This window comes from Bombus affinis, unplaced genomic scaffold (assembly GCF_024516045.1).
Source record: "Bombus affinis isolate iyBomAffi1 unplaced genomic scaffold, iyBomAffi1.2 ctg00000081.1, whole genome shotgun sequence".
NCBI lineage: Eukaryota > Metazoa > Arthropoda > Insecta > Hymenoptera > Apidae > Bombus > Bombus affinis.
This window is the reverse complement of record NW_026108829.1, coordinates 209,412-353,590: the sequence shown is the minus strand read 5'-3', so window position 1 is coordinate 353,590 and position 144,179 is coordinate 209,412. Positions and strand designations below refer to the sequence as shown.

The 144,179-nt window shown below is 42.4% G+C and overlaps 2 long non-coding RNA genes across 2 annotated transcripts in view; one reads left to right on the top strand and one right to left on the bottom strand.

Moving 5' to 3' along the window:
• The first annotated feature begins 63,077 nt into the window (after positions 1-63,077).
• On the top strand, positions 63,078-122,342 carry LOC126927276 (uncharacterized). Its single transcript, XR_007715345.1, has 2 exons — positions 63,078-63,151; positions 122,218-122,342. It is a non-coding gene; the product is annotated as an uncharacterized LOC126927276 (long non-coding RNA).
• A 16,116-nt stretch (positions 122,343-138,458) lies between these two features.
• The window catches only part of LOC126927275 (uncharacterized), a 6,559-nt gene continuing 838 nt past the window's right edge, over positions 138,459-144,179 (bottom strand). The window contains exon 2 of the long non-coding RNA XR_007715344.1: positions 138,459-138,527. This is a non-coding gene — a long non-coding RNA (uncharacterized LOC126927275). The remainder of the gene's footprint in view (positions 138,528-144,179) is intronic.

The following is a 144,179-nucleotide window of genomic DNA, read 5'->3' as shown; positions in this document are numbered from 1 at the left end:
TGATGAGGTTGATAGATTTTGAGGAATCAGGTTCATTTTTCACGGAATTTGAGAAGACGATAAATGAATTAAAGGGTGTTGGTGCAAACGTAAGTGAACGTGAAAAACTCGATTACATGCTGAAAACACTACCAGAATCATTGATTTATATTGATGACTTAATCGACTCATTGAAAGAAAGTGATTGAACTTGTGATTTTTTAAAAAATAAAATTATAATGTGGGAAATACGTAGGGAGAGTAAAAGTGAGAGGAAATGGTCAAATGTCTTCAAAGTTGAGAAAAGAGAGAAATAAAGTGCCATGGCTGTGGAAAGTACGGCCACGTGATAAAAAATTGCACGAATACATGTAGAGGCGGAATCAATGGAGGAACGCAATGGCAAGGAAGTGCGAATCAGCCATAGCAGAATAGGGGTCGCGGCGGACGAGGTTCTGGCCAGAGAAGACGAGGATATGTTCAGCGTGGATTTGGTCAACGAGGACGAAGCAGAGGTTGGCAGCAACGCTACAATGGGGCAAGTCGACAAGACGGAAATTATTTAAACAGCCAGGACTACGACGACCAAGGTATTGACTCCTTCCTAACGCGAGTGCAGCGCGATTATAGTAAGGATACTATCACAGTATATACCAGCGATACGCGAAAAATAGATCGGATATTGGATAGTGAATGTTCAGATCACATTGTAAATGATGACTCGTATTTTATTGAGTACGAAAACTTAAAGAACCCGATAAATGTAAAACTAAGAGACGGTAGAACATTAAAAGGAACAAAAGTTGGAAAAATTTTAACTTACTTTGAAGTAAACAAAAGAAGGGTTAAAATTATAATGTCAAATGTATTTTATGTAGAAGAAATGGATAATAACTTGGTTAGCTATGCGAGAGTAACGAATAAAAATAAGATAGTCTCAGCAGGGAATACTTCAAAGATCTATAACAAATATAGAAAGTTGATAGGGATCGCATTCAAAGATCATGGTTTATATAAAATAACTAGTTACATTGGAAGGCTAGTATCTCACGCCAAAAATGTAGAAAAAATGACGAACAGGGAAAAATTTCACAGAATCCGAGGACATGTAAACTTTAATTATTTAGATACGATGTGTAAGAAAAAATTAATTAAGGGAATGCCAGAAAAATTGGAGCAAGTTCAATTAAAATGTGGTGCGTGTATGCAAAATAAATAGCACAATGTACCTATCCAGAGTAACTGTAGTAGAGCACGCGAGATTTTAGAATTGGTACATACCGATTTAAATGGACCTCATAAAAATACCAGGTTTAAATATTTCTTAACATTTATAGACGACTATAGTAAGTGCGCATTAATTTATACTTTGAAATCGAAAGATGAGGTTTACGATTGAATCCTTAATTATATAAATAAAGTTGAAAATCTTACTGGTAAGAAGATAAAGAGACTAAGATGCGATAATGGAAAAGAATATATGAACAAAAACATGTACAATCTAAATAGGGAAACGGGAATTTTCCTAGAACCATGCCCACCTTATGTTCACTAGTTAAATGGAGCAGCTGAGCGCTACAGTAGGACAATCACGAATTCCGCTAGATGCTTATTACATGATTCGAAACTAAATATTAAATATTGGTCGGAGATGGTTAGAACCGCGGTGTACTTAAAAAATAGAACCATTACGAAAACATGTGAAAATAAAACACCAATCGAAATATTGTTAAGAAGGAAACCGAATATAATTAATTTAAGATTGTACGGGAGCATAGTTTTCGTAAGAGTATCTGAAATTAAAATAAATTCGAAATGGTACAAAAAGGCAGATATTGGAATACTTGCAGGTTATGAAAACGTTGGATATAGGACCTTAGTTAATAATAAAATTATAATTGCAAGACACGTATAATTTATAGGTGAAAATGATAGCTTAGTAGGATTTCAAGGAATGGATGAATCAGATAATGAAACGGAAAAGGATTTTGAAGAACATTCGGATACAAACGAAATTCATGAAAGTGAAACAAGTGACGAAAAGGTCGAGCAGGTTGTAATAAAAAAGGAGAGAAAATTAAGTAACGAATCAGAAGAAAAACTTGAGGACATAGAAAATAATTTGAGAAGGCCAGGACGGGAAACAAAGAAACCTCAAAGATATGGCCAAACGAGCTCATATTTCATTCATGTGAATGTAGTTAGCGCAGGCAGTCCTCAAACCTATGAAGAAGCTTTTAAGTGGAGATCACAGCAGCTCATGGAAAGAAGCAATGGATCGAGAATTAAATAGTTTAGTCAAAAATGAAAACCTGGCAATTAGTAGAGAAACCAAAAGATAAAAAGGTATTAGATTTGAAATGGGTATATACGAATAAATCCGATAATCGTAAGAAAGCGCGACTAGTTGTTCGGGGTTTCCAACAAAAGGAAATACCGGAAGATTTATACTCTCCAGTGGCAAAAATGCAAACGCTGAAGTTATTGCTATCTTATTGTTGTCATTATGGTTCGATGATTATGCAAATGGATGTAGAAACAGCATTCCTAAACGGAACTATAAAATCGGAAGTATTTGTAAAACAACCTATGGGTTACGCCGATAAAAGCGGGAAAGTATGTAAACTAGGTTTGTAAGTATTTAAAATAGGTTTTTACAGAAGTGAGAGTGATTATTGTTTGTATATGAAGTATGAGAGCGATCATGTTATATACTTAATTCTATTCGTGGATGACTTATTAATGTGTGGTAAATACAAAAGAAAAATAGATGAAATTAAAAATAAATTGTCAAACAAATCGATGAAAGACTTAGGTGAAGTAAAGACTTACTTAGGAATAAACATTGAATACGAAATGTGAGAATAAGAAATGTGAGATGAAATTAGATCAAAGTAGTTATATAGAGTCATCAGCGAAACGATAGAATATAGAAAATAGTAAACTATATTTTACACCAAAGGAAAAAAGCTTAAATTTAGAACCCGCACAGTCAGCCTCAGACGATATAAGTTATAGAAACCTCATAGGAGCTTCATTATATATTAGTACTGGAACAAGATTAGACGTTAGTTATAGTGTAAACTATTTAAGTCGATTTCAAAACAGTTACGACGGGACACATTATAAATATGCGTTGAGAATTTTGTAATACTTATATTTAACCAGAAAATTATGGTTGACTTATAAAAGAAATTTGAACGCTGAAATCATTGATTGTTTTGTTGACGGTGATTTATCATAAGACTACTACAAGACTACTACGGGATTTATCATAAGACTTTTCGGAAACGTAATTTACTGGAAATCGAGAAAGCGAAACAGCATGACAAAATCATCAACAGCCGCCGAGTATGTAGCTTTGTCAGAAGCAGTGAGTGAAATAAAATTTGTAAAGAAATTATTGAAAAATTTCAAAATAATGATCGAGAGACCACTAAAAATTTACGAAGATAATTCTGGAGCGATTGCGATATCAAAATTTGGAAACTTGACAAAAAATTATGAGTACATTGAAGTACATTTCCATTTTGTAAATGAAAGTTGGGAAAATAAAGAGATTGACGTTATAAAAGTAAATTCAGAAAACAATGTAGCAGATATTCTAACGAAGGCTCTAGGGAGAAATAATTTTGAAAATTTTAGATTACTTTTAAAAATGGTTTAATTTTCACAAAAGGAAATGAATATGCAGCACAATAATAATAAGGAGGTGTATTGAGATATGTAAAATTTTTGTGCTGGACTAGGTCGAGTGCGTAGTGGAGATGTTTGTATGTGGATATCAGTGTGTGGAGATATGTGTGTGCGCGGCGACTGAAAAACAGACGAATGTAAACAGTTCGGTCGGTTAACAGTCTACATAAGGTCGGGTATGGAAGAAAGTGCTGAGACGCGTGCAGCTGTGTAACGATAAATATTCTAAAAATCGTTTATAAAATAAAAATGTGTCTACGTTATTAGTAAAGACTAGTGTAAATTTTATGTTTCCATAACAATATTTCGGACATCAAGATCCACAATTCTCATCAATAACATTGTTGGTCGCAGAGTTATACCATCGCAACCACCCTATTATCTTAACGGAAATCAGGGGATCGATCAATATGCGGTGTCGTTTCTTAGAATCGTAACGGGAATTTGCGTCTCCCGTTGACACGCTTCGACGCGATCAAATCTCCCCACGGTTGGACAAACTGACATCAACTCTGGCCGATGTAAAATCCAGGCGTAAACCCTCCATTTTTACATTTTCAGACTTAAATATGCAAACTAACCTATTTTCGTGTCTAATGCAGATATGCAGACAATACGATGTGCCTTGTTCTCCACATTTCCTGCCAAATACGGTTCACATCAGCTAGTTAGAGCTACGTCAAGTCTGAACCCTGTCAAATCCAGTGTAATTGCAGATTTGCATATTCATGCCTGAACTCTCAGATCAACGTATCGCTGTTTCTATTGCAGATATGTCGACAACTGGATGCGCGATGTACTCCATATTTGCCGACAAATACACTGCAGATCATACGAATTACGCTATATAAGATCAGTATAGATTCAAATCCAGCAGTTCGATGATGGCGGCAAGCAGAACGGACACGTGTACGACGCTCCGTAGGCATAACCGAAATATCTGGGTAAATTAAAGAACTCGGGCGGAAAGTGCACGAAAGTGAAGTTTCTAGTGCTCCGGAATGAGTGGGAATACAAGAAATAAGGGAGCTCGCTGGTATAAAAGCGAGAGATCGATTGAAAGTGCTGTGTGTGGAAAGTGAGGTTAGGGGCAGAGGGAAGGCCATCTTGGGTCGCGAGACCGAAGCGCCACCGGGCGGGCTACCTGGGTAACCAAGGAGCGGGAGAGCGCCCCCGTGGAGGGCCAGTCAAAACTCCCCGCGTCGAACAGTGATAGGGACACTGCGAGTTTAAGTATCCGGTCATCAGACAGACGACTGGCGACCTTACGACGACATCGGCAAGTATTTAGGACACGAATCGCATACACGCGGAAGGATACACCTCAAAAATACATATATATACATGTATATTAAAATCATAAACACAATATGGACAAGTACTACAAGGTAAGCAAACTTACGGCTCAGGGGGTTTCGGAGCTTCCAGGCCCCGTCGGGGATTCGAGTAGCGTCCCAGGCTCGACCCGACGGTCACCCAACGACTGGTCGAGCGGCGAGGGGAAGGTCGATCCCAGGGCCTCCCCTCGTTCGGTAAACACGACCGGGGACCAAGAAACACCCGCAGATGTCACAGAGGGAAAGATGTGCAAAAAAAGCACAAGAAGATACCTCGAATTTGATGAAGACATCGCGGGATTCATCGAGGAGGTCGAGATGCCAATGCAGGCACTCAAGGATAAGACACCACCCACCGTAAAGGCGACCCGATTCGCAAAGGAAAAAATCCCGAAAGGTGACAAGATCACCAGATATTTGAGAAAGTCCCCAGTGGAGGGGAGGGCGGGCAAGACAACGAGAAGCCTGGCCAGAAACCAGCCGATGGCAAGGAAGGACGAAGCGGCCAGCACCTCGGAGCTGGACACACCGGCGGAAATGTCGGACAGCGGCAGCGAAGCGGCGGCGCCAAGGGAAAGTCTCAGGAGGAAGGCCATGGCGAACAGAGCAACGGCCGAGACCGAAAGCAATGACGAGGACAGTATCGTCATCAAAATGAGCGAATGGAAGACGATGACGGAAATCATCACAGAAGTCTTCCGCGAAATCCAATACATAGGTAGCAGACTCTACCTCATGAGCAAAAAGGATACCGACATCAAGGAAAGGAGGGACGCTATCAGTAAAAAAGCGTCCAAGCTCCACTCGATGTTGGACGATATGAGGCTCAAGAGGAACGCTAGGACAGTCACGGCCACCTGGATGACCACCCCTCCGGGGAGGAGTGAGGAGAAGGAAGGAAAAAGGAAGGAGAGATCGCCCGTCGAGGGGAAGGGCGACATCAAGAGAAAGAGACCAACGACCATGGAGGCCTCCTACGCAGGAGCCTGTGCCGGAAACAGCTCGGCAAAAGCGACTACTGACTACACGGACAGCGATGTAAAGGATGACTGGATCCCTGTCCGCGGAAGGAGAGGAAAAAGAACGGACACCCCGACGGTGGTCAGTAAGGCGAACGCAGGAAGGGCGGCATTGGACAAGCCAAGGAGGCCGGAGGGACCGAAGAGGATTCGTAACAGACCCGAAGCCATCCTCGTCAAAGTAGGGCAAGACAAGGAGTGGATCCAGGCCTACAAAGACCTGATGGGGGCAAAGGAGACCCTAAAAGAGAGCTGTGGAATTAGGAGGACCAGAACAGGTGACATTCTAATCGAGCTGAAAGCAGGTAGCAACGCCAAAAAGACCGCGGCGGATATGAACACTGCGCTAAGAGGCAAGGTGAGAGCGCTACCAATGCGCGACAAGACCTCCGTAGAGATCAGGGATATAGACCCGCTCGTAGGCAAGGAAGAACTAGCCAGGGTGATAGGAATGCATCTGGGCATAAGCGACATCACTGAGGTCGAAGTAAAGACCCTAAAAATGGCGCCGTGGGGCACCCAATCGGCAATAGTGACGATGCCGAAAGCCTACCTGGCCAAAGAGGGGGCGAGCCGGAAGATCAGAACCGGCTTGACGATAGCCTCGATAAAGGCACTACCCAATGTAGTAAAGTGCTACAGATGTCACATGTTCGGTCATATCGCGAACAAATGCACGGCGATAAGCCCTGGAAAGGAGATTTGCAGGAAGTGCGGAGCCAAAGACCACACGATAGCTGCCTGCGCCAACGCACCCTGCTGCTCCATCTGCAGCAAGGAGAAAGGTGTGAAATTTGACCACGTAACCGGATCCCTGGCTTGTCCAGAGTATAGAAGGCGATTGAAAGCGAATAAATGAGGATACTGCAGATAAACCTCAACAGATGCAAGCTGGCGCAGGACATGATGCACCAATGCGCGATCGAACTTAGGCCGGATATAATAATAATTTCCGAGCCGAACAGGCAGCTACCGCACTGGTTTAATGACACCAAAGGAGACGCCTCGATATGGGTCACACTCCTCAACGGCAAACTGCCCGATGAAACAACAGAGGTCAAGAGCGACGGGATAGTGGGCGTCCGCGTCGGCGACGTCTTCTGCTTCAGCGGATACTGTTCGCCCAACATAAATAGGCTAGCATACTCCGAGTACATAGACACGCTGTCGACTATGACGAAGAGCGCTGCTAGAAGACACGACAAGGTCGTCGTGGCCGGAGACTTCAACGCAAAGTCAACCTGTTGGGGAGGATCGACCACAGACAAGAGAGGGAGAGTCTTAATGGAGGCACTAAGCAGCCACCGGGTGTTTCCACTGAGGCTCAAGGAAAAGTATACCTTCTTCATGAACGGGAAGACGAGCTTCCCTGACATAATAAGCGTATCCAATAAGGTCAGTGAGATACACGCCGGAAGCGCGGTCTTGGACAAATACTCGGCCTCGGACCATCTGTACGTGCTCCACAGGTTTAAGGCGAGGAAGACCCGAACCGTATCGAAGTTCTACAGGTACGTGACCAAGGACATATCGCCGGAGGAGTTCCTGAGCAGATTCGACGACACTCTGAAGAAGGAAGACCTCAACGCGGCTATCGGAGAGGATGGGGCCGAGCCCCTGCAAAAGAGCATCGAAGGTACGTGCGAAGGGATGCTAAGGAAGTCGAACAGTGCGGCGACCCGCAAGTACGCGAACTACTGGTGGAACCCGATGATCGCGGAACTGAGAGCGCAGGCGCACAAAGCGCTCAGGAGGGTGACGAGAGAAAGGAAGAAGAACGCCGGCAACACCGAGCCCCTCGTCAACGCCTACAAGGAGATCCGAAGGCAATTAAAAAAGGAGATCGCCCGCAGCAAAAAAACAGCCTGGGCAGAATACTGCAAGATACTGGAGAGCGACCCTTGGGGCAAACCCTATCGCACGGTCATGAAGATATGTAAAAGCAAGGGACCAACCAACGACATGCCGATCGACATGGTGAAGGCAGTCTTACAGAGGCTATTCACCTTGGGACACGGACCCCCCCATTATGAGGGCCGCGAAAAGGCAGAGACCGAAGAAGAAGGAGATATTAGCCTCAGCGTCGCCATCGGCGAAGGCGATGTCGTCGATGCCGCCGGAAGAATGAACACCAAGAAGGCTGCAGGAGTCGATGGCGTGCCGGGCGAGATCGCGAAGCTGGTAGCGAGTCGCAGGAGCGAACTCGTGACAAGGGCGTTCAACGGCATCACTGAAACAGGAAGGATCCCAGTCTGCTGGAAGACGGCCAGAGTAATACTGCTAAGGAAACCGGGTAAGGATCCCAGTCTCCCTAACGCGTACCGGCCGATAAGCATACTCCCAACCATGAGCAAGATCTGGGAAAAATGCTTTAAGAAGATCATCGAGAGATGCATCGGAATGGACCCGTTCCATCGGAGGCAATATGGCTTCAGAAAGAAGAGGAGTACGGTAGACGCCATCACGCAGGTGATGAAGTTTGCCAACATCTGCAGACAGAAGAAGGTAGTATGCGTGATGATCACCCTAGATATTAGCAATGCCTTCAATTCGCTCAGCTGGAAGAGCATATACGAGGAATTTGACAAGAGGAAGCTGCCATGGAAGGTCAAAAGGCTAATCGGCAGTTACCTATCCGGAAGGAGGATCATCGTGAGCAACCAGCACGGCACGGTGGAGCACGAGGTGGCGGCGGGAGTCCCGCAGGGATCCATCCTCGGACCATTCCTGTGGAACTTGGTATACGACCGGTTGCTCGAGAGACTCGACAACATGCCAATGGTCAGAGCAACCGCCTTCGCGGATGATCTGGCCATCACATGCTCCGTCGGGAGGAACGAAGAGGCCTCCGCCAAGGTCAACACGATGCTAAGGATCGCCAACGACTGGTGCACGAGTGTCGGGCTCACCCTGGCGAGAGAAAAGACGGAGGTCATGTTCATCACAAGCTTGCGAGTGCCGAGAGTGGTGAAACTCAGGTTGGGCTCCTCGGACATCGAAACGGTCGATCGCATCAGGTATCTCGGAGTCGTCATTGACTCCAGTCGGAGGTTCGGTGCGCATATCGAGATGGCGTGTAACAGAGCCGACAAGTTAATAGGAGCACTTAGGGGAATTCTACCCAACATCAACGGGCCGCCCAGCTTGGCTCGGAGGCTCTACTACAATGTGTGGGAGTCCATCGTAACTTACGGAGCATCGGTGTGGGCTAGAGCAGCGAATACCGATAAGAACAGGAAAAAGCTGAAACGTGCACAACGAACGGCCCTGTGCATAACAACGACGGCATATCGTACCGTCTCCCACGCGGCACTTTGCGTGTTGACCGGGAATCTCCCGATTTACATAAAGATAAAGATGCTCGGAGAGACCTACGAGAGGAACAAGATCCATGGGCCCAGGAGTGGCACGGATGACGACTGCAAGCTGAAGGAGGAACTGGAGGCGATTCGCAAGAAGGCCCAAGAGGACTGGCAGAAGGAGTGGAACAACTACAAAAAAGAAAATATCACAAAGAAGCTAATACCGAGTGCGCTGTTATTTACCAAAAAGAAGATGGACATCGATCACCACACCATGCAGCTGCTAACCGGGCATGGGAGCTTCGGTGTCTATAGGAAAAGGATTGGCAGGGACAGCGACAGCCACTGTCTCGACTGTGGAGACCCAAACGACGATGCAGAGCACGCCCTCTTCGCGTGCCCGAAGTGGGCGGACAGAAGGATCGAGCTGGAGAACGCTCTGGGCGGGAAGATAGACGTGGGCAATCTGATCGCCACGGTGACCGCCAAGGACGAGAGCTGGAATAAATTTAGGCAATTCTGCAAGACCGTCATGTGTCACAGGAGGGTGACAGCGAGGGCCTGGGAAGAAGCAAGGAGGAGAACGAGCGAAACAACAACTACGCGGAGCAAGGAGGGCAAGAACACGAAACAACGAAAAACCGCAGAAGGAGACCAGCCCAGTATTCTGAACTGGCTGAGAGGACGACATGAGGAGTAACGGCCCGAAGAAGTAGATACTACGGGGTACGAAAGGACAACCCTGATGACTGCCGACAGGTTTTACCGGGGTTGTCTGCCCCCCAAGCGGAGGAAGAAGGAGGAGGGGTTTTTAGTGGGTATGGCAACGACATCCGACCGACTCCCACATAACCCAGTGATGCGGGTCACTGGGCATGCGTAATAGCATTTTCCCCTCCCCACGCAAAAAAAAAAAAAAAAAAAAGAAAAAAAAAGTATAGATTCAAATCCAGGTACTTGCAGTTTTTAATATACATAATTAAATATTCACATTCACGCATCTCCGATACCGTTGGAAATGTGTCGACAATACGATGTGCCTGGTACTCCACGTTTCTTGCCAAATACATCGTTTGCCAGCCAGTTGTCGCTATATCCAGACTGGTCCCAGACAGATCAAGCATAAATATAAATCGGAGATGAAAGAACAAGGGAACCGTCCGTTTGGAATTTTGGGAAAATCCCGTAACATTGTAATCTAGATTCTACCATAGCTGTAATTCAACAATTGTAGCCATCCATTCCGATTGTAATTGTTCGAAACCTGTGATACTGCACTTGGCCTCGAGGCGACAACCTGTCACCGAACGTAGCCGCGGTCAAGGGATGAACGTTTTGTCTAATAAAGGCATGGAGTAATTCTATAGCTGTCCTTAAATGAAGTAATGGTAGCGGCACGTGACAGTAAACATTCCAACGGTTTCTGTCCCGTGTCTCGCCACTCGCAGACTCTATCCGTCGGATAAGATGATTGCCAGATGTCAACGCATCTCAACAGTATATGTTTAGCTAGCCTGAGGATTCATTATACACCTATAGCGGCACTCGTCGGTAAAATTCATATCGGTTTCGGTCCAGTGAACCCGCTACACAAGAAATCGTGTTTACTGAAAGATGAGTTTATTATAGATTCGACAACCTTAGGCGGTTACCGAAGGTTAATCAAATTCCGTCGTTTTTGTCGTGATCACATGCCCTCGAGTCAACTACCCGAAATGTCAACATTTGTAAACAAGGTCGAGAGTTCAGCGTCCGTTCTGATTTTTCGAGAACATCTTGGAAATTTAAATCCCAACGTCTTTTGTCAACACCGACGCATATAAATATAGCGAACAGGGTAGCGAGGCATTCTTTGTTATCGAATGACACGAGCAGTAGCAGTTAAGTCGATACTTCTTTGCGCCGATCTATTCGTAATCACGAATCAAGATAACAAGTGTATTATACGTCTAGTGTACACGTAGGGTATATTTTAATAAACTACACAGTTAAATATACTCTTGTGTTTTTATGCCTAAATCGCTACCATACATCTCAAACTGGTGACACCGACGTGATTTTTGTGTAAGAGGTGACAGCGATAGGCTAGTCGCAGTTTGAATATCATAGTCCGCAACTCACACAATGGAAAAGGAGAGCAAACGAATTCCAGGCGGCTCATCGTTCCGCGCGCCGCCCTTTATGCCCACGATGACCAGGATTTGGTTTTCCATTTTAGAGAAATATTTCGGGGTACCCGGCATCTTCCACGACGATGAAAAATCCTTAGCCCTCATGGGATTCCTCGACCCACATTACCTCGCGAAGATTGAGGATACAGTGACCAACCTCCTCGCCACAGGCCAGTACGATAAATTGAAGAGCGAGCTGATCCGCGCCCTGACCGAATCGGACAGCGCCAAGTTCGAAAGGTTAGTCGAACGTGAAGAGATGGGCGACAGAAAACCCTCACAGTTTTATAATGACTTAAAAAATTAGCCAGCCCCCTCGCTTCCGATGAATTCATCCACAGCTTGTGGAGGAATCGCATCAGGGAAGTCCTGGCGGCAGTGGACGATACGAGTATCGAGAAACTGACCAGGAGAGCGGATAAACTCGATGAGGCGTATAATCATAACAGGCAGCGCGCTAAGGTAGTCACAATCGAGCCACCGGCATCACACGAAGGCAAAAACGACGCACTGGCCGCCGAGGTCAGTAGACTGCGAGAACAGATTAAGGCTATGGGAATCAGCGGGTATCATCGACTACGAAGACGTTCGAATTCTCTCACTCGACCCCGCCGCCGTTCGCGTTCCCGAGACTATCCGCGCCAGGAAGGAATTTGCTTCTATCATGCGAGGTTCGGCGATCGCGCCACGATTGTAAGTGGAAGTCGGGAAACGACCCCAGCCGTCCGTAAAAGCGGAGGACGGCGACGGTTTGGGATCTCGCCGCATCTTTATTTTGGACCAGAGAAGGAAGACTTCGTTCTTAGTTGACACCGGTGCTGATATCGGCGTTCATCCCCGACGCAGGCTATCTAGGGACGTAAAGAAAACAACGTATGAACTATTCGCTGCCAATGGGACGCGCATCGCAACGTACGGCACTATAGCGATTGAGCTGAACCTGTCCCTTAGACGTGCCTTCAAATGGCACTTCACTGTCCCCGATGTGCAAACCCCCATCATCGACCTAGATTTCCTAAGTCATTTCGGGTTGCTTGTGGATCCAAGAAAAAGACGACTTCTCGACACAACAAACCAGCTATCGACCAGGGGATACGCCGTCAACTGCGAACAGCTTATGATTAAGACCGTAAACGGGGATTTGGTCTACCACCAATTGTTGGAGAAATGTGCAGATCTAACGCGCCCACCGGCCTTTGGGTGAGAGAAAATACGGCACAGTGTGGAGCACCACATCGAAACCACACCCCGCCCGCCCGTATATTGCAAACCCCGCCCTCTCGCACCGGACCGTCTCAAGCCAATCAAGGCGGAATTTGCAACACTTATCGAGCAAGGAGTCATGCGCCCATCGAAGAGTTCCCGGGCATCTCGACTACACGTCGTCCCAAAGAAGGATGGAAGTCTGCGACATTGCGGTGACTACAGGGCGCTAAACGCCCGCACTGTACCCGACAGGTACTCTCCACCGCACATACAAGACTTCGCGCAGCATTTACACGGTCGGCGAATATTCTCAAAAATTGGTTTAGTTCGAGCCTACCATCAAATGTCAATCGCGCCTGAGGACGTTACAAAAACCGCGATTTCGACACCATTCGGCCTTTTCGAGGCAAACAACATGATGTTTGGGCTTCGAAACGCCGCGCAAACGTGTCAAAGATTTGTCGACGCGAGGCTTAGATTTCGTTTACGCGTACATAGATGACTTCTTGGTAGCTTCGGAAACCGAGGAGCAGCACCGCTGGCACTTGCGGATCTTGTTCGAACGTCTAAATCAGTACGGCGTAGTAATGAACCTCGCAAAGTGCGAGTACGGAATTAATGAAATAGCCTGCCTAGGCCATACGGTAAACGCGCACGGAATAAAACCGCTCGCCGATCGCGTTAGAGCCATAAACGAAGCACCGCTCCCCGCGAACATCAAGGCACTACGCGGATACCTCGGTATGATTAACGTTTACCGACGTTTCATACCGGGGGCAGCTAAAATTTTGCAACCCCTCAACGATTTGTTGCAAGGGGCGAAAAAGGGCAACATGCCCATTATTTAGTCGGAGGAAGCCAAAACGAGCTTTAGCGAGTCAAAACGCGCCCTAGCTAACGCTACGATGTTAGCGCATCGTATACCTGGCGCGCCCATCAGCCTCGCAGTAGACGCGTCCGACTTTGCAATAGGGGCGGTGTTGCAGTAACGCGCGAATGACACTCGGCAACCATTGGGTTTCTTAACTAAAGCCTCAAATTTCGCGCAGCGAAAATATAGCGCGTACGATCGCGAATTACTCGCTATGTATACTGCGGTCAAGCGATTTAGACACGCCGTAGATGGGAGGAATTTCATTATTTTCATAGATCACAAACCCCACACCTATGCGTTCAGTCAAAATCCCGACAAGTGATCGCCGAGACAATTCCGTCAACTAGATTATATGGGGCAGTTCACGACCGATATAAGGCATATAAAAAGGCTGAATAACAATGCAGCCGACGCCCTATCTCGCATCGAAGCCATAGGACAATCCGTGGATCACACAATTCTCGCCGCCGCGCAAGAAAACGACAAGGAGCTCCGCGACATCATCAACTCCGATATATCCGCGTTGCAGGTTAAGAAAATTCGTTTTCCGGATTACGACGCGGAAATATACTGCGACGTATCAGGCGACATCGTACGACCTTACGTACCGAAACCCTTGCGGCGCGACGTATTCAATTCGCTCCACGGACTTTCCCATCTAGGGATACGCGCGACCCAAAAATTCGTAAAATCGCGTATAGTTTGGCCGGCGGTAAACAAAAATTAAATAAAAGCCAAACATGGACACGGCAATGCATCCCGTGTCAACAATGTAAAATAGCGAGACACGTATCAACGCCGACCGGAACATTCGGAGAGCTCGCAGGACGATTCGAGCATATACATTAAGACATCATCGTCATGCAATATTCACAAGGCTACCGATATTGTCTAACATGTATCGACCGTTTTTCACGTTGGCCCGAAGCGATTCCAATACCAGATATGGAAGCGACGACCGTTGCCGCGGCTCTTCTTTCCACATGGATAGCGCGTTTTGGCGTCCCAGCAAAAATAACAACCGATCAAGGACGCCAATTCGAATCCAGTCTTTTCAACGAACTATGCCGGATGCTCGGCATTAAGCATTTGCGTACCACAGCCTACCACCTCGCGTCCAACGGGATGGTAGAGCGCTTTCACAGGCAGCTTAAGGCCGCAATCAAATGCCACAATTCGAGCAACTGGGTTGAAAGCCTTCCCATAGTTCTTTTAGGCATCAGAACCGCTATCAAGGAGGACCTGAGCGCAACGGCAGCCGAAATGATTTATGGTACGGACATACGATTGCCAGCAGAATTCTTTGTACCAGCAAAACAACCGGCCAACGCGGAATTCGCAAACTGTCTGCGAGAGCGAATGAGCGATATTAGACCTCTGCCGACTTCACGACACGGCGAAAAGAAAACGTTCATGTTCCGCGATTTAGAAACGTCGCCGTGCGCTTTCGTACGCCACGATGCAATCGGAGGTCCACTGCAACCACCATACGATGGCCCCTATCAGGTTACACAGCGTGGATGAAAACCATTACCATACGGATGAAGGACAAAAGCGTGAAAGTCTCCGTAGATCGTATAAAACCCGCCTTCATCGTGTCGGAAGATATTGAGCATCTGGAAAGGAGCGCAGAAACCTACGACGTATTTTTACCTGGGAAAATCTTCCGACCGCAAAGCAGCGAGCAAGCGCAACAAAGCGACGGAGACGCAAGAACCAATTATACCACGCGTTCGGGCAGGAGAGTTCGTTCTCCTCGCCGCTTTCAAACCGGTTTGAATGAAGCGGTTAGCATGGGCACCGCGCTAACATACATAAACAAACATAAAAAGAAGTAACGTTAACACTGGCAGGCGGGTACTGTAGCGGCACTCGTAGGTAAAATTCATAACGGTTTCGGTCTAGTGAACCCGCTACACAAAAAATCGTGTTTACTGAAAGATGAGTTTATTATAGATCCGACAACCTTAGGCGGTTATCGAAGGTTAATCAAAATCCGTAGATTTTGTCGTGATCATATGCCCTCGAGTCAACTACCCGAAAATTCAACATTTGTAAACAAGGTCGAGAGTTCAGCGTCAGTTGCGATTTTTCGAGAACATCTTCAAAATTCAAATCCCAACGCCTTTTGTCAACTCCAACGCATATGAATATAGCGAGCAGGGTAGCGAGGCATTCTTTTTTATCGAGTGACACGAGCAGTAGCAGCTAAATCGATACTTCTTTGCGCCCATCTATTCGTAATCACGAATCAAGACAACAAGTGTATTATACGACTAGTGTACACGTAGGGTATATTTTAATAAGCTACATAGTTAAATATACTCTTGTGCCTTTAAACCTAAATCGCTACCATACACCTCAAATCAAATTCGCACTAGTGAATATCTGCTCTATTGCATAACTACAACGTCTAATCCAAATGAAGATTCGTTTCACGCATCTAACACTAATAATAATGTGAACCCGATCTATAGGATGATACATGCACATGCGATCGATTCTGACTGTCCAGGACTCTCACCGGAGCCGGAACTCGCAGTGCACCGTGACGAACGGCACATATATAAGAATTCATTCTCAGCCAGACCGTCAGTCGTGCTCGCGCCACAATAGAAGCAACATGGAGTTTCTTTAGATCTGTGCTACGCGTCGTTGGTTTGTTCGTGCCAAGTAAGGTAGATATCATTTCCGAACTACCACTGGAGGTTTTGCACTTGATACTTCGAAAATTGGATCCCTCGTCCCTGCAGAGCGCCGCGCTTGTCTCGCGCAAATGGTTCAACGTATGTAGATTCGACAAGTGTCTACGGCGGAAAGTGAGACGTCACATGCGACATACGAGGAAGCGGGTCAAGATGCAATTTCTCGGACCTGCAGCCGCTAAAGCTACCAACCAAGAATCAAGAAGTAGAGAACGTGGTGAGGGCAACCTAAAGCACGAAATAAGTTTATCCGCCGCTCGTACGGCGGTCGTCGTTGGAAGGTTACGCGGTCCTCCGCAAATTTCCATGCGAGATCGCCCCATCGATGTTGGACCAATAAAATGTATTAGACTCTAACTCGTGTAAGTACCATAATTTGACTTCCTGCTCTTGCGAGAACGTGAAACGGTCTTGTCCGGATTCGGAACTGTAGCGTGAAGCTTGAAATAAAATGGTTTTACTGAGACGACAATGTGTTTCAGTCACGCTATTACTATCGGTATCGTAACAGGCCCATTATTGAATATTAAATAAAACGTATCACCGCTGCGATTGGAGATTTGCCGTCAATTAGATGCGAGATATACTCCTCATTGCCTGCCAAATACAGCTCATATCAGCTGGCTCGTGCTATTATATCATCTCTGGTCCTCGACATATCAAGCGTAATTGCAGTTTTACAAATTAAGGTTAACATATTCAAATGAATGTATCTCCGTTTCCATTGCACATATGGCGACAAAGCGATGCCCGTTACATTTCACATCCGATGTCATGTGCACCGCACATCTACTGGTTTGTACCATGTCAACTCCGGTCTCTGTCAAACCGAGCGAAATTGCTGCTTTGCATATTCATGATTAATTATTCAAATCACCGTATCGCCGTTTGCATTGCAGATATGCCGACAATTCGATGCGCGATATACGCCACTTTTGCAGCCAAATACAAAGGACATTATCTGGTTTGAGTTATGTAACGTGTGGGCGCAGCCAAACTTAGCGTATTTGCAATTATGCATTTTCAGGCGAAATGTTCAAATACTACATATTCAATTGAACGTATCTTGGTTTCTATGTCGCCTATTCGATGCGCAGAATACTCCACATATGATGCCAAATCAGCCGGTCTGTGCTATGTCAACTCTGGACCCCGTAAAATCCAGCGTAACTGTAGTATTTTTTGTTAATGCTTAATATTGCATTCAAAGATTCGCCGCTTCTTTTGCACATATGTCGACAATTCCATACGCCTTGTACTCCGCATTTGCTGTAGCTACATTGCCCATCAGCTAGATTGTGCTGTGTCAACTCTGGTCCTTGCAAAATCCAGCCCAAATGCAATTTTGTATGTTCGGGCTTAAATATGCAAATCCACGTTACTCCGATTCAATAGCACATATGTCGACAATACGATGCGCTTTATATTCCACATTGACTGCCATACGCAGAGCGCTTCATCTGGTTTAAGCCGTGTTAAATCCGGACCGTGTCAAATGCAGCGTATTTGTAGTTTTGCATATTCAAGCCTTGTTATTCAAGTGAAAGTATCTCCGTATCCATTGTAGGTACGTCGACAATAGGATGTACGTAATACTGCACATTTGCTGCCAAATACAGCACACATCAGCCCGTTTGCACACTGTCAAGACTGGACTCGGAGAAATCCATCGTAATTGCAGTTTTGGATATTAATGCTTACATATTCGAATCAAGGTATCTCCGCTTGTTTTCCAGAAACATTGGCCATGCCATGCGCGTTATATTCCACATCTGATGCCAAGTACAGTGCACATCATCCGGTTTACGCTATGTAAAATCTGGACCCAGCCAGATCCAGCGTAGTTGCAGTTTCGTATATTCAGGATTAAGTATTCAAACCGACGTATCTCCGATTCTATGGCACATATGGCTACAATTAGAGGCTCGTTATACTCCAAATTTGCTGCCAAACACAGTGCACGTTATTCAGTTTGATGCATATAAAATCGGGACCCAGCCGAACCCTGCGTATTTGCAGCTTTACATATTCAGTATTAAATATTCCAACCAACGAATCTCCGTTTCTATGGCACACTTACAGACAATTCGGTGCGCGTTATATTTGACAACTGATGTCATATACAGCGCTCATCAGTAGGTTAGCGTTTTGTTCACTCTTGTACCTGTCAAATACACCACAATAGCAGTTTAGCATATTCATGCTTGAATATCGAGAGCAACGTATCTCCGGTTCTGTGGCAGATATGACGACAATTCGGTGAGCGTTATGCTCCTGATTTGCTGGTGAGCAGAGAGCACATCTTCCGATTCTATCATCTCTTCTGTCTTACGTCTTCTCTGGTCACTGACAGATTCAGCGTAATTGCTGTTTTGCATATTCATGCCTAAATGTTCAAACCAACGTATCAGCGCTGCTATTGGATACATATCGCAAATGCGATGCGCGCTATACTCCACAATTACAGCCAAATACAGTACTTATTCGGTTTGCGCTATGTCGACTGTATTTTCGAGCTATCGCGGGGAGACGCGTTCGTTTGAATACGCGTCAATGGGTGTCGTAAATTCCCGTTACGATTGGAATAATCGACTCCACGGATAGTTCGATCCCCGTATTTCGCTTAGGATAATAGGTGTAGTCGTTGTGGTATAACACTGGGGGTCACAAAGTTATAAAAAATATATGTATTTCCAACGATTTATACAATCACACTGAGTAAGAACGCCGTTGCTTAAGATACAGATAACGAAGAAATGGATTATTCTTAGATGAGAGTGTGAGCTATAGGAGCTCTAGGTCCGTGAGAGCTGTAGGAGCTGTCGGACTTCTGGATACTGTGATAGTAATAGGAGGCTCTTAGAGATATAGGAACGGTGAGAGTTATAGGGATTGCAGGAACTTTAGTCACCGCGAGAGGCGATGGAACTCTAAAGTTTATTCTGATGTGAGTACGAAGCTCGGTATTGGCGTGCCCTTTGAGCGAAGAACGCGGATTCGTTGATTACATTGTTAGTTAGGAAAGTGAGGGCAATGATCCGCGATGCCGATTGGTTATGACTAATGTTAGAAAGGAAGAGAGGAGGAAGAAGCCTCCTACCAACGTGGGTCCTAGGCGACATTGTTTATGGGAAATCTCAGATTTTCCGTTAGGTAGATGTCCGCTTTTTTCGTTAAGCCAATACCCGCCTTCTCCGTAACTCTTAAGAGGGCGTAATAAACCCAAGGACCTTTCTAAAAACCGACCGAAAACACTTCTAGAATTAGAAAGTCTTTTCGAGCAAACAGATTGACTTAGGCCATATGTGCGAACAATGCAGTTGGGATTTCGGCTTTATGATGGGTCCTTGGACCTATGGAGGATTCGAAGGATGGCACGTGGACCGTTGGATGCCAAGCCGCGCGGGATGGAGTGCAGATGTGTTGCGCGCCAGAACATCGACTCTGGTCTCTGTTATATGCAGTGTAATTGTTGTTTTGCAGATTCAGACTCAAATATTCAACTCCACGTATCTCCGTTGCTGTTGCTGATATGTCGACAATTCGATGTGCCAGGTACTCCACATATCTTGCCAAATACATCGTTTGCCAGCCAGTTTGCGCTATATCCAGACTGGTCCCAGACAGATCAAGCATAAATATAAATCGGAGATGATAAAACACGGAACCTTCCGTTTGGAATTTTGGGAAAATCCCGTAACATTGTAATCTAGATTCTACCATAGCTGTAATTAAACAATCGTAGTCATCTAGTCCGATTGTAATTGTTCGAAACTTGTGATACTGCACTTGGCCTCGAGGCGACATCCAGTCACCGAACGTAGCCGCGGTCAAGGGATGAACGTTTTGTCTAATAAAGGCATGGAGTAATTCTATAGCTGTCCTTAAATGAAATAATCGTAGCGGCACGTGACAGTAAACATTCCAACGGTTTCTGTCCCGTGACTCGCCACACGCAGACTCTATCCGTCGGATAAGATGATTGCCAGATGTCAACGCATCTCAACAGTATATGTTTAGCTAGCCTGAGGACCTATTATAAACCTTAAGATTTAGTTAATTAAAGTCCATAACAGTCCGAAACAGGCAAACAGTCTTTGTTTCAAGTACGGGATGATAGGTGAAATCTATTTTTCCACGGACGACGCTTCCCGCTAGCAACGTTCCCTCAAGGCCTACTAGCATCCTTCTCTAACCATCAACATGGAAATTGTCTAATTAACAGTAACGTCACTTTCAATCTCTTTCCGAGCGAAGTCATTTCTCCACGTATCCGATGTTCTGGTGCCCTTAGACACACCCATCATAGTTTTCCTCTGCAGCATCATCGTGCCAGAAAATCATTCTCTCGTGCGGTCACATTAGCCAGTTACAAAGAGCCTTAACACTCGGTGGATATTCTATGTTTTGACAAAGAGTTTGTTCAGTCCTACCTATACCGTAGATAAGGAAGTATGGTACAACTTGGAATCAGGATGAAAACGAATTCTGTTATCCCGTAGACCGCGGCTTTGTTATTGAACCCAGGATCATTGTCATTAGCTTCTCGAGTACCTAATTACCACGACTACTTGTCAAATTATATAACAATCAAATTTACACTAGTAAATATCTGCTCTATTGCATAACTACAACGTCTAAACCAAATGAAGATCCGTTTCGCGCCTCTAACTCTAATCATAATGTGAACCCGATGTAAGTGAAAATACATGCACATACCATCGATTCTGCCTGACCAGCACTCTCACCCGGAACCGGAACTCGCAGTGCACCGTGACGAACAGCACATATATAAGCCTCCACTCTTAGCCAGACCGTCAGTCGTGCTCGCGCAACAGTAGAAGCAACATGGAATTTTTTAGATCTCTACTACGCGTCGTTGGTTTGTTCGTGCCAAGTAAAGTAGATATCATTTCCGAACTACCACTGGAGGTATCGCACTTGATACTTCGAAAATTGGATCCCTCGTCCCTGCAGAGCGCCGCGCTTGTCTCGCGCAAATGGTTCTACGTTTGTAGATCCGACAAGTGTCTACGGCGGAAAGTGAGACGTCACATGCGACATTCGAGAAAGCGGGTCAAGATGCAATTTCTCGGACCTGCAGCCGCTAGAGCTACCAACCAAGAATCAAGAAGTAGAGGACGCGGTGAGGGCAACCTAAGGCACGAAATAAGTTTATCCGCTGCCCGTACGGCGGTCGTCGTTGGAAGGTTACGCGGTCCTCTGAAAATTTCGATGCGAGATCGCCCCATCGATGTTGGACCAATAAAATGTATTAGACTCTAGCTCGTGTAAATACCTTAATTTGACTGCTTGCTCTTGCGAGAACTTGAAACGGTCTTGTCCTGATTCAGAACTGTAGCGCGAAGCTTGAAATAAAATGGTTTTACTGAGACGGCAATGTGTTTCAGTCACGATAATACTATCTGTATCGTAATAGGCCCATTATTGAATATTAACTACAATGTATCATCGCTGCAGTTGCAGATTTGTCGTCAATTAGATGCGAGATATACTCCTCATTGCCTGCCAAATACAGCTCACATCAGCTGGCTCGTGCTATTATATCATCTCAGGTCCTCGACATATCAAGCGTAATTGCAGTTTTACAAATTATGGTTAACATATTCAAATGAATGTATCTCCGTTTCTATTGCACATATGGCGACAAAGCGATGCCCTTTACATTTCACATCCGATGTCATGTGCACCGCACATCTGCTGGTTTGTACCATGTCAACTCCGGTCTCTGTCAAACCTAGCGAAATTGGTGCTTTGCATATTCATGATTAATTATTCAAATCACCGTATCGCCGTTTGCATTGCAGATATGCCGACAATTCGATGCGCGATATACGCCACTTTTTCTGCCAAACACAATGTATATTACCTGGTTTGAGTTATGTAACGTGTGGGCGCAGCCAAACTCAGCGTATACGCAATTATGCATTTTCGGGCGAAATATTCAAATATTACATATTCAAATGAACGTATCTTGGTTTCTATGTCGCCTATTCGATGCGCAGAATACTCCACATATGATGCCAAATCAGCCGGTCTGTGCTATGTCAACTCTGGACCCTGTAAAATCCAGCGTAATTGTAGTTTTTGTTGTTAATGCTTAAATATTGCATTCAAAGATTCGCCGCTTCTTTTGCACATATGTCGACAATTCCATACGCCTTGTACTCCGCATTTGCTGCAGTTACATTGCCCATCAGCTCGTTTGCGCTGTGTCAACTCTGGTCCCTGCAAAATCCAGCCCAAATGCAATTTTGTATGTTCGGGCTTAAATATTCAAATCAACGTTACTCCGATTCAATAGCACATATGTCGACAATACTATGCGCTTTATATTCCACATTGACTGCCATACGCAGAGCGCTTCATCTGGTTTAACCCGTGTTAAATCCGGACCGAGTCAAATCCAGCGTATTTGTAGTTTTGCATATTCAAGCCTTGTTATTCAAGTGAAAGTATCTCCGTATCCATTGTAGGTACGTCGACAACAGGATGTACGTAATACTGCACATTTGCTGCCAAATACAGCACACATCAGCCCGTTTGCACACTGTCAAGACTGGACTCGGAGAAATCCATCGAAATTGCAGTTTTGGATATTAATTCTTACATATTCGAATCAAGGTATCTCCGCTTGTTTTCCGGAAACATTGGCCATGCGATGCGCGTTATATTCCACATCTGATGCCAAGTACAGTGCACATCATCCGGTTTACGCTATGTAAAATCTGGACCCAGCCAGATCCAGCGTAGTTGCAGTTTCGTATATTCAGGATTAAGTATTCAAACCGACGTATCTCCGATTCTATTGCACATATGGCTACAATTAGAGGCTCGTTATACTCCAAATTTGCTGCCACACACAGTGCACGTTATTCCGTTTGATGCATGTAAAATCGGGACCCAGCCGAGCCCTGCGTATTTGCAGCTTTACATATTCAGTATTAAATATTCCAACCAACGAATCTCCGTTTCTATGGCACACTTGCAGACAATTCGGTCCACGTTATATTTGACAACTGATGTCATATACAGCGCACATCAGTAGGTTAGCGTTTTGTTCACTCTTGTCCCTGTCAAATACACCATAATTGCAGTTTAGCATATTCATGCTTGAATATCGAAAGCAACGTATCTCCGTTTCTGTGGCAGATGTGACGACAATTCGGTGAGGGTTGTGCTCCTGATTTGCTGGTGAGCACAGTGCACATCTTCCGATTCTATCTTCTCTTCTATCTGACGTCTTCTCTGGTCACTGACAGATTCAGCGTAATTGCTGTTTTGTATATTCATGCCTAAATGTTCAAACCAACGTATCAGCGCTGCTATTGGATACGAATGTCGCAAATGCGATGCGCGCTATACTCCACAATTACAGCCAAATACAGTACTTATTCGGTTTGCGCTATGTCGACTGTATTTTCGAGCTATCGCGGGGAGACGCGGTCGTTTGAATACGCGTCAATGGGAGTCGTAAATTCCCGTTACGATTGGAATAATCGACACCACGGATAGTTCGATCCCCGTATTTCGCTTAGGATAATAGGTGTAGTCGTTGTGGTATAACACTGGGAGTCACAAAGTTATAAAAAATATATGTATTTCCAGCGATTTATACAATCACACTGAGTAAGAACGCCGTTGCTTAAGATACAGATAACGAAGAGATGGATTATTCTTAGATGAGAGTGTGAGCTATAGGAGCTCCAGGTCCGTGAGAGCTGTAGGAGCTGTCGGACTTCTGGATACTGTGAGAGAAATAGGAGGCTCTTAGAGATATAGGAACGATGAGAGTTATAGGGATTGCAGGAACTTTAGTCACCGCGAGAGACGATGGAACTCTGAGAGATATAGGAACGGTAAGAGTTATAGGGATTGCAGGAACTCTAGTCACCGTGAGAGATGATGTAACTCTAAAGTTTATTCTGATGTGAGTACGAAGCTCGGTATTGGTGTGCCCTTTGAGCGAAGAACGCGGATTCGTTGATTACATTGTTAGTTAGGAAAGTGAGGGCAATGATCCGCGATGCCGATTGGTTATGACTAATGTTAGAAAGGAAGAGAAGAGGTAGAAGCCTCCTACCAACGTGGGTCCTAGGCGACATTGTTTATGGGAAATCTCAGATTTTCCGTTAGGTAGATGTCCGCTTTTCTCGTTAGGCCAATAACCGCCTTCTCCGTAATTCTTAAGAGGGCGTAATAAACCCAAGGACCTTTCTAAAAACCGACCGAAAACACTTCTAGAATTAGAAAGTCTTTTCGGGCAAACAGATTGACTTAGACCATATGTGCGAACAATGCAGTTGGGACTTCGGCTTTATGATGGGTCCTTGGGCCTATGGAGGATTCGAAGGATGGCACGTGGACCGTTGGATGCCAAGCCGCGCGGGATGGAGTGCAGATGTGTTGCGCGCCAGAACATCGACTCTGGTCACTGTTATATGCAGTGTAATTGTTGTTTTGCAGATTCAGACTCAAATATTCAACTCCACGTATCTCCGTTGCTGTTGCTGATATGTCGACAATTCGATGTGCCTGGTACTCCACATTTCTTGCCAAATACATCGTTTGCCAGCCAGTTTGCGCTATATCCAGACTGGTCCCAGACAGATCAAGCATAAATATAAATCGGAGATGATAGAACACCGGAACCTTCCGTTTGGAATTTTGGGAAAATCCCGTAACATTGTAATCTAGATTCTACCATAGCTGTAATTTAACAATCGTAGTCATCTAGTCCGATTGTAATTGTTCGAAACTTGTGATACTGCACTTGGCCTCGAGGCGACATCCAGTCACCGAACGTAGCCGCGGTCAAGGGATGAACGTTTTGTCTAATAAAGGCATGGAGTAATTCTATAGCTGTCCTTAAATGAAATAATCGTAGCGGCACGTGACAGTAAACATTCCAACGGTTTCTGTCCCGTGACTCGCCACACGCAGACTCTATCCGTCGGATAAGATGATTGCCAGATGTCAACGCATCTCAACAGTATATGTTTAGCTAGCCTGAGGACCCACTATAAACCTTAAGATTTAGTTAATTAAAGTCCATAACAGTCCGAAACAGGCAAACAGTCTTTGTTTCAAGTACGGGATGATAGGTGAAATCTATTTTTCCACGGACGACGCTTCCCGCTAGCAACGTTCCCTCAAGGCCTACTAGCATCCTTCTCTAACCATCAACATGGAAATTGTCTAATTAACAGTAACGTCACTTTCAATCTCTTTCCGAGCGAAGTCATTTCTCCACGTATCCGATGTTCTGGTGCCCTTAGACACACCCATCATAGTTTTCCTCTGCAGCATCATCGTGCCAGAAAATCATTCTCTCGTGCGGTCACATTAGCCAGTTACAAAGAGCCTTAACACTCGGTGGATATTCTATGTTTTGACAAAGAGTTTGTTCAGTCCTACCTATACCGTAGATAAGGAAGTATGGTACAACTTGGAATCAGGATGAAAACGAATTCTGTTATCCCGTAGACCGCGGCTTTGTTATTGAACCCAGGATCATTGTCATTAGCTTCTCGAGTACCTAATTACCACGACTACTTGTCAAATTATATAACAATCAAATTTACACTAGTAAATATCTGCTCTATTGCATAACTACAACGTCTAAACCAAATGAAGATCCGTTTCGCGCCTCTAACTCTAATCATAATGTGAACCCGATGTAAGTGAAAATACATGCACATACCATCGATTCTGCCTGACCAGCACTCTCACCCGGAACCGGAACTCGCAGTGCACCGTGACGAACAGCACATATATAAGCCTCCACTCTTAGCCAGACCGTCAGTCGTGCTCGCGCAACAGTAGAAGCAACATGGAATTTTTTAGATCTCTACTACGCGTCGTTGGTTTGTTCGTGCCAAGTAAAGTAGATATCATTTCCGAACTACCACTGGAGGTATCGCACTTGATACTTCGAAAATTGGATCCCTCGTCCCTGCAGAGCGCCGCGCTTGTCTCGCGCAAATGGTTCTACGTTTGTAGATCCGACAAGTGTCTACGGCGGAAAGTGAGACGTCACATGCGACATTCGAGAAAGCGGGTCAAGATGCAATTTCTCGGACCTGCAGCCGCTAGAGCTACCAACCAAGAATCAAGAAGTAGAGGACGCGGTGAGGGCAACCTAAGGCACGAAATAAGTTTATCCGCTGCCCGTACGGCGGTCGTCGTTGGAAGGTTACGCGGTCCTCTGAAAATTTCGATGCGAGATCGCCCCATCGATGTTGGACCAATAAAATGTATTAGACTCTAGCTCGTGTAAATACCTTAATTTGACTGCTTGCTCTTGCGAGAACTTGAAACGGTCTTGTCCTGATTCAGAACTGTAGCGCGAAGCTTGAAATAAAATGGTTTTACTGAGACGGCAATGTGTTTCAGTCACGATAATACTATCTGTATCGTAATAGGCCCATTATTGAATATTAACTACAATGTATCATCGCTGCAGTTGCAGATTTGTCGTCAATTAGATGCGAGATATACTCCTCATTGCCTGCCAAATACAGCTCACATCAGCTGGCTCGTGCTATTATATCATCTCAGGTCCTCGACATATCAAGCGTAATTGCAGTTTTACAAATTATGGTTAACATATTCAAATGAATGTATCTCCGTTTCTATTGCACATATGGCGACAAAGCGATGCCCTTTACATTTCACATCCGATGTCATGTGCACCGCACATCTGCTGGTTTGTACCATGTCAACTCCGGTCTCTGTCAAACCTAGCGAAATTGGTGCTTTGCATATTCATGATTAATTATTCAAATCACCGTATCGCCGTTTGCATTGCAGATATGCCGACAATTCGATGCGCGATATACGCCACTTTTTCTGCCAAACACAATGTATATTACCTGGTTTGAGTTATGTAACGTGTGGGCGCAGCCAAACTCAGCGTATACGCAATTATGCATTTTCGGGCGAAATATTCAAATATTACATATTCAAATGAACGTATCTTGGTTTCTATGTCGCCTATTCGATGCGCAGAATACTCCACATATGATGCCAAATCAGCCGGTCTGTGCTATGTCAACTCTGGACCCTGTAAAATCCAGCGTAATTGTAGTTTTTGTTGTTAATGCTTAAATATTGCATTCAAAGATTCGCCGCTTCTTTTGCACATATGTCGACAATTCCATACGCCTTGTACTCCGCATTTGCTGCAGTTACATTGCCCATCAGCTCGTTTGCGCTGTGTCAACTCTGGTCCCTGCAAAATCCAGCCCAAATGCAATTTTGTATGTTCGGGCTTAAATATTCAAATCAACGTTACTCCGATTCAATAGCACATATGTCGACAATACTATGCGCTTTATATTCCACATTGACTGCCATACGCAGAGCGCTTCATCTGGTTTAACCCGTGTTAAATCCGGACCGAGTCAAATCCAGCGTATTTGTAGTTTTGCATATTCAAGCCTTGTTATTCAAGTGAAAGTATCTCCGTATCCATTGTAGGTACGTCGACAACAGGATGTACGTAATACTGCACATTTGCTGCCAAATACAGCACACATCAGCCCGTTTGCACACTGTCAAGACTGGACTCGGAGAAATCCATCGAAATTGCAGTTTTGGATATTAATTCTTACATATTCGAATCAAGGTATCTCCGCTTGTTTTCCGGAAACATTGGCCATGCGATGCGCGTTATATTCCACATCTGATGCCAAGTACAGTGCACATCATCCGGTTTACGCTATGTAAAATCTGGACCCAGCCAGATCCAGCGTAGTTGCAGTTTCGTATATTCAGGATTAAGTATTCAAACCGACGTATCTCCGATTCTATTGCACATATGGCTACAATTAGAGGCTCGTTATACTCCAAATTTGCTGCCACACACAGTGCACGTTATTCCGTTTGATGCATGTAAAATCGGGACCCAGCCGAGCCCTGCGTATTTGCAGCTTTACATATTCAGTATTAAATATTCCAACCAACGAATCTCCGTTTCTATGGCACACTTGCAGACAATTCGGTCCACGTTATATTTGACAACTGATGTCATATACAGCGCACATCAGTAGGTTAGCGTTTTGTTCACTCTTGTCCCTGTCAAATACACCATAATTGCAGTTTAGCATATTCATGCTTGAATATCGAAAGCAACGTATCTCCGTTTCTGTGGCAGATGTGACGACAATTCGGTGAGGGTTGTGCTCCTGATTTGCTGGTGAGCACAGTGCACATCTTCCGATTCTATCTTCTCTTCTATCTGACGTCTTCTCTGGTCACTGACAGATTCAGCGTAATTGCTGTTTTGTATATTCATGCCTAAATGTTCAAACCAACGTATCAGCGCTGCTATTGGATACGAATGTCGCAAATGCGATGCGCGCTATACTCCACAATTACAGCCAAATACAGTACTTATTCGGTTTGCGCTATGTCGACTGTATTTTCGAGCTATCGCGGGGAGACGCGGTCGTTTGAATACGCGTCAATGGGAGTCGTAAATTCCCGTTACGATTGGAATAATCGACACCACGGATAGTTCGATCCCCGTATTTCGCTTAGGATAATAGGTGTAGTCGTTGTGGTATAACACTGGGAGTCACAAAGTTATAAAAAATATATGTATTTCCAGCGATTTATACAATCACACTGAGTAAGAACGCCGTTGCTTAAGATACAGATAACGAAGAGATGGATTATTCTTAGATGAGAGTGTGAGCTATAGGAGCTCCAGGTCCGTGAGAGCTGTAGGAGCTGTCGGACTTCTGGATACTGTGAGAGAAATAGGAGGCTCTTAGAGATATAGGAACGATGAGAGTTATAGGGATTGCAGGAACTTTAGTCACCGCGAGAGACGATGGAACTCTGAGAGATATAGGAACGGTAAGAGTTATAGGGATTGCAGGAACTCTAGTCACCGTGAGAGATGATGTAACTCTAAAGTTTATTCTGATGTGAGTACGAAGCTCGGTATTGGTGTGCCCTTTGAGCGAAGAACGCGGATTCGTTGATTACATTGTTAGTTAGGAAAGTGAGGGCAATGATCCGCGATGCCGATTGGTTATGACTAATGTTAGAAAGGAAGAGAAGAGGTAGAAGCCTCCTACCAACGTGGGTCCTAGGCGACATTGTTTATGGGAAATCTCAGATTTTCCGTTAGGTAGATGTCCGCTTTTCTCGTTAGGCCAATACCCGCCTTCTCCGTAATTCTTAAGAGGGCGTAATAAACCCAAGGACCTTTCTAAAAACCGACCGAAAACACTTCTAGAATTAGAAAGTCTTTTCGGGCAAACAGATTGACTTAGACCATATGTGCGAACAATGCAGTTGGGACTTCGGCTTTATGATGGGTCCTTGGGCCTATGGAGGATTCGAAGGATGGCACGTGGACCGTTGGATGCCAAGCCGCGCGGGATGGAGTGCAGATGTGTTGCGCGCCAGAACATCGACTCTGGTCACTGTTATATGCAGTGTAATTGTTGTTTTGCAGATTCAGACTCAAATATTCAACTCCACGTATCTCCGTTGCTGTTGCTGATATGTCGACAATTCGATGTGCCTGGTACTCCACATTTCTTGCCAAATACATCGTTTGCCAGCCAGTTTGCGCTATATCCAGACTGGTCCCAGACAGATCAAGCATAAATATAAATCGGAGATGATAGAACACCGGAACCTTCCGTTTGGAATTTTGGGAAAATCCCGTAACATTGTAATCTAGATTCTACCATAGCTGTAATTTAACAATCGTAGTCATCTAGTCCGATTGTAATTGTTCGAAACTTGTGATACTGCACTTGGCCTCGAGGCGACATCCAGTCACCGAACGTAGCCGCGGTCAAGGGATGAACGTTTTGTCTAATAAAGGCATGGATTAATTCTATAGCTGTCCTTAAATGAAATAATCGTAGCGGCACGTGACAGTAAACATTCCAACGGTTTCTGTCCCGTGACTCGCCACATGCAGACTCTATCCGTCGGATAAGATGATTGCCAGATGTCAACGCATCTCAACAGTATATGTTTAGCTAGCCTGAGGACCCATTGTAAACCTTAAGATTTAGTTAATTAAAGTCCTTAACAGTCCTAAAGAGGCAAACAGTCTTTGTTTCAACTACGGGATGATAGGTGAAATCTATTTTTCCACGGACGACGCTTCCCGCTAGCAACTTTCCCTCAAGGGCTACTAGCATCCTTCTCTAACCATCAACATGGAAATTGTCCAATTAACGGTTACGTCTCTTTCAATCTCTTTCCGAGCGAAGTCATTTCTCCACGTATCCGATGTTCTGGTACCCTTAGACACACCCATCATAGTTTTCCTCTGCAGCATCATCGTGCCGGAAAATCATTCTCTCGTGAGGTCACATTAGCCAGTTACAAAGAGCCTTAACACTCGGTGGATATTCTATGTTTTGACAAAGAGTTTGTTCAGTCCTACCTATTCCGTAGATAAGGAAGTATGGTACAACTTGGAATCAGGATGAAAACGAATTCTGTTGTCCCGTTGACCACGGCTTTGTTATTGAACCCAGGATCATTGTCATTAGCTTCTCGAGTACCTCATCACCACGACTACTTGCCAATTATATAACAATCATATTTACACTAGTAAATATCTGCTCTATTGCATAACTACAAACGTCTAAACCAAATGAAGATTCGTTTCGCGCCTCTAACTCTAATCAGAATGTGAACCCGATGTAAGTGAAAATACATGCACATACCATCGATTCTGCCTGACCAGCACTCTCACCCGGAACCGGAACTCGAAGTGCACCGTGACGAGCAGCACATATATAAGCCTCCACTCTTAGCCAGACCGTCGGTCGTGCTCGCGCAACAGTAGAAGCAACATGGAGTTTTTTTTAGATCTCTACTACGCGTCGTTGGTTTGTTCGTGCCAAGTAAGGTAGATATCACTTCCGAACTACCACTGGAGGTTTCGCACTTGATACTTCGAAAATTGGATCCCTCGTCCCTGCAGAGCGCCGCGCTTGTCTCGCGCAAATGGTTCAACGTATGTAGATCCGACAAGTGTCTACGGCGGAAAGTGAGACGTCACATGCGACATACGACAAAGCGGATCAAGATGTAATTTCTCGGACCTGCAGCCGCTAAAGCAACCAACCAAGAATCAAGAAGTAGAGGACGTGGTGAGGGCAACCTAAGGCACGAAATAAGTTTATCCGCTGCTCGTACGGCGGTCGTCGTTGGAAGGTTACGCTGTCCTCTGAAAATTTCGACGCGAAATCGCCCCATCGATGTTGGACCCATAAAATGTATTAGACTCTAACTCGTGTAAGTACCTTAATTTGACTGCTTGCTCTTGCGAGAACTTGAATCGGTCTTGTCCGGATTCAGAACTGTAGCGTGAAGCTTGAAATAAAATGGTTTTACTGAGACGGCAATGTGTTTCAGTCACGCTAATACTATCGGTATCGTAATAGGCCCATTATTGAATATTAACTACAATGTATCACCGCTGCAATTGCAGATTTGTCGTCAATTAGATGCGAGATATACTTCTCATTGCCTGCCAAATACAGCTCACATCTACTGGCTCGTGCTATTATATCATCTCTGGTCCTCGACATATCAAGCTTAACTGCAGTTTTACAAATTAAGGTTAACATATTCAAATGAATGTATCTCCGTTTCTATTGCACATATGGCGACAAAGCGATGCCCGTTACATTTCACATCCGATGTCATGTGCACCGCACATCTGCTGGTTTGTACCATGTCAACTCCGGTTTCTGTCTAACCTAGCGAAATTGCTGCTTTACATATTCATGATTAATTATTCAAATCACCGTATCGCCGTTTGCATTGCAGTTATGCCGACAATTCGATGCGCGATATACGCCACTTTTGCTGCCAAACACAATGTATATTACCTGGTTTGAGCTATGTAACGTGTGGGCGCAGCCAAACTAAGCGTATACGCAATTATGCATTTTCTGGAGAAATTTTCAAATATTACATATTCAAATGAACGCATCTTGGTTTCTATGTCGCCTATTCGATGCGCAGAATACTCCACATATGATGCCAAATCAGCCGGTCTGTGCTGTGTCAACTCTGGTCCCTGCAAAATCCAGCCCAAATGCAATTTTGTATGTTCAGGCTTAGATATTCAAATCAACGTGACTCCGATTCCATAGCACATATGTCGACAATACGATGCGCGTTATATTCCACAGTGACTGCCATACGCAGAGCGCTTCATCTGGTTTAAGCCGTGTTAAATCCGGACCGAGTCAAATCCAGCGTATTTGTAGTTTTGCATATTCAAGCCTAGTTATTCAAGTGAAAGTATCTCCGTATCCATTGTAGGTACGTCGACAATAGGATGCATGTTATACTCCACATTTGCTGCCAAATACAGCACACATCAGCCCGTTTGCACACTGTCAAGACTGGACTCGGAGAAATCCAGCGTGATTGCAGTTTTGGATATTAATGCTTACATATTCGAATCAAGGTATCTCCGCTTGTTTTGCAGAAACATTGGTCATACGATGCGCGTTATATTCCACATCTGATGCCAAGTGCCGTGCAGATCATCCGGTTTACTCTATGTAAAATCTGGACCCAGCCAGATCCAGCGTAGTTGCAGTTTCGTATATTCAGGATTAAGTATTCATCCGACGTATCTCCGATTCTATGGCACATATGGCTACAATTAGAGGCTCGTTATACTCCAAATTTGCTGCCAAGCACAGTGCATGTTATCCCGTTTGATGCATGTAAAATCGGGACCCAGCCGAACCCTGCGTATTTGCAGTGTTACATATTCAGTATTAAATATTCGAACCAACGAATCTCCGTTTCTATGGCACACTTACAGACAATTCGGTGCGCGTTATATTTGTCATCTGATGTCATATACAGCTCACATCAGTAGTTTAGCGTTATGTTCACTCTTGTCCCTGTCAAATACACCATAATTGCAGTTTAGCATATTCATGCTTGAATATCGAAAGCAACGTATCTCCGTTTCTGTGGCAGATGTGACGACAATTCGGTGAGGGTTGTGCTCCTGATTTGCTGGTGAGCACAGTGCACATCTTCCAATTCTATCTTCTCTTCTATCTGACGTCTTCTCTGGTCACTGACAGATTCAGCGTAATTGCTGTTTTGTATATTCATGCCTAAATGTTCAAACCAACGTATCAGCGCTGCTATTGGATACGAATGTCGCAAATGCGATGCGCGCTATACTCCACAATTACAGCCAAATACAGTACTTATTCGGTTTGCGCTATGTCGACTGTATTTTCGAGCTATCGCGGGGAGACGCGGTCGTTTGAATACGCGTCAATGGGAGTCGTAAATTCCCGTTACGATTGGAATAATCGACACCACGGATAGTTCGATCCCCGTATTTCGCTTAGGATAATAGGTGTAGTCGTTGTGGTATAATACTGGGAGTCACAAAGTTATAAAAAATATATGTATTTCCAGCGATTTATACAATCACACTGAGTAAGAACGCCGTTGCTTAAGATACAGATAACGAAGAGATGGATTATTCTTAGATGAGAGTGTGAGCTATAGGAGCTCCAGGTCCGTGAGAGCTGTAGGAGCTGTCGGACTTCTGGATACTGTGAGAGAAATAGGAGGCTCTTAGAGATATAGGAACGGTGAAAGTTATAGGGATTGCAGGAACTTTAGTCACCGCGAGAGACGATGGAACTCTGAGAGGTATAGGAACGGTAAGAGTTATAGGGATTGCAGGAACTCTAGTCACCGTGAGAGATGATGTAACTCTAAAGTTTATTCTGGTGTGAGTACGAAGCTCGGTATTGGTGTGCCCGTTGAGCGAAGAACGCGGATTCGTTGATTACATTGTTAGTTAGGAAAGTGAGGGCAATGATCCGCGATGCCGATTGGTTATGACTAATGTTAGAAAGGAAGAGAAGAGGTAGAAGCCTCCTACCAACGTGGGTCCTAGGCGACATTGTTTATGGGAAATCTCAGATTTTCCGTTAGGTAGATGTCCGCTTTTCTCGTTAGGCCAATACCCGCCTTCTCCGTAATTCTTAAGAGGGCGTAATAAACCCAAGGACCTTTCTAAAAACCGACCGAAAACACTTCTAGAATTAGAAAGTCTTTTCGGGCAAACAGATTGACTTAGACCATATGTGCGAACAATGCAGTTGGGACTTCGGCTTTATGATGGGTCCTTGGGCCTATGGAGGATTCGAAGGATGGCACGTGGACCGTTGGATGCCAAGCCGCGCGGGATGGAGTGCTGATGTGTTGCGCGCCAGAACATCGACTCTGGTCACTGTTATATGCAGTGTAATTGTTGTTTTGCAGATTCAGACTCAAATATTCAACTCCACGTATCTCCGTTGCTGTTGCTGATATGTCGACAATTCGATGTGCCTGGTACTCCACATTTCTTGCCAAATACATCGTTTGCCAGCCAGTTTGCGCTATATCCAGACTGGTCCCAGACAGATCAAGCATAAATATAAATCGGAGATGATAGAACACCGGAACCTTCCGTTTGGAATTTTGGGAAAATCCCGTAACATTGTAATCTAGATTCTACCATAGCTGTAATTTAACAATCGTAGTCATCTAGTCCGATTGTAATTGTTCGAAACTTGTGATACTGCACTTGGCCTCGAGGCGACATCCAGTCACCGAACGTAGCCGCGGTCAAGGGATGAACGTTTTGTCTAATAAAGGCATGGAGTAATTCTATAGCTGTCCTTAAATGAAATAATGGTAGCGGCACGTGACAGTAAACATTCCAACGGTTTCTGTCCCGTGTCTCGCCACTCGCAGACTCTATCCGTCGGATAAGATGATTGCCAGATGTCAACGCATCTCAACAGTATATGTTTAGCTAGCCTGAGGATTCATTATACACCTATACCGGCACTCTTCGGTAAAATTCATATCGGTTTCGGTCCAGTGAACCCGCTACACAAGAAATCGTGTTTACTGAAAGATGAGTTTATTATAGATTCGACAACCTTAGGCGGTTACCGAAGGTTAATCAAATTCCGTCGTTTTTGTCGTGATCACATGCCCTCGAGTCAACTACCCGAAATGTCAACATTTGTAAACAAGGTCGAGAGTTCAGCGTCCGTTCTGATTTTTCGAGAACATCTTGGAAATTTAAATCCCAACGTCTTTTGTCAACTCCGACGCATATAAATATAGCGAACGGGGTAGCGAGGCATTCTTTGTTATCGAATGACACGAGCAGTAGCAGTTAAGTCGATACTTCTTTGCGCCGGTCTATTCGTAATCACGAATCAAGATAACAAGTGTATTATACGTCTAGTGTACACGTAGGGTATATTTTAATAAACTACGCAGTTAAATATACTCTTGTGTTTTTAAGCCTAAATCGCTACCATACATCTCAAACTGGTGACACCGACGTGATTTTTGTGTAAGAGGTGACAGCGATAGGCTAGTCGCAGTTTGAATATCATAGTCCGCAACTCACACAATGGAAAAGGAGAGCAAACGAACTCCAGCCGGCTCATCGTTCCGCGTGCCGCCCTTCATGCCCACGATGACCAGGATTTGGTTTTCCATTTTAGAGAAATATTTCGGGGTAGCCGGCATCTTCCACGACGATGAAAAATCCTTAGCCCTCATGGGATTCCTCGACCCACATTACCTCGCGAAGATTGAGGATACAGTGACCAACCTCCTCGCCACAGGCCAGTACGATAAATTGAAGAGCGAGCTGATCCGCGCCCTGACCGAATCGGACAGCGCCAAGTTCGAAAGGTTAGTCGAACGTGAAGAGATGGGCGACAGAAAACCCTCACAGTTTTATAATGACTTAAAAAATTAGCCAGCCCCCTCGCTTCCGATGAATTCATCCACAGCTTGTGGAGGAATCGCATCAGGGAAGTCCTGGCTGCAGTGGACGATACGAGTATCGAGAAACTGACCAGGAGAGCGGATAAACTCGATGAGGCGTATAATCGTAATGGGCAGCGCGCTAAGGTAGTAACAATCGAGCCACCGGCATCACACGAAGGCAAAAACGACGCACTGGCCGCCGAGGTCAGTAGACTGCGAGAACAGATTAAGGCTATGGGAATCAGCGGGTATCATCGACTACGAAGACGTTCGAATTCTCTCACTCGACCCCGCCGCCGTTCGCGTTCCCGAGACTATCCGCGCCAGGACGGAATTTGCTTCTATCATGCGAGGTTCGGCGATCGCGCCACGATTGTAAGTGGAAGTCGGGAAACGACCCCTGCCGTCCGTAAAAGCGGAGGACGGCGACGGCTTGGGATCTCGCCGCATCTTTATTTTGGACAAGAGAACGAAGACTTCGTTCTTAGTTGACACCGGTGCTGATATCGGCGTTCATCCCCGATGCAGGCTATCTAGGGACGTAAAGAAAACAACGTATGAACTATTCGCTGCCAATGGGACGCGCATCGCAACGTACGGCACTATAGCGATGGAGCTGAACCTGTCCCTTAGACGTGCCTTCAAATGGCACTTCACTGTCCCCGATGTGCAAACCCCCATCATCGACCTAGATTTCCTAAGTCATTACGGGTTGCTTGTGGATCCAAGAAAAAGACGACTTCTCGACACAACAAACCAGCTATTGACCAGGGGATACGCCGTCAACTGCGAAAAGCTTATGATTAAGACCGTAAACGGGGATTTGGTCTACCACCAATTGTTGGAGAAATGTGCAGATCTAACGCGCCCACCGGCCTTTGGGTGAGAGAAAATACGGCACAGTGTGGAGCACCACATCGAAACCACACCCCGCCCGCCCGTATATTGCAAACCCCGCCCTCTCGCACCGGACCGTCTCAAGCCAATCAAGGCGGAATTTGCAACACTTATCGAGCAAGGAGTCATGCGCCCATCGAAGAGTTCCCGGGCATCTCGACTACACGTCGTCCCAAAGAAGGATGGAAGTCTGCGACATTGCGGTGACTACAGGGCGCTAAACGCCCGCACTGTACCCGACAGGTGCTCTCCACCGCACATACAAGACTTCGCGCAGCATTTACACGGTCGGCGAATATTCTCAAAAATTGGTTTAGTTCGAGCCTACCATCAAATGTCAATCGCGCCTGAGGACGTTACAAAAACCGCGATTTCGACACCATTCGGCCTTTTCGAGGCAAACAACATGATGTTTGGGCTTCGAAACGCCGCGCAAACGTGTCAAAGATTTGTCGACGCGAGGCTTATATTTCGTTTACGCGTACATAGATGACTTCTTGGTAGCTTCGGAAACCGAGGAGCAGCACCGCTGGCACTTGCGGATCTTGTTCAAACGTCTAAACCAGTACGGCGTAGTAATCAACCTCGCAAAATGCGAGTACGGAATTAATGAAATAGCCTGCCTAGGCCATACGGTAAACGCGCACGGAATAAAACCGCTCGCCGATCGCGTTAGAGCCATAAACGAAGCACCGCTCCCCGCGAACATCAAGGCACTACGCGGATACCTCGGTATGATTAACGTTTACCGACGTTTCATACCGGGGGCAGCTAAAATTTTGCAACCCCTCAACGATTTGTTGCAAGGGGCGAAAAAGGGCAACATGCCCATTATTTAGTCGGAGGAAGCCAAAACGAGCTTTAGCGAGTCAAAACGCGCCCTAGCTAACGCTACGATGTTAGCGCATCGTATACCTGGCGCGCCCATCAGCCTCGCAGTAGACGCGTCCGACTTTGCAATAGGGGCGGTGTTGCAGTAACGCGCGAATGACACTCGGCAACCATTGGGTTTCTTAACTAAAGCCTCAAATTTCGCGCAGCGAAAATATAGCGCGTACGATCGCGAATTACTCGCTATGTATACTGCGGTCAAGCGATTTAGACACGCCGTAGATGGGAGGAATTTCATTATTTTCATAGATCACAAACCCCACACCTATGCGTTCAGTCAAAATCCCGACAAGTGATCGCCGAGACAATTCCGTCAACTAGATTATATGGGGCAGTTCACGACCGATATAAGGCATATAAAAAGGCTGAATAACAATGCAGCCGACGCCCTATCTCGCATCGAAGCCATAGGACAATCCGTGGATCACACAATTCTCGCCGCCGCGCAAGAAAACGACAAGGAGCTCCGCGACATCATCAACTCCGATATATCCGCGTTGCAGGTTAAGAAAATTCGTTTTCCGGATTACGACGCGGAAATATACTGCGACGTATCAGGCGACATCGTACGACCTTACGTACCGAAACCCTTGCGGCGCGACGTATTCAATTCGCTCCACGGACTTTCCCATCTAGGGATACGCGCGACCCAAAAATTCGTAAAATCGCGTATAGTTTGGCCGGCGGTAAACAAAAATTAAATAAAAGCCAAACATGGACACGGCAATGCATCCCGTGTCAACAATGTAAAATAGCGAGACACGTATCAACGCCGACCGGAACATTCGGAGAGCTCGCAGGACGATTCGAGCATATACATTAAGACATCATCGTCATGCAATATTCACAAGGCTACCGATATTGTCTAACATGTATCGACCGTTTTTCACGTTGGCCCGAAGCGATTCCAATACCAGATATGGAAGCGACGACCGTTGCCGCGGCTCTTCTTTCCACATGGATAGCGCGTTTTGGCGTCCCAGCAAAAATAACAACCGATCAAGGACGCCAATTCGAATCCAGTCTTTTCAACGAACTATGCCGGATGCTCGGCATTAAGCATTTGCGTACCACAGCCTACCACCTCGCGTCCAACGGGATGGTAGAGCGCTTTCACAGGCAGCTTAAGGCCGCAATCAAATGCCACAATTCGAGCAACTGTGTTGAAAGCCTTCCCATAGTTCTTTTAGGTATTAGAACCGCTATCAAGGAGGACCTGAGCGCAACGGCAGCCGAAATGATTTATGGTACGGACATACGATTGCCAGCAGAATTCTTTGTACCAGCAAAACAACCGGCCAACGCGGAATTCGCAAACTGTCTGCGAGAGCGAATGAGCGATATTAGACCTCTGCCGACTTCGCGACACGGCGAAAAGAAAACGTTCATGTTCCGCGATTTAGAAACGTCGCCGTGCGTTTTCGTACGCCACGATGCAATCGGAGGTCCACTGCAACCACCATACGATGGCCCCTATCAGGTTACACAGCATGGATGAAAACCATTACCATACGGATGAAGGACAAAAGCGTGAAAGTCTCCGTAGATCGTATAAAACCCGCCTTCATCGTGTCGGAAGATATTGAGCATCTGGAAAGGAGCGCAGAAACCTACGACGTATTTTTACCTGGGAAAATCTTCCGACCGCAAAGCAGCGAGCAAGCGCAACAAAGCGACGGAGACGCAAGAACCAATTATACTACGCGTTCGGGCAGGAGAGTTCGTTCTCCTCCTCAAACGGGTTTGAATTAAGCGGTTAGCATGGGCACCGCGCTAACATACATAAACAAACATAAAAAGAAGTAACGTTAACACTGGCAAGCGGGTACTGTAGCGGCACTCATAACGGTTTCGGTCTAGTGAACCCGCTACACAAAAAATTGTGTTTACTGAAAGATGAGTTTATTATAGATCCGACAACCTTAGGCGGTTACCGAAGGTTAATCAAAATCCGTAGATTTTGTCGTGATCATATGCCCTCGAGTCAACTACCCGAAAATTCAACATTTGTAAACAAGGTCGAGAGTTCAGCGTCAGTTGCGAATTTTCGAGAACACCTTCAAAATTCAAATCCCAACGCCTTTTATCAACTCCAACGCATATGAATATAGCGAGCAGGGTAGCGAGGCATTCTTTTTTATCGAGTGACACGAGGAGTAGCAGCTAAGTCGATACTTCTTTGCGCCCATCTATTCGTAATCACGAATCAAGACAACAAGTGTATTATACGACTAGTGTACACGTAGGGTATATTTTAATAAGCTACATAGTTAAATATACTCTTGTGCCTTTAAACCTAAATCGCTACCATACACCTCAAATCAAATTCGCACTAGTGAATATCTGCTCTATTGCATAACTACAACGTCTAATCCAAATGAAGATTCGTTTCACGCATCTAACACTAATAATAATGTGAACCCGATCTATAGGATGATACATGCACATGCGATCGATTCTGACTGTCCAGGACTCTCACCGGAGCCGGAACTCGCAGTGCACCGTGACGAACGGCACATATATAAGAATTCATTCTCAGCCAGACCGTCAGTCGTGCTCGCGCCACAATAGAAGTAACATGGAGTTTCTTTAGATCTGTGCTACGCGTCGTTGGTTTGTTCGTGCCAAGTAAGGTAGATATCATTTCCGAACTACCACTGGAGGTTTTGCACTTGATACTTCGAAAATTGGATCCCTCGGCCCTGCAGAACGCCGCGCTTGTCTCGCGCAAATGGTTCAACGTATGTAGATCCGACAAGTGTCTACGGCGGAAAGCGAGACGTCACATGAGACATACGAGAAAGCGGGTCAAGATGCAATTTCTCGGACCTGCAGCCGCTAAAGCTACCAACCAAGAATCAAGAAGTAGAGGTCGTGGTGAGGGCAACCTAAGGCACGAAATAAGATTATCCGCTGCTCGTATGGCGGTCGTCGTTGGAAGGTTACGCGGTCCTCCGAAAATTTCGATGCGAGATCGCTCCAGCGATGTTAGACCAATAAAATGTATTAGACTCTAACTCGTGTAAGTCCCTTAATTTGACTGCTTGCTCTTGCGAGAACTTGAAACGGTCTTGTCCGGATTCAGAACTGTAGCGTGAAGCTTGAAATAGAATGATTTTACTGAGACGGCAATGTGTTTCAGTCGCGCTAATACTATCGGTATCGTAACAGGCCCATTATTGAATATTAAATAAAACGTATCACCGCTGCGATTGGAGATTTGCCGTCAATTAGGTGCGAGATATACTCCTCATTGCCTGCCAAATACAGCTCACATCAGCTGGCTCGTGCTATTATATCATCTCTGGTCCTCGACATATCAAGCGTAATTGCAGTTTTACAAATTAAGGTTAACAAATTCAAATGAATGTATCTCCGTTTCTATTGCACATATGGCGACAAAGCGATGCCCGTTACATTTCACATCCGATGTCATGTGCACCGCACATCTGCTGGTTTGTACCATGTCAACTCCGGTCTCTGTCAAACCTAGCGAAATTGCTGCTTTACATATTCATGATTAATTATTCAAATCACCGTATCGCCGTTTGCATTGCAGATATGCCGACAATTCGATGCGCGATATACGCCACTTTTGCTGCCAAACACAATGCATATTATCTGGTTTGAGTTATGTAACGTGTGGACGCAGCCAACCTCAGCGCATTTGCAGTTTTGCATATTGAGGCTTTAATATTCAAGTCAACATATTGTAGTATCGCGAGGAAAAATCCTCATTAGAAATCGATCAAAACAATGTCGTGTGTACTTCGGTTGTTAGTTTACATCGGTGAGAAAGCCTATGTGACTAAAGTCACCTTGTACTTGCGGAGCGTTAACAGAATGTTGTTAGAGAGTTGGAAAAACTAACGCTAATGGTAGGGGACGACTTAACTTTAAAGTTTGGCTGATCGAGAAGCGTTGAGCGGTTGATCGAGAAATAAGAGTGAGTCGAGAGGTCAGAGTTAATCAAGGAGTCGAAGAGTAGAGTTGTTAGCGCTGTCGAGTTGCGAGAGGTGTTAGCGTTGTTGAGAGTGGAGTTGTTAGCGTTGTCGAGTTGTGAGAGGTGTTGGCGTTGCTGAGAGTGGTGTTGATACGGCTTTCCATTTTCAGGATTAAATATTCAAATCAAGCTATTTCGGATTCCGTTGCAGATATGTCCACAATTCGAGTTAGTATCGTACTGCCAAATGTATTACTCATCAGCCGGTTTGCGCTATGTCGATTCTGACCATTGTTAAATCCAGCGTAATTGCAATTTTGGATACTCATGCACGAATAATCAAATCAACGTATCTCCGTCATTGTGGCAAATATGTCGAGAATTCGATGTGACTTGTACCCCACATTTCTTGCCAAATGCAGCGCACACCAGCCTGTTTCCGTTATGTCCTCTCTGGTTTCAGTCAAATCCGGCATGATTGTAGTTACGCATATTCATACTTAAATGTTCAAATAAACCTATACAGCGCATATCTGCCAGTTTGCGCAATGTCAATTCTGGACCGTGTCAAATCCAGCGTATTTGCAGTTTTGCATACTCAGTCTAAAATATTGAAATCCACGTATCTCCGCCTCAAGAGCTCAAATGACGACCATTCGATGCGCATAATACTGCACATATGCTGCCAAATCAGCCGGTTTGTGCAAATTTACATATTGAGGCTTAAATATTCAAATGAAGGTATCTTCGTTCCTATTACAGATATGTCGACAATACTATGCAAGTTGTATTCCACATTTACTACTAAATACAGCGCGCATCATCCGGGATGCGACCTTTCAACTGCTGCACTGGTATTGGATATACGTCGAAAATACTATGCGCGGTAGCTCCACATTTGCTGCCAAATAGAGCGCACCTAAGTGGGCTGGCGCTAAGTTAACTCTGGACCGTGTGAAATCCAGCGAAATTGCAGTTCTGCATATTCAGGCTTAAATATTCAAATCTACGTATCTCTGTTTCTAATGCAGATATTACGATGAATTTATGTGTGTTATATTCCACATTGGCTCCCAAATTAAGCACACATCGGAGGGTTTGTGCTATGTCATCTCTGGTCTCCGACAAATCCAACGTAGTTTCAGCTTTGCATATTCAGGCTGAAATATTCTAATCAACGTATCTCCGCTTCTGTTGCAGATATGCCGACAACGTAAAGCGTGTTATACGCCAAAATTGTTGCCAAATACAGCACACATCAGCCGCTTTGGGCTATGTCGATTCTGGACCCTGTGAAGTGCAGCGTATTTGTAGTTTTGCATACTCAGGGATAAACGTTCAGATCAATGTGTCTCCGCCTCTATAACATATGTGCCGACATCTACTCCATATTTGCTGCCAAATACAGCGCACATTAGTGGGCTGGCGCTATGTCAACTCTGGCCCGTGTCAAACCCGCGTAATTGCAGTTTTGCAAATTCGTGCATAAATAATCAAATCAACGTATCTACGATTCTGTTACAGATATGCCGACAATTCGACTCAGGTTATACTTCACATTTGCCGCCAGTACAGTGCACATCATTCGATTTAAACTATGTCATCTCCGATCACCGACAAATCCAGCGTAATTGCAGTTTTTCATATACATTATTATATATTCAAATCCACGCATCTCCGCTACTGTTGGAAATGTGTCGCCAATACTTGCATTCCACATTTGTTGCAAATTAAACCAATATCATCCAATTAGCGCTATGTCCACTCTGGTCCGGTCAAACCCAACGCAACTGCAGTTTTGCATTATCACACCTAAATAATCAAATCAACGAATCTCCGTTTCGATTGCAGATATGTGGAAAATTCGATGCGCTTTATACTCCGTAGTTGCTATTAAATACAGCTCGCATCATCTGGTTTGCGCTATGTCAAATCCGGACCCCGTGAAATCAAGCGTAAATGCAGTAATGCATGATCAGGGTTCAATATTCAGATCGACGTGACTCAGTTTCTGTTGCAGATATGTCGACAAATCGGTGCGCGTTATATTCCACATCGACTGCCATACACTGGGCGCTTGATCTGGTTTCAGCCATGTTAAATACGGAACGAGTCAAATCCAGCGTATTTGTAGTTTTGCTCATTCAAGCCTAAATATTCAACTGAATGTATCTCCGTTTTCATAGTAAGTATGTTCACAATAGGATGCATGTTATACTCCACATTTGCTGCCAAATACAGCATACTCCAGCCGGTTTGCTCTATGTCAACTCTGGGCCGTGTCAAATACGGCGTCATTGCAAGTTTGCATATTCAGACTCAAATATTCAAATCCCCGTATTTCCATTGCTGTTGCAGACATGCCGAGTATTCGATGTGCCCGGTACTCCAGATTTCTTGCCCAATTCAGCGCACACTAGACAATTAGCGCTATGTCCGTGTAACGTAAATCACATCAGAGACCAGGACACACACACATACCGCGGGCAGGATGGTGTCCCGGTCGGCATACTTCGAACCCGATGGACCGACGAGAGAAACACATGGCGACCTTGGCGACAATGTATATTGGCGGAGTACCTGAGGATTCATTTATGGCCTAACGGTCCTTCCACCAAATGTTCCAGAAGCGTAGCAACGGTCACGTACGCCTACAGGGTAGTGGGGATAATGAGAGAACAGATGACCGATTGTAAAAAGATTGTAAGAGACTCACTCTCGTACGGTCACGGCTAGAGCTCGGAAGTGTCTTATAATTGTATAAACGAAGTAAAAATAAAGTTTTCTTCTTCTTACAAAATTTCTCTTTTATTTTACGTGACATCCGCACTGATCCCTGTCAAATCGAGCGTATCAGGTCTGTAAATATGAAACCGGAATTTGCCTATAGATGGCCCTATCTGATAGTGTAGTTATCACTACACTACGTCATTGATGCCAAAAGTCGTTGTTGACATCTCACGAACATTTTCGACTGAGAACAGTCCAATGATTCTGGCAATGATTCTTTGGAAGAAATTGCACACTTCATCCTATAGGCATACCGGACGATACAAGGGCTGGTCGTCCCTCCTTCCGAAGCAATACCAGCCTCGCCGTGCGCCATATCCGAGGGTTGGCACCCTCCTTCGATCACGATGTAAATAGAAGTCGCAGTCTAGGTGCCATGACCCGCATCATCTCCCATCATACCCGTCACGGGACTCCGTCAGGGCCAGGCGCTACTTCGCGGGAGGCTATCATCCTCGCCTCGTCCATCACCTCCCCGTGTGCATATACGCCGACGCAGCATCATACTAGCTTTTGCGATGGCGTGAACGATATTGAAATATGTAACCAAACCTAGTAACACTGTAAATTACTTCCCTACAGTACTTCAGCTTATTATATATTTTAGATAGTTCATAAGTACCTATACATGAGCACAAACTATAAAAATTTGTTGCGGCATATGAGCCAGAGGGAAATTCAAATCCTATTGTTATTTTGCCTCGGAGTATCAGGATCGTAAGGATACAAGTAAATACACTCGGAGCATAAAAATGTTGCCGCTACTTCGAACAAAGTCGATTTTGAATCTTCCGACTTCCGCCCCGACCAGTATAAGTAAACCGAGGCAACCCAAAGAGTAAAGTATCTTCGAATACCTACGAGTATCAACGAGCGATCTGCTGAATTTCGTGACGAACATTTATGGAATATTTTTACACATTGTATCTACGACTCAGGGCCCATAGGCTGTACCTTACCTTATTATTTTAAGTAAATTCGGCGATTACGACGACAATCGATAACCTCAAATAAGTCTGACGGTCAAAAGTCCCATATACCCTGTCCTCTACATATTTCATTATAAAAGACCTGAGTCAAATATTGATGTTGGGAAGTAATGGATTGTAGACTAAGGTACTGCAACTTATTCTATTATGGGAGCAGCTGCCACAAGCAGGTATCTAATCATTCCAAATAAAGACAAATTGTGTCGACTAAATATTTGTTATACAAATAGCATTGTCTTTTGGTAACGGGTGCTTTCCTCGATTATAATTCCACACAGTAGCCGGGCCCCCTAGGACCATAGGAGTTGAGATTACGCCCAACCATCGCACAAGGCACCCAATACCTTGCTCCCTGGATCAGCTTAGTCTGCAGGAGCTGTCGCTCGTATCAGGTCGAACGGGGCACATTCTAAGCCCTCCCGTCTCACCAGTACGGTTTCGGAGCAGGTGGGACGCTGCTCATCCGCCGAAGTCCATTCGGTGGAGTCTCCACCTTAAATCGGCCCTCTTGCCAGCATCTTGTCCATCAACCACTGCCACCACGAGTCCATACCCATTAATTGGCCGATCAGAGGGGTCGCTACTCCCTCCGGGCTGTAACTCGATCGCCCGTGGTACCAACCTTAGTCGTTGGTGGGACTATCGTATGGATGTACGACCACGTGACAGCCGGCCAGCGACCTGCTAACCGATCTCGGCAGTTCCAGATGGGACTCACGTAAGCGGGGGCCTCAAGGTACTTTTGTACCCGGGAACTTATCCCGGCGGTCCCATCCTTGGCATCAGGATCGTGGGTGCGCTACTGCCCAAGGCCACGTAGAGAGGATGTAATAGTAATTAAACGCCTTACACCTCCGACGACCTTCCCTGCGGAGTACATAGGGACTCACGTAAGCGGGACCCTTGTCCCGACGGTCCCCCTGGCTTCGGGAAAGTGGTTTTGCCAGCCCTCATAGGCTCACATAAGCGAGCCCTCCCTGCGGGAAATATTTGTTATACAATTATAAAATATGCTATGCAATCGTATCGTACAGTTTAACGTCATCATTCTTTCCTATAACCATTCAGTTATTATACGAAATGCCGCATATGATTTGAAAAAGTATATTTCATCCCAAATAGTATTGCAATTAAACCACTCAGAAGACCATCTTATTAATTATATTTTCCGGTATTACCTCTGTAGTTGTCGTGTGTGAAGAGGACGAAGGTCATGTGGACTAATAACGGAGTCTTTGTTGTTGTAAGCGTCAGATGTATTTGAGTTAAGGCTACCTATACTAGTCGCCGGGGGAGGGGGGTTAAAAGAATTCGTATTTGCCTACCTGACGACAATTGCTGGTTGCGGTGATATTGTTTTTACATTAATTGTAGCTCAGCGGTCTAGGTACTTCGAGGCGTCAACGACGTTATTTGCTTTGTCCTATGACACATGTACCGCTACACTTCTATTTCTATACAAATATAATGCTAAATACTGAAATATATCACAAGTATTTCATATTTGAAATAACAGTCAAATTAACGGAATTAATCTGTTTGACATCTATGCGGATCAAGTCGTGTACGAATATATGTACAGCCTGTAGTTTTAATATTCTAAGCACGTATTGTATGCCGGACACTTATCTTTAATAAATTTTGCAAATCTGTTTATAGTAAGTGATGAATCATTAGGCCAATGACAAATAAGGCGACCTTTAAAAGATTTAACGAAACTTGCTTCTGCTGAACTTGGCCTATGAAGGTCGAATAGCTTCTCGTTTGTTTTTCAATTAAAGACATACTTTATGGAATGTGTTTTACTGACATACCGATTCCAAGGATTTCCGGTGCTTCTTAAAAATATTACACTCTGTTGTATGAAATATAATTTGCCCTTATTATAACCATTAACATCTAATGTCTTTTCTGGAAGTTCGTATACTATGGCATCGGAATTATTTTTCATTTTACGCTGTGTTACTCGCAACTTTTCACAGATATATGTACCAACAGGAAGTAGATCTTTGGCACGTATTCGAGTATAGTTATTTCCTGCTGGTTTCCACACAGCTTCACAGAACAACGTCGCTTCCTCGTTCCTTTAAACAACAGTCATACATTAGTATTACATGAACGTACTTCTTGAAAAAACATTTCATTACTGGAAATCTAAAAGTTTATTATTGAATTCAATAAGATTCAGTTGCTTACCTGCTCCTCAAATATTTTTTGCTAATGTCCACTTCTCCTAAGTAGAATGCATCTATAATATGCAATGCAAGTACTTTTTGCTGATATATAAACTCCTTAGTTATTTCATATACAACCTCTGCGTTTACAAGAGTATTTGGTGGTAATTCCAATACTCTAGATATTGTTTGCGCATATCAGCTTGTTTTGTCTCAACAAGAGTAATATCCGCATAAAATGCTGCAATTTTACACAGGTCGAGTATTTGTTTTCCGGTCAAATCTTTGTTAGAAGCACGTAGATATTGAACAAATTGTTTCTCTCTTTTTAATTCATTATATGATACTAGTTGTAAAACGTCGTCATTTACACCACCTTTTAAAAGCAGACGATTAACATGCTTCAGATATTCAACAACAGCTTGTACCCCAGATCGTTTCTTCTTACATATTATGTAACGTTCTGAATTTCCTGGTCTAGAAGAGTTTGGTTTAAAAATACAAACTTCTTCAAAGCAGCGATACATTAAATAAACTAAACCAGCACTAAAGGGTGTAAAAAGGTTGAATAATTTTGTCACAAAATCACCACCCTCTCTTTCAACCATCAATGCTATTAAACATCGACAAAGATACAGTTGATTTGAAAGAATTTCTTGTACATTTTCTTGTCGTTCTACTGAGAATCCTCAATCAGACATCACAAAATGTACTCCTTTGCCATGGGTATGCTGCATTATAAGATTTGTAAATGCCTCTTCATTATCTGGGTCAAAGACATCACCACTTTCCTTTGGTCCGTGGTATGGATGAAATGTTTCACAAGGACCCGCATAAAAATCTTCTAATTTGAAATCATGTTCATTTTCTAAAGTAAGAGCAAATCCTTTAGCACGTCATTTCTTTCGCCATAGAACATGTTCCCTAAAACCTCCTGGTCCAGCACATACATCTGCAAAGTATAGCAGCCCATTCTCCCTCAAACCTTTTGGGTTAGTAAACATAAAGTTACATGCTCTATCTGTATTTGCAGTTTTAACAGTAGCACGATTTAAAAAAAATGCACCACGAATTGTTTCATGAGGATTACAACGTGTCCTTGCTCGACGCACATCAACGTCATCCAAATGGGCGAATACCGTTTTCGCATTGATAACAGTTTTCACTATATCTTCACAACAGAAATCAATTTCATCATCTGTGGTCAACTTTTCATATCACCATTTCATATCTTTTACAAACTTTATAACTTCCTCTGCAGGATTCCATTTAAGACCTGAATCTTCATGTCCAGGAACATGATGTCCAAAGACTCTGCGACCATGCTGTCTAGGTGCTTGAACTGACTCTAAACGACCTTGTTCATTATTTCCGAGGCCGTAACCGCCTTATATCCCATCATTCGCATCATACTTTTGCCGTTATCGAGGAGATTGTTTGACTCTTGTGTTATTACTTGTATTCTTCTATTGTCAACTACCTTTTCATCAATATCCTCCTCGTGAGATTCACTTGAACATCTACGAATTTTTTGTCGTTTACTATGACTATAAGTATCTCTTTCAAAGCTCTTCCTTTTTGTCCTAGTTTCCAATTCTTCTTGCATGGTATGTTGATGCATCAGTCGCATAACAATTCTGCTAGGAATATGATACATTTACACTGTACATGTGAATGTGTGTATAAGCGTCAGAGGATGTCCAGGCCTTAGGTGGGACAAAAGACAAGAGTCAGTGGTTAGAAGTATCTGGAAGAGTCTGTTGACAACAAGCGTGCGTGCGGGTAGGATTTCGAGGTCTTTAGAGTATAAGATATATGTATAACTGTTGTGTGCTAAATAAAGGGAATTATTTGTATTTCCGAGTCCATTCTATATCTTTACATGGTAGCAGAGCGTGGTTCATAGTTTTGCCAGTTATTTTAGTGCATGGTTTTCAATATTGCGAGTTAGATCGAGTGAGTGTTCAGTAAAGAAAGAAACGTTCAAAGGTTACAAAGAGGAAAAATACACTTCGAGCACGTAGGAACGATTGAGTAAGAGATAAGGAATCATTTAAAATGGAGTGATTGGAAATCGTGATACCAATTTTCGATGGATATTTACGGTATGTGGAAGCAAAGAATAACGACGTTTTTCAAGTATAGAGAATGCGAGATTGTCACAACTAAGGTGAAGACAGAAACAGACAGTGAAGACTGGGACAAAAATGATCCGATGGCAATAAATATAATTTATAGTGCCATCACAAACAGACAATTGGAATATATTAGAGAAGAAAAAACGGCGTATGAGATAGTAAAAAAGTTTGATGAAATGTACTTGAAGGAGTCGACGGTACTACAGGTCGTATGCAGAAGGAGATTGGAAAAGATAAAACTTGAGAACTACAGTGATTCAGCATCGTTCTTTAGCGATTTCGAAAAATTAATAAACGAATTAAACTGTGCGGGTGCACAAGTGAGTGGCAGGGAAAAACTAACTTACATGCTGAATACGTTACCCGAAGAATACAGCTACATAGAGGAAATAGTAGATGCACTGAAAGCCGAAAATGAAACGGTAGCGTATGTAAAAAATAAAATTGAAATAGCGGAGAAGAAAAATAAGTCCAATCGAGGAGAAATGCAAACCAACGCCTTTTCTGCAAAAAAGGAAGGATGCTTCAGATGTGGAAGAGTAGGACATTTTGCGAGAGAGTGTCAAAATGGCGACGAAGCGGGAAACAGTATCAGTTTTTGCCATCGGTCAACACTTGGTCGCAGCAGAGGAGGAGGAAACAAAGGAAATACGAGCAGGGGACATGGAAATTTCCATCGTCAGTCAACAACCGGCACGAGCGAGCATGGTAACTCAAGATCAAGCACATGGATAGCAACGGCGCACGCAGCACACAGCGGCGAGGCGAACGAGATAAGTAATTATGAAGTAATGTGGCCATTAGATAGCGGTTGCACAGATCACAAAATTAACAACGTAAATTATTTCGATAAATCTATTAACCTTAAAGAACCGGTAAATATATATTTAGGCGATAATTGATCGATAAAGGCAACAAAATTGGGGAATGTTATAAGATATTTTGAAGCAATTGGAAAGCAAAATGAAATAAATATGAATAATGTATTTTACGCGAAAGAAATGTCCGCAAACTTGATTAGTTTAGGCAAGTTAACAGATAATAGGAACACGGTTATTTCAATAGGAAATATTGCAAAAGTAATAGATGAGGAGAATAAGCTTACAGCGGTAGCGGTTAAAGAAAAGGGAACATATAGAATGAAAAGTATATTGAAAGGGAAGGAGCATCGATGATTATAGCAAAATAGCTAGAGTTTATTGTATAAAATCAAAGGGTGAGGTCTTTGATTGTTTCGTACAGTTTGTAAATGAAGCCGAGTATTTGACGGGCAAGAAGTTAAAAATATTGAGATGTGATAATGGAAAAGAGTATTTGAATAATCGAATTTATAAATTTGCTAGGGATAAAGGTATCAGAATTAATAATTGCCCAACCTACGTACATGAGTTAAACGGGACAGCGGAAAGGTATAATAGAACAGTTATGGACATGGCGCGTTGCTTGTTAGCGGAAGCGAAAGTACATAAAAGGTACTGACCGGAAATATTTTGTACAGCGGTATACTTGAAAAATAGAACACTGGCAAATACTATAGAGAGAAAGACACCTTTTGAAATATTCTTCGGGAGAAAACCAAGTGTTGAAAATCTACATCTATATGGAAGTAAAGTTTTTGTAAGAAGACCGGAACAAAAAAGAGTTTCTAAATGGGATAAGAAGGCAGATATGGGAATTTTGTTAGGATATAGTGAAGTAGGTTACAGAGTCTTATTAGGTGGGAAAATTACAATAGCGAGACATGTAGAGGTCATAGAAACAGACACAAAATGTATCGGTTTTGTGGAGAATTCATTCGATGAAGATAACGATGACATTGAGGATAATGATTTATTGGTAAACATGAATAAGGAAGAGTTAGAAAGTAGGGAAGATGAAAATGATAACAGTCTTGAAAGCTTAAACATCCCTGGAAGATCTACACGTAATAAGAGAACTCCAGTAAGATATCCAGAAAAAGAAAACATTAGTGAAATCCATGCAAATTATTGTAGTGTAGATATCCCTTGTACATTTGAGGAGGCGATTTGTTGTGAAGATAGTGAAGATTGGAAACAAGCTATGGATAAGGAAACAGAATGTCTTTATAAGAATAAAACTTGGAAATTGGTAGAAAGGGTAAAAGGCAAAGATGTATTAGATGTAAAATGGGTTTACACGAGAAAATCAGATGACAGGTATAAGGCTAGATTAGTGGTAAGAGGATTCCAACAAAGAAACGTAGCCGATGACATATACTCCCCAGTAGCGAATAATTAGACCTTTAAGATATTGCTATCATATTGTTGTCAAAATGGATTAATTATGGAGCAAATGAATGTAGAAACTGCTTTTTTAAATGGTGAAGTAACCTCGGAGGTATATGTAAATCAACCAAAGGGATATGCGGACGGAACGAATAGAGTTTGTAAACTATCGAAAGCGCTTTATGGGTTAAAAGAAAGTCGAAGGGAGTGGTATGAATGTCTTGATAAGTATGTGACGAGATTAGGTTTTAAGAAGAATAACATAGAGTTGTGCCTATATACACATGGAGAGGGAGAAAATGTTGTTTATTTGCTAATGTATGTAGACGATTTGCTAATTTGTAGTAAAAATAAAAGGAAGATACAAAGGGTAAAGAACTTATTAACTAATAGATTTGAAATGAAAGATTTAGGTGAAGTCAAAGAATATCTTGGAATAAATATAGACTATGATTATTTCAAAAATGAAATAAGATTAAGCCAAAAGAAATACATTGAATCATTAGCAAACAAATGTAAGTTACAAAATAGCAAATTGTACTGTACACCTATGGAGACCAACTTAAGAATTGAAAAAGCTGAGATAAATAGAGACGATATTGGATACAAAAATTTAATTGGCGCATTGTTGTATATTAGTGAAAATACCAGACCCGATATAAATTATAGTGTGAATTATTTGAGTAGATTTCAAGATTGTTGTAATGAGACACACTTTAAATATGCTATGCAAATATTGAAATATTTGTACCGGACTAGAGATTTAAGATTAGATTATAAAAGGAACGAAAAATGTGAAACGATGGATTGTTATGTGGACGCTGATTAGGCAGGAGATCATTTAGAAAGGAAATCGACTTCTGAATATGTAATTAGATTGTATGGAAATGTAATTAGTTGGAAGTCTAAAAAACAAAGGTGTGTGACAAAAGACTCGACGTATGCAGAGTATGTAGCTCTATCGGAAGCGGTGAGTGAATTAATGTCCATTAGGGAAATTATGAAAATCTTCAATGTAAATCTAGACGATAACACTGTAAAAATTTATGAGGATAACTCTGGAGTGATAAGTATAGCAAAGCACGGAAATTTTACAAAAAATTCTAAACACATTGAAGTTCATTAGCACTACGTTCACGAGTGCTTAAAGGAGAATAAGATAAACATATTTAAAGTAATTACAGGCGAAAATACTGCGGATATTTTTACGAAGGCACAGCGTAGAGAGAAATTCGATAGGTTTAGGTCATGGATGAATGTAAACTAAGAGGAATGTAGATAAAGCAATAAGTGTTAAAGTTTCTGTTACGTAATTCGTCAAAGCATGTAAATACGATTAAGTGTACAGTATAAATGTAAGGAGGCGTGTTAAGAACATGATACATTTAAACTGTACATGTAAATGTGCGTGTAAGCGTCAGAGGACGTCCAGGCCTTAGTTGGGACAAAAGACAAGAGTCAGGCGTTAGAAGTATCTGGAGGAGCCGGTTGACAAAAAGCGTGCGTGCTAGTAGCATTTCGAGATCTTTAGAGTATAGGATATATGTATAAATGTTGTGTGCTAAATAAAGGGAATTATTTGTATTTCCGAAGCCATTCTATACCATTACAAATACACTAATGTACCAGAATATTATAATATTCAGTAACAACGATAGAATTAACCAGTTAGCAAGTATAAAAAAGACACATTTTACACTGTGACGAAATAATATCCAAGAAATCTGATATGACATACATGGAAAATACACGAATCAGACTGAGAAACCACTGCGCACATTCATAACTGACTTCGACATAGCCGTTCCCAACTACTCGCGGAGTGAGATTGACCGAAGCGGCCCAGAGGCAACGCCCACGTACCCCAAGCGGCTACTGCCCCGCCACCAATAGTAACCCGAAAGCACAGGATAATACTTGAATTCGTTGTTCCCTCAATTTTGAATTTATTTACCTCAACAATATATATTATGTACAAAAATTTATAATAATTTATAATACAGTTTATAATAACATGTAAATTATATTTATTATCTGACGAACGCAATGAGAGAAAGGTAAAGACCAGCGTAGTCAATGCGGCACTAACTCTACATCCGGTTGACCTCAATTTACCTACCTACGTACCTACACAGTGACGCCTACGCTTTAAAACTTTTGTCGAAATCTTAAAGTTTTAATGGTAAACTCTTCGTTCTTATAATATCTCACTGACAGGCATGCACCATTTATAGAAGACTCAACATAAATTTCGTAGTTGAGGATTATTGAAAGTATCTAATTTAATTCAGAAAGGCAATAATTTGTTTAACGAAATAAGCTATTTATTTATCATCCGGGTTTCTACCATGACATTTATGTTATAATAGCAATATGAAAATAAGGCAAGTTGAGTAAAGAAATACTCTTTCAAATCATTTTCGCCCATACTTCTTAAGTGGTTTATAAATGATTCGTGTATACCCTTCTTTCCTTCTGCCCCTACTCACGTGAAACTATAGCTAGCATTTAAACAAAATCAACTATGTTTCGCGTAAACGAGAGTCGTAACCGTTACCATCAGATAATCGACACCACTGTAAGGACATAGAAGGGGTTCGGAAATACAAATAATTCCCTTTATTTAGCACACAACAGTTATACATATATCTTATACTCTAAAGACCTCGAAATCCTACTCGCACGCACGCTTGTTGCCAACCAACTCTTCCAGATACTTGAAACGACTGACTCTTGTCTTTTGTCCCAACTAAGGCCTCGACGTCCTCTGACGCTTACACGCACATTCACATGTACAGTGTAAATGTATCATGTTCCTAACAGCCACGAACAGATCGATAACCTTATTTCTGTTAGGATCATCGGGGTGGTTCAATTAAGTATACACTGATTTAACAGGTATAAATTACAGTTCATTCAAACAACTTGCCTAGAGAAATATAAACTGCTAGAGCATAATTAGGAACGTGACGCTGGGCAAATGCCTCAGCGATCAACAGCTACAGGACGTCGATGACCTTATGACAAACCCCCCCAGACACGGTACGCTAGGATACCGACATTGCCTGGCGAAAATCGATCGTTTTTCGCGTTAGACCGAAGCCGTTCCCATCGCCGACATGGAGGCGGCAACCGTTGTTTCAGCCATCCTTTCCACGTGGATATTCCGTTTCGACGTACCTTTAAGGATAAGGACCGATCAAGGACGCCAGTTCCAATCAAACATATTTAACGAATTATGCCTCTTCCTGGGCATTAGGCATTTACGAACGACAGCCTATCACCCCGCGACCAACGGGATGGTAGAGCGCCTGCACCGTCAACTAAAAGCAGCAATCAAATGCCACGATACGAGCAACTGTGTCGAAATCTTGCCAACAGTTTTATTTGGCATACGAACAGTTATTACGGACGTGAAAACGACGACAGCCGAAATGGTTTATGGCACCGGCATACGATTGCCGGCAGAATTCTGTGTACCAACGAAGCAACAGGCCAAGTCGAAATACGGAAGCCGTCTAAAACTACGAATAGAAAAGATCAGGCCTCATCCGATTACGCGACACGGCGAAAAAGAAACCTCCGTGTTCCACTCGAAACATCGTCTTACGTATTTCTACGTCACGATGCCATCGGATACCCCTTACAACCACCCTACGGCGGACCGCATCAATTTATATCGAGAGCAAAAGGGACCATTGCGATTGAAGTTAGCAACAAGAACGTAATCGTACCCTTAGACCATCCGAAATGCGTGAATTTTTATTGCACGGTAACATTGAACACCATTACAGCGAAAATCGCGAAGTAATAATACCACCTGATGTTTGAGATGAGCAAAACGAAGACGACTCTGGAATTCATCACTCCAGGCGCGCGGGCAGAAAAGTTCGCTTCCCTGATCGTTCCCAGCCAGGCCGTCGATAAGCTAATGCGTAAGAACTACCAGCGACATAAATATAAGTCGCAGATGAAAGAACACCGCAACATTCCGTTTGGAATTTTGGGAAAATCCCGAAACATTGTAATCTAGATTCTACGGTAGCGGTAATTAAACAATTGTAGTCATCCAGTCCGATAGTAATTGTTCGAAACTTGTGATACCGAACATGGCCTCGAGGCGACAACCAGTCACCGAACGTAGCCGCGGTCAAGGGATGAACGTTTTGTCTAATAAAGGCATGGAGTAATTCTATAGCTGTCCTGAAATGAAGTAATCGTAGCGGCACGTGACAGTAAACATTCCAACGGTTTCTGTCCCGTGTCTCGCCACACGCAGACTCTATCCGTCGGATAAGATGATTGCCAGATGTCAACGCTTCTCAACAGTATATGTTTAGCTAGCCTGAGGACCCATTATAAACCTTAAGATTTAGTTAACTTAAAGTCCTTAACAGTCCTAAACAGGCAAACAGTCTTTGTTCCAACTACGGGATGATAGGTGAAATCTATTTTTCCACGGACGACGCTTCCCGCTAGCAACGTTCTCTCAAGGGCAACTAGCATCCTTCTCTAACCATCAACATGGAAATTGTCCAATTTACAGTAACGTCACTTACAATCTCTTTCCGAGCGAAGTCATTTCTCCACGAATCCGATGTTCTGGTGCCCTTAGACACACCCATCATAGTTTTCCTCTGCAGCATCATCGTGCCGGAAAATCATTCTCTCGTGAGGTCACATTAGCCAGTTACAAAGAGCCTTAACACTCGGTGGATATTCTATGTTTTGACAAAGAGTTTCTTCAGTCCTACCTATATCGTATATCCAGTATATATCGTATATCCATCTACCTATATCCAGTCCTACCTATATCGTAGATAAGGAAGTAGGGTACAACTTGGAATCAGGATGAAAACGAATTCTGTTGTCCCGTTGACCGCGGCTTTGTTATTGATCCCAGGATCATTGTCATTAGCTTCTCGAGTACCTAATTACCACGACTACTTGTCAAATTATATAACAATCAAATTTACACTAGTAAATATCTGCTCTATTGCATAACTACAACGTCTAAACCAAATGAAGATTCGTTTCGCGCCTCTAACTCTAATCATAATGTGAACCCGATGTAAGTGAAAATACATGCACATACCATCGATTCTGCCTGACCAGCACTCTCACCCGGAACCGGAACTCGCAGTGCACCGTGACGAACAGCACATATATAAGCCTCCACTCTTAGCCAGACCGTCAGTCGTGCTCGCGCAACAGTAGAAGCAACATGGAGTTTTTTAGATCTCTACTACGCGTCGTTGGTTTGTTCGTGCCAAGTAAGGTAGATATCATTTCCGAACTACCACTGGAGGTTTCGCACTTGATACTTCGAAAATTGGATCCCTCGTCCCTGCAGAGCGCCGCGCTTGTCTCGCGCAAATGGTTCAACGTATGTAGATTCGACAAGTGTCTACGGCGGAAAGTGAGACGTCACATGCGACATACGAGGAAGCGGGTCAAGATGCAATTTCTCGGACCTGCAGCCGCTAAAGCTACCAACCAAGAATCAAGAAGTAGAGGACGTGGTGAGGGCACCCTAAGGCACGAAATATGTTTATCCGCTGCTCGTACGGCGGTCGTCGTTGGAAGATTACGCGGTCCTCCGAAAATTTCGGTGCGAGATCGCCCCATCGATGTTGGACCAGTAAAATGTATTAGACTCTAACTCGTGTAAGTACCGTAATTTGACTGCTTGCTTTTGCGAGAACTTGAAACGGTCTTGTCCGGATTCAGAACTGTAGCGTGAAGCTTGAAATAAAATGGTTTTACTGAGACGGAAATGTGTTTCAGTCACATTTATACTAATACCGCTAATACTATCTGTATCGTAATAGGCCCATTATTGAATATTAACTACAATGTATCACCGCTGCAATTGCAGATTTGTCGTCAATTAGGTGCGAGATATACTCCTCATTAGCTGCCAAATACAGCTCACATCAGCTGGCTCGTGCTATTATGTCATCTCTGGTCCTCGACATATCAAGCGTAATTGCAGTTTTACAAATTAAGGTTAACATATTCAAATGAATGTATCTCCGTTTCCACTGCACATATGGCGACAAAGCGATGCCCGTTACATTTCACATCCGATGTCATGTGCACCGCACATCTACTGGTTTGTACCATGTCAACTCCGGTCTCTGTCAAACCGAGCGAAATTGCTGCTTTGCTTATTCATGATTAATTATTCAAATCACCGTATCGCCGTTTGCATTGCAGATATGCCGACAATTCGATGCGCGATATACGCCACTTTTGCAGCCAAATACAAAGGACATTATCTGGTTTGAGTTATGTAACGTGTGGGCGCAGCCAAACTTAGCGTATTTGCAATTATGCATTTTCAGGCGAAATGTTCAAATACTACATATTCAAATGAACGTATCTTGGTTTCTATGTCGCCTATTCGATGCGCAGAATACTCCACATATGATGCCAAGTCAGCCGGTCTGTGCTATGTCAACTCTGGACCCTGTAAAATCCAGCGTAATTGTAGTTTTTTTTGTTAATGCTTAATATTGCATTCAAAGATTCGCCGCTTCTTTTGCACATATGTCGACAATTCCATACGCCTTGTACTCCGCATTTGCTGTAGCTACATTGCCCATCAGCTAGATTGTGCTGTGTCAACTCTGGTCCTTGCAAAATCCAGCCCAAATGCAATTTTGTATGCTCACGCTTAAATATTCAAATCAACGTGACTCCGATCCAATAGCACATATGTCGACAATACGATGCGCGTTATATTCCACATTGACTGCCATACGCAGAGCGCTTCATCTGGATTAAGCCGTGTTAAATCCGGACCGAGTCAAATCCAGCGTATTTGTAGTTTTGTATATTCAAGCCTTGTTATTCAAGTGAAAGTATCTCCGTATCCATTGTAGGTACGTCGACAATAGGATGTACGTAATACTGCACATTTGCTGCCAAATACAGCTCACATCAGCCCGTTTGCACACTGTCAAGACTGGACTCGGAGAAATCCATCGAAATTGCAGTTTTGGATATTAATGCTTACATATTCGAATCAAGGTATCTCCGCTTGTTTTCCAGAAACATTGGCCATGCGATGCGCGTTATATTCCACATCTGATGCCAAGTACAGTGCACATCATCCGGTTTACGCTATCTAAAATTTGGACCCAGCCAGATCCAGCGTAGTTGCAGTTTCGTATATTCAGGATTAAGTATTCAAACCGACGTATCTCCGATTCTATGGCACATATGGCTACAATTAGAGGCTCGTTATACTCCAAATTTGCTGCCAAGCACAGTGCATGTTATCCCGTTTGATGCATGTAAAATCGGGACCCAGCCGAACCCTGCGTATTTGCAGTTTTACATATTCAGTATTAAATATTCCAACCAACGAATCTCCGTTTCTATGGCACACTTACAGACAATTCGGTGCGCGTTATGTTTGACAACTGATGTCATATACAGCGCACATCAGTAGGTTAGCGTTTTGTTCAATCTTGTCCCTGTCAAATACACCATAATAGCAGTTTAGCATTTTCATGCTTGAATATCGAAAGCAACGTATCTTCGTTTCTATGGCAGATATGACGACAATTCGGTGAGCGTTATGTTCCTGATTTGCTGGTGAGCACAGAGCACATCTTCCGATTCTATCATCTCTTCTGTCTTACGTCTTCTCTGGTCACTGACAGATTCAGCGTAATTGCTGTTTTGCATATTCATGCCTAAATGTTCAAACCAACGTATCAGCGCTGCTATTGGATACATATCGCAAATGCGATGCGCGCTATACTCCACAATTACAGCCAAATACAGTACTTATTCGGTTTGCGCTACGTCGACTGTATTTTCGAGCTATCGCGGCGAGACGCGTTCGTTTGAATACGCGTCAATGGGAGTCGTTAATTCCCGTTACGATTGGAATAATCGACTCCACGGATAGTTCGATCCCCGTATTTCGCTTAGGATAATAGGTGTAGTCGTTGTGGTATAACACTGGGGGTCACAAAGTTATAAAAAATATATGTATTTCCAACGATTTATACAATCACACTGAGTAAGAACGCCATTGCTTAAGATACAGATAACGAAGAAATGGATTATTCTTAGATGAGAGTGTGAGCTATAGGAGCTCTAGGTCCGTGAGAGCCGTAGGAGCTGTCGGACTTCTGGATACTGTGAGAGAAATAGGAGGCTCTTAGAGATATAGGAACGGTGAGAGTTATAGGGATTGCAGGATCTTTAGTCACCGCGAGAGACGATGGAACTCTGAGAGATATAGGAACGGTAAGAGTTATAGGGATTGCAGGAACTCTAGTCACCGTGAGAGATGATGTACCTCTAAAGTTTATTCTGATGTGAGTACGAAGCTCGGTATTGGTGTGCCCTTTGAGCGAAGAACGCGGATTCGTTGATTACATTGTTAGTTAGGAAAGTGAGGGCAATGATCCGCGATGCCGATTGGTTATGACTAATGTTAGAAAGGAAGAGAGGAGGAAGAAGCCTCCTACCAACGTGGGTCCTAGGCGACATTGTTTATGGGAAATCTCAGATTTTCCGTTAGGTAGATGTTCGCTTTTTTCGTTAGGCCAATACCCGCCTTCTCCGTAATTCTTAAGAGGGCGTAATAAACCCAAGGACCTTTCTAAAAACCGACCGAAAACACTTCTAGAATTAGAAAGTCTTTTCGGGCAAACAGATTGACTTAGACCATATGTGCGAACAATGCAGTTGGGACTTCGGCTTTATGATGGGTCCTTGGGCCTATGGAGGATTCGAAGGATGGCACGTGGACCGTTGGATGCCAAGCCGCGCGGGATGGAGTGCAGATGTGTTGCGCGCCAGAACATCGACTCTGGTCTCTGTTATATGCAGTGTAATTGTTGTTTTGCAGATTCAGACTCAAATATTCAACTCCACGTATCTCCGTTGCTGTTGCTGATATGTCGACAATTCGATGTGCCTGGTACTCCACATTTCTTGCCAAATACATCGTTTGCCAGCCAGTTTGCGCTATATCCAGACTGGTCCCAGACAGATCAAGCATAAATATAAATCGGAGATTATAGAACACGGGAACCTTCCGTTTGGAATTTTGGGAAAATCCCGTAACATTGTAATCTAGATTCTACCATAGCTGTAATTAAACAATCGTAGTCATCTAGTCCGATTGTAATTGTTCGAAACTTGTGATACTGCACTTGGCCTCGAGGCGACAACCAGTCACCGAACGTAGCCGCGGTCAAGGGATGAACGTTTTGTCTAATAAAGGCATGGAGTAATTCTATAGCTGTCCTTAAATGAAATAATCGTAGCGGCACGTGACAGTAAACATTCCAACGGTTTCTGTCCCGTGACTCGCCACACGCAGACTCTATACGTCGGATACGATGATTGCCAGATGTCGACACGTTTCCACAGTACATGTTCTGCTATCCCGAGGACCCGCTATAAATCTTAAGATTTGTTTAACTAAAGTCCTTCAAACCGACAAACAGTCCTCGTTCCAACTACGAGAAAATAGGAGAAATCTATGTTTCTCACGAACGACGCTTCCTCTTCTCGAACTCTCTCTTGAGGGCGGCTAGCACCCTTTCCTAACCACCAACATGGAAATTGACCAATTAACAGTAACGCCAATTTCTCTCATTTTCTGAACGAAGACATTTCTCCACGAATCCGATGATTTTGTGACCATAGGCACACCCATCATAGTTTTCTTGGACAGCGTCGCCGTGATGGAGAGACGACACTCTCTAGTGCGATCTCATCAGCAATCGACCTGTCTTTCTTATACGTAGTAATTGCTCCTTGCTCTAACATGTAGTGCAACTTAGACGCTAACGTAGTGTAGAGTTCAGCATCCGTTGACCGCGAAAACGTTGCCGGAGCCGAGACCATTGTCATAGTGCCGTCATTTGTTATTTACACCCTCATCAAACCTAAGGACCCACCATAAACTTAGACTTTTTAAGTAATTCTAGATGGTCCCTTTCATCTTGCACGTCCAATTTCTTAAATGTTTTTGATTGATGTGTATTTCTTAGAAAAGTCCTTATGTTTATTGTGCGCTCTTAGAAACTACTGAAAAGCTGGTAGTTATATAATGGGAAAACCGGTAATTATATAATATTAAACCGGACATTTATCTGATGAAAATGTGTGGATTTTCCCATGAACAAGGTCACCCATGAGCCACGTTGGTAGGATGCTTACTCCTCCTATCTTCATTCATTAACGCTGATCATACCCAATGGGTATCGCGAATCCTTGTCCTCCCTTTTCATAACAAAAAGAGTGAACAACGAATCAGCTTCCCTTGGTCAAAAATTACCTACATACCGATCTTTCCTCTGTAAGTATGTAAGAGGGGAATTCGAGTTATATCTCGGTTCGAATACTCTCTACACCCATGACTTCTTCGAAAACCACCTATCTATGCATACTCAATCTAGGTTTTCAGATCAGTCAATATATCTACCCGGATTCACTCATATAAGACCAATCCATTTCTTCGTCACCTATATCTTAAACGGCGGAGTTACTAACTTGTGTTGTTGTACAAAGTTGTTGGAAATACATATTTCATAAATATTGAAATATGTATAATTTTTGTGCTGGACTAGGTCCAGTGCGTAGTGGAGATCTTTGTAACGGGATATCACTGTGTGGAGATATGTGTGTGCGCGGCGACTGAGAACCAGACGAATGTAAACAGTTCTATCGGTTAACAGTCTTCAAAAGGTCGAATATGAATAAAAGTGCTGAGACGCGCGCAAGTGTACATCGATAAATATTCTAGAAATCGTTTATAAAGTAAATATGTGTCTACGTTAATAGTAATGGCCAGCGTACAATATTTCGGCCATCAGGATGCACAATTCTCAACGTGGTAGCAAAAATCGTGGTTGACGAGATTTAAGGTTATGGGACCACGTGTAACCGGGCGTGAATGTATAAAAAAGGTTCATTTTGAAAGAATTGGAAATATGTTCTGAAGAGATAAAAAGGCTGTTGGCAGAGCAGATAAAAGAAATCTGTATAGTGAAGAGAACTATTTTTGAAAAAAGGGTGAAGATGAAAAGACGAATCACGATGCCAATGGACGATAAAACTAAAATGCAAGTATTCGATGTACGTGATTACAAAGCGTGGAAGAAAAGAATATTAATGTATTTAAAGTGTAAAAAATGTTATGAATTGGATACACGAGAGAAAATGGACACGGATGCGAAAGATAATTGGGATAAAAAGAATCAATGGGCGATGAACTACATCTATTGTAGTATAAGAAATGAGCAATTAGAATTTGTTGGTGATTAAGACACTGTTTACAAAATAATTACAAAATTTGATGAGATGTATATGAAGGAATCAACAGCATTGCAACTTTGTATAAGACGTGGACTCGACATGATGAGGTTGAAAGATTTTGAGGAATCAGGTTCATTTTTCACGGAATTTGAGAAGACGATAAATGAATTAAAGGGTGTTGGTGCAAACGTAAGTGAACGTGAAAAACTCGATTACATGCTGAAAACACTACCAGAATCATTGATTTATATTGATGACTTAATCGACTCATTGAAAGAAAGTGATTGAACTTGTGATTTTTTAAAACATAAAATTATAATGTGGGAAATAGGAACGTAGGGAGAGTAAAAGTGATAGGAAATGTCTTCAAAGTTGAGAAAAGAGAGAAATAAAGTGCCATGGCTGTGGAAAGTACGGCCACGTGATAAAAAATTGCACGAATACATGTAGAGGCGGAATCAATGGAGGAACGCAATGGCAAGGAGGTGCGAATCAGCCATAGCAGAATAGGGGTCGCGGCGGACGAGGTTCTGGCCAGAGAAGACGAGGATATGTTCAGCGTGGATTTGGTCAACGAGGACGGAGCAGAGGTTGGCAGCAACGCTACAATGGGGCAAGTCGACAAGACGCAAATTATTTAAACAGCCAGGACTACGACGACCAAGGAATTGACTCCTTCCTAACGCGAGTGCAGCGCGATTATAGTAAGGATACTATCACAGTATATACCAGCGATACGCGAAAAATAGATCGGATATTGGATAGTGAATGTTCAGATCACATTGTAAATGATGACTCGTATTTTATTGAGTACGAAAACTTAAAGAACCCGATAAATGTAAAACTAGGAGACGGTAGAACATTAAAAGGAACAAAAGTTGGAAAAATTTTAACTTACTTTGAAGTAAACAAAAGAAGGGTTAAAATTATAATGTCAAATGTATTTTATGTGGAAGAAATGGATAATAACTTGGTTAGCTATGCGAGAGTAACGAATAAAAATAAGATAGTCTCAGCAGGGAATACTTCAAAGATCTATAACAAATATAGAAAGTTGATAGGGATCGCATTCAAAGATCATGGTTTATATAAAATAACTAGTTACATTGGAAGGCAAGTATCTCACGCCAAAAATGTAGAAAAAATGACGAACAGGGAAAAATTTCACAGAATCCGAGGACATGTAAACTTTAATTATTTAGATACGATGTGTAAGAAAAAATTAATTAAGGGAATGCCAGAAAAATTGGAGCAAGTTCAATTAAAATGTGGTGCGTGTATGCAAAATAAATAGCACAATGTACCTATCCAGAGTAACTGTAGTAGAGCACGCGAGATTTTAGAATTGGTACATACCGATTTAAATGGACCTCATAAAAATACCAGGTTTGATGGATCTAAATATTTCTTAACATTTATAGACGATTATAGTAAGTGCGCATTAATTTATACTTTGAAATCGAAAGATGAGGTTTACGATTGAATCCTTGATTATATAAATAAAGTTGAAAATCTTACTGGTAAGAAGATAAAGAGACTAAGATGCGATAATGGAAAAGAATATATGAACAAAAACATGTACAATGTAATTAGGGAAACGGGAATTTTCCTAGAACCATGCCCACCTTATGTTCACTAGTTAAATGGAACAGCTGAGCGCTACCGTAGAACAATCACGAATTCCGCTAGATGCTTATTACATGATTCGAAACTAAATATTAAATATTGGTCGGAGATAGCTAGAACCGCGGTGTACTTAAAAAATAGAACCATTACGAAAATATGTGAAAATAAAACACCAATCGAAATATTGTTAAGAAGGAAACCGAATATAATTAATTTAAGATTGTACGGGAGTATAGTTTTCGTAAGAGTATCTGAAATTAAAATAAATTCGAAATGGTACAAAAAGGCAGATATTGGAATACTTGTAGGTTATGAAAACGTTGGATATAGGACCTTAGTTAATAATAAAATTATAATTGCAAGACACGTAGAATTTATAGGTGAAAATGATAATTTAGTAGGATTTCAAGGAATGGAAGAATCAGATAATGAAACGGAAAAGGATTTTGGAGAACATTCGGATACAAACGAAATTCATGAAAGTGAAACAAGTGACGAAAAGGTCGAGCAGGTTGTAATAAAAAAGGAGAGAAATTTAAGTAACGAATCAGAAGAAAAACTTGAGGACATAGAAAATAATTTGAGAAGGCCAGGACGGGAAACAAAGAAACCTCAAAGATATGGCCAAACGAGCTCATATTTCATTTATGTGAATGTAGTTAGCGCAGGCAGTCCTCAAACCTATGAAGAAGCTTTTAAGTGGAGATGACAGCAGATCATGGAAAGAAGCAATGGATCGTGAAATAAATAGTTTAGTCAAAAATGAAAACCTGGCAATTAGTAGAGAAACCAAAAGATAAAAAGGTATTAGATTTGAAATGGGTATATACGAATAAATCCGATAATCGTAAGAAAGCGCGACTAGTTGTTCGGGGTTTCCAACAAAAGGAAATACCGGAAGATTTATACTCTCCAGTGGCAAAAATGCAAACGCTGAAGTTATTGCTATCTTATTGTTATCAATATGGTTCGATGATTATGCAAATGGATGTAGAAGCAGCATTCCTAAACGGAACTATAAAATGGGAAGTTTTTGTAAAACAACCTATGGGTTACGCCGATAAAAGCGGGAAAGTATGTAAACTAGGTTTGTAAGTATGTAAAAAAGGTTTGTAAAGAAGTGAGAGTGATTATTGTTTGTATATGAAGTATGAGAGCGATCATGTTATATACTTAATTCTCTTCATGGATGACTTATTAATGTGTGGTAAATACAAAAGAAAAATAGATGAAATTAAAAATAAATTGTCAAACAAATCGATGAAAGACTTAGGTGAAGTAAAGACTTACTTAGGAATAAACATTGAATACGAAATGTGAGAATAAGAAATGTGAGATGAAATTAGATCAAAGTAGTTATACAGAGTCATTAGCGAAACGATAGAATATAGAGAATAGTAAACTATATTTTACACCAAAGGAAAAAAACTTAAATTTAGAACCAGCACAGTCAGCCTCAGACGATATAAGATATAGAAACCTCATAGGAGCTTCATTATATATTAGTACTGGAACAAGATTAGACGTTGGTTATAGTGTAAACTATTTAAGTCGATTTCAAAACAGTTACGACGGGACACATTATAAATATGAGTTGAGAATTTTGTAATACATATATTTAACCAGAAAATTATGGTTGACTTATAAAAGAAATTTGGACGCTGAAATTATTGATTGTTTTGTTGACGGTGATTTATCATAAGACTACTACAAGACTACTACGGGATTTATCATAAGATTTTTCGGAAACGCAATTTACTGGAAATCGAGACAGCGAAACAGCGTGACAAAATCATCAACAGCCGCCGAGTATGTAGCTTTGTCAGAAGCAGTGAGTGAAATAAAATTTGTAAAGAAATTATTGAAAAATTTCAAAATAATGATCGAGAGACCAATAAAAATTTACGAAGATAATTCTGGAGCGATTGCGATATCAAAATTTGGAAACTTGACAAAAAATTATGAGTACATTGAAGTACATTTCCATTTTGTAAATGAAAGTTGGGAAAATAAAGAGATTGACGTTATAAAAGTAAATTCAGAAAACAATGTAGCAGATATTCTAACGAAGGCTCTAGGGAGAAATAATTTTGAAAATTTTAGATTACTTTTAAAAATGGTTTAATTTTCACAAAAGGAAGTGAATATGCAGCACAATAATTGAGGAGGTGTATTGAGATATGTAAAATTTTTGTGCTGGACTAGGTCGAGTGCGTAGTGGAGATGTTTCTATGTGGATATCAGTGTGTGGAGATATGTGTGTGCGCGGCGACTGAAAAACAGACGAATGTAAACAGTTCGGTCGGTTAACAGTCTACATAAGGTCGGGTATGGAAGAAAGTGCTGAGACGCGTGCAGCTGTGTAACGATAAATATTCTAAAAATCGTTTATAAAATAAAAATATGTCTACGTTATTAGTAAAGGCCAGTGTAAATTTTATGTTTCCATAACAATATTTCGGACATCAAGATCCACAATTCTCATCAATAACATTGTTGGTCGCAGAGTTATACCATCGCAACCACCCTATTATCTTAACGGAAATCAGGGGATCGATCAATACGCGGTGTCGTTTCTTAGAATCGTAACGGGAATTTGCGACTCCCGTTGACGCGCTTCGACGCGATCAAATGTCCCCACGGTTGGACAAATTGACATCAACTCTGGCCGATGTAAAATCCAGGCGTAAACCCTCCATTTTTACATTTTCAGACTTAAATATTCAAACCAACCTATCTCCGTTTCTAATGCAGATATGCAGACAATACGATGTGCCTTGTTCTCCACATTTCCTGCCAAATACAGTTCACATCTGCTAGTTAGAGCTATGTCAAATCTAAACTCTGCCAAATCCAGTGTAATTGCAGATTTGCATATTCATGCCTGAACACTCACATCAACGTATCGCTGTTTCTATTGCAGATATGTCGAAAACTGGATGCGCGATATACTCCATATTTGCTGATAAATACAGTGCAGATCATACGAATTACGCTATATAAGATCAGTATAGATTCAAATCCAGGTACTTGCAGTTTTTAATATACATTATTAAATATTCAAATTCACGCATCTCCGTTACTGTTGGAAATGTGTCGACAATACGATATGCCTGGTACTCCACGTTTCTTGCCAAATACATCGCTTACCAGCCAGTTTGCGCTATATCTGCAATGGTCCCAGACAGATCAAGCATAAATATAAGTCGGAGATGAAATATCACGGGAACCTTCCTTTTGGAATTTTGGGAAAATCCCGTAACATTGTAATCTAGATTCTACCATAGCTGTAATTCAACAACTGTAGCCATCCAGTCCGATTGTAATTGTTCGAAAGTTGCGATACTGCACTTGGCCTCGAGGCGACAACCAGTCACCGAACGTAGCCGCGGTCAAGGGATGAACGTTTTGTCTAATAAAGGCATGGAGTAATTCTATAGCTGTCCTTAAATGAAATAATCGTAGCGGCTCGTGACAGTAAACATTCCAACGGTTTCTGTTCCGTGTCTCGCCACATGCAGACTCTATCCGTCGGATAAGATGATTGCCAGATGTCAACGCATCTCAACAGTATATGTTTAGCTAGCCTGAGGACCCATTATAAACCTTAAGATTTAGTTAATTAAAGTCCTTAACAGTCCTAAACAGGCAAACAGTCTTTGTTCCAACTACGGGATGATAGGTGAAATCTATTTTTCCACGCACGACGCTTCCCGCTAGCAACGTTCCCTCAAGGGCTACTAGCATTATTCTCTAACCATCAACATGGAAATTGTCCAATTAACAGTAACGTCACTTTCAATCGCCTTCCGAGCGAAGTCTTTTCTCCACGAATCCGATGTTCTGGTGCCCTTAGACACACCCACCATAGTTTTCCTCTGCAGCATCATCGTGCCGGAAAATCATTCTCTCGTGAGGTCACATTAGCCAGATACAAAGAGCCTTAACACTCGGTGGATATTCTATGTTTTGACAAAGAGTTTGCTCAGTCCTACCTATACCGTAGATAAGGAAGTATGGTACAACTTGGAATCAGGATGAAAACGAATTCTGTTATCCCGTTGTCCGCGGCTTTGTTATTGAACCCAGGATCATTGTCACTAGCTTCTCGAGTACCTAATTACCACGACTACTTGTCAAATTGTATAACAATCAAATTTACACTAGTAAATATCTGCTGTATTGCATAACTACAACGTCTAAACCAAATGAAGATTCGTTTCGCGCCTCTAACTCTAATCATAATTGAAAAGATATAGAATGGATTCGGAAATACAAATAATTCCCTTTATTTAGCACACAACTGCTATACATATATCTTATACTCTTAAGACCTCAAAATCCTACTCGCACGCACGCTTGTTGTCAACCGACTCTTCCAGATACTTCTAACGACTGGCTCTTGTCTTTTGTCTCAACCAAGACCCGGACGTCCTCTGACGCTTACACACACATTCACATGTACAGTGTAAATGTATCATTTTCCCAACACGCCTCCTTACATTTATACTGTACACTTAATCGTATTTACATGCTTTGACGAATTACATAACAGAAACTTTAACACTTATTTATTTACATTTCTCTTAGTTTACATTCATCCATGACCTAAACCTTTCGAATTTCTCTCTACACAGTGCCTTCGTAAAAATATCCGCAGTATTTTCGTCTGTACTTACTTTAAGTATGTTTATCTTGTTCTCCTTTAAGCATTCGAGAACGTAGTGGTAATGAACTTCAATGTGTTTAGAATTTTTCGTAAAATTTCCGTGCTTTGCTATACTTATCACTCCAGAGTTATCCTCATATATTTTTACAGGGTTATCGTCTAGATTTACATTGAAGATTTTCATAATTTCCCTAATAGACATTAATTCACTCACCGCTTCCGATAGAGCTACATACTCTGCATACGTCGAGGCTTTTGTCACACACCTTTGTTTTTTAGACTTCCAACCAATTACATTTCCATACAATCTAATTACATATCCAGAAGTCGATTTCCTATCTAAATGATCTCCTGCCCAATCAGCGTCCACATAACAATCTATCGTTTCACATTTTTCATTCCTTTTATAATCTAATCTTAAATCTCTAGTCCGGTACAGATATTTCAATATTCGCAAAGCATATTTAAAATGTGTCTCATTACAACAATCTTGAAATCTACTCAAATAATTCACACTATAACTTATATCGGGTCTGGTATTTACACTAATATACAACAATGCGCCAATTAAATTTTTGTAGCCAATATCCTCTCTATTCTTTGACTTCACCTAAATCTTTCATTTCAAATCTATTAGTTAATAACTTCTTTACCCTTTGTATCTTCCATTTATTTTTACTACAAATTAGCAAATCTTCTACATACATTAGCAAATAAACAACATTTTCTCCCTCTCCATGTGTATATAGGCACAACTCTATGTTATTCTTCTTAAAACCTAATCTCGTCACATACTTATCAAAACACTCATACCAGTCCCTTGGACTTTCTTTTAACCCATACAGCGCTTTCGATAGTTTACAAACTCTATTCGTTCCGTCCGCATATCCCTTTGGTTGATTTACATATACCTCCGAGGTTACTTCACCATTTAAAAAGGCAGTTTCTACATCCATTTGCTCAATAATTAATCCATTTTGACAACAATATGATAGCAATATCTTGAGGTGATAAGGTGTCGATTAATTCACACAAACACCGGAATATACCTAACTACGTAGTTTATTAGAATATACCCGATGCTTACACTAGTCGTACAATATACTTGCTGTTTCGTTTCGCGGTCGCTAATCGATCGGCGCAAAGAAGTATCGGTTAATTGTCGCTGCTCGAATCTCTCTGTAACTAAGAATGCGTCGCTACCCTGTCCGCTATATTTATATCCCCCGGTGTTGACGACAGGCGTTGGGATTTGAATTTCGAGAATGTTCTCGAAATGTCCCAACGGGCGCCGAGCTCGCGACCTGTTTACAATTGTTGGTTTTTGGGTAGCTGACTCACGAGCCTATGGTCACGGCAAAAACGACGGATTTGGCCTAATGATCGGAACCGCCTAAGGTCGATATATCTATAATTAGCTCATGTTTGAGTAAACACGGTTTCTTGTGTAGCAGATTTGCTGGGCAAAAACCATGATGACTTTTGTCGACAAGTACCGCTACAGTACCCCCCTGACAGTGTTAACGTTCTTTTTTTATATTAGCTTATTTATGATAGCGGGGGTGCCCTTGGTAACCGCTTAATTCAAACCCGCTTGAAAGCGGACGGGAAAACGAACTTTCCGGCCCGAACGCGTAGTGTAATGCGCTCTTGCGTCTCCGTCGCTTTGTTGCGCTTGCTCGCTGCTTTGCGATCGGAAGATTTTCCTAGGTACAAATACGTCGTGGGCTTGTGCATTCCTTTCTAGGTGCTCAATATCTTCCGACACGATGAAGGCGGGTTTTAGACGGTCTACGGAGACTTTTACGCCTTTATCCTTCACACGTATGTTAAAGGTTTTTTCCCACGCTGTATCACTTGATAGGGGCCATCGTACGGCGGTTGCAGAGGGCCTCCGATTGCATCGTGACGAACGAACACATACGGCAACGTTTTTAAATCGCGGAACATGAATGTCGTCTTCTCGGTGTGTTGTGAAGTTGGCAGAGATCTGATCTCGCTCATTCGCTCTCGCAGACGGTTTGCAAATTCCGCGTTGGCCTGTTGTTTTGCTGGTACGAAAAATTCCGCTGGCAATCGTATGCCCGTACCATAGATCATTTCGGCTGCCGTTGCGCCCAGATCTTCCTTGATAGCGGTTCTAATGCCTAGAAGAACTATGGGAAGGCTTTCGACCAAGTTGCTCGTATTGTGGCATTTGATTGCGGCTTTAAGCTGCCGGTGGAAGCGCTCTACCATCCCGTTGGACGCGGGATGATAGGCTGTGGTACGCAAATGCTTAATGCCGAGCATCCGGCATAGTTCTTTGAAGAGATTGGATTCGAATTGGCGTCCTTGATCGGTTGTTATTTTTGCTGGGCCGCCAAAACGCGCTATCCATGTGGAAAGAAGAGCCGAGGCAACGGTCGTTGCTTCCATATCCGGTATAGGAATCGCTTCGGGCCAACGTGAAAAACGATCGATACATGTTAGACAATATCGGCAGCCTTGAGAGTACTGCATAACGATAATGTCTAAATGTATATGCTCGAATCGTCCTGCGAGCTCTCCGAATGTTCCGAACGGCGTCGATACGTGTCGCGTTATTTTACATTGCTGGCAGGGGATGCATTGCCGTGTCCATATTTGGCAATCTTTGTTTAACGCAGGCCAAACAAAACGCGATTTTACTAATTTCTGAGTTGCGTGAATTCCTGGGTGGGAAAGTCCGTGGAGTGCATTAAATACGTCGCGCCTCAAGGATTTCGGTACGTACGGTCGTACGATGCCGCCTGACACGTCACAGTATATTTCCGCGTCGTAATCCGGAAAACGAATTTTCTTAAGCTGTAACGCGGATGTACCGGAGTTAACGATATTGCGGAGATCTTCATCGTTTTCTTGCGCGGCGGCGAGGGTTTTGTGATCCACGGATTTTCCTATAGCTTCGATGCGCGATAGGGCGTCGGCAACATTATTGTTTAGCCCTTTTATATGCCTTATATCGGTCGTGAACTGACCGATATAATCTAGCAGCCGGAACTGTCTCGGCGAACACTTGTCGGGATATTGACCGAACGCGTAAGTGAGGGGTTTATGGTCAGTGAAGATAATGAAATTTCTCCCCTCTACTGCGTGTCTAAATCGTTTGACCGCGGTGTACATAGCGAGCAATTCGCGATCATACGCGCTATATTTTCGCTGCGCGGCGTTTAAGGGTTTAGTTAAGAAACCCAACGGTTGCCAAGTGTTGTTCGCACGTTGCTGCAACACCGCTCCTAATGCAAAGTCGGACGCGTCTGCAGCGAGGCTGATGGGCGCGCCAGGTATAGGATGTGCTAACATCGTCGCGTTAGCTAGGGCGCGTTTCGATTCGCTAAAGCTCGTTTTGGCGTCTTTCGACCAGGTAATGGGCATGTTGCCCTTTTTCGCCCCTCGCAGCAAATCGTTGAGGGGTTGTAAGATTTTGGCTGCCCCCGGTATGAAACGTCGATAAAAGTTAATCATACCGAGGTACCTACGGAGAGCTTTGATGTTCGCCGGGACGGGTGCTTCAGTTACGGCTTTTACTCGATCGGCGAGCGGTTTTATATCCTGCGCGTTTACCGTATGGCCTAGGAAGGATATCTCATCGACGCCTAACTCGCACTTTGCTAGGTTGATTACAACGCCGTAATGATTTAGACGTTCGAACGAAATCCGCAAGTGCTCGCGGTGCTGTTCCTCGGTTTCCGAAACTACCAGGAAATCATCGATGTACGCGTATACGAAATCTAAGCCACGCGTGGTTTCATCGACGAAACGTTGACACGTTTGCGCGGCGTTTCGAAGCCGAAACATCATATTGGTTGCCTCGAAAAGGCCGAATGGTGCCGCGATTGCTGTTTTTTTAATGTCCCGAGGCGTGATTGGAATTTGATGGTAGGCGCGCACTAAGTCAACTTTTGAGAAAATTTTCCTACCGTGTAGCTGCTACGCGAAGTCTTGGATGTGCGGTGGAGAGTACCTGTCGGGAACAGTGCGGGCGTTCAGCGCCCTGTAGTCACCGCAGGGTCGAAGACTTCCATCCTTCTTTAGGACGACGTGTAGCGGAGATGCCCAGGAACTCTTCGATGGGCGCATGACTCCTTGTTCAATCAGCGTTGCAAATTCCGCCATGACTTGTTTGAGCCGGTCTGGTGCGAGCCGGCGGGGTTTGCAGTACACGGGTGGGCTTGGTGTGGTTTCTATGTGGTGCTCCACGCCGTGCCGGATTTTGTCTCGCCCAAAGGCCGGTGGGCGCGTTATATCTGGATATTTTGCCAGCAGTTGATGATAGACCGAATCCCCCTTTACGGTCTTAATCATGAGTTGTTCGCAGTTGGCGGCGTATCCCCGGGTCGTTAGCTGGGTTGTTGTGTCAAGAAGACGTCTTTTTCTTGTGTCTACAAGCAACCCGTAATGGCTCAGGAAGTCCAGGCCGATGATGGGGGTTTGCACGTCGGCGATCGTGAAGTGCCATTTGAAGGCACGTCTGAGGGACAGGTTCAGCTCCATCGCCAAGGTGCCGTACGTTGCGATGGGCGTCCCATTGGCAGCGAATAATTCGTACGCTGCTTTTTTCACGACCCTGGATAGCCTGCTTCGGGGATAAACGCTGATGTCGGCCCCGGTGTCCACTAAGAACGAGGTTTTCGTTCTCTGATCCACGATGAATATGCGGCGTGATCCGAAGCCGTCGTCGTCCGCCGCTTTTACGGACGGCTGGGGTCGTTTCCCGTCTTCCACTTACACGGGACGGTGCATTTTGTGGCGCGATCGCCGAATCTCGCGTGATAAAAACAAATTCCGTCCTGACGCGGGTTGTCTCGCGAACGGGAACGGCGACGGCGTCGAGTAAGGGAGTACGAGCGTCTTCGCGGTCGACGATACCCGCCGATTTTTAATGCCTTAATTTTCTCCCTCAGCCTGCCGACTTCGGCGGCCAGCGCGTCGTTTTTGTCTGCATGCGATGCCGGTGGCTCGGAGATTGTGCCCACCCTATGCGCGCGGTGGCCGTGGCGATCGTACGCCTCGTCGATTCTATCCGCAGTCCTGTTCAGCTTTTCTATGCTCGTATCGTCAACTGCGGCCAGGACTTCCCTGATACGGTCTGGGAGGCGGTTCCTCCACAGGTTTAGAATGAACTCGTCGGACGCGAGCGGGCTGGCTAGTTTCTTTAGGTCATTGTAAAACTGTGAGGGCTTTCTGTTGCCCATCTCTTCGCGTTCAACTAACCTTTCAACCTTGACGCTGTCCGATTCTGTCAGGACGCGGATTAGCTCGCTCTTCAGTTTCTCGTACTGGCCGGTGGCGGGGAGGTTGGTCACGGTGCCCTCTATCTTTGCGAGGTATGGTGGGTCGAGGAATCCTATGAGGGCTAAGGCTTTTTCGTCATCGTGGCTAATGCCGGCTACGCCGAAATACTACTCTAGGATCGAAAACCAGATCCCGAACTTCGTAGGCATAAATGGCGGCACGCGGAACGAAGCACCGGCTGGAGTTGGTTTGCTCTCCTTTTCCATAGTGTGATTTGCGGACAATACTGTACACACCGCGACTAGTCTATCACTGTCTCCTCTTACACAAAAAAAAAATCACGTCGGGGTCACCACTTGAGGTGATAAGGTGTCGATTAATTCACACAAACACCGGAATATATCTAACTACGTAGTTTATTAGAATATACCCGATGCTTACACTAGTCGTACAATATACTTGCTGTTTCGTTTCGCGGTCGCTAATCGATCGGCGCAAAGAAGTATCGGTTAATTGTCGCTGCTCGAATCTCTCGGTAACTAAGAACGCGTCGCTACCCTGTCCGCTATATTTATATCCGACGGAGTTGAAGACAGGCGTTGGGATTTGAATTTCGAGAATGTTCTCAAAACGTCCCAACGGACGCCGAGCTCGCGACCTGTTTACAATTGTTGGTTTTTTGGGTAGCTGACTCACGAGCCTATGGTCACGGCAAAAACGACGGATTTGGCCTAATGATCGGAACCGCCTAAGGTCGATAAATCTATAATTAGCTCGTGTTTGAGTAAACACGGTTTCTTGTGTAGCGGATTTGCTGGGCAAAAACCATGATGACTTTTGTCGACAAGTACCGCTACATCTTAAAGGTCTGATTACTCGCTACTGGGGAGTATATGTCATCGGCTATGTTTCTTTGTTGGAATCCTCTTACCACTAATCTAGTCTTATACCTGTCATCTGATTTTCTCGTGTAAACCCATTTTACATCTAATACGTCTTTGCCTTTTACCCTTTCTACCAATTTCCAAGTTTTATTCTTATACAGGCATTCCATTTCCTTATCCATAGCTTGTTTCCAATCTTCACTATCTTTGCAACAAATCGCCTCCTTAAATGTACAAGGGATATCTACTCTACAATAATTTGCATGGATTTCACTAATGTTTTCTTTTTCTGGATATCTTACTGGAGTTCTCTTATTACGTGTAGATCTTCTAGGGATGTTTATGCTTTCAAGACTGTTATCATTTTCATCTTCCCTACTTTCTAACTCTTCCTTATTCATGTTTACCAATAAATCATTATCCACAATGTCATCGTTATCTTTATCGAATGAATTTTCCATAAAGCCGATATATTTTGTGTCAGTTCCTATGACCTCTACATGTCTCGCTATTGTTATTTTCCCAACTAATAAGACTCTGTAACCTACTTCACTGTATTTTCGAGCTATCGCGGGGAGACGCGGTCGTTAGAATATGCGCCAACGGGAGTCGTAAATTCCCGTTACGATCAGAATGATCGACACCACGAATAGTTCGATCCCCGTATTTCGATTAAGATAATAGGGGTGATTCAGGTATGATAACACTGTGGCTCACAGAGTTAAAATTTATATTTCCAACACTTAATATACACGAATGAATAGATATAAACACTTAATAACTTATCACGCTGCAATAATAGAGTAGCACGGTATGAGACTTAATGTTAGAAATTCGGCGTTAGATCTTTGACTCAATGTGTAACGTTCGACGCGTCACAAGGAACTGATCGACTTTAGATGATTTCTTTGTCTCATCTTTAAGACGATCCCCACTATACTTAGGTCACGCCACCGTTCGCGCCTATGATCACGTATGTCTGTTCTTGCGTGGAAAACGTAACGGACCAAATTCGACGTTTCGAGAACTCGCTGCTTGGCGACAGCTATGCGCTCGTCGATACATTGTATATGATCCGGCGGTCAGATAAGACGATCTGACTGAGACATTGTAGGGCCGCGAGTGACGGTTAGAAAATACAGACTGTGTTAAGCCTCGTGGCGTAACATTCACTATATCCCAACAGAATTCCCATATCTGCCTTCTTATCCCATTTAGAAACTCTTTTTTGTTCTGGTCTTCTTACAAAAACTTTACTTCCATATAGATGTAGATTTTCAACACTTGGTTTTCTCCCGAAGAATATTTCAAAAGTGTCTTTCTCTCTATAGTATTTGCCAGTATTCGATTTTTGAAGTATACCGCTGTACAAACTATTTCCGGTCAGTATCTTTTATGTACTTTCGCTTCCGCTAACAAGCAACGCGCCATGTCCATAACTGTTCTATTATACCTTTGCGCTGTCCCGTTTAACTCATGTACGTAGGTTGGGCAATTATTAATTCTGATACCTTTATCCCTAGCATATTTATAAATTCGATTATTCAAATACTCTTTTCCATTATCACATCTCAATATTTTTAACTTCTTGCCCGTCAAATACTCGGCTTCATTTACAAACTGTACGAAACAATCAAAGACCTCACCCTTTGATTTTATACAATAAACTCTAGCTATTTTGCTATAATCATCGATAAATGAGATGAAATATTTCTCTTCATTGAATCCGGTAGTCTTAAAGGGACCGCACACGTCCGTATGAATAATTTCCATTATCTCCCTAGCCTTAGTTTGATTATTTTTGAATGGTAAATTGTGCCTTTTACTTTCTATGCACACCCTACATTTCAAAAATTCCTTCTCAATTTCATTCGGTATACAGTAACAAGCTGCTCTGTACCCAAAATATTTAAATATTTAAAATTTACGTGTCCTAACATCCTATGCCATCTTTCCTTTTTACTCATACCACTACGTTCGGCGCTGTTTGCTAAGTGCTCCTTCCCTTTCAATATACTTTTCATTCTATATGTTCCCTTTTCTTTAACCGCTACCGCTGTAAGCTTATTGTCCTCACCTATTACTTTTGCAATATTTCCTTTTGAAATAACCGTGTTCTTATTATCTGTTAGCTTGCCTAAACTAATCAAGTTTGCGGACACTTCTTTCGCGTAAAAAACGTTATTCATATTTATTACATTTTCTTTCCAAACGCTTCAAAATAAGTTATAACATTCCCTACTTTTGTTGCCTTTATCGATCTATTATCGCCTAAATATATATTTACCGGTTCTTTAAGGTCAATACAATTGTCGAAATAATTTACGTTGTTAATTATGTGATCTGTGCAACCGCTATCTAATAGCCACATTACTTCATTATTACTTATCTCGTTCGCCTCGCCGCTGTGTGCTGCGTGCGCCGTTGCTATCAATGTGCCTGATCTTGAGTTACCATGCTCGCTCGTGCCGGTTGTTGATTGACGATGGAAATTTCCACGTTCCCTGCTCGTATTTCCTTTGTTTTCTCTTCCTCTGCTGCGACCACGTGTTGACCCACGCCAGAAACTGTTACTGCTTCCCGCTTCGACGCCATTTTGACACTCTCTCGCAAAATGTCCTACTCTTCCACGTCTGAAGCATCCTTCCTTTTTTGCAGAAAAGGCGTTGATTTGCATTTCTTCTCGATTGGACTTATTTTTCTTCTCCGCTATTTCAATTTTATTTTTTACATACGCTACCGTTTGATTTTCTGCTTTCATGCATCTACTATATCCGCTATGTAGGTGTATTCTTCCGGTAACGTATTTAGCATGTAATTTAGTTTTTCCCTCTCACTCACTTGTGCACCCGCACATTTTAATTCGTTTATTAATTTTTCGAAATCGCTAAAGAACGTTGCTGAATCAGTGTATTTCTCAAGTCTTATCTTTTCCTATCTCCTTCTGCATACGATCTGTAGTGCCGTCGACGCTTTCAAGTACATTTTATCAAACTTTTTTACTATCCCATATGCCGTTTATTCTTCTCTAATATATTCCAATTGTCTATTTGTAACGGCATTATAAATTATATTTATTGCCTCCAGATCCTTTTTGTCCCAGTCTTCATTGTCTGTTTCTGTCTTCACCCTGTCTTCAACGAGTTGTGACAATCTCGCATTCTTTACATCTGAGAAGCATCGTTATTCTTTGCTTCCACATACCGTAATCCTCACCATCGAAAATAGGTATCATGATTTCCGATCTCTCCGTTTTCAATGATTCCCGATCTCTTACTCAAGCGTTCCTACGTGCTCGAAGTGTATTTTTCCTCTTTGTAACCTTTGAACGTTTCCTTCCTTACTGAGAATTCACACGAACTAACTCGCAATATTGAAAAACACGCACTAAAATAACTTACAAAATTATGAACCACGCTCTGCTACCATGAAAAGATATAGAATGGATTCGGAAATACAAATAATTCCCTTTATTTAGCACACAACTGTTATACATATATCTTATACTCTTAAGACCTCAAAATCCTACTCGCACGCACGCTTGTTGTCAACCGACTCTTCCAGATACTTCTAACGACTGGCTCTTGTCTTTTGTCTCAACCAAGACCCGGACGTCCTCTGACGCTTACACACACATTCACATGTACAGTGTAAATGTATCATATTCCCAACAATATCTTATACTCTAAAGACCTCGAAATCCTACTCGCACGCACGCTTGTTGCCTACCGACTCTTCCAGATACTTGAAACGACTGACTCTTGTCTTTTGTCCCAACTAAGGCCTGGACGTCCTCTGACGCTTACACGCACATTCACATGTACAGTGTAAATGTATCATGTTCCTAACAGCCACGAACAGATCGATAACCTTATTTCTGTTAGGATAATCTGGGTGGTTCAATTAAGTATAGACCGATTTAACAGGTATAAATTACACTTCATTCAAACAACTTGACTAGAGAAATATAAACTGCTAGAGCATAATTAGGAACGTGACGCTGGGCACATGCCTCAGCGATCAACAGCTACAGGACGTCGATGACCTTATGACAAACCCCCCCAGACACGGGACGCTAGGATACCGACATTGCCTGGCGGAAATCGATCGTTTTTCGCGTTAGACCGAAGCCGTTCCCATCGCCGACATGGAGGCGGCAACCGTTGTTTCAGCCATCCTTTCCACGTGGATATTCCGTTTCGACGTACCTTTAAGGATAAGGACCGATCAAGGACGCCAGTTCGAGTCAAACTTATTTAACGAATTATGCCTGTTCCTCGGCATTAGGCATTTACGAACGACAGCCTATCACCCCGTGACCAACGGGATGGTAGATCGCCTGCCCCGACAACTAAAAGCAGCAATCAAATGCCACGATACGAGCAACTGTGTAGAAATCTTGCCAATAGTTTTATTAGGCATACGAACAGTTATTACGGACGTGAAAACGACGACAGCCGAAATGGTTTATGGCACCGGCATACGATTGCCGGCAGAATTCTGTGTACCAACGAAGCAACAGGCCAAGTCGAAATACGGAAGCCGTCTAAAGTCTTACGTATTTCTACGTCACGATTACATCGGAAACCCCTTACAACCACCCTACGGCGGACCGCATCAATTTATATCGAGAGCAAAAAATGACCATTGCGATTGAAGTTAGCAACAAGAACGTAATCGTACACTTAGACCGTCCGAAATGCGTGAATTTTTATTGCACGGTAACATTGAACACCATTACAGCGAAAATCGCGAAGTAATAATACCACCTGATGTTTGAAACGATCTAAACGAAGAGGACTCAGGAATTCATCACTCCAGGCGCGCGGGCAGAAAAGTTCGCTTCCCTATTCGTTCCCAGCCAGGCCGTCGATAAGCTAATGCGCAAGAACTACCAGCGAAATAAATATTAGTCGCAGATGAAAGAACACCGCAACATTCTATTTGGAATTTTGGGAAAATCCCGAAACATTGTAATCTAGATTCTACCGTAGCGGTAATTAAACAATTGTAGTCATCCAGTCCGATTGTAATTGTTCGAAACTTGTGATACCGAACATGGCCTCGAGGCGACAACCAGTCACCGAACGTAGCCGCGGTCAAGAGATGAACGTTTTGTCTAATAAAGCCATGGAGTAATTCTATATCTGTCCTTAAAAGAAATACTTGGGACGGGACACGACGGTAAACATTCCAACGGTTTCTGTCCCCAGTCTCGCCACACGCAGACATCCGTCGGATAAGATGATTGCCAGATATCAACGCATCTCCACAGTATATGTTTAGCTAGCCTGAGGACCCATTATAAACCTTAAGATTTAGTTAACTAAAGTCCTTAACAGTCCTAAACAGGGAAACAGTCTTTGTTCGAACTACGGGATGATAGGTGAAATATATTTTTCCACGGACGACGCTTCCCGCTAGCAACGTTCCCCCAAGGGTTACTAGCATACTTCTCTAACCATCAACCTGGAAATTATCCAATTAACAGTAACGTCACTTTCAATCTCTTTCCGAGCGAAGTCTTTTCTCCACGTATCCGATGTTCTGGTACCCTTAGACACACCCATCATAGTTTTCCTCTGCAGCATCATCGTGCCGGAAAATCATTCTCTCGTGAGGTCACATTAGCCAGTTACAAAGAGCCTTAACACTCGGTGGATATTCTATGTTTTGACAAAGAGTTTGTTCAGTCCTACCTATTCCGTAGATAAGGAAGTATGGTACAACTTGGAATCAGGATGAAAACGAATTCTGTTATCCCGTTGACCACGGCTTTGTTATTGAACCCAGGATCATTGTCATTAGCTTCTCGAGTACCTCATCACCACGACTACTTGCCAATTATATAACAATCATATTTACACTAGTAAATATCTGCTCTATTGCATAACTACAAACGTCTAAACCAAATGAAGATTCGTTTCGCGCCTCTAACTCTAATCATAATGTGAACCCGATGTAAGTGAAAATACATGCACATACCATCGATTCTGCCTGACCAGCACTCTCACCCGGAACCGGAACTCGAAGTGCACCGTGACGAACAGCTCATATATAAGCCTCAACTCTTAGCCAGACCGTCGGTCGTGCTCGCGCAACAGTAGAAGCAACATGGAGTTTTTTAGATCTCTACTACGCGTCGTTGGTTTGTTCGTGCCAAGTAAGGTAGATATCACTTCCGAACTACCACTGGAAGTTTCGCACTTGATACTTCGAAAATTGGATCCCTCGTCCCTGCAGAGCGCCGCGCTTGTCTCGCGCAAATGGTTCAACGTATGTAGATCCGACAATTGTCTACGGCGGAAAGTGAGACGTCACATGCGACATACGAGAAAGCGGGTCAAGATGCAATTTCTCGGACCTGCAGCCGCTAAAGCTACCAACCAAGAATCAAGAAGTAGAGGACGTAGTGAGGGCAACCTAAGGCACGAAATAAGTTTATCCGCTGCTCGTACGGCGGTCGTCGTTGGAAGGTTACGCTGTTCTCTGAAAATTTCGATGCGAGATCGCCCCATCGATGTTGGACCAATAAAATGTATTAGACTCTAACTCGTGTAAGTACCTTAATTTGACTGCTCGCTCTTGCGAGAACTTGAATCGGTCTTGTCCGGATTCAGAACTGTAGCGTGAAGCTTGAAATAAAATGGTTTTACTGAGACGGCAATGTGTTTCAGTCACGCTAATACTATCGGTATCGTAATAGGCCCATTATTGAATATTAACTACAATGTATCACCGCTGCAATTGCAGATTTGTCGTCAATTAGATGCGAGATATACTTCTCATTGCCTGCCAAATACAGCTCACATCTACTGGCTCGTGCTATTATATCATCTCTGGTCCTCGACATATCAAGCTTAACTGCAGTTTTACTAATTAAGGTTAACATATTCAAATGAATGTATCTCCGTTTCTATTGCACATATGGCGACAAAGCGATGCCCGTTACATTTCACATCCGATGTCATGTGCACCGCACATCTGCTGGTTTGTACCATGTCAACTCCGGTTTCTGTCTAACCTAGCGAAATTGCTGCTTTGCATATTCATGATTAATTATTCAAATCACCGTATCGCCGTTTGCATTGCAGTTATGCCGACAATTCGATGCGCGATATACGCCTCTTTTGCTGCCAAACACAATGTATATTACCTGGTTTGAGCTATGTAACGTGTGGGCGCAGCCAAACTAAGCGTATACGCAATTATGCATTTTCTGGAGAAATTTTCAAATATTACATATTCAAATGAACGTATCTTGGTTTCTATGTCGCCTATTCGATGCGCAGAATACTCCACATATGATGCCAAATCAGCCGGTCTGTGCTGTGTCAACTCTGGTCCCTGCAAAATCCAGCCCAAATGCAATTTTGTATGTTCAGGCTTAAATATTCAAATCAACGTGACTCCGATTCCATAGCACATATCTCGACAATACGATGCGCGTTACATTCCACATTGACTGCCATACGCAGAGCGCTTCATCTGGTTTAAGCCGTGTTAAATCCGGACCGAGTCAAATCCAGCGTATTTGTAGTTTTGCATATTCATGCCTAGTTATTCAAGTGAAAGTATCTCCGTATCCATTGTAGGTACGTCGACAATAGGATGCATGTTATACTCCACATTTGCTGCCAAATACAGCACACATCAGCCCGTTTGCACACTGTCAAGACTGGACTCGGAGAAATCCAGCGTGATTGCAGTTTTGGATATTAATGCTTACATATTCGAATCAAGGTATCTCCGCTTGTGTTGCAGAAACATTGGTCATACGATGCGCGTTATATTCCACATCTGATGCCAAGTGCCGTGCAGATCATCCGGTTTACTCTATGTAAAGTCTGGACCCAGCCAGATCCAGCGTAGTTGCAGTTTCGTATATTCAGGATTAAGTATTCATCCGACGTATCTCCGATTCTATGGCACATATGGCTACAATTAGAGGCTCGTTATACTCCAAATTTGCTGCCAAGCACAGTGCATGTTATCCCGTTTGATGCATGTAAAATCGGGACCCAGCCGAACCCTGCGTATTTGCAGTTTTACATATTCAGTATTAAATATTCGAACCAACGAATCTCTGGTTCTATGGCACACTTACAGACAATTCGGTGCGCGTTATATTTATCATCTGATGTCACATACAGCGCACATCAGTAGGTTAGAGTTATGTGCGCTCTTGTCCCTGTCAAATACACCATAATTGCAATTTAGCATATTCATGCTTGAATATCGAGAGCAACGTATCTCCGTTTCTGTGGCAGATATGACGACAATTCGGTGAGCGTTATGCTCCTGATTTGCTGGTGAGTACAGAGCACATCTTCCGATTCTATCTTCTCTTCTGTCTGACGTCTTCTCTGGTCACTGACAGATTCAGCGTAATTGCTGTTTTGTATATTCATGCCTAAATGTTCAAACCAACGTATCAGCGCTGCTATTGGATACGAATGTCGCAAATGCGATGAGCGCTATACTCCACAATTACAGCCAAACTCAGTACTTATGCGCTTTGCTCTACGTCGACTCTGGTTCCTGTTATATGCAGTGTAATTGTAGTTTCGCAGATTCAGACTCAAGAATTCAACTCTACGTTTCTCCGTTGCTATTGCTGATATGTCGACAATTCGATGTGCCTGGTACTCCACATTTCTTGCCAACTACATCGCTTAACAGCCAGTTTGCGCTATATCCACACTGGTCCCAGGCAGATCATGCATATATATGTCGGAGATGAAAGAACACCGGAACCTTCCCTTCGGAATTTTGGGAAGACTCCTAGTACTGTAATTTAGATTTCACCATAGCCGTATTATGAAACTGTTGTCATTCGATCCGACTGTACTTATTTGAGATTTATGATAGTGAGCTCGGGCTCGAGGCGACAACCAGTCGCCGAACGTAGTCGCGGTCAAGGGATAAACGTTTTGTCTAACAAAGGCATGAAGTAACGCTATAGCTCTCCTTAAAAGAGATACTTGGGACGGGGCACGACGGTAAGCATTTCAACGATTTCAGTCCCGTGGCTCGCCACACGCAGACTCCATTATTTGAGTAAATACATGAGCAGCTAGTACGAGGACCCGCTATAAACCTTAAGATTTGTTTAACTAAAGTCCTTCAAACCGACAAACAGTCCTCGTTACAACTACGAGAAAATAGGAGAAATCTATGTTTCTCACGATCGACGCTTCCTCTTCTCGAACTCTGTGAAAAGATATAGAATGGATTCGGAAATACAAAAAATTCCCTTTATTTAGCACACAACTGTTATACATATATCTTATACTCTTAAGACCTCAAAAACCTACTCGCACGCACGCTTGTTGTCAACCGACTCTTCCAGATACTTTTAACGACTGGCTCTTGTCTTTTGTCTCAACCAAGACCCGGACGTCCTCTGACGGTTACACACACATTCACATGTACAGTGTAAATGTATCATGTTCCTAGCAGAATTGTTATGCGACAGATGCATCAACATACCATGCAAGAAGAATTGGAAACTAGGACAAAAAGGAAGAACTGTGAAAGAGATACTTATAATCATAGTAAACGACAAAAAATTCGTAGATGTTCAAGTAAATCTGACGAGGAGGATATTGATGAAAAGGTAGTTGACAATAGAAGAATACAAGTAATAACACAAGAGTCAAACAATCTCCCCGATAACGGCAAAAGGATGATGCGAATGATGGGATATAAGGCGGTTACGGCCTCGGAAATAATGAACAAGGTTGTTTAGAGTCAGTTCAAGCACCTAGACAGCATGGTCGCAGAGGCTTTGGACATCATGTTCCTGGACATGAAGATTCAGGTCTTAAATGGAATCCAGCAGAGGAAGTTATAAAGTGTGTAAAAGATATGAAATGGTGATATGAAAAGTTGACCACAGATGATGAAATTGATTTCTGTTGTGAAGATATAGTGAAAACTTTTATCAATGCGAAAACGGTATTCGCCCATTTGGATGACGTTGAAGTGCGTCGAGCAAGGACACGTTGTAATCCTCATGAAACAGTTCGTGGTGCATTTTTTTTAAATCGTGCTACTGTTAAAATGGCGAATACAGATAGAGCATGTAACTTTATGTTTACTAACCCAAAAGGTTTGAGGGAGAATGGGCTGCTATACTTTGCAGATGTATGTGCTGGACCAGGAGGTTTTAGTGAACATGTTCTATGGCGAAAGAAATGACGTGCTAAAGGATTTCCTCTTACTTTAGAAAATGAACATGATTTCAAATTAGAAGATTTTTATGCGTGTCCGTGTGAAACATTTCATCCATACTACGGACCAAAGGAAAGTGGTGACGTCTTTGACCCAGATAATGAAGAGGCATTTACAAATCTTATAATGCAGCATATCCATGGCAAAGGAGTACATTTTGTGATGTCTGATTGAGGATTCTCAGTAGAACGACAAGAAAATGTACAACAAGTTCTTTCAAATCAACTGTATCTTTGTCGATGTTTAATAGCATTGATGGTTGAAAGAGAGGGTGGTGATTTTGTGACAAAATTATTCAACCTTTTTACACCCTTTATTGCTGGTTTAGTTTATTTAATGTATCGCTGCTTTGAAGAAGTTTGTATTTTTAAACCAAACTCTTCTAGACCAGGAAATTCAGAACGTTACTTAATATGTAAGAAGAAACGATCTGGGGTACAAGATGTTGCTGAATATCTGAAGCATGTTAATCGTCTGCTTTTAAAAGGTGGTGTAAATGACGACGTTTTACAACTAGTATCATATAATAAATTAAAAAGAGAGAAACAATTTGTTCAATATCTACGTGCTTCTAACAAAGATTTGGCCGGAAAACAAATAACCGACCTGTGTAAAATTGCAGCATTTTATGCGGATAATACTCTTGTTGAGACAAAACAAGCTGATATGCGCAAACAATATCTAGAGTATTGGAAACTTCCAGATGAAACTAGGACAATCCCAAGACACATGAAATCAAAGACAAATTGAATACTGTTTTGAAAGATACTTCATTTCTTACTATTAATCCAGCACAATTGATGGAATTTAACATTGAAAATGCATTTTTATCACTATATGACTGGTTTTGTATGCCATGTGGTACAAAGCCAATGTCTGATGATGATAAGAAGCACGCTACATTTTATATGGGCGTGGGAAGGAGCAACGTATATAGATATACAAAGAATTCTTGGGTTAGTGTCGATGACATTGGCATAGAATTACCACCAAATACACTTGTAAACGCAGAGGTTGTATATGAAATGACTAAGGAGTTTATATATCAGCAAAAAGTACTTGCATTGCATATTATAGATGCATTCTACTTAGGAGGAGTGGACATTAGCAAAAAATATTTGAGGAGCAGGTAAGCAACTGAATCTTATTGAGTTCAATAACAAACTTTTAGATTTCCAGTAATGAAATGTTTTTTCAAGGAGTACGTTCATGTAATACTAATGTATGACTGTTGTTTAAAGGAACGAGGAAGCGACGTTGTTCTGTGAAGCTTTGTGGAAACTAGCAGGAAATAACTATACTCGAATACGTGCCAAAGATCTACTTCCTGTTGGTACATATATCTGTGAAAAGTTGCGAGTAACACAGCGTAAAATGAAAAATAATTCCGATGCCTTAGTATACGAACTTCCAGAAAAGACATTAGATGCGACTCCTATTTACATCGTGTTCGAAGGAGGGTGCCAACCCCCGGATATGGCGCACGGCGAGGCTGGTATTGCTTCGGAAGGAGGGACGACCAGCCCTTGTATCGTCCGGTATAACTATAGGATGAAGTGTGCAATTTCTTCCAAAGAATCATTGCCAGAATCATTGTACTGCTCTCAGTCGAAAATGTTCGTGAGATGTCAACAACGACTTTTGGCATCAATGACGTAATTTAGTGATAACTACACTATCAGCTAGGACCATCTATAGGCAAATTCCGGTTTCATATTTACAAACCTGATACGCTCGATTTGACAGGGATCAGTGCGGACATAGCGTTAATCGTCTAGTGTGCGCTGAATTGGGCAAGAAATCTGGAGTACCGGGCACAACGAATACTCGGCATGTCTGCAACAGCAACGGAAATACGGGGATTTGACTATTTGAGTCTGAATATGCAAACCTGCAATGACGCCGTATTTGACACGGCCCAGAGTTGACATAGAGCAAACCGGCTGGAGTATGCTGTATTTCACAGCAAATGTGCAGTATTACGTGCAATCTATTGTCGACGTACCTACAATGGATACAGAGATACTTTCACTTGAATAACAAGGCTTGAATATGCAAAACTACAAATACGCTGGATTTGACTCGGTCCGGATTTAACACGGCTTAAACCAGATGAAGCGCTCTGCGTATGGCAGTCAATGTGGAATATAACGCGCATCGTATTGTCGACATATGTGCAATAGAAACGGAGATACATTCATTTGAATATGTTAACCTTAATTTGTAAAACTGCAATTACGCTTGATATGTCGAGGACCAGAGATGATATAATAGCACGAGCCAGCTGATGTGAGCTGTATTTGGCAGGCGACGAGGAGTATATCTCGCATCTAAGTGACGACAAATCTGCAATTGCAGCGATGATACATTGTAGTTAATATTCAATAATGGGCCTATTACGATACAGATAGTATTATCGTGACTGAAACACATTGCCGTCTCAGTAAAACCATTTTATTTCAAGCTTCGCGCTACAGTTCTGAATCCGGACAAGACCGTTTCAAGTTCTCGCAAGAGCAAGCAGTCAAATTAAGGTACTTACACGAGTTAGAGTCTAATACATTTTATTGGTCCAACATCGATGGGGCGATCTCGCATCGAAATTTTCAGAGGACCGCGTAACCTTCCAACGACGACCGCCGTACGAGCAGCGGATAAACTTATTTCGTGCCTTAGGTTGCCCTCACCACGTCCTCTACTTCTTGATTCTTGGTTGGTAGCTTTAGCGGCTGCAGGTCCGAGAAATTGCATCTTGACCCGCTTTCTCGTATGTCGCATGTGACGTCTCACTTTCCGCCGTAGACACTTGTCGGATCTACATACGTTGAACCATTTGCGCGAGACAAGCGCGGCGCTCTGCAGGGACGAGGGATCCAATTTTCGAAGTATCAACTGCGAAACCTCCAGTGGTAGTTCGGAAATGATATCTTCCTTACTTGGCACGAACAAACCAACGACGCGTAGTAGAGATCTAAAAAACTCCATGTTGCTTCTACTGTTGCGCGAGCACGACTGACGGTCTGGCTAAGAGTGGAGGCTTATATATGTGCTGTTCGTCACGGTGCACTGCGAGTTCCGGTTCCGGTTCCGGGTGAGAGTGCTGGTCAGGCAGAATCGATGGTATGTGCATGTATTTTCACTTACATCGGGTTCACATTATTGTTGGGAATATGATACATTTACACTGTACATGTGAATGTGTGTGTAAGCGTCAGAGGACGTCCGGGTCTTGGTTGAGACAAAAGACAAGGGTCAGTCGTTAGAAGTATCTGGAAGAGTCGGTTGACAACAAGCGTGCGTGCAAGTAGGATTTTGAGGTCTTAAGAGTATAAGATATATGTATAACAGTTGTGTGCTAAATAAAGGAAATTATTTGTATTTCCGAATCCATTCTATATCTTTTCATGGTAGCAGAGCGTGGTTCATAATTTTGTAAGTTATTTTAGTGCGTGTTTTTCAATATTGCGAGTTAGTTCGTGTGAATTCTCAGTAAGGAAAGAAACGTTCAAAGGTTACAAAGAGGAAAAATACACTTCGAGCACGTAGGAACGCTTGAGTAAGAGATCAGGAATCATTTAAAATGGAGAGATCGGAAATCATGATACCTATTTTCGATGGTGAGGATTACGGTATGTGGAAGCAAAGAATAACGATGCTTCTCAGATGTAAAGAATGCGAGATTGTCACAACTCGGTGAAGACAGGGTGAAGACAGAAACAGACAATGAAGACTGGGACAAAAAGGATCTGAAGGCAATAAATATAATTTATAATGCCGTTACAAATAGACAATTGGAATATATTAGAGAAGAAAAAACGGCATATGGGATAGTAAAAAAGTTTGATAAAATGTACTTGAAAGCGTCGACGGCACTACAGATCGTATGCAGAAGGAGATAGGAAAAGATAAGACTTGAGAAATACACTGATTCAGCAACGTTCTTTAGCTATTTCGAAAAATTAATAAATGAATTAAAATGTGCGAGTGCACAAGTGAGTGAGAGGGAAAAACTAAATTACATGCTGAATACGTTACCCGAAGAATACACCTACATACCGGATATAGTAGATGCATGAAAGCAGAAAATCAAACGGTAGCGTATGTAATAAATAAAATTGAAATAGCGGAGAAGAAAAATAAGTCCAATCGAGGAGAAATGCAAACCAACGCCTTTTCTGCAAAAAAGGAAGGATGCTTCAGACGTGGAAGAGTAGGACATTTTGCGAGAGAGTGTCAAAATGGCGTCGAAGCGGGAAGCAGTAACAGTTTTTGGCGTGGGTCAACACGTGGTCGCAGCAGAGGAAGAGGAAACAAAGGAAATACGAGCAGGGGACGTGGAAATTTCCATCGTCAATCAACAACCGGCACGAGCGAGCATGGTAACTCAAGATCAGGCACATTGATAGCAACGGCGCACGCAGCACACAGCGGCGAGGCGAACGAGATAAGTAATAATGAAGTAATGTGGCTATTAGATAGCGGTTGCACAGATCACATAATTAACAACGTAAATTATTTCGACAATTCTATTGACCTTAAAGAACCGGTAAATATATATTTAGGCGATAATAGATCGATAAAGGCAACAAAAGTAGGGAATGTTATAACTTATTTTGAAGCATTTGGAAAGAAAATGAAATAAATATGAATAACGTTTTTTACGCGAAAGAAGTGTCCGCAAACTTGATTAGTTTAGGCAAGCTAACAGATAATAAGAACACGGTTATTTCAAAAGGAAATATTGCAAAAGTAATAGGTGAGGACAATAAGCTTACAGCGGTAGCGGTTAAAGAAAAGGGAACATATAGAATGAAAAGTATATTGAAAGGGATGGAGCACTTAGCAAACAGCGCCGAACGTAGTGGTATGAGTAAAAAGGAAAGATGGCATAGGATGTTAGGACACGTAAATTTTAAATATTTAAATATTTTGGGTAAAGAGCAGCTAGTTACTGTATACCGAATGAAATTGAGAAGGAATTTTTGAAATGTAGGGTGTGCATAGAAAGTAAAATGCACAATTTACCATTCAAAAATAATCAAACCAAGGCTAGGGAGATAATGAAAATTATTCATACGGACGTGTGCTGTCCCTTTAAGACTACCGGATTCAATGAAGAGAAATATTTCATCTCATTTATCGATGATTATAGCAAAATAGCTAGAGTTTATTGTATAAAATCAAAGGGTGAGGTCTTTGATTGTTTCGTACAGTTTGTAAATGAAGCCGAGTATTTGACGGGCAAGAAGTTAAAAATATTGAGATGTGATAATGGAAAAGAGTATTTGAATAATCGAATTTATAAATATGCTAGGGATAAAGGTATCAGAATTAATAATTGCCCAACCTACGTACACGAGTTAAACGGGACAGCGGAAAGGTATAATAGAACAGTTATGGACATGGCGCGTTGCTTGTTAGCGGAAGCGAAAGTACATAAAAGGTACTGACCGGAAATAGCTTGTACAGCAGTATACTTGAAAAATAGAATACTGGCAAATACTATAGAGAGAAAGACACCTTTTGAAATATTCTTCGGGAGAAAACCAAGTGTTGCAAATCTACATCTATATGGAAGTAAAGTTTTTGTAAGAAGACCGGAACAAAAAAGAGTTTCTAAATGGGATAAGAAGGCAGATATGGGAATTTTGTTAGGATATAGTGAAGTAGGTTACAGAGTCTTATTAGGTCGGAAAATAACAATAGCGAGACATGTAGAGGTCATAGAAACAGACACAAAATGTATCGGTTTTGTGGAGAATTCATTCGATAAAGATAACGATGACATTGAGAATAATGATTTATTGGTAAACATGAATAAGGAAGAGTTAGAAAGTAGGGAAGATGAAAATGATAACAGTCTTGAAAGCTTAAACATCCCTGGAAGATCTACACGTAATAAGAGAACTCCAGTAAGATATCCAGAAAAAGAAAACATTAGTGAAATCCATGCAAATTATTGTAGAGTAGATATCCACCGTACATTTGAGGAGGCGATTTGTTGCGAAGATAGTGAAGATTGGAAACAAGCTATGGATAAGGAAATAGAATGTCTTTATAAGAATAAAACTTGGAAATTGGTAGAAAGGGTAAAAGGCAAAGATGTATTAGATGTAAAATGGGTTTACACGAGAAAATCAGATGACAGGTATAAGGCTAGATTAGTGGTAAGAGGATTCCAACAAAGAAACGTAGCCGATGACATATACTCCCCAGTAGCGAATAATTAGACCTTTAAGATATTGCTATCATATTGTTGTCAAAATGGATTAATTATTGAGCAAATGAATGTAGAAACTGCTTTTTTAAATGGTGAAGTAACCTCGGAGGTATATGTAAATCAACCAAAGGGATATGCGGACGGAACGAATAGAGTTTGTAAACTATCGAAAGCGCTTTATGGGTTAAAAGGAAGTCGAAGGGAGTGGTATGAATGTCTTGATAAGTATGTGACGAGATTAGGTTTTAAGAAGAATAACATAGAGTTGTGCCTATATACACATGGAGAGGGAGAAAATGTTGTTTATTTGCTAATGTATGTAGACGATTTGCTAATTTGTAGTAAAAATAAAAGGAAGATACAAAGGGTAAGGAACTTATTAACTAATAGATTTGAAATGAAAGATTTAGATGAAGTCAAAGAATATCTTGGAATAAATATAGACTATGATTATTTCAAAAATGAAATAAGATTAAGCCAAAAGAAATACATTGAATCATTGGCAAACAAATGTAAGTTACAAAATAGCAAATTGTACTGTACACCTATGGAGACCAACTTAAAAATTGAAAAAGCTGAGATAAATAGAAAGGATATTGGATACAAAAATTTAATTGGAGCATTGTTGTATATTAGTGAAAATACCAGACCCGATATAAGTTATAGTGTGAATTATTTGAGTAGATTTCAAGATTGTTGTAATGAGAATATTTAAATATTTGTACCGGACTAGAGATTTAAGATTAGATTATAAAAGGAAAGAAAAATGTGAAACGATAGATTGATATGTGGACGCTGATTAGGCAGGAGATCAATTAGAAAGGAAATCGACTTCTGAATATGTAATTAGATTGTATGGAAATGTAATTGGTTGGAAGTCTAAAAAACAAAGGTGTGTGACAAAAGCCTCGACGTATGCAGAGTATGTAGCTCTATCGGAAGCGGTGAGTGAATTAATGTCCATTAGGGAAATTATGAAAATCTTCAATGTAAATCTAGACGATAACACTGTAAAAATTTATGAGGATAACTCTGGAGTGATAAGTATAGCAAAGCACGGAAATTTTACAAAAAATTCTAAACACATTGAAGTTCATTAGCACTACGTTCACGAGTGCTTAAAGGAGAATAAGATAAACATATTTAAAGTAATTACAGGCGAAAATACTGCGGATATTTTTACGAAGGCACAGCCTAGAGAGAAATTCGATAGGTTTAGGTCATGGATGAATGTAAACTAAGAGGAATGTACATAAAGCAATAAGTGTTAAAGTTTCTGTTACGCAATTCGTCAAAGCATGTAACTACGATTAAGTGTACAGTATAAATGTAAGGAGGCGTGTTAGGAACATGATACATTTAAACTGTACATGTAAATGTGCGTGTAAGCGTCAGAGGACGTCCAGGCCTTAGTTGGGACAAAAGAGAAGAGTCAGGCGTTAGAAGTATCTGGAGTAGCCGGTTGACAACAAGCGTGCGTGCTAGTAGCATTTCGAGGTCTTTAGAGTATAAGATATATGTATAGATGTTGTGCGCTAAATAAAGGGAATTATTTGTATTTCCGAATCCATTCTATACCAATACAAATACACTAACGTACAAGAATATTATAATATTCAGTAACAACGATAGAATTAACCAGTTCGCAAGTATAAAAAAGACACATTTTACACTGTGACGAAATAATATCCAAGAAATCTGATACAACATACATGGAAAATACACGAATCAGACTGAGAAACCACTGCGCACTTTCATAACTGACTTCGACATAGCCGTTCCCAACTACTCGCTGAGTGAGATTGACCGAAGCGGCCCAGAGGCAACGCCCACGTACCCCAAGCGGCTACTGCCCCGCCACCAATAGTAACCCGACAGCACAGGATAATACTTGAATTCGTTGTTCCCTAAATTTTGAATTTATTTACCTCAACAATATATATGTCGGGTTGGCGTTACGATTAGAGTTAGGGTTAAGGGCGTAAACGAATCCCTATTGACACTAGACGTGATCACTATGCAATAGAGGAGATATTTACTAGTGCAAACATGACCATGTTGGAATTGGACAAGTAATCGCGATAATTTGATACTCGAGAAGCTAATGACGATGATCTTAGGCTCAATAACGAATCCACGGTCAACGGGATGACGAACTCTACTCTTCTCTAGCGTCTAAGTTGTACTCAATGTTAATGCATGGGGCAATCACTACGTATCCGAGAGTTACTTGAATCGTCGTCGAGATCGTACCGGAGAGTAACTCTCCGTCTCGACGATGCCGTCGAGGAAAACTATAATGGGTGGGTCTAAGGACATGAGATCCTCGGATTCGTCAAAGAAAGCTTTCGTTCCAAAGGTGAGGGAAATTAGCGCTGTTGCTAATTGGTCGATCTCCATATCGGCGTTTTGAAAGAGATGCTGGCCGCCCTTGAGGGGAGGTTGTTGACGGGGGCATCGTTCGTGGAAGATAGGCTTCTCCTATCGTCCCGTAGTTGCAACAAGGACTGTTTGTCTAAATGAAGAACTTTGCTTGACTAAATCTTAAGATTTATTGCGGGTCCTCAAGTTAGCTAAACATACTGCGGAGGTATATTGACATCTGGAGATCATCTTACCCGAAGGATAGGATCTGCGTGTGGCGAGCCACGGAACAGAAACCTTTGAAATATTTACTGCCACGTGTCGCTACGGCTATTTCTTTAAAGGAGAGGTATAGAGTTACTCTGTGCCTTTGTTAGATAAAACGTTCATCCCTTGACCGCGGCTACGTTCGGCGACTGGTTGTCGCCTCGAGCCCAAGCTCACTATCATAAACCTCGAACAATCGGAGCGACATTTGTTTAATCTAAATTACGACATTACGGTATTCCCGAGAATCCAAGGAGAGGTTCCGGTGTTTTTCCATCTCCGACACGGCCATTCTGACTATCACACGTCCTCGGGTGCAACTACAAGATTGAGTCTTTCTAACATTAGGTTCGGTACAATTAGCATGTCTACAATTTAACTTAATGTCTAAATAAGCTGAGGGTCCAGTGTAACAACAAAATTTTGTTCGGAGGTTTGACAACAAAAGGAATAGAAGAGCACATGAATTAGTAACGTTGTAATTAGTATTGGAAGTGCTAGTTGCATCCTGTGGGTTATCAGTCGGGTCATAACGGCGAAATGGACCAGTCTCGATTTCGCACCCCAATGGATCTCGTTTTTCTAGATCGCACGACCGCACCAAACTTCGTAACACTATAGCTCATGGTGCGCGTGAACACATCACTTGCCCCTTTACCAAGCTTCATAACACTATAGCTCATGGTGCGCGTGAACACATCACTTGCCCCTTTACCAAGCTTCATAACTCTATAGCTCATGGTGCGCGTGAACACATCACTTGCCCCTTTACCAAGCTTCATAACACTATAGCTCATGGTGCGCGTGAACACATCACTTGCCCCTTTACCAAGCTTCATAACTCTATAGCTCATGGTGCGCGTGAACACATCACTTGCCCCTTTACCGAGCTTCATAACGTACTCCGTAAGGTGCTACGGTCTTTGTGCTAAGGATCTTCCGAGATCGAGGTGCTCATGTCGTCGTGGTCACTGTTATTGCCGTCACTACCGACGTCCAACTCAGCGGGAACGCGGCTGTCCGGCATTTTTCTTAATCTGTCGTGATTGTCTTTATACGGTCGTTTGCCGTCTAGCGTTTTTTTAAATATATCTATCTCCTTCCAAAATCTCGGTTATTACGAATGGACCCTTGAATTTTGGCTTTAGCTTGGTTTGGTTTCTTTTCTCATTTTTGCGTAGTACGAAATCGCCGAGGTTAAACCTAACCACTTTAGCTTTGTTTCTATCAAAATCTTTCTTTGTTGTACTGAGCTTTACTCTCTATGTTCTATACAGCCTGCTGTCTTACATCAGGGATATCGACTTCCTTTTCTTCGATATTGTTGGGTAGTAATAGGTCGTACGGTCTCGCTGTTCTACCGATTAGTAGTTGTAAAGGGCTCGAATTAGTCACGCGGTTGGTGGTGCAGTTCAACGCTAGCTGTATTTCCCCAATCGCGTCTTGCCACGGCCGCCCGGTCGTTTCTACTGTCGTGAACGTATTTTCAATGTACGCATAACACGCTCTACCTGTCTATTAGCTCTATCATCGGTCGCTATCGAGTGAACTTTAATTCGTTTGCTTTCGCAGAATTCTCGAAATTCATTACCCTTAGAACATCTTTCCTGATCTGCTATTATCCGGCAGGGACTTCCGAATAAAATATAGCGGGTTTAAGCGCTTTAATGGTGTTACGGAAATCTATCTTACGAGTACGATGCAGGTATACGAATTTAGTGAACACATCGATCAAAACAATGACGTACTCCTTTGAATCGCTTTTACCACTCAACTTGCCTGTTATGTCCATGTGGACCGTATGCCAGGGTATGCTGGTCTTAGGTATAGGATGTAGTTCGGCTTGTATCTTACCTGAACTAGCTTTCGAAACTTGACAAGCATGACAGTTCTCAATGAATCGGCGAACGTACTTCGCCATCCCTTCGAACCAGTAATACTCGTACAGTCTCTCGAGCATTTTCTCCCAACCTAAGTGCATAATTGACTGGTGCACATAGTTAATAACAGACTATCTAAAACCTCTTAGGACTATAGGTAAACAGAGAGTTCTGCCTTTTCTTTGTATCCTACGGTAAAGAGTACCGGACCGTAATTCGTATGTATTCGCGATGTCTTCCGCGAGCTCATCGTTTTGCAATTTCTTGACGATTCCCAAGGTTTGAGAATCACGACGTTGTTCGGCTAATCGCCAGTATTCCGATATTTCGGCCAGATTGATTTCTTTCTCCGCAATTTTATCAATTTTACGGTGGTCTAAATCTACGGGGTTTCGCGAGAAGAAATCTACGTGGGCTGTCCGTTTACTTTCCAGATACATAATGTCAAAAAAACAAAAGTCTGCAAGTAGGCCCATCACCGATGGTTCCTGTCATTTAAATGTACTTTGTTACTCGACGCTTTCGACGAGTCGCAATCCGTGACGACAAGAAATTCCCGTCCATGTAGATAGTGACGGAAACGCTCGACTGCGTTTACGACTGCTAACGTCTCTAGTTCGTAGGAATTATACCTAGATTCTGCGAGGGTAGTTCTTTTACTGTAATACTCTATTACTTTGCCTTTACCTTCAACTTGATGCGTCAAAATCGCCCCGTAACTCTCTCCGAGCTAGCGTCAGTATGTAGTTCTATCGGGTAATTGGGGTCGAATATCATTAACACCGGCGCGTCGGTCAGGGCGGAAACTGCCTGTTGTCTTATTTTCTCGTGCCTATCTGTCCAAGTTATATTTCTGTTATTTGAGATGAGCGCATACAGGGGTTTCATCACCTGTGAGAATTTAGGGATGAACTTTCGGAAGTACGAAGCTAACCCTATGAACTGCCTGAACTGTGTGACGGCTGTTGGCACAGGTAAAAAGCTTAAGGTGTGTATTTTACCCGGGTTCGGACGAACTTCTTCGTTATGAATTACATATCTCAAATAGAGCACCGATGTCTTTAGAAAAGAACAGTTCGCAATGTTAACAGAGAATCCTGCTTTTACGAGGGTATCTAATACGGTGTTCAATCTTCCTAAAGCTTGATCTATCGAGTCGGCAATAATTAGAACGTTATCGAAATAAATAACAACGTACGAATGAGCGAGGTCGCCTAGGGCCTTGCGAATGGCCCTCCGAAAGACGGACGGCGCAATTCTTCAGTTCAAACGGCATCGTTATCTACTCATATTGTCTGTCGGGAGTAACGAACGCTGTATACTCCGCTGAATTAGGATAAGTAGGAATTTGGTGAAACCCGCTGGCCATATCCAGGCTAATAAAATATCTCGCCTCTTGCAATCTCGCGACTTGATCCGCAATAAGGAGTAAAGGGTACCGATCCGCGACGGTACTTTGATTTAGTTCTCGGGGATCCACTCATAATCTATCTGAGCCGTGTTCTTCTTCACGAGTTACGTAGGGCTCGCGAATGGCGAATTACTAGGCCTTATGATCTTTGCTTTAATTAAAACGCTTATTTTCTCACGTACCGCTCTTCGGTCCTCCTCGCTAAATCTATAAGGACTTCCTCGTACGGTGATGTTAGGATCAATTAATCGTATTTCTAACCGGCCTGTATTTACGCGAATACGTAGGAAACCCGTAACGAATGAATCTTTGAATTTGTCGGGAAGAGAAATTGATCGACTTTTATTATTACCATGTACATCAGTGTCCGCTTCATTAACGACGATCTCGTTTGCAGTAGTTTCATTACAGACATTAATTATTTTTGTTTTACACATAGCGAGGCTATTTTGTGTAATGTTACGTCAAAACCCAGACTTAGAGTTCCACAACTAATCGCGATATCATATTTTAGATAACTATCAGCAAGGACATGAGAAATTATCTTCGATGTAAAAATCATTAATACACGCGATGAACAAATGGGAGGCGTATGTTTAATACAAGTATCTCCTGCTCCTCGCATTACTAATATGTCAGTCGTTCTTTTGCCAGAAATCTCGAGGTCACGGACTCTTTAATTAGTGAACGCTCGGCTCCCGAATCGGAGTAAAAATGGAAACGACTCACCCTGATGACTTGATCTAACCGGTGATGCTTCCAGTACGTAGAAGTCGACTCGCCACTCGTTATTGAAATTATGGTTTTCTTTCATAATCAGGTTAACAGTTGCGCCCCGTGCAGCGGGGTCGGAACGTGCGATTTTAAGGGTTAAAACGTGGTAGCGAAAACTTGTTAGGTTTCGCACTCGATTTTGCACTAGCGACTGGGTTACTCGCGCACGATGGTCGTAAGTTCTAGCACTGTTATAATCGGCACTGATCCCACTTCTGATGTCGGGTTGGCGTTACGATTAGAGTTAGGGTTAAGGGCGTAAACGAATCCCTATTGACACTAGACGTGATCACTATGCAATAGAGGAGATATTTACTAGTGCAAACATGACCATGTTGGAATTGGACAAGTAATCGCGATAATTTGATACTCGAGAAGCTAATGACGATGATCTTAGGCTCAATAACGAATCCACGGTCAACGGGATGACGAACTCTACTCTTCTCTAGCGTCTAAGTTGTACTCAATGTTAATGCATGGGGCAATCACTACGTATCCGAGAGTTACTTGAATCGTCGTCGAGATCGTACCGGAGAGTAACTCTCCGTCTCGACGATGCCGTCGAGGAAAACTATAATGGGTGGGTCTAAGGACATGAGATCCTCGGATTCGTCAAAGAAAGCTTTCGTTCCAAAGGTGAGGGAAATTAGCGCTGTTGCTAATTGGTCGATCTCCATATCGGCGTTTTGAAAGAGATGCTGGCCGCCCTTGAGGGGAGGTTGTTGACGGGGGCATCGTTCGTGGAAGATAGGCTTCTCCTATCGTCCCGTAGTTGCAACAAGGACTGTTTGTCTAAATGAAGAACTTTGCTTGACTAAATCTTAAGATTTATTGCGGGTCCTCAAGTTAGCTAAACATACTGCGGAGGTATATTGACATCTGGAGATCATCTTACCCGAAGGATAGGATCTGCGTGTGGCGAGCCACGGAACAGAAACCTTTGAAATATTTACTGCCACGTGTCGCTACGGCTATTTCTTTAAAGGAGAGGTATAGAGTTACTCTGTGCCTTTGTTAGATAAAACGTTCATCCCTTGACCGCGGCTACGTTCGGCGACTGGTTGTCGCCTCGAGCCCAAGCTCACTATCATAAACCTCGAACAATCGGAGCGACATTTGTTTAATCTAAATTACGACATTACGGTATTCCCGAGAATCCAAGGAGAGGTTCCGGTGTTTTTCCATCTCCGACATATATTATGTACAAAAATTTATAATAATTTATAACACAGTTTATAATAACATGTAAATTATATTAATTATCTGACGAACGCAATGAGAGAAAGGTAAAGACCAGCGTAGTAAATGCGGCACTAACTCTACATCCGGTTGACCTCAATTTACCTACCTACGTATCTACACAGTGACGCCTACGCTTTAAAACTTTTGTCGAAATCTTAAAGTCTTAATGGTAAACTCTTCGTTCTTATAATATCTAACTGACAGGCATGCACCATTTATAAAAGAATCAACATAAATTTCGTAGTTGAGGATTATTGAAAGTCTCTAATTTAATTCAGAAAGGCAATAATTTGTTTAACGAAATAAGCCATTTATTTATCATCCGGGTTTCTACTATGACATTTATGTTATAACAGCAATATGAAAATAAGGCAATCTGAGTAAAGAAATACTATTTCAAATCATTTTCGCCCATACTTCTTAAGTGGTTTATAAATGATTCGTGTATAGCCTTCTTTCCTTCTGCCCCTAATCACGCGAAACTATAACTAGCATTTAAACAAAATCAACTATGTTTCGCGTCAACGAGAGTCGTAAATTCCCGTTACCGTCAGATAATCGACGCCACTGTAAGGACATAGAAGGGGTTCGGAAATACAAATAATTCCCTTTATTTAGCACACAACAGTTATACATATATCTTATACTCTAAAGACCTCGAAATCCTACTCGCACGCACGCTTGTTGCCAACCGACTCTTCCAGATACTTGAAACGACTGACTCTTGTCTTTTGTCCCAACTAAGGCCTGGACGTCCTCTGACGCTCACACGCACATTCACATGTACAGTGTAAATGTATCATGTTCCTAACAGCATAATTAGGAACGTGACGCTGGGCACATGCCTCAGCGATCAACAGCTACATGACGTCGATGACCTTATGACAAACCCCCCCAGACACGGGACGCTAGGATACCGACATTGCCTGGCGGAAATCGATCGTTTTTCGCGTTAGACCGAAACCGTTCCCATCGCCGACATGGAGGCGGCAACCGCTGTTTCAGCCATCCTTTCCACGTGGATATTCCGTTTCGACGTACCTTTAAGGATAAGGACCGATCAAGGACGCCAGTTCGAGTCAAACTTATTTAACGAATTATGCCTGTTCCTCGGCATTAGGCATTTACGAACGACAGCCTATCACCCCGTGACCAACGGGATGGTAGATCGCCTGTCCCGACAACTAAAAGCAGCAATCAAATGCCACGATACGAGCAACTGTGTAGAAATCTTGCCAATAGTTTTATTAGGCATACGAACAGTTATTACGGACGTGAAAACGACGACAGCCGAAATGGTTTATGGCACCGGCATACGATTGCCGGCAGAATTCTGTGTACCAACGAAGCAACAGGCCAAGTCGAAATACGGAAGCCGTCTAAAGTCTTACGTATTTCTACGTCACGATTACATCGGAAACCCCTTACAACCACCCTACGGCGGACCGCATCAATTTATATCGAGAGCAAAAAATGACCATTGCGATTGAAGTTAGCAACAAGAACGTAATCGTACACTTAGACCGTCCGAAATGCGTGAATTTTTATTGCACGGTAACATTGAACACCATTACAGCGAAAATCGCGAAGTAATAATACCACCTGATGTTTGAAACGATCTAAACGAAGAGGACTTAGGAATTCATCACTCCAGGCGCGCGGGCAGAAAAGTTCGCTTCCCTATTCGTTCCCAGCCAGGCCGTCGATAAGCTAATGCGCAAGAACTACCAGCGAAATAAATATTAGTCGCAGATGAAAGAACACCGCAACATTCTATTTGGAATTTTGGGAAAATCCCGAAACATTGTAATCTAGATTCTACCGTAGCGGTAATTAAACAATTGTAGTCATCCAGTCCGATTGTAATTGTTCGAAACTTGTGATACCGAACATGGCCTCGAGGCGACAACCAGTCACCGAACGTAGCCGCGGTCAAGAGATGAACGTTTTGTCTAATAAAGCCATGGAGTAATTCTATATCTGTCCTTAAAAGAAATACTTGGGACGGGACACGACGGTAAACATTCCAACGGTTTCTGTCCCCAGTCTCGCCACACGCAGACATCCGTCGGATAAGATGATTGCCAGATATCAACGCATCTCCACAGTATATGTTTAGCTAGCCTGAGGACCCATTATAAACCTTAAGATTTAGTTAAGTAAAGTCCTTAACAGTCCTAAACAGGCAAACAATCTTTGTTTCAACTACGGGATGATAGGTGAAATCTATTTTTCCACGGACGACGCTTCCCGCTAGCAACGTTCCCTCAAGGGCTACTAGCATACTTCTCTAACCATCAACCTGGAAATTATCCAATTAACAGTAACGTCACTTTCAATCTCTTTCCGAGCGAAGTCTTTTCTCCACGTATCCGATGTTCTGGTACCCTTAGACACACCCATCATAGTTTTCCTCTGCAGCATCCTCGTGCCGGAAAATCATTCTCTCGTGAGGTCACATTAGCCAGTTACAAAGAGCCTTAACACTCGGTAGATATTCTATGTTTTGACAAAGAGTTTGTTCAGTCCTACCTATTCCGTAGATAAGGAAGTATGGTACAACTTGGAATCAGGATGAAAACGAATTCTGTTATCCCGTTGACCACGGCTTTGTTATTGAACCCAGGATCATTGTCATTAACTTCTCGAGTACCTCATCACCACGACTACTTGTCAAATTATATAACAATCATATTTACACTAGTAAATATCTGCTCTATTGCATAACTACAACGTCTAATCCAAATGAAGATTCGTTTCACGCATCTAACACTAATAATAATGTGAACCCGATCTATAGGAAGATACATGAACATGCGATCGATTCTGACTGTCCAGGACTCTCACCGGAGCCGGAACTCGCAGTGCACCGTGACGAACGGCACATATATAAGAATTCATTCTCAGCCAGACCGTCAGTCGTGCTCGGGCAACAGTAGAAGCAACATGGAGTTTTATAGATTTCTACTACGCGTCGTTGGTTTGTTCGTGCCAAGTAAGGTAGATATCATTTCCGAACTACCACTGGATGTTTCGCACTTGATACTTCGAAAATTGGATCCATCGTCCCTGCAGAGCGCCGCGCTTGTCTCGCGCAAATGGTTCAACGTATGTAGATCCGACAAGTGTCTACGGCGGAAAGTGAAACGTCACATGCGACATACGAGAAAGCGGGTCAAGATGCAATTTCTCGGACCTGCAGCCGCTAAAGCTACCAACCAAGAATCAAGAAGTAGAGGACGTGGTGAGGGCACCCTAAGGCACGAAATATGTTTATCCGCTGCTCGTACGGCGGTCGTCGTTGGAAGATTACGCGGTCCTCCGAAAATTTCGGTGCGAGATCGCCCCATCGATGTTGGACCAGTAAAATGTATTAGACTCTAACTCGTGTAAGTACCGTAATTTGACTGCTTGCTTTTGCGAGAACTTGAAACGGTCTTGTCCGGATTCAGAACTGTAGCGTGAAGCTTGAAATAAAATGGTTTTACTGAGACGGAAATGTGTTTCAGTCACATTTATACTAATACCGCTAATACTATCTGTATCGTAATAGGCCCATTATTGAATATTAACTACAATGTATCACCGCTGCAATTGCAGATTTGTCGTCAATTAGGTGCGAGATATACTCCTCATTAGCTGCCAAATACAGCGCACTTCAGCTGGCTCGAGCTACTATATCATCTCTGGTCCTTGACATATCAAGCGTAATTGCAGTTTTGCATATTCAGGTTAGAATATTCAAATCAACGTATCTCCGTTTCTATAGCGCAAATGGGTACAATGCGATGCCCGTTATATTTCATATCCCATGTCATAACCAGCGCACATCTGCAAGTTTGCGGTCAACTCTAGGCTCTGTCAATCACAGCGTAATTGCTGTTGCGCATATTCAGGCTTACGTATTCACAAAAACGTATCTCCGCTTCTATTGCATATATTTCGATTATAAATCGCGCGTTACACTTCATATTTGCACTCAGATACACCGCACATTAGCTGGTTACAGCCATATCAGATCTGGTCCTTGAAACATCCATCGCAATTGTAGTATTGCGTTTGCAGCCGTAAATATTCGAATCATGGTATGTCCGTTTCTACGGAACATTTTCGAAAAATTCGATGCGCGTTATATGTCACATTTGCTGTCATGTGCACTGCATGTCAGCTGGTTTGCGCTATGTCAACTCTGGTCCCTGTCAAATCCAGCGTAATTGTAGTTTTGCATATTCAGGTTAAAGTATTCAAATGAATGTATCTCCGTTTCTATTGCACATATGGCTACAATTCGATGTCCGTTACATTTCACATCTGATGTCATATGCACCACACATCAGCAGGTTTGTACTATGTCAACTCCGGGATCTGTCAAATCCAGCGAAATTGCTGCTATACATATTCATGATTAATTATTCAAATCACCGTATCGCCGTTTGCATTCCAAATATGCCGACAGAACGAAGCGCGTTATACTCCATGTTCGCTGCCAAACACAATGTATATTATCTGGTTTGAGTTATGTAACGTGTGGACGCAGCCAACCTCAGTGCATTTGCAGTTTTGCATATTCAGGCTTAAATATTCAAGTCAACATATTGTAGTATCCTGAGGGAAAATCCTCATTAGAAATCGATCAAAACAATGTCGTCTGTCCTTCGGTTGTTAGTTTACATCGGGGAGAAAGCCTATGTGACTAAAGTCACCTTGTACTTGCGGAACGTTAATAGAATGAGGTTAGAGAGTTGGAAAAACTAACGCTAATGGTAGGGGACGATTTAACTTTAAAGATTGGCTGACCGAGAAGCGTTGAGTGGTTGATCGAGAAATAAGAGTGAGTCGAGAGCTCGGAGTTAATCGAGAAGTCGAAGTGTAGAGTTGTTAGCGCTGTCGAGTTGCGAGAGGTGTTAGCGTTGTTGAGAGTGGAGTTGTTAGCGTAGTCGAGTTGTGAGAGGTGTTAGCGTTGCTGAGAGTGGTGTTGATAGCGCTTTCCATTTTCAGGATTAAATATTCAAATCAAGCTATTTCGGATTCCGTTGCAGATATGTCCACAATTCGAGTTAGTAACGTACTGCCAAATGTATTACTCATCAGCTGGCTTGCGCTATGTCGATTCTGACCATTGTTAAATCCAGCGCAATTGCAATTTTGGATACTCATGCACGAATAATCAAATCAATGTATCTCCGTTATTGTGGCAAATATGTCGAGAATTCGATGTGACTTGTACCCCACATTTCTTGCCAAATGCAGCGCACACCAGCCTGTTTCCGTTATGTCCTCTCTGGTTTCAGTCAAATCCGGCATGATTGTAGTTTCGCATATTCATGCTTAGATGTTCAAATAAACCTATACAGCGCATATCTGCCAGTTTGCGCAATGTCAATTCTGGACCGTGTCAAATCCTGCGTATTTGCAGTTTTGCATACTCAGTCTAAAATATTTAAATCCACGTATCTCCGCCTCAAGAGCTCAAATGACGACCATTCGATGCGCATAATACTGCACATATGCTGCCAAATCAGCCGGTTTGTGCCACGTCAACTCTGGACCCGATCAAATTCTGTGTAATTGCAAATTTGCATATTCAGGCTTAAATATTCAAATGAAGGTATCTTCGTTCCTATTACAGATATGTCGACAATACTATGCAAGTTGTATTCCACATTTACTACTAAATACAGCGCGCATCATCCGGGATGCGACTTTTCAACTGCTGCACTGGTATTGGATATACGTCGAAAATACTATGCGCGGTAGCTCCACATTTGCTGCCAAATAGAGCGCACCTAAGTGGGCTGGCGCTAAGTTAACTCTGGAACGTGTGAAATCCAGCGAAATTGCAGTTTTGCATATTCAGGCTTAAATACTCAAATCTACGTATCTCTGTTTCTAATGCAGATATGACGATGAATTTATGTGTGTTATACTCCACATTGTCTCCCAAATTAAGCACACATCGGAGGGTTTGTGCTATGTCATCTCTGGTCTCCGACAAATCCAACGTAGTTTCAGCTTTGCATATTCAGGCTGAAATATTCTAATCAACGTATCTCCGCTTCTGTTGCAGATATGCCGACAACGTAAAGCGTGTTATACTCCAAAATTGTTGCCAAATACAGCACACATCAGCCGCTTTGGGCTATGTCGATTCTGGACCCTGTGAAGTGCAGCGTAATTGTAGTTTTGCATACTCAGGAATAAACGTTCAGATCAATGTGTCTCCGCCTCTATAGCATATGTGCCGACATCCACTCCATATTTGCTGCCAAATACAGCGGACATTAGTGGGCTGGCGCTATGTCAACTCTGGCCCGTGTCAAACCCGCGTAATTGCAGTTTTGCAAATTCGTGCATAAATATTCAAATCAACGTATCTACGATTCTGTTACAGATATGCCGACAATTCGACTCAGGTTATACTTCACATTTGCTGCCAATACAGTGCACATCATTCGATTTAAACTATGTCATCTCCGATCACCAACAAATCCAGCGTAATTGCAGTTTTTCATATACATTATTATATATTCAAATCCACGCATCTCCGCTACTGTTGGAAATTTGTCGCCAATACTTGCATTCCACATTTGTTGCAAATTAAACCAATATCATCCAATTAGCGCTATGTCCACTCTGGTCCGGTCAAACCCAGCGCAACTGCAGTTTTGCATTATCACACCTAAATAATCAAATCAACGAATCTCCGTTTCGATTGCAGATATGTGGAAAATTCGATGCGCTTTATACTCCGTAGTTGCTATTAAATACAGCTCACATCATCTGGTTTGCGCTATGTCAAATCCGGACCCCGTGAAATCAAGCGTAAATGCAGTAATTCATGATCAGGGTTCAATATTCCGATCGACGTGACTCAGTTTCTGTTGCAGATATGTCGACAAATCGGTGCGCGTTATATTCCACATCGACTGCCATACACTGGGCGCTTGATCTGGTTTCAGCCATGTTAAATACGGAACGAGTCAAATCCAGCGTATTTGTAGTTTTGCTCATTCAAGCCTAAATATTCAACTGAATGTATCTCCGTTTTCATAGTAAGTATGTTCACAATAGGATGCATGTTATACTCCACATTTGCTGCCAAATACAGCATACTCCAGCCGGTTTGCTCTATGTCAACTCTGGGCCGTGTCAAATACGGCGTCATTGCAAGTTTGCATATTCAGACTCAAATATTCAAATCCCCGTATTTCCATTGCTGTTGCAGACATGCCGAGTATTCGATGTGCCCGGTACTCCAGATTTCTTGCCCAATTCAGCGCACACTAGACAATTAGCGCTATGTCCGTGTAACGTAAATCACATCAGAGACCAGGACACACACACATACCGCGGGCAGGATGGTGTCCCGGTCGGCATACTTCGAACCCGATGGACCGACGAGAGAAACACATGGCGACCTTGGCGACAATGTATATTGGCGGAGTACCTGAGGATTCATTTATGGCCTAACGGTCCTTCCACCAAATGTTCCAGAAGCGTAGCAACGGTCACGTACGCCTACAGGGTAGTGGGGATAATGAGAGAACAGATGACCGATTGTAAAAAGATTGTAAGAGACTCACTCTCGTACGGTCACGGCTAGAGCTCGGAAGTGTCTTATAATTGTATAAACGAAGTAAAAATAAAGTTTTCTTCTTCTTACAAAATTTCTCTTTTATTTTACGTGACATCCGCACTGATCCCTGTCAAATCGAGCGTATCAGGTCTGTAAATATGAAACCGGAATTTGCCTATAGATGGCCCTATCTGATAGTGTAGTTATCACTACACTACGTCATTGATGCCAAAAGTCGTTGTTGACATCTCACGAACATTTTCGACTGAGAACAGTACAATGATTCTGGCAATGATTCTTTGGAAGAAATTGCACACTTCATCCTATAGGCATACCGGACGATACAAGGGCTGGTCGTCCCTCCTTCCGAAGCAATACCAGCCTCGCCGTGCGCCATATCCGAGGGTTGGCACCCTCCTTCGATCACGATGTAAATAGAAGTCGCAGTCTAGGTGCCATGACCCGCATCATCTCCCATCATACCCGTCACGGGACTCCGTCAGGGCCAGGCGCTACTTCGCGGGAGGCTATCATCCTCGCCTCGTCCATCACCTCCCCGTGTGTATATACGCCGACGCAGCGTCATACAAGCTTTTGCGATGGCGTGAACGATATTGAAATATGTAACCAAACCTAGTTACACTGTAAATTACTTTCCTACAGTACTTCAGCTTATTATATATTTTAGATAGTTCATAAGTACCTATACATGAGCACAAACTATAAAAATTTGTTGCGGCATATGAGCCAGAGGGCAATTCAAATCCTATTGTTATTTTGCCTCGGAGTATCAGGATCGTAAGGATACAAGTAAATACACTCGGAGCATAAAAATGTTGCCGCTACTTCGAACAAAGTCGATTTTGAATCTTCCGACTTCCGCCCCGACCAGTATAAGTAAACCGAGGCAACCCAAAGAGTAAAGTATCTTCGAATACCTACGAGTATCAACGAGCGATCTGCTGAATTTCGTGACGAACATTTATGGAATATTTTTACACATTGTATCTACGACTCAGGGCCCATAGGCTGTACCTTACCTTATTATTTTAAGTAAATTCGGCGATTACGACGACAATCGATAACCTCAAATAAGTCTGACGGTCAAAAGTCCCATATACCCTGTCCTCTACATATTTCATTATAAAAGACCCGAGTCAAATATTGATGTTGGGAAGTAATGGATTGTAGACTAAGGTACTGCAACTTATTCTATTATGGGAGCAGCTGCCACAAGCAGGTATCTAATCATTCCAAATAAAGACAAATTGTGTCGACTAAATATTTGTTATACAAATAGCATTGTCTTTTGGTAACGGGTGCTTTCCTCGATTATAATTCCACACAGTAGCCGGGCCCCTAGGACCATAGGAGTTGAGATTACGCCCAACCATCGCACAAGGCACCCAATACCTTGCTCCCTGGATCAGCTTAGTCTGCAGGAGCTGTCGCTCGTATCAGGTCGAACGGGGCACATTCTAAGCCCTCCCGTCTCACCAGTACGGTTTCGGAGCAGGTGGGACGCTGCTCATCCGCCGAAGTCCATTCGGTGGAGTCTCCACCTTAAATCTGCCCTCTTGCCAGCATCTTGTCCATCAACCACTGCCACCACGAGTCCATACCCATTAATTGGCCGATCAGAGGGGTCGCTACTACCTCCGGGCTATAACTCGATCGCCCGTGGTACCAATCTTAGTCGTTGGTGGGACTATCGTATGGATGTACGACCACGTGACAGCCGGCCAGCGACCTGCTAACCGATCTCGGCAGTTCCAGATGGGACTCACGTAAGCGGGGGCCTCTAGGTACTTTTGTACCCGGGAACTTATCCCGGCGGTCCCATCCTTGGCATCAGGATCGTGGGTGCGCTACTGCCCAAGGCCACGTAGAGAGGATGTAATATTAATTAAACGCCTTACACCTCCGACGACCTTCCCTGCGGAGTACATAGGGACTCACGTAAGCGGGACCCTTGTCCCGACGGTCCCCCTGGCTTCGGGAAAGTGGTTTTGCCAGCCCTCATAGGCTCACATAAGCGAGCCCTCCCTGCGGGAAATATTTGTTATACAATTATAAAATATGCTATGCAATCGTATCGTACAGTTTAACGTCATCATTCTTTCCTATAACCATTCAGTTATTATACGAAATGCCGCATATGATTTGAAAAAGTATATTTCATCCCAAATAGTATTGCAATTAAACCACTCAGAAGACCATCTTATTAATTATATTTTCCGGTATTACCTCTGTAGTTGTCGTGTGTGAAGAGGACGAAGGTCATGTGGACTAATAACGGAGTCTTTGTTGTTGTAAGCGTCAGATGTATTTGAGTTAAGGCTACCTATACTAGTCGCCGGGGGAGGGGGGGTTAAAAGAATTCGTATTTGCCTACCTGACGACAATTGCTGGTTGCGGTGACATTGTTTTTACATTAATTGTAGCTCAGCGGTCTAGGTACTTCGAGGCGTCAACGACGTTATTTGCTTTGTCCTATGACACATGTACCGCTACACTTCTATTTCTATACAAATATAATGCTAAATACTGAAATATATCACAAGTATTTCATATTTGAAATAACAGTCAAATTAACGGAATTAATCTGTTTGACATCTATGCGGATCAAGTCGTGTACGAATATATGTACAGCCTGTAGTTTTAATATTCTAAGCACGTATTGTATGCCGGACACTTATCTTTAATAAATTTTGCAAATCTGTTTATAGTAAGTGATGAATCATTAGGCCAATGACAAATAAGGCGACCTTTAAAAGATTTAACGAAACTTGCTTCTGCTGAACTTGGTCTATGAAGGTCGAATAGCTTCTCGTTTGTTTTTCAATTAAAGACATACTTTATGGAATGTGTTTTACTGACATACCGATTCCAAGGATTTCCGGTGCTTCTTAAAAATATTACACTCTGTTGTATGAAATATAATTTGCCCTTATTATAACCATTAACATCTAATGTCTTTTCTGGAAGTTCGTATACTATGGCATCGGAATTATTTTTCATTTCACGCTGTGTTACTCGCAACTTTTCACAGATATATGTACCAACAGGAAGTAGATCTTTGGCACGTATTCGAGTATAGTTATTTCCTGCTGGTTTCCACAAAGCTTCACAGAACAACGTCGCTTCCTCGTTCCTTTAAACAACAGTCATACATTAGTATTACATGAACGTACTCCTTGAAAAAACATTTCATTACTGGAAATCTAAAAGTTTATTATTGAACTCAATAAGATTCAGTTGCTTACCTGCTCCTCAAATATTTTTTGCTAATGTCCACTTCTCCTAAGTAGAATGCATCTATAATATGCAATGCAAGTACTTTTTGCTGATATATAAACTCCTTAGTTATTTCATATACAACCTCTGCGTTTACAAGTGTATTTGGTGGTAATTCTATGCCAATGTCATCGACACTAACCCAAGAATTCTTTGTATATCTATATACGTTGCTCCTTCCCACGCCCATATAAAATGTAGCGTGCTTCTTATCATCATCAGACATTGGCTTTGTACCACATGGCATACAAAACCAGTCATATAGTGATAAAAATGCATTTTCAATGTTAAATTCCATCAATTGTGCTGGATTAATAGTAAGAAATGAAGTATCTTTCAAAACAGTATTCAATTTGTCTTTGATTTCATGTGTCTTGGGATTGTCCTAGTTTCATCTGGAAGTTTCCAATACTCTAGATATTGTTTGCGCATATCAGCTTGTTTTGTCTCAACAAGAGTATTATCCGCATAAAATGCTGCAATTTTACACAGGTCGGTTATTTGTTTTCCGGCCAAATCTTTGTTAGAAGCACGTAGATATTGAACAAATTGTTTCTCTCTTTTTAATTTATTATATGATACTAGTTGTAAAACGTCGTCATTTACACCACCTTTTAAAAGCAGACGATTAACATGCTTCAGATATTCAGCAACATCTTGTACCCCAGATCGTTTCTTCTTACATATTAAGTAACGTTCTGAATTTCCTGGTCTAGAAGAGTTTGGTTTAAAAATACAAACTTCTTCAAAGCAGCGATACATTAAATAAACTAAACCAGCAATAAAGGGTGTAAAAAGATTGAATAATTTTGTCACAAAATCACCACCCTCTCTTTCAACCATCAATGCTATTAAACATCGACAAAGATACAGTTGATTTGAAAGAACTTGTTGTACATTTTCTTGTCGTTCTACTGAGAATCCTCAATCAGACATCACAAAATGTACTCCTTTGCCATGGATATGCTGCATTATAAGATTTGTAAATGCCTCTTCATTATCTGGGTCAAAGACATCACCACTTTCCTTTGGTCCGTGGTATGGATGAAATGTTTCACAAGGACCCGCATAAAAATCTTCTAATTTGAAATCATGTTCATTTTCTAAAGTAAGAGCAAATCCTTTAGCACGTCATTTCTTTCGCCATAGAACATATTCCCTAAAACCTCCTGGTCCAGCACATACATCTGCAAAGTATAGCAGCCCATTCTCCCTCAAACCTTTTGGGATAGTAAACATAAAGTTACATGCTCTATCTGTATTTGCAGTTTTAACAGTAGCACGATTTAAAAAAAATGCACCACGAATTGTTTCATGAGGATTACAACGTGTCCTTGCTCGACGCACATCAACGTCATCCAAATGGGCGAATACCGTTTTCGCATTGATAACAGTTTTCACTATATCTTCACAACAGAAATCAATTTCATCATCTGTGGTCAACTTTTCATATCACCGTTTCATATCTTTTACAAACTTTATAACTTCCTCTGCAGGATTCCATTTAAGACCTGAATCTTCATGTCCGGGAACATGATGTCCAAAGACTCTGCGACCATGCTGTCTAGGTGCTTGAACTGACTCTAAACGACCTTGTTCATTATTTCCGAGGCCGTAACCGCCTTATATCCCATCATTCGCATCATACTTTTGCCGTTATCGAGGAGATTGTTTGACTCTTGTGTTATTACTTGTATTCTTCTATTGTCAACTACCTTTTCATCAATATCCTCCTCGTCAGATTCACTTGAACATCTACGAATTTTTTGTCGTTTACTATGACTATAAGTATCTCTTTCAAAGCTCTTCCTTTTTGTCCTAGTATCCAATTCTTCTTGCATGGTATGTTGATGCATCAGTCGCATAACAATTCTGCTAGGAATATGATACATTTACACTGTACATGTGAATGTGTGTATAAGCGTCAGAGGATGTCCAGGCCTTAGTTGCGACAAAAGACAAGAGTCAGTGGTTAGAAGTATCTGGAAGAGTCTGTTGACAACAAGCGTGCGTGCGGGTAGGATTTCGAGGTCTTTAGAGTATAAGATATATGTATAACTGTTGTGTGCTAAATAAAGGGAATTATTTGTATTTGTGCAGATATGTCGACAAAACGGTGCTTGTTATATTCCACATAGACTCCCATACACTGGGCGCTTCATCTGGTTTAAGCCATGTTAAATACGGAACGAGTCAAATCCAGCGTATTTGTAGTTTTGCACATTCAAGCCTAAATATTCAAGTGAATGTATCTCCGTTTTCATAGTAAGTATATTCACAATAGGATGCATGTTATACTCCACATTTGCTGCCAAATACAGCACACATCAGCCCGCTTGCAACACTGTCAAGACTGGACTCCGAGAAATCCAGCGTGATTGCAGTTTTGGATATTAATGCTTACATATTCGAATCAAGGTATCTCCGCTTGTTTTGCAGAAACATTGGCCATACGATGAGCGTTATATTCCACATCTGATGCCAAGTACAGTGCACATCATCCGGTTTACGCTATGTAAAATCTGGACCCAGCCAGATCCAGCGTAGTTGCAGTTTCGTATATTCAGGATTAAGTATTCAAACCGACGTATCTCCGATTCTATGGCACATATGGCTACAATTAGAGGCTCCTTATACTCCAAATTTGCTGCCAAACACAGTGCACGTTATCCCGTTTGATGCATGTAAAATCGGGACACAGCCGAACCCTGCGTATTTGCAGTTTTGCATAATCAGTATTAAATATTCGAACCAACGAATCTCTGGTTCTATGGCACACTTACAGACAATTCGGTGCGCGCTATATTTATCATCTGATGTCATATACAGCGCACATCAGTAGGTTAGAGTTATGTACGCTCTTGTCCCTGTCAAATACACCATAATTGCAATTTAGCATATTTATGCTTGAATATCGAGAGCAACGTATCTCCGTTTCTGTGGCAGATATGACGACAATTCGGTGGGCGTTATGCTCCTGATTTGCTGGTGAGCACAGAGCACATCTTCCGATTCTATCTTCTCTTCTGTCTTTCGTCTTCTCTGGTCACTGACAGATTCAGCGTAATTGCTGTTTTGCATATTCATGCCTAAATGTTCAAACCAACGTATCAGCGCTGCTATTGGATACGAATGTCGCAAATGCGATGCGCGCTATACTCCACAATAACAGCCAAATGCAGTACTTATGCGCTTTGTTCTACGTCGACTCTGGTTCCTGTTATATGCAGTGTAATTGTAGTTTCGCAGATTCAGACTCAAGTATTCAACTCTACGTTTCTCCGTTGCTATTGCTGATATGTCGACAATTCGATGTGCCTGGTACTCCACATTTCTTGCCAACTACATCGCTTACCAGCCAGTTTGCGCTATATCCACACTGGCCCCAGGCAGATCATGCATATATATATCGGAGATGAAAGAACACCGGAACCTTCCCTTCGGAATTTTGGGAAGACTCCTAGTACTGTAATTTAGATTTCACCATAGCCGTATTATGAAACTGTAGTCATTCGATCCGACTGTACTTATTTGAGATTTATAATAGTGAGCTCGGGCTCGAGGCGACAACCAGTAGCCGAACGTAGTCGCGGTCAAGGGATAAACGTTTTGTCTAACAAAGGCATGAAGTAACTCTATAGCTCTCCTTAAAAGAAATACTTGGGACGGGGCACGACGGTAAGCATTTCAACGATTTCTGTCCCGTGGATCGCCACACGCAGACTCTATTCTTTGAGTAAGATGATTACCAGATGTCGACACGTCTCCACAGTACATGTTCAGCTAGCCCGAGGACCGGCTATGAATCTTAAGATTTGTTTAACTAAAGTCCTTCAAACCGACAAACAGTCCTCGTTCCAACTACGAGAAAATAGGAGAAATCTATTTTTCTCACGAACGACGCTACCTCTTCTCGAAGCTCTTAAGGGCGGCTAGCACCCTTCCCTAACCACCAGCATGGAAATTGACCAATTAGCAGTAACGCCAATTTCCCTCACTTTACGAACGAAGAATTATCTCCACGAATCCGATGATTTCGTGCCCTTAGGCACACCCATCATAGTTTTCCTCGACAGCGTTACCGTAATGGAGAAACACTCTCCCTTACGATCACGACGACGATTCAAATAACCCTCTGCTACGTAATGATTGCCCCATGCATTAACATTGAGTACAACTTAGACGCTAAAGAAAAGTAGAGTTCGTCATCCCGTTGACCGCTGATTCGTTATTGAGCCTAGGATCATAGTCATTAGCTTCCCGAGTATCTAATTATCGCGATTACTTGTCCAATTCCACCATAGTCATATTTGCACTAGTAAATATCACCTCTATTGCATAATGATCACGTCTAGCGCCAATAGGGATTCGTTTCACGTCCTTAACCCTAACTCTAATTTTAACGCCAACCCGAAATCTGAAGTGGGATCAGTGCCGACTATAACAGTGCTAGAACTTAAGACCATCGTGCGCAAGTAATTCAGTCGCTAGTGCAAAAATCGAGTGTGAAACCTAACAATTTTTCGCTACCACGTTTTAACCCTTAAAATCGCGTGCTCCGACTCCGCTGCATGGGGCGCAGCTGCCAACCTGATTATGGAGGGAAACTATGATTTCAATAACGAGTGGCGAGTCGACTCGTGCGTACTGGAAGCATCAACGGATAGATCAAGTCATCTGGGTGAATCGTTTCCATTTTACTCCGATTCGGGAGCAGAGCGTTCACTAATTAAAGAGTCCACGGCCTCGGCATTTTCTGACAAAGGAATGACTGACATATTAGTAATGCGAGGAGTAGGGAATACCTGTATTAAACAAATGCCAACCATTTGTTCATCGTGTGTATTAATGATTTTTACATCGAAGATAATTTCTCATGTCCTTCCTGATAGTTATTTAAAATATGATATCGCGATTTGTTGCGGAACTCTAAGTCTGGGTTTTGACGTAACATTACACAAAATAGCCTCGCTATGTGTAAAACAAAAATAATTAATGTCTGTAATGAAACCACTGCAAACGAGATCGTCGTTAATGAAGTTGACACTGATGTACATGGTAATAATAAAAGTCGATCAATTTCTCTTCTCGTCAAATTCAAAGATTCATTGGTTACGGGTTTCCTACGTATTCGCGCAAATACAGGCCGGTTAGAAATACGATTAATTGATCCTAACACCACCGTACGAGGAAGTTCTTATAGACTTAGCGAGGAGAAGCGAAGAGCGGTACGTGAGAAAACAAGCGTTTTAATTAATGCAAAGATCATAAGGCCTAGTAATTCGCCATTTGCGAGCCCTACGTAACTCGTGAAGAAGAAAAACGGCTCAGATAGATTATGAGCAGGTTCCCGAGAGCTAAGTCAAAATATGGTCGCGGATCGGTACCCTTTATTCCTTATTGCGGATCAAGTCGCGAGATTGCAAGAGGCGAGATACTTTATTAGCCTGGACATGGTCAGCGGGTTTCACCAAAGTCCTATTTATCCTAATTCAGCGGAGTATACAGCGTTCGTTACCCCCGACAGATAATATGAATAGATAACGATGCCATTTGGACTGAAAAATTGCACCGTCCGTCTTTCGGAGGGCTATTCGCAACGCCCCAGGCGACCTCGCTCATTCGTACGTTATTATTTATTTCGATAACGTCCTAATTATTGCCGACTCGATAGATCAAGCTTTACAAAGATTGAAACACCGTATTAGATACCCTCGTAAAAGCCGGATTCTCTTTTAACTTTGCGAAACGTTCTCTTAAGCACATCGGTGCTCTATTTGAGATATGTAATTCATAACGGCGAAGTTCGTCCCGACACGGGTAAAATACACACCTTAAGTTCTTTACCTGTGCCAACGACCGTCACACAGTTCATCCCAAAATTCTCACAGATGAGGAAACTACGCGCTCATCCCTGTACGCGCTCATCTCAGATAACAGAAATATAACTTGGACAGATAGACACGAAAAAATAAGACAACAGGTAGTTTCCGTGCTGACCGACGCGCCGGTGCTAATGATATTCAACCCCAATTACCCGATAGAACTACCTACTGATGCTAGCTCGGAGAGTTACGGGGCGATTTTGACGCATCAAGCCGAAGGTAAGAACAGGGTAATAGAGTATTACAATAATAGAACTAGCCCCGCGGAATCCAGATATCACTCCTATGAACTCGAAACATTAGCTATCGTAAACGCCGTAAAACATTTCCGTCACTATCTACATGGACGGAAATTTCTTGTCGTCACGGATTGCAACTCGTCGAAAGCGCTGAGTAATAAAGTACATTTAAGTGACAGGGACCAGAGGTGCTGGACTTACTTGCAGACTTTTATTTATGACTTTATGTATCGGGAAAGTAAACGGACGGCTCACGTAGATTTCTTTTCGCGAAACCGCACAGGCGTTGACCCTATTAAATTCGACAAAATCAAAGAGAAAATAGTTAATCTGGCAGAAATTTCGGAAGATTGCCTGTTAGCGGAACAACGTCGTGATTCTCAAATCTTGGAAATCGTCAAGGAATTGCAAAACGGTGGGCTCGCGGGAGACATCGCGAATACATACGAATTAAGGTCCGGTACTATTTACCATAGGATACAAAGAAACGGCAGGACTCTCTGTTTACCTATAGTCCCAAGTGGTTTTAGATGGTCTGTTATTAACCGTGTGCACCAGTCAATTATGCACTAAGGTTGGGAGAAACTATACGAATATTACTGTTTCGAAGTGATGGCGAAGTACGTTCGCCGATTCATTGAGAACTGTCATGCTTGTCAAGATTCGAAAGCTAGTTTAGGTAAGGTACAAGCCGAACTGCATCCTATACCTAAGACCAGCATACCCTGGCATACGGTCCACATGGACATAACAGGCAAGTTGAATGGTAAAAGCGATTCAAAGGAGCACGTCATTGTTTTGATCGACGTCTTCACTAAATTCGTATACCTGCATCATACTCGTAAGATAGATTCCCTTAACACCATTAAAGCGCTTAAATCCGCTATATTTTTATTCGGGAGGCCCTGTCGGATAATAGCAGATCAGGGAATATGTTTTAAGGGTAAGGAATTTCGAGAATTCTGCGAAAGCAAACGAATTAAAGTTCACTTGATAGCGACCGGTGCTAGTAGAGCCAAGGGACAGGTAGAACGTGTTACGGGTGCATTGAAAATTATGTTCACGGTAGTGGAAACGACCGGGCGGCCGTGGCAAGACGCGATTGGGGAAATACAGTTGGCTTTGAATTGCACCACCAACCGCGTGACAAACTCGAGCTCATTTGAACTACTAATAGGTAGAACGACAAGACCGTACGATCTGTTGTTACCCGATAACATCAAAAGTATCGATATCTCCAATATAAGACGACAGGCAATACAGGGGATGGAAACTAGTGCTAGGTATGATGAGGATGGATTTGACGAAACTAAAGCTAAAGCGGTTAGGTTTAACCTCGGTGATTTCGTATTACGCAAAATGAGGAACGAAATCAAACCAAATCAGATCCAAAATTTAGAGGTCCATTTGTAATAGCAGAAGTTTTGGAAGGAGGCATGTATATCTTAAAGGTATTAAACGGTAAGCGATCGTTCAAGTACAGTCACGACATGTTGAGGAAAATGCCAGATGGATGCACCCCTGCCGAGTTGGATCTCTGTGGTGAAGGCCATAACAGTGGCCATGACGATATGAGTACTTCGATCTCGGAAGATTAGTAGCACTATGCCAATAACACCCGGCAGGGGGAGTTCGCACGCTTTTCATTTCATGGTAACAGTGTGATAAAGCTCAGAGAGAACGTGTGATGTGGCTCACACGCTTTTCATGGTAACAGTGTGATAAAGCTCAGAAAGAACGTGTGATGTGGCTCACACGCTTTTCATGGTAACAGCGTGATACAGCTCAGAGAGAACGTGTGATGTGGCTCACACGCTTTTCATGGTAACAGTATGATAAGGCTCAGTGAGAACATGCGATGCGACTTGCATGCTTTTCGGGGTGACAATATGATAAGACTCAGTGAGACCGTGGAACGAAGCTCTATGTGCTCATACGATCTAGAAGACCGAGATCCTTTGGAGTGCGAAATCGAAAATGGTCCATCATGCCGTTACGATCCGACTGATAACCTGCAGGATGCAACTATCACATTGGATACTAAGTATAACGCTACTAATTTTCATAATCTTTTATTTTTTTGCTGCCAAATCCCCGAACAGGATTTGTTGCTACACTGGACCCTTGCCTTATTGGAACATCTAGTTAAATTGTGAATAATGTTAATTGTATCGAGTCTAATGTTAGGAAACTCAATATTTTAGTTACACACGAGGACGTGTGATAGTCAGAATGGCTGTGTCGGAGATGAAAGAACACCTGAAACTTCCCTTCGGAACTTTGGGAAGACCCCTAGTACTGTAATTTAGACTTCACCATAGCCGTATTATGAAACTGTTGTCATTCCATCCGACCGTACTTATTTGAGATGAGGTGACGTGCGTGATAGGTATAGAAGAATCACTCGGTATTGTTTAACAATAACTGTTTATTTGCTTGTGTTCGTGGTATACACTAGCTGGCCGAAAGCACGGTACAATTATCGATTCAGGATTACAAGTTCAAGCTCGGCGCGATACTTTACGCGGTGGTTCGAGTCGAGACGATTGCACATACGTCGAGAGATTCAGATTCGCTATTACGTACGACTGCGGACGAACAATCCAGAAGGCGTCTTCCAACTTGCCTCGCGGCTCGCGATAGAACAGAATGAATTTGTGTCGCGATGATGCTCCTTAGGAAAACTGTGTTTGGGTGTGTCTAAGGATACGGGATCATCGGATTCGTTCAGAAAAGTATTAGTTCAGAGAGTGAGGGAAACGGACGTCGCTGTTAATTGGAAAAATTGTGAGTTGGTTGTTGGAAAGGGATGACAGCTGCCCTTGAGAGAAAGTTGCTAGCGAGGAGCGTCGTACGTGAGAAAAAGCAGATTTCCCGTAGTGGGTGGTATGTGTAGGGACTATTGAACAAAGACTATTTGTCCCTTTAGAGAATCTTAGCTGCATAAATCCTAAGATTTATAGCGGGTCCTTAGGCTCGCTGTAAATATTCGGTGAGAGTGTATCTGACAGACATCTGGCAATCATCTGTTCGAAAGGTAGAGTCCTTGTGTAGCGAGGCACGGGACAGAAACCGTTGGGAAGTTTGCTGTCGAGTGCCGCTACAGAGATTTATGATAGTGAGCTCGGACTCGAGGAGACAGTTAGTCGCCAGACGTAGTCGCGGTCAAGGGATGAACGTTTTGTCTAACAAAGGCATGAAGTAACTCTATAGCTCTCCTTAAAAGAAATACTTGGGACGGGGCACGACGGTAAGCATTTCAACGATTTCTGTCCCGTGGCTCGCCACACGCAGACTCTATTATTTGAGTAAATACATGAGCAGCTAGTACGAGGACCCGCTATAAACCTTAAGATTTGTTTAATTAAAGTCCTTCAAACCGACAAACAGTCCTCGTTCCAACTACGAGAAAATAGGAGAAATCTATGTTTCTCACGATCGACGCTTCCTCTTCTCGAACTCTCTCTTGAGGGCGGCTAGCACCTTTCCCTAACCACCAACCTGGAAATTGACCAATTAACAGTAACGCCAATTTCCCCCATTTTCCGAACGAAGACATTTCTCCACGAATCCGATGATGTTGTGACCTTAGGCACACCCATCATAGTTTTCCAGGACAGCGGCGCCGTGATTGAGAGACGGCACTCTCTAGTGCGATCTCATCAGCAATCGACCTGTCTTTCTTATACGTAGTAATTGCTCCTTGCTCTAACATGTAGTGCAACTTAGACGCTAACGTAGTGTAGAGTTCAGCATCCGTTGACCGCGAAAACGTTGCCGGAACCGAGACCATTGTCATAGTGCCGTCATTTGTTACTTACACCCTCATCAAACCTAAGGACCCACCATAAACTTAGACTTTTTAAGTAATTCTAGATGGTCCCTTTCATTTTGCACATCCAATTTCATAAATGTTTTTGATTGATGTGTATTTCTTAGAAAAGTCCTTATGTTTATTGTGCGCTCTTAGAAACTGCGGAAAAGCTGGTAGTTATATAATGGGAAAACCGGTAATTATATAATATTAAACTATATATAATTATATAATATTAAATTATATTATATTAAAATTATATAATATTAAATATATCTGATGAAAATGTGTGGATTTTCTCATGAACAAGGTCATCCATGAGCCACGGTGGTAGGATGCTTACTCCTCCTATCTTCATTCATTAACGCTGATCATACCCAATGGGTATCGCGAATCCTTGTCCTCCATTTTCATAACAAAAAGTGTGAACAACGAATCAGCTTCCCTTGTTCAAAAATTACCTACATACCGATCTTTCCTCCGTAAGTATGTAAGAGGGGAATTCGAGTTATATCTTGACACCCGTGATTTTTTCGAAAACCACCTATCTATGCATACTCAATCTAGGTTTTCAGATCAGTCAATATATCTACCCGGATTCACTCATATAAGATCAATCCATTTCTTCGTCACCATTATCTTAAACGGCGGAGTTACTAACTTGTGTTGTTTTACAAAGTTGTTGGAAATACATATTTCATAAATATTGAAATATGTATAATTTTTGTGCTGGACTAGGTCCAGTGCGTAGTGGAGATCTTTGTAACGGGATATCACTGTGTGGAGATATGTGTGTGCGCGGCGACTGAGAAACAGACGAATGTAAACAGTTCTATCGGTTAACAGTCTTCAAAAGGTCGGATATGAATAAAAGTGCTGAGACACGCGCAAGTGTACATTGATAAATATTCTAGAAATCGTTTATAAAGTAAATATGTGTCTACGTTAATAGTTATGGCCAGCGTACAATATTTCGGCCATCAGGATGCACAATTCTCAACATGGTAGCAAAAATCGTGGTTGACGAGATTTAAGGTTATGGGACAACGTGTAACCGGGCGTGAATGTGTAAAAAAGGTTCATTTTGAAAGAATTGGAAATATGTTCTGAAGAGATAAAAAGGCTGTTGGCGGAGCAGATAAAAGAAATCTGTATAGTGAGGAGAACTATTTTTGAAAAAAGGGTGAAGATGAAAAGACGAATCAAGATGCCAATGGACGATAAAACTAAAATGCAAGTATTCGATGTACGTGATTACAAAGCGTGGAAGAAAAGAATATTAATGTATTTAAAGTGTAAAAAATGTTATGAATTGGATACACGAGAGAAAATGTACACGGATGCGAAAGATAATTGGGATGAAAAGAATCAATGGGCGATGAACTACATCTATTGTAGTATAACAAATGAGCAATTAGAATTTGTTGGTGATCAAGACACTGTTTACAAAATAATTACAAAATTTGATCAGATGTATATGAAGGAATCAACAGCATTGCAAATTTGTATAAGAAGTAGACTCGACATGATGAGGTTGAAAGATTTTGAGGAATCAGGTTCATTTTTCACGGAATTTGAGAAGACGATAAATGAATTAAAGGGTGTTGGTGCAAACGTAAGTGAACGTGAAAAACTCGATTACATGCTGAAAACACTACCAGAATCATTGATTTATATTGATGACTTAATCGACTCATTGAAAGAAAGTGATGGAACTTGTGATTTTTTAAAAAATAAAATTATAATGTGGGAAATACGTAGGGAGAGTAAAAGTGACAGGAAATGGTCAAATGTCTTCAAAGTTGAGAAAAGAGAGAAATAAAGTGCCATGGCTGTGGAAAGTACGGCCACGTGATAAAAAATTGCACGAATACATGCAGAGGCGGAATCAATGGAGGAGCGCAATGGCAAGGAGGTGCGAATCAGCCATAGCAGAATAGGGGTCGCGGCGGACGAGGTTCTGGCCAGAGAAGACGAGGATATGTTCAGCGTGGATTTGGTCAACGAGGACGGAGCAGAGGTTGGCAGCAACGCTACAATGGGGCAAGTCGACAAGACGCAAATTATTTAAACAGCCAGGACTACGACGACCAAGGAATTGACTCCTTCCTAACGCGAGTGCAGCGCGATTATAGTAAGGATACTATCACAGTATATACCAGCGATACGCGAAAAATAGATCGGATATTGGATAGTGAATGTTCAGATCACATTGTAAATGATGACTCGTATTTTATTGAGTACGAAAACTTAAAGAACCCGATAAATGTAAAACTAGGAGACGGTAGAACATTAAAAGGAACAAAAGTTGGAAAAATTTTAACTTACTTTGAAGTAAACAAAAGAAGGGTTAAAATTATAATGTCAAATGTATTTTATGTGGAAGAAATGGATAATAACTTGGATAGCTATGCGAGAGTAACGAATAAAAATAAGAGAGTCTCAGCAGGGAATACTTCAAAGATCTATAACAAATATAGAAAGTTGATAGGGATCGCATTCAAAGATCATGGTTTATATAAAATAACTAGTTACATTGGAAGGCAAGTATCTCACGCCAAAAATGTAGAAAAAATGACGAACAGGGAAAAATTTCACAGAATCCGAGGACATGTAAACTTTAATTATTTAGATACGATGTGTAAGAAAAAATTAATTAAGGGAATGCCAGAAAAATTGGAGCAAGTTCAATTAAAATGTGGTGCGTGTATGCAAAATAAATAGCACAATGTACCTATCCAGAGTAACTGTAGTAGAGCACGCGAGATTTTAGAATTGGTACATACCGATTTAAATGGACCTCATAAAAATACCAGGTTTGATGGATCTAAATATTTCTTAACATTTATAGACGATTATAGTAAGTGCGCATTAATTTATACTTTGAAATCGAAAGATGAGGTTTACGATTGAATCCTTGATTATATAAATAAAGTTGAAAATCTTACTGGTAAGAAGATAAAGAGACTAAGATGCGATAATGGAAAAGAATATATGAACAAAAACATGTACAATCTAATTAGGGAAACGGGAATTTTCCTAGAACCATGCCCACCTTATGTTCACTAGTTAAATGGAACAGCTGAGCGCTACCGTAGAACAATCACGAATTCCGCTAGATGCTTATTACATGATTCGAAACTAAATATTAAATATTGGTCGGAGATAGCTAGAACCGCGGTGTACTTAAAAAATAGAACCATTACGAAAATATGTGAAAATAAAACACCAATCGAAATATTGTTAAGAAGGAAACCGAATATAATTAATTTAAGATTGTACGGGAGTATAGTTTTCGTAAGAGTATCTGAAATTAAAATAAATTCGAAATGGTACAAAAAGGCAGATATTGGAATACTTGTAGGTTATGAAAACGTTGGATATAGGACCTTAGTTAATAATAAAATTATAATTGCAAGACACGTAGAATTTATAGGTGAAAATGATAATTTAGTAGGATTTCAAGGAATGGAAGAATCAGATAATGAAACGGAAAAGGATTTTGGAGAACATTCGGATACAAACGAAATTCATGAAAGTGAAACAAGTGACGAAAAGGTCGAGCAGGTTGTAATAAAAAAGGAGAGAAATTTAAGTAACGAATCAGAAGAAAAACTTGAGGACATAGAAAATAATTTGAGAAGGCCAGGACGGGAAACAAAGAAACCTCAAAGATATGGCCAAACGAGCTCATATTTCATTTATGTGAATGTAGTTAGCGCAGGCAGTCCTCAAACCTATGAAGAAGCTTTTAAGTGGAGATGACAGCAGATCATGGAAAGAAGCACTGGATCGTGAAATAAATAGTTTAGTCAAAAATGAAAACCTGGCAATTAGTAGAGAAACCAAAAGATAAAAAGGTATTAGATTTGAAATGGGTATATACGAATAAATCCGATAATCGTAAGAAAGCGCGACTAGTTGTTCGGGGTTTCCAACAAAAGGAAATACCGGAAGATTTATACTCTCCAGTGGCAAAAATGCAAACGCTGAAGTTATTGCTATCTTATTGTTATCAATATGGTTCGATGATTATGCAAATGGATGTAGAAGCAGCATTCCTAAACGGAACTATAAAATGGGAAGTTTTTGTAAAACAACCTATGGGTTACGCCGATAAAAGCGGGAAAGTATGTAAACTAGGTTTGTAAGTATGTAAAATAGGTTTGTAAAGAAGTGAGAGTGATTATTGTTTGTATATGAAGTATGAGAGCGATCATGTTATATACTTAATTCTCTTCATGGATGACTTATTAATGTGTGGTAAATACAAAAGAAAAATAGATGAAATTAAAAATAAATTGTCAAACAAATCGATGAAAGACTTAGGTGAAGTAAAGACTTACTTAGGAATAAACATTGAATACGAAATGTGAGAATAAGAAATGTGAGATGAAATTAGATCAAAGTAGTTATACAGAGTCATTAGCGAAACGATAGAATATAGAGAATAGTAAACTATATTTTACACCAAAGGAAAAAAACTTAAATTTAGAACCAGCACAGTCAGCCTCAGACGATATAAGATATAGAAACCTCATAGGAGCTTCATTATATATTAGTACTGGAACAAGATTAGACGTTGGTTATAGTGTAAACTATTTAAGTCGATTTCAAAACAGTTACGACGGGACACATTATAAATATGAGTTGAGAATTTTGTAATACATATATTTAACCAGAAAATTATGGTTGACTTATAAAAGAAATTTGAACGCTGAAATTATTGATTGTTTTGTTGACGGTGATTTATCATAAGACTACTACAAGACTACTACGGGATTTATCATAAGATTTTTCGGAAACGCAATTTACTGGAAATCGAGACAGCGAAACAGCGTGACAAAATCATCAACAGCCGCCGAGTATGTAGCTTTGTCAGAAGCAGTGAGTGAAATAAAATTTGTAAAGAAATTATTGAAAAATTTCAAAATAATGATCGAGAGACCAATAAAAATTTACGAAGATAATTCTGGAGCGATTGCGATATCAAAATTTGGAAACTTGACAAAAAATTATGAGTACATTGAAGTACATTTCCATTTTGTAAATGAAAGTTGGGAAAATAAAGAGATTGACGTTATAAAAGTAAATTCAGAAAACAATGTAGCAGATATTCTAACGAAGGCTCTAGGGAGAAATAATTTTGAAAATTTTAGATTACTTTTAAAAATGGTTTAATTTTCACAAAAGGAAGTGAATATGCAGCACAATAATTGAGGAGGTGTATTGAGATATGTAAAATTTTTGTGCTGGACTAGGTCGAGTGCGTAGTGGAGATGTTTCTATGTGGATATCAGTGTGTGGAGATATGTGTGTGCGCGGCGACTGAAAAACAGACGAATGTAAACAGTTCGGTCGGTTAACAGTCTACATAAGGTCGGGTATGGAAGAAAGTGCTGAGACGCGTGCAGCTGTGTAACGATAAATATTCTAAAAATCGTTTATAAAATAAAAATATGTCTACGTTATTAGTAAAGGCCAGTGTAAATTTTATGTTTCCATAACAATATTTCGGACATCAAGATCCACAATTCTCATCAATAACATTGTTGGTCGCAGAGTTATACCATCGCAACCACCCTATTATCTTAACGGAAATCAGGGGATCGATCAATACGCGGTGTCGTTTCTTAGAATCGTAACGGGAATTTGCGACTCCCGTTGACGCGCTTCGACGCGATCAAATGTCCCCACGGTTGGACAAATTGACATCAACTCTGGCCGATGTAAAATCCACGCGTAAACCCTCCATTTTTACATTTTCAGACTTAAATATTCAAACCAACCTATCTCCGTTTCTAATGCAGATATGCAGACAATACGATGTGCCTTGTTCTCCACATTTCCTGCCAAATACAGTTCACATCTGCTAGTTAGAGCTATGTCAAATCTAAACTCTGCCAAATCCAGTGTAATTGCAGATTTGCATATTCATGCCTGAACATTCAGATCAACGTATCGCTGTTTCTATTGCAGATATGTCGAAAACTGGATGCGCGATATACTCCATATTTGCTGATAAATACAGTGCAGATCATACGAATTACGCTATATAAGATCAGTATAGATTCAAATCCAGGTACTTGCAGTTTTTAATATACATTATTAAATATTCAAATTCACGCATCTCCGTTACTGTTGGAAATGTGTCGACAATACGATATGCCTGGTACTCCACGTTTCTTGCCAAATACATCGCTTACCAGCCAGTTTGCGCTATATCTGCAATGGTCCCAGACAGATCAAGCATAAATATAAGTCGGAGATGAAATATCACGGGAACCTTCCTTTTGGAATTTTGGGAAAATCCCGTAACATTGTAATCTAGATTCTACCATAGCTGTAATTCAACAACTGTAGCCATCCAGTCCGATTGTAATTGTTCGAAAGTTGCGATACTGCACTTGGCCTCGAGGCGACAACCAGTCACCGAACGTAGCCGCGGTCAAGGGATGAACGTTTTGTCTAATAAAGGCATGGAGTAATTCTATAGCTGTCCTTAAATGAAATAATCGTAGCGGCTCGTGACAGTAAACATTCCAACGGTTTCTGTTCCGTGTCTCGCCACATGCAGACTCTATCCGTCGGATAAGATGATTGCCAGATGTCAACGCATCTCAACAGTATATGTTTAGCTAGCCTGAGGACCCATTATAACCTTAAGATTGAGTTAATTAAAGTCCTTAACAGTCCTAAACAGGCAAACAGTCTTTGTTCCAACTACGGGATGATAGGTGAAATCTATTTTTCCACGCACGACGCTTCCCGCTAGCAACGTTCCCTCAAGGGCTACTAGCATTATTCTCTAACCATCAACATGGAAATTGTCCAATTAACAGTAACGTCACTTTCAATCGCCTTCCGAGCGAAGTCTTTTCTCCACGAATCCGATGTTCTGGTGCCCTTAGACACACCCACCATAGTTTTCCTCTGCAGCATCATCGTGCCGGAAAATCATTCTCTCGTGAGGTCACATTAGCCAGATACAAAGAGCCTTAACACTCGGTGGATATTCTATGTTTTGACAAAGAGTTTGCTCAGTCCTACCTATACCGTAGATAAGGAAGTATGGTACAACTTGGAATCAGGATGAAAACGAATTCTGTTATCCCGTTGTCCGCGGCTTTGTTATTGAACCCAGGATCATTGTCACTAGCTTCTCGAGTACCTAATTACCACGACTACTTGTCAAATTGTATAACAATCAAATTTACACTAGTAAATATCTGCTGTATTGCATAACTACAACGTCTAAACCAAATGAAGATTCGTTTCGCGCCTCTAACTCTAATCATAATTGAAAAGATATAGAATGGATTCGGAAATACAAATAATTCCCTTTATTTAGCACACAACTGTTATACATATATCTTATACTCTTAAGACCTCAAAATCCTACTCGCACGCACGCTTGTTGTCAACCGACTCTTCCAGATACTTCTAACGACTGGCTCTTGTCTTTTGTCTCAACCAAGACCCGGACGTCCTCTGACGCTTACACACACATTCACATGTACAGTGTAAATGTATCATTTTCCCAACACGCCTCCTTACATTTATACTGTACACTTAATCGTATTTACATGCTTTGACGAATTACATAACAGAAACTTTAACACTTATTTATTTACATTTCTCTTAGTTTACATTCATCCATGACCTAAACCTTTCGAATTTCTCTCTACACAGTGCCTTCGTAAAAATATCCGCAGTATTTTCGTCTGTACTTACGTTAAGTATGTTTATCTTGTTCTCCTTTAAGCATTCGAGAACGTAGTGGTAATGAACTTCAATGTGTTTAGAATTTTTCGTAAAATTTCCGTGCTTTGCTATACTTATCACTCCAGAGTTATCCTCATATATTTTTACAGGGTTATCGTCTAGATTTACATTGAAGATTTTCATAATTTCCCTAATAGACATTAATTCACTCACCGCTTCCGATAGAGCTACATACTCTGCATACGTCGAGGCTTTTGTCACACACCTTTGTTTTTTAGACTTCCAACCAATTACATTTCCATACAATCTAATTACATATCCAGAAGTCGATTTCCTATCTAAATGATCTCCTGCCCAATCAGCGTCCACATAACAATCTATCGTTTCACATTTTTCATTCCTTTTATAATCTAATCTTAAATCTCTAGTCCGGTACAGATATTTCAATATTCGCAAAGCATATTTAAAATGTGTCTCATTACAACAATCTTGAAATCTACTCAAATAATTCACACTATAACTTATATCGGGTCTGGTATTTACACTAATATACAACAATGCGCCAATTAAATTTTTGTAGCCAATATCCTCTCTATTCTTTGACTTCACCTAAATCTTTCATTTCAAATCTATTAGTTAATAACTTCTTTACCCTTTGTATCTTCCATTTATTTTTACTACAAATTAGCAAATCTTCTACATACATTAGCAAATAAACAACATTTTCTCCCTCTCCATGTGTATATAGGCACAACTCTATGTTATTCTTCTTAAAACCTAATCTCGTCACATACTTATCAAAACACTCATACCAGTCCCTTGGACTTTCTTTTAACCCATACAGCGCTTTCGATAGTTTACAAACTCTATTCGTTCCGTCCGCATATCCCTTTGGTTGATTTACATATACCTCCGAGGTTACTTCACCATTTAAAAAGGCAGTTTCTACATCCATTTGCTCAATAATTAATCCATTTTGACAACAATATGATAGCAATATCTTGAGGTGATAAGGTGTCGATTAATTCACACAAACACCGGAATATACCTAACTACGTAGTTTATTAGAATATACCCGATGCTTACACTAGTCGTACAATATACTTGCTGTTTCGTTTCGCGGTCGCTAATCGATCGGCGCAAAGAAGTATCGGTTAATTGTCGCTGCTCGAATCTCTCTGTAACTAAGAATGCGTCGCTACCCTGTCCGCTATATTTATATCCCCCGGTGTTGACGACAGGCGTTGGGATTTGAATTTCGAGAATGTTCTCGAAATGTCCCAACGGGCGCCGAGCTCGCGACCTGTTTACAATTGTTGGTTTTTGGGTAGCTGACTCACGAGCCTATGGTCACGGCAAAAACGACGGATTTGGCCTAATGATCGGAACCGCCTAAGGTCGATATATCTATAATTAGCTCATGTTTGAGTAAACACGGTTTCTTGTGTAGCAGATTTGCTGGGCAAAAACCATGATGACTTTTGTCGACAAGTACCGCTACAGTACCCCCCTGACAGTGTTAACGTTCTTCTTTTATATTAGCTTATTTATGATAGCGGGGGTGCCCTTGGTAACCGCTTAATTCAAACCCGCTTGAAAGCGGACGGGAAAACGAACTTTCCGGCCCGAACGCGTAGTGTAATGCGCTCTTGCGTCTCCGTCGCTTTGTTGCGCTTGCTCGCTGCTTTGCGATCGGAAGATTTTCCTAGGTACAAATACGTCGTGGGCTTGTGCATTCCTTTCTAGGTGCTCAATATCTTCCGACACGATGAAGGCGGGTTTTAGACGGTCTACGGAGACTTTTACGCCTTTATCCTTCACACGTATGTTAAAGGTTTTTTCCCACGCTGTATCACTTGATAGGGGCCATCGTACGGCGGTTGCAGAGGGCCTCCGATTGCATCGTGACGAACGAACACATACGGCAACGTTTTTAAATCGCGGAACATGAATGTCGTCTTCTCGGTGTGTTGTGAAGTTGGCAGAGATCTGATCTCGCTCATTCGCTCTCGCAGACGGTTTGCAAATTCCGCGTTGGCCTGTTGTTTTGCTGGTACGAAAAATTCCGCTGGCAATCGTATGCCCGTACCATAGATCATTTCGGCTGCCGTTGCGCCCAGATCTTCCTTGATAGCGGTTCTAATGCCTAGAAGAACTATGGGAAGGCTTTCGACCAAGTTGCTCGTATTGTGGCATTTGATTGCGGCTTTAAGCTGCCGGTGGAAGCGCTCTACCATCCCGTTGGACGCGGGATGATAGGCTGTGGTACGCAAATGCTTAATGCCGAGCATCCGGCATAGTTCTTTGAAGAGATTGGATTCGAATTGGCGTCCTTGATCGGTTGTTATTTTTGCTGGGCCGCCAAAACGCGCTATCCATGTGGAAAGAAGAGCCGAGGCAACGGTCGTTGCTTCCATATCCGGTATAGGAATCGCTTCGGGCCAACGTGAAAAACGATCGATACATGTTAGACAATATCGGCAGCCTTGAGAGTACTGCATAACGATAATGTCTAAATGTATATGCTCGAATCGTCCTGCGAGCTCTCCGAATGTTCCGAACGGCGTCGATACGTGTCGCGTTATTTTACATTGCTGGCAGGGGATGCATTGCCGTGTCCATATTTGGCAATCTTTGTTTAACGCAGGCCAAACAAAACGCGATTTTACTAATTTCTGAGTTGCGTGAATTCCTGGGTGGGAAAGTCCGTGGAGTGCATTAAATACGTCGCGCCTCAAGGATTTCGGTACGTACGGTCGTACGATGCCGCCTGACACGTCACAGTATATTTCCGCGTCGTAATCCGGAAAACGAATTTTCTTAAGCTGTAACGCGGATGTACCGGAGTTAACGATATTGCGGAGATCTTCATCGTTTTCTTGCGCGGCGGCGAGGGTTTTGTGATCCACGGATTTTCCTATAGCTTCGATGCGCGATAGGGCGTCGGCAACATTATTGTTTAGCCCTTTTATATGCCTTATATCGGTCGTGAACTGACCGATATAATCTAGCAGCCGGAACTGTCTCGGCGAACACTTGTCGGGATATTGACCGAACGCGTAAGTGAGGGGTTTATGGTCAGTGAAGATAATGAAATTTCTCCCCTCTACTGCGTGTCTAAATCGTTTGACCGCGGTGTACATAGCGAGCAATTCGCGATCATACGCGCTATATTTTCGCTGCGCGGCGTTTAAGGGTTTAGTTAAGAAACCCAACGGTTGCCAAGTGTTGTTCGCACGTTGCTGCAACACCGCTCCTAATGCAAAGTCGGACGCGTCTGCAGCGAGGCTGATGGGCGCGCCAGGTATAGGATGTGCTAACATCGTCGCGTTAGCTAGGGCGCGTTTCGATTCGCTAAAGCTCGTTTTGGCGTCTTTCGACCAGGTAATGGGCATGTTGCCCTTTTTCGCCCCTCGCAGCAAATCGTTGAGGGGTTGTAAGATTTTGGCTGCCCCCGGTATGAAACGTCGATAAAAGTTAATCATACCGAGGTACCTACGGAGAGCTTTGATGTTCGCCGGGACGGGTGCTTCAGTTACGGCTTTTACTCGATCGGCGAGCGGTTTTATATCCTGCGCGTTTACCGTATGGCCTAGGAAGGATATCTCATCGACGCCTAACTCGCACTTTGCTAGGTTGATTACAACGCCGTAATGATTTAGACGTTCGAACAAAATCCGCAAGTGCTCGCGGTGCTGTTCCTCGGTTTCCGAAACTACCAGGAAATCATCGATGTACGCGTATACGAAATCTAAGCCACGCGTGGTTTCATCGACGAAACGTTGACACGTTTGCGCGGCGTTTCGAAGCCGAAACATCATATTGGTTGCCTCGAAAAGGCCGAATGGTGCCGCGATTGCTGTTTTTTTTAATGTCCCGAGGCGCGATTGGAATTTGATGGTAGGCGCGCACTAAGTCAACTTTTGAGAAAATTTTCCTACCGTGTAGCTGCTACGCGAAGTCTTGGATGTGCGGTGGAGAGTACCTGTCGGGAACAGTGCGGGCGTTCAGCGCCCTGTAGTCACCGCAAGGGTCGAAGACTTCCATCCTTCTTTAGGACGACGTGTAGCGGAGATGCCCAGGAACTCTTCGATGGGCGCATGACTCCTTGTTCAATCAGCGTTGCAAATTCCGCCTTGACTTGTCTGAGCCGGTCTGGTGCGAGCAGGCGGGGTTTGCAGTACACGGGTGGGCTTGGTGTGGTTTCTATGTGGTGCTCCACGCCGTGCCGGATTTTGTCTCGCCCAAAGGCCGGTGGGCGCGTTATATCTGGATATTTTGCCAGCAGTTGATGATAGACCGAATCCCCCTTTACGGTCTTAATCATGAGTTGTTCGCAGTTGGCGGCGTATCCCCGGGTCGTTAGCTGGGTTGTTGTGTCAAGAAGACGTCTTTTTCTTGTGTCTACAAGCAACCCGTAATGACTCAGGAAGTCCAGGCCGATGATGGGGGTGTGCACGTCGGCGATCGTGAAGTGCCATTTGAAGGCACGTCTGAGGGACAGGTTCAGCTCCATCGCCAAGGTGCCGTACGTTGCGATGGGCGTCCCATTGGCAGCGAATAATTCGTACGCTGCTTTTTTCACGACCCTGGATAGCCTGCTTCGGGGATAAACGCTGATGTCGGCCCCGGTGTCCACTAAGAACGAGGTTTCCGTTTCTCTGATCCACGATGAATATGCGGCGTGATCCGAAGCCGTCGTCGTCCGCCGCTTTTACGGACGGCTGGGGTCGTTTCCCGTCTTCCACTTACACGGGACGGTGCATTTTGTGGCGCGATCGCCGAATCTCGCGTGATAAAAACAAATTCCGTCCTGACGCGGGTTGTCTCGCGAACGGGAACGGCGACGGCGTCGAGTAAGGGAGTACGAGCGTCTTCGCGGTCGACGATACCCGCCGATTTTTAAAGCCTTAATTTCCTCCCTCAGCCTGCCGACTTCGGCGGCCAGCGCGTCGTTTTTGTCTGCATGCGATGCCGGTGGCTCGGAGATTGTGCCCACCCTATGCGCGCGGTGGCCGTGGCGATCGTACGCCTCGTCGATTCTATCCGCAGTCCTGTTCAGCTTTTCTATGCTCGTATCGTCAACTGCGGCCAGGACTTCCCTGATACGGTCTGGGAGGCGGTTCCTCCACAGGTTTAGAATGAACTCGTCGGACGCGAGCGGGCTGGCTAGTTTCTTTAGGTCATTGTAAAACTGTGAGGGCTTTCTGTCGCCCATCTCTTCGCGTTCAACTAACCTTTCAACCTTGACGCTGTCCGATTCTGTCAGGACGCGGATTAGCTCGCTCTTCAGTTTCTCGTACTGGCCGGTGGCGGGGAGGTTGGTCACGGTGTCCTCTATCTTTGCGAGGTATGGTGGGTCGAGGAATCCTATGAGGGCTAAGGCTTTTTCGTCATCGTGGCTAATGCCGGCTACGCCGAAATACTACTCTAGGATCGAAAACCAGATCCCGAACTTCGTAGGCATAAATGGCGGCACGCGGAACGAAGCACCGGCTGGAGTTGGTTTGCTCTCCTTTTCCATAGTGTGATTTGCGGACAATACTGTACACACCGCGACTAGTCTATCACTGTCTCCTCTTACACAAAAAAAAAAAAAATCACGTCGGGGTCACCAGTTGAGGTGATAAGGTGTCGATTAATTCACACAAACACCGGAATATATCTAACTACGTAGTTTATTAGAATATACCCGATGCTTACACTAGTCGTACAATATACTTGCTGTTTCGTTTCGCGGTCGCTAATCGATCGGCGCAAAGAAGTATCGGTTAATTGTCGCTGCTCGAATCTCTCGGTAACTAAGAACGCGTCGCTACCCTGTCCGCTATATTTATATCCGACGGAGTTGAAGACAGGCGTTGGGATTTGAATTTCGAGAATGTTCTCAAAACGTCCCAACGGACGCCGAGCTCGCGACCTGTTTACAATTGTTGGTTTTTTGGGTAGCTGACTCACGAGCCTATGGTCACGGCAAAAACGACGGATTTGGCCTAATGATCGGAACCGCCTAAGGTCGATAAATCTATAATTAGCTCGTGTTTGAGTAAACACGGTTTCTTGTGTAGCGGATTTGCTGGGCAAAAACCATGATGACTTTTGTCGACAAGTACCGCAACATCTTAAAGGTCTGATTACTCGCTACTGGGGAGTATATGTCATCGGCTATGTTTCTTTGTTGGAATCCTCTTACCACTAATCTAGTCTTATACCTGTCATCTGATTTTCTCGTGTAAACCCATTTTACATCTAATACGTCTTTGCCTTTTACCCTTTCTACCAATTTCCAAGTTTTATTCTTATAAAGGCATTCCATTTCCTTATCCATAGCTTGTTTCCAATCTTCACTATCTTTGCAACAAATCGCCTCCTTAAATGTACAAGGGATATCTACTCTACAATAATTTGCATGGATTTCACTAATGTTTTCTTTTTCTGGATATCTTACTGGAGTTCTCTTATTACGTGTAGATCTTCTAGGGATGTTTATGCTTTCAAGACTGTTATCATTTTCATCTTCCCTACTTTCTAACTCTTCCTTATTCATGTTTACCAATAAATCATTATCCACAATGTCATCGTTATCTTTATCGAATGAATTTTCCATAAAGCCGATATATTTTGTGTCAGTTCCTATGACCTCTACATGTCGCGCTATTGTTATTTTCCCAACTAATAAGACTCTGTAACCTACTTCACTGTATTTTCGAGCTATCGCGGGGAGACGCGGTCGTTAGAATATGCGCCAACGGGAGTCGTAAATTCCCGTTACGATCAGAATGATCGACACCACGAATAGTTCGATCCCCGTATTTCGATTAAGATAATAGGGGTGATTCAGGTATGATAACACTGTGGCTCACAGAGTTAAAATTTATATTTCCAACACTTAATATACACGAATGAATAGATATAAACACTTAATAACTTATCACGCTGCAATAATAGAGTAGCACGGTATGAGACTTAATGTTAGAAATTCGGCGTTAGATCTTTGACTCAATGTGTAACGTTCGACGCGTCACAAGGAACTGATCGACTTTAGATGATTTCTTTGTCTCATCTTTAAGACGATCCCCACTATACTTAGGTCACGCCACCGTTCGCGCCTATGATCACGTATGTCTGTTCTTGCGTGGAAAACGTAACGGACCAAATTCGACGTTTCGAGAACTCGCTGCTTGGCGACAGCTATGCGCTCGTCGATACATTGTATATGATCCGGCGGTCAGATAAGACGATCTGACTGAGACATTGTAGGGCCGCGAGTGACGGTTAGAAAATACAGACTGTGTTAAGCCTCGTGGCGTAACATTCACTATATCCCAACAAAATTCCCATATCTGCCTTCTTATCCCATTTAGAAACTCTTTTTTGTTCTGGTCTTCTTACAAAAACTTTACTTCCATATAGATGTAGATTTTCAACACTTGGTTTTCTCCCGAAGAATATTTCAAAAGTGTCTTTCTCTCTATAGTATTTGCCAGTATTCGATTTTTGAAGTATACCGCTGTACAAACTATTTCCGGTCAGTATCTTTTATGTACTTTCGCTTCCGCTAACAAGCAACGCGCCATGTCCATAACTGTTCTATTATACCTTTCCGCTGTCCCGTTTAACTCATGTACGTAGGTTGGGCAATTATTAATTCTGATACCTTTATCCCTAGCATATTTATAAATTCGATTATTCAAATACTCTTTTCCATTATCACATCTCAATATTTTTAACTTCTTGCCCGTCAAATACTCGGCTTCATTTACAAACTGTACGAAACAATCAAAGACCTCACCCTTTGATTTTATACAATAAACTCTAGCTATTTTGCTATAATCATCGATAAATGAGATGAAATATTTCTCTTCATTGAATCCGGTAGTCTTAAAGGGACCGCACACGTCCGTATGAATAACTTCCATTATCTCCCTAGCCTTAGTTTGATTATTTTTGAATGGTAAATTGTGCCTTTTACTTTCTATGCACACCCTACATTTCAAAAATTCCTTCTCAATTTCATTCGGTATACAGTAACAAGCTGCTCTGTACCCAAAATATTTAAATATTTAAAATTTACGTGTCCTAACATCCTATGCCATCTTTCCTTTTTACTCATACCACTACGTTCGGCGCTGTTTGCTAAGTGCTCCTTCCCTTTCAATATACTTTTCATTCTATATGTTCCCTTTTCTTTAACCGCTACCGCTGTAAGCTTATTGTCCTCACCTATTACTTTTGCAATATTTCCTTTTGAAATAACCGTGTTCTTATTATCTGTTAGCTTGCCTAAACTAATCAAGTTTGCGGACACTTCTTTCGCGTAAAAAACGTTATTCATATTTATTACATTTTCTTTCCAAACGCTTCAAAATAAGTTATAACATTCCCTACTTTTGTTGCCTTTATCGATCTATTATCGCCTAAATATATATTTACCGGTTCTTTAAGGTCAATACAATTGTCGAAATAATTTACGTTGTTAATTATGTGATCTGTGCAACCGCTATCTAATAGCCACATTACTTCATTATTACTTATCTCGTTCGCCTCGCCGCTGTGTGCTGCGTGCGCCGTTGCTATCAATGTGCCTGATCTTGAGTTACCATGCTCGCTCGTGCCGGTTGTTGATTGACGATGGAAATTTCCACGTTCCCTGCTCGTATTTCCTTTGTTTTCTCTTCCTCTGCTGCGACCACGTGTTGACCCACGCCAGAAACTGTTACTGCTTCCCGCTTCGACGCCATTTTGACACTCTCTCGCAAAATGTCCTACTCTTCCACGTCTGAAGCATCCTTCCTTTTTTGCAGAAAAGGCGTTGATTTGCATTTCTTCTCGATTGGACTTATTTTTCTTCTCCGCTATTTCAATTTTATTTTTTACATACGCTACCGTTTGATTTTCTGCTTTCATGCATCTACTATATCCGCTATGTAGGTGTATTCTTCCGGTAACGTATTTAGCATGTAATTTAGTTTTTCCCTCTCACTCACTTGTGCACCCGCACATTTTAATTCGTTTATTAATTTTTCGAAATCGCTCAAGAACGTTGCTGAATCAGTGTATTTCTCAAGTCTTATCTTTTCCTATCTCCTTCTGCATACGATCTGTAGTGCCGTCGACGCTTTCAAGTACATTTTATCAAACTTTTTTACTATCCCATATGCCGTTTATTCTTCTCTAATATATTCCAATTGTCTATTTGTAACGGCATTATAAATTATATTTATTGCCTCCAGATCCTTTTTGTCCCAGTCTTCATTGTCTGTTTCTGTCTTCACCCTGTCTTCAACGAGTTGTGACAATCTCGCATTCTTTACATCTGAGAAGCATCGTTATTCTTTGCTTCCGCATACCGTAATCCTCACCATCGAAAATAGGTATCATGATTTCCGATCTCTCCGTTTTAAATGATTCCTGATCTCTTACTCAAGCGTTCCTACGTGCTCGAAGTGTATTTTTCCTCTTTGTAACCTTTGAACGTTTCCTTCCTTACTGAGAATTCACACGAACTAACTCGCAATATTGAAAAACACGCACTAAAATAACTTACAAAATTATGAACCACGCTCTGCTACCATGAAAAGATATAGAATGGATTCGGAAATACAAATAATTCCCTTTATTTAGCACACAACTGTTATACATATATCTTATACTCTTAAGACCTCAAAATCCTACTCGCACGCACGCTTGTTGTCAACCGACTCTTCCAGATACTTCTAACGACTGGCTCTTGTCTTTTGTCTCAACCAAGACCCGGACGTCCTCTGACGCTTACACACACATTCACATGTACAGTGTAAATGTATCATATTCCCAACAATATCTTATACTCTAAAGACCTCGAAATCCTACTCGCACGCACGCTTGTTGCCTACCGACTCTTCCAGATACTTGAAACGACTGACTCTTGTCTTTTGTCCCAACTAAGGCCTGGACGTCCTCTGACGCTTACACGCACATTCACATGTACAGTGTAAATGTATCATGTTCCTAACAGCCACGAACAGATCGATAACCTTATTTCTGTTAGGATAATCTGGGTGGTTCAATTAAGTATAGACCGATTTAACAGGTATAAATTACACTTCATTCAAACAACTTGACTAGAGAAATATAAACTGCTAGAGCATAATTAGGAACGTGACGCTGGGCACATGCCTCAGCGATCAACAGCTACAGGACGTCGATGACCTTATGACAAACCCCCCCAGACACGGGACGCTAGGATACCGACATTGCCTGGCGGAAATCGATCGTTTTTCGCGTTAGACCGAAGCCGTTCCCATCGCCGACATGGAGGCGGCAACCGTTGTTTCAGCCATCCTTTCCACGTGGATATTCCGTTTCGACGTACCTTTAAGGATAAGGACCGATCAAGGACGCCAGTTCGAGTCAAACTTATTTAACGAATTATGCCTGTTCCTCGGCATTAGGCATTTACGAACGACAGCCTATCACCCCGTGACCAACGGGATGGTAGATCGCCTGCCCCGACAACTAAAAGCAGCAATCAAATGCCACGATACGAGCAACTGTGTAGAAATCTTGCCAATAGTTTTATTAGGCATACGAACAGTTATTACGGACGTGAAAACGACGACAGCCGAAATGGTTTATGGCACCGGCATACGATTGCCGGCAGAATTCTGTGTACCAACGAAGCAACAGGCCAAGTCGAAATACGGAAGCCGTCTAAAGTCTTACGTATTTCTACGTCACGATTACATCGGAAACCCCTTACAACCACCCTACGGCGGACCGCATCAATTTATATCGAGAGCAAAAAATGACCATTGCGATTGAAGTTAGCAACAAGAACGTAATCGTACACTTAGACCGTCCGAAATGCGTGAATTTTTATTGCACTGTAACATTGAACACCATTACAGCGAAAATCGCGAAGTAATAATACCACCTGATGTTTGAAACGAGCAAAACAAAGAGGACTCAGGAATTCATCACTCCAGGTGCGCGGGCAGAAAAGTTCGCTTCCCTATTCGTTCCCAGCCAGGCCGTCGATAAGCTAATGCGAAAGAACTACCAGCGACATAAATATAAGTCGCAGATGAAAGAACACCGCAACATTCTATTTGGAATTTTGGGGAAATCCCGAAACATTGTAATCTAGATTCTACCGTAGCGGTAATTAAACAATTGTAGTCATCCAGTCCGATTGTAATTGTTCGAAACTTGTGATACCGAACATGGCCTCAAGGCGACAACCAGTCACCGAACGTAGCCGCGGTCAAGAGATGAACGTTTTGTCTAATAAAGCCATGGAGTAATTCTATATCTGTCCTTAAAAGAAATACTTGGGACGGGACACGACAGTAAACATTCCAACGGTTTCTGTCCCCAGTCTCGCCACACGCAGACATCCGTCGGATAAGATGATTGCCAGATATCAACGCATCTCCACAGAATATGTTTAGCTAGCCTGAGGACCCATTATAAACCTTAAGATTTAGTTAACTAAAGTCCTTAACAGTCCTAAACAGGGAAACAGTCTTTGTTCGAACTACGGGATGATAGGTGAAATATATTTTTCCACGGACGACGCTTCCCGCTAGCAACGTTCCCCCAAGGGTTACTAGCATACTTCTCTAACCATCAACCTGGAAATTATCCAATTAACAGTAACGTCACTTTCAATCTCTTTCCGAGCGAAGTCTTTTCTCCACGTATCCGATGTTCTGGTACCCTTAGACACACCCATCATAGTTTTCCTCTGCAGCATCATCGTGCCGGATAATCATTCTCTCGTGAGGTCACATTAGCCAGTTACAAAGAGCCTTAACACTCGGTGGATATTCTATGTTTTGACAAAGAGTTTGTTCAGTCCTACCTATTCCGTAGATAAGGAAGTATGGTACAACTTGGAATCAGGATGAAAACGAATTCTGTTATCCCGTTCACCACGGCTTTGTTATTGAACCCAGGATCATTGTCATTAGCTTCTCGAGTACCTCATCACCACGACTACTTGCCAATTATATAACAATCATATTTACACTAGTAAATATCTGCTCTATTGCATAACTACAAACGTCTAAACCAAATGAAGATTCGTTTCGCGCCTCTAACACTAATCATAATGTGAACCCGATGTAAGTGAAAATACATGCACATACCATCGATTCTGCCTGACCAGCACTCTCACCCGGAACCGGAACTCGAAGTGCACCGTGACGAACAGCTCATATATAAGCCTCAACTCTTAGCCAGACCGTCGGTCGTGCTCGCGCAACAGTAGAAGCAACATGGAGTTTTTTAGATCTCTACTACGCGTCGTTGGTTTGTTCGTGCCAAGTAAGGTAGATATCACTTCGAACTACCACTGGAGGTTTCGCACTTGATACTTCGAAAATTGGATCCCTCGTCCCTGCAGAGCGCCGCGCTTGTCTCGCGCAAATGGTTCAACGTATGTAGATCCGACAATTGTCTACGGCGGAAAGTGAGACGTCACATGCGACATACGAGAAAGCGGGTCAAGATGCAATTTCTCGGACCTGCAGCCGCTAAAGCTACCAACCAAGAATCAAGATGTAGCGGCACTCGAGCACGGAACTTTCCAACGGCTTCGCGACACAAAGCGCTATACCTTCAAAGCGTAAGGCCGACGTGCCTAATGTGCCATCGATATCCCTATGGTTCTTCCGCCGAATATTCGGAAGAATGCACGCACGGCAACCGCCGCGGTACATCTAATAAACGCGTATGTAGTGGGGATATCGAAGGGCAACTAAGAAAAGAATCCGTTTGGTTTCGAACAAAAGATTCATTCTGCCTCCAACCGCGAAGTGCGAAAGGTTCAGCATCATAGCGAAGCAAACACAAGCCGAGATACGCGATTGTAAACTCTCGATGGTTAATCATAAGTGTGAATCGTATAAATTGTTGATCTGTTGATTGTTAATAGAAATAAACTTTTTGTTGAACATCTGAGGATTCCTTCCGCACCTATCACGACACACCACCTCAAAGAAGTAGAGGACGTAGTGAGGGCAACCTAAGGCACGAAATAAGTTTATCCGCTGCTCGTACGGCGGTCGTCGTTGGAAGGTTACGCTGTTCTCTGAAAATTTCGATGCGAGATCGCCCCATCGATGTTGGACCAATAAAATGTATTAGACTCTAACTCGTGTAAGTACCTTAATTTGACTGCTCGCTCTTGCGAGAACTTGAATCGGTCTTATCCGGATTCAGAACTGTAGCGTGAAGCTTGAAATAAAATGGTTTTACTGAGACGGCAATGTGTTTCAGTCACGCTAATACTATCGGTATCGTAATAGGCCCATTATTGAATATTAACTACAATGTATCACCGCTGCAATTGCAGATTTGTCGTCAATTAGATGCGAGATATACTTCTCATTGCCTGCCAAATACAGCTCACATCTACTGGCTCGTGCTATTATATCATCTCTGGTCCTCGACATATCAAGCTTAACTGCAGTTTTACAAATTAAGGTTAACATATTCAAATGAATGTATCTCCGTTTCTATTGCACATATGGCGACAAAGCGATGCCCGTTACATTTCACATCCGATGTCATGTGCACCGCACATCTGCTGGTTTGTACCATGTCAACTCCGGTTTCTGTCTAACCTAGCGAAATTGGTGCTTTGCATATTCATGATTAATTATTCAAATCACCGTATCGCCGTTTGCATTGCAGTTATGCCGACAATTCGATGCGCGATATACGCCACTTTTGCTGCCAAACACAATGTATATTACCTGGTTTGAGCTATGTAACGTGTGGGCGCAGCCAAACTAAGCGTATACGCAATTATGCATTTTCTGGAGAAATTTTCAAATATTACATATTCAAATGAACGTATCTTGGTTTCTATGTCGCCTATTCGATGCGCAGAATACTCCACATATGATGCCAAATCAGCCGGTCTGTGCTGTGTCAACTCTGGTCCCTGCAAAATCCAGCCCAAATGCAATTTTGTATGTTCAGGCTTAAATATTCAAATCAACGTGACTCCGATTCCATAGCACATATCTCGACAATACGATGCGCGTTACATTCCACATTGACTGCCATACGCAGAGCGCTTCATCTGGTTTAAGCCGTGTTAAATCCGGACCGAGTCAAATCCAGCGTATTTGTAGTTTTGCATATTCATGCCTAGTTATTCAAGTGAAAGTATCTCCGTATCCATTGTAGGTACGTCGACAATAGGATGCATGTTATACTCCACATTTGCTGCCAAATACAGCACACATCAGCCCGTTTGCACACTGTCAAGACTGGACTCGGAGAAATCCAGCGTGATTGCAGTTTTGGATATTAATGCTTACATATTCGAATCAAGGTATCTCCGCTTGTGTTGCAGAAACATTGGTCATACGATGCGCGTTATATTCCACATCTGATGCCAAGTGCCGTGCAGATCATCCGGTTTACTCTATGTAAAGTCTGGACCCAGCCAGATCCAGCGTAGTTGCAGTTTCGTATATTCAGGATTAAGTATTCATCCGACGTATCTCCGATTCTATGGCACATATGGCTACAATTAGAGGCTCGTTATACTCCAAATTTGCTGCCAAGCACAGTGCATGTTATCCCGTTTGATGCATGTAAAATCGGGACCCAGCCGAACCCTGCGTATTTGCAGTTTTACATATTCAGTATTAAATATTCGAACCAACGAATCTCTGGTTCTATGGCACACTTACAGACAATTCGGTGCGCGTTATATTTATCATCTGATGTCACATACAGCGCACATCAGTAGGTTAGAGTTATGTGCGCTCTTGTCCCTGTCAAATACACCATAATTGCAATTTAGCATATTCATGCTTGAATATCGAGAGCAACGTATCTCCGTTTCTGTGGCAGATATGACGACAATTCGGTGAGCGTTATGCTCCTGATTTGCTGGTGAGCACAGAGCACATCTTCTGATTCTATCTTCTCTTCTGTCTGACGTCTTCTCTGGTCACTGACAGATTCAGCGTAATTGCTGTTTTGTATATTCATGCCTAAATGTTCAAACCAACGTATCAGCGCTGCTATTGGATACGAATGTCGCAAATGCGATGAGCGCTATACTCCACAATTACAGCCAAATTCAGTACTTATGCGCTTTGCTCTACGTCGACTCTGGTTCCTGTTATATGCAGTGTAATTGTAGTTTCGCAGATTCAGACTCAAGAATTCAACTCTACGTTTCTCCGTTGCTATTGCTGATATGTCGACAATTCGATGTGCCTGGTACTCCACATTTCTTGCCAACTACATCGCTTACCAGCCAGTTTGCGCTATATCCACACTGGTCCCAGGCAGATCATGCATAT